Source organism: Mercenaria mercenaria, chromosome 11, assembly GCF_021730395.1.
Source record: "Mercenaria mercenaria strain notata chromosome 11, MADL_Memer_1, whole genome shotgun sequence".
NCBI lineage: Eukaryota > Metazoa > Mollusca > Bivalvia > Venerida > Veneridae > Mercenaria > Mercenaria mercenaria.
This window is the reverse complement of record NC_069371.1, coordinates 36,996,121-37,140,299: the sequence shown is the minus strand read 5'-3', so window position 1 is coordinate 37,140,299 and position 144,179 is coordinate 36,996,121. Positions and strand designations below refer to the sequence as shown.

Here is a 144,179-nt window from a genome sequence, read left to right as displayed (position 1 = left end):
TAAGCTATTAGTAAAATTTTAACAATCCAATAAACATATTCTAAGAAGAAAAGGGGCCATAATTCCGTCAAAATGCTTGATAAAGTTGTCTGCTCCTGTTTACAGACGGAGGTCATGATTGTAAACAACTATGCAAAATATGAAAGCAATATCTCAATGGACTTTGAAAATATTTGGGGTGGTACGCAAACTTTAACATTCCAATAAGCATATTCTAAGTCAAAAAGGGGCCATATTTCAGTCAAAATGCTTGATAGAGTTGTCTGCTCCTGTTTACAGACTGGGGTCATGATGGTAAACAAGTACGCAAAATATGAAAGCAATATCTCAATGGACTTTGAAAATATTTGGGGTGGTACGCAAACATAAACATTACAATAAGCATATTCTAAGTTGAAAAGGGGCCATAATTCAGTCAAAATGCTTGATAGAGTTGTCTGCTCCTGTTTACAGAATGGGGTAAACAAGTATGCAAAATATGAAAGCAATATCTCAATGGACTTTGAAAATATTTGGGGTGGTACGCAAACTTTAACATTTGTGTGACGCTCATGCTAACGCCGACACCGGAGCGAGTAGGATAGCTCCCATATTCTTCGACTAGTCGAGCTAAAAATAAAATACAATAAAAAAGATATTACAAAAAGTCTTAAGCTTTCTTTGTAATCAAATTTGTGAAATATGGAAACAAGTTGATAAAGAGTCGGCCTTTGCCGAAAAGCGAAAACACAAACTTTTAAGACACAAATTTCTGACTTAAATCTATTTTGAAGTATACTTAAAATCGTTATTTTAAAAATGTACTGCACAAAATAATTTTGGTTAAAAAGCTAAAATGTTAAAGTTGCAAGGATTTGTCACTTATTTTTAAAAATATGTTCTAAAATTGACATGTGCACACGGCATTATAGTTAATTAATATTTAAAAGTTTGGTATTTGAAATGTTTATGATTGTGTTGTTATAATCCAAAATCAAATTAATTCAAACGTAATGTATATCATGAAAAAACATATTTTCACACGTCTAGGGAGATTACCATTCTTACGGATGTGCTCGTGTTTGCGCACCTGAAACTATGCTTTTAATTGCTATTCCCATGGCGGCCAATCCGCATCACCGTACCACAACTGTAACAGTGCCCTTCCCCGTGAAGCAATCTTACCCCAAATGCCGGATATCGATACCAGTGCTTACAGCGTTTCATGGTACGCTAAGATGGGTTGCACGTAGAAGTTCAAACCCCATGGTGATTGGTGCCATCACTTATTACTTCATAATACTACACGCTGTCCTTGAGGTAGCATTACCCATGGTGCGTTTATACCAGTGCGGTAAGTCTTACAAGGTACGCCTCTACTGGAAACAGCAGCCGTACGTTCAATCCTCCCCCTATCCCACCTGGGTATTCATTCTCAATGCAGCGCGTTTGAGCTGCCAACAGGGGATATTATTATTTCAAGGTTATCCTGGTAAATTTTGACAGAAGGAAATGTCCTATTTTTGAATTAGTATTTAACAGGAGGCTATAAACCAGCTGATCAACTTCATGTCTCGGGAAAAGAATACTCTATCTCTCTTCATAGAATACTACTGCGCATGTTTGTATATAGACCTCGGGATGCAAGTCAGTTATGGATAGACACTTTTGTACAGACACTAGATAACGTTGATCGCTTAAATTTTGAAACTCATATTAGTTATTCCGCGGTACGTGTTGTTTCTTCACGATGCTTTAATATTGTAAAAGCACGGGCGGTCACAATGACGTCACGTGGACCTACTATTTGACGCCTAACATACGCAAAGAAATAGTACTTCTTGAATTCATCCACTATTACATAGAAGGCATATCAGAATCGAAATAATAAAACCAGCATTATGTTTAATAAACAGTCCGAATCGGTTGTAAGCCGTGTACAAAATTCAAGTAGGGCTTCGCACTCGTGAAATAAGTCTGCAGGCGTATAACCTTTTCGTCGTGTTTAGATATATCAAAATGTGGTTCTTCTATATAGTAGTTCTTAACTCGAGGGCTATCCTAATGAATAAATGATACATTGCTATCTCCAGCTATAGTCTCTAAAATAGCACCAGTTCTGTAATCATGGTAATTATAGATACGTTTTCGGCTTAAAATGCAAAATTGTTTTTTAACCCGGACAAGATAACTACGTTATTTGTTTTTGTTGTAAAATTGTGTTCCGATAAATAAATTTGTGCTTATATAAATTTGATACGTATACGTGGTATTTTTGAACGTTGACGTAGTATCTAAGTATTGCATTTAACGCTTCAGGGCGTGATAAAATATACCAACAATAAGAAATAACAATCACGAGGTTGAACTATAATCTATGGTAATTTATTATTTGATATGGTTTAAAATATCACATAATTGAAAATTACTTTAAAGCGGCATGCCTCCAGCTCGTACGACAACAAAAAATAAATATGTTTTTAGATATCTTGAAATAAATGCTATATTTCTTAAGAAGGCTTTAAAACTTAATTACTGAGAAACTTTATGTTACAGAAACACGTGAGAACTTGCTGTTTTTACTATTTTTTACGATGAAAATCGAAAAACATTTGTCACGCTTTTACTCCAGGTAAACAGTCTCGATTATAAATATTTATATTTTGAAGTCATTATTCACTACTTCAGCTATAGCGCTATTGGTTACGACGACGGGAAAATGTCTTTATTGCCGCGGCGGTACTGGGTTCGACGCGGTCTCTTTTTTTTCTCTTGATTTAGTATTTTTAAAATATTTTAGAAACAAAATTTCATATTCTAATGTTCATAATATGACCAAAACTTCAATTTGAAAGAAAGATTATTTTTAGCCAAATTTGGAGGCATGCTGCTTTAAAATATTCAGATAAGATACTCATAGCAGTAAATACACTGTACATGATTTTTAAAGTTCCATGAGGTTTTAAAGGGGGTGAAAAAGATGATATACGTGGTAACATGGTAAGAAACGTGCTACTTTTAATACTGAACATGAACTGTTAGAGTGATAAAGGGAGGTAATAAAACAACAGATTCAATAAGTCTTTCTACTTTATTCATCAATATTCATACCTTTGACTAAAAATAGAGAATGCAATTATCGTAAAGAGGATTTAGCAAGAAACTTACATATTTCATGTTCATAACAGAGAATGTGGCAATCACATTTTAAACAAAGGCATTTTGAGCCGTTAAACACTTATTAAATTGTAAACTATCTGTATTATTATTTTCTCATTAAAAGGTATAAAGCATTGGCCTTATCTTTAGAGTAAAATTATCGAGATTGAGACTGAAATAGACAAGAGTATGAGTAACATGTTTCTTACAGTTGTAAAGTTTTCTTGTTCAAACACGTAATCTACATTAAAGTATGTTCATATATTGCGAGAACAAAAGTTATTCGATTTAGAAATTTAGGCAATTTTTCTATCAAACAATATAATGACTTCATTCCGTTGCACTGTTTCTCACTTGTATTACGCATGATCCAACAAGTTTGTTGTAATTACCCCCATGTAACGCAACTATGTATGCATAGAAGAGAGTAGATTTCGTCAACCTTTGCCTTTATTGCATGTTTTGACTGTACTGTTGTTTACATAAACTCGTTTGAATAACATTTTTGTCTGCATTACATGTAAACTTATTTAATCTGTATTTTTAAACTATTGATGTTTTAACCTTACCAGATTTTAAATTGAAATATTGTCATTTTAATGATAAAATGACGGATAACTATAAACATTCCTAAATAAAATTCGATAAGTAAATGAATGTGGATTATCACACTCTGTATATTGTCTTATCACTCACTATATATGCCAAGATTTAAGTCAACACCTTGAATGTTTTTTCATTTATGCATTATGCATCAATTCAGATGGAGAAAGGCATGCATCATCACATAATACGTCCGGGTTTTCGAAAACGGATATATAAACACACACACACGTGCACACGCATACACACGCAAACGCACACACACACACAATTGAAACCAGTACAGAAGACAAAGTCTTTATTTGTGAAACAGATTTAAAAGAATCAATACGTACAAGTACACATTTTTTTTAAACCGTATAAAACATTTTAATTCATTGCATGGAAGCTGACAAAATAATTTATCTATTTTCTATGACCGTGCCTTCCTACAATAAAGGAAATAAGCCATTTTACTACTAAATGCATTTCAAACAATGGAGGAATTTTTCAACTCGGTTCAATGAAAAACTCTGGCAGATTCAGAAAATTGCAGATTATGTGACATCATCCTCTTTGAAATATATGTCTTCTATTGATAATCAGAAAGAAGCATAATTCTACATTCTTTTCTCTTTTTTTCTGAAAATGTTTGTGACAACGGGTTACCGTCTTTATAATACTTAAGACAGTGTGAATTATATGTTAATTTTAAAAACAATTTAAATCTGCATTCCGTTTTACATTTCCATGAAAAAAATCCAGATTTTGTACGTTTCTTCATAATAATATTAAGACTTGTGAATTATCAATTAGACTACAATCTTTATCAGTGTGATAACTGAATATCACGTTTAACCGCCTTGGTGGTGTCCTTGAATGATTTAGCAAGCTTTGCAAATTTTAAAACAAAACAGTTATTTTTCGTTGTGATCAGGGCTTTCTTGGCCGAGTGGTTGAGGTCGCTGACTTCGAATCCCTTTCCCCTAACAGAGCCTCGCTCAGGGTAAAGAGAATTTCATGTGAGGAAGCCACCCAGCTGGCGTACGAAAGGTTGATGGTTCTACCAAAGTGCTCACCCGTGATGATGTAATACCCGGAGTGGCACCTGGGTCTTCCTCCACCAGAACAAGCTGTAAAATCACCATATGACTTATAACTGTGCCAATGTGACGTTAAACCCAACGAACACGAAACATATCAATTATGATCAAGGCAAATCGTTTAGTGGTTGATTTGTCACTATAAATCAAATCGTTGCATTGCATTTATACCTGGCGATAAACATTGAATATTATATTATTGATAACAATGAAAAGCAAGGATATTTTATATCTAATTTGAAGCACAGAGCACAGTTAACACGGTCGGAGCCATGTATCAGAACTTGGCCCGCAACAAATAGAACCTGTAGTGGAAAAATATAAAACATCAAGTACATTTAAATTATACACACGATACAAAAACGGGTAGGGGGTAAAGAAATGGGTTGGATTTTGAGTGGTAAAAGCAACGATGAATATTCAAAAGAAAAGCTACGCTCCTAAACGCAGTCTCCCTCCCTAGACCGTAAACTATAAACGCGCACAAGACCAAAACACAGTCCCCCTATACGTATGTAAGTAAATATGTATCTATGTATGTATGCATACACGCGAGCACATCCACAGACAAAGCAGAGCAAAAAGGAATGCAAGTCAAAACAACACAGGCGGGAAAACATATACGAATATCATTAAATACAGAAAAAAATCGTAAAATTGATTGCCGAATCGTCAGCTAAGTTGCATTTTTCTGATTTTTATTTATACTGATTGCAAACTTTTAAAAACCAATTTGATTTGACATTGTTTTGTTTCGAGGCTCCTCAGTGAAAGAAATGAGATTGCAGATAAATAAGAAAATCTAATGATTAGTATCTAAATATATAAGGAGCAGAACTCTATAAGACTTGTCTTTCGTTCTAATCCTTTTCATCTACTGTACATGTAATGTTTGTATTTCAATATAATTTTGTATATTTTTGGGAATAAAATATGTTTAAACCAAATATATAAAGACGATTTTCTTATGTACTGGCGGTCTCTAAACGAAGTTTAATCTGATGTATTGAATTACATTGTAGTATACAGACTGACTTATAGTGAAGCTTGAAAAAAGATCATTTTATCATAACAATACACAATTGCATCATTAATCAAGTACCCATAACTATTACAAAAACTCAAACAAACTAGGATTATCGAAATCATTACTTGCAAAAATATCAACGTTCTATTCAAATTAATTTAATGAAATCTAATTAAATCTAACACGCCTTATTGTTTTAAAACAAATCAACACAGTACAATTACAAACTACACAAGTTAGCATATTAAAATCAGCTAAACAGTGTTGTACATAAAAGACTTGCAGACATACAGACCTTAAACAAGCTGTGAAAATGTGAATATAAAAAGGTAAAATTGTTTCTTATCCTTTTAAACATATACACAATGTCTGATTATTTCGCAGTTATGTAACAAACTCTATGGTAATTCATTACACACGTGGTAAACAACGTTTTTTGTCCTTCTTAAACAATGAACATGCTATTGTAATTTTAAATATATATATCCGTTCTCCTTATTTTTTTTATTGAAATTTCGACGAACATTTTGTATGAAACGTGCAAGGAAAGGCTCTACATCTACGATAACCTTGCTTAGTGATATCGGGCCGCTGTTTTGACGACGCTCTTGTGTTACCAGTGAGAAAGCACCTTAGAAGTAGAAGAAGTCGCAGATGTTCTGTCTGGTGAACAGAGTGGCCTGAAAAGGGATTTTACCGTTAAATACAATACAAATGTGAATTTTATGAAAATATATTAACAAATAGAAAGAAAATATTATGTAATTAAAACAAATGGCCTTCCAATTGACCATGATTCGCCATAGCAATTCGTGAACTCCGGTAAAGGTAAATTTATTTCTTAAATATACGTCTCCATAATATAAAAATAAGAGCTCATTTATGCTTACCATTAATTTAAACATCAATACGATTCCTTTTCATCAAATTCCTCTGCTACTGCCTCTGTTTCCTCGAGTTGCACGCCACTTTGTTGACACACGTCACACGTTCTGTCACTGATTTTTGTTATATCGGTTTTTCTTGTATTACTCAGTGACCGCTTAAGCGATGGCTCAAGTATTGTTGTGCTTGAAGTTGCGGGATAAATTCTGGTACCTTGTTTCATTTTTTCTTTGATTTCTGGATTCAACTGCTGCATTATTGAAGACACAATACCCTGTGACTGGTAAGTAAGATTTAACGGATCGGGCGATTTTTCGGTTTCTGTACCTCCATGGTCATGAACTGAGCTCCTGGCCCATATTCTTCTCTGCTTATTACGAACCCATTCATTATTGTCGTATCTATATTTTCTCTTCTTGACACCAACTTCCTTACAGATACATCGTGGAAAAAACCCTTCGAGAAAAAGAATAACGGACAGCTTCTGCAGACGACAATGGAGCTTTGAAGCTACAACACCTCCACAATCATTCATTAGATCGGTACAGGAATTTGACATCATAGCAATCAGTGCATTCAAGAGTAGGATTGTTGTCAACAGCACAAACAGAACAAAAACAAAAATAGCTAGATACGGATGTCGGGCTTGAAACAAAATTCCTAGTTCGCCAATACCGAGCATGATAGTCGACATTTTTAGCATTGTTGTACTAAAGGCATGAAAATCGTCATCTTCAGTATCCGCACCTTGCATAATCATATACATTGCTACAGAAAACGCCACAAGAAAAAATGCCATAACAAGGGCGAATTTCAGCATATCTATTACTGCTTTCTGAATCAAGACAGTAAACATACTAAATGCCTTAAAGGTCTGCAGAAAGAACATCACAAGATACCAACCAACAATTACAGCAAAGATCAAGCAGTAATTTTCATAACCCGACAAAGACCCCGAGGCATCGATCGCAGCGATAACGCAATCGACTATAAGCAGAAGAGAAAATAAAATGAAGTAAATTCTGAAAATGAAGTTTGAATATGGTGCGCTAAAATGTCGCAAAACACGTTTCATAACATTTGAATATGCCTTGAATTGAAAACGTGAAATAAGTATTCTTGATATCTCCATAGCTAGGTACGATAATCCTAGAAGTAGACCGATAATTGAAACTCCGGTGACAAATGTATTTCTAGTAACAACATAGGCAAAGTCAGCTGTGTTATTTCGAGATACAGGCCCTGTAAGCTTTGACCTGTACACAGCAGCGACGGAAAGAAGGACCATACCAATTATATGGATGACAAACCAGCCATTGAACCACCATTTATAACTCTTCCATTTTCCCCTAATCACTTCTTTCACAGGCATGAAATCTGCAAACAGGAAAGCGTTCTTTGTTTGGTGATGGACAAGATACTCAAGAACGGATTCATGTTGTTCGTGTTTGATATGCTCTTCTTCGTTTTCTTCAGCGTCTTCTTCTAGGTTTAGGGTCTCTATTTCAGTGATATCATAAACTTCCTCATTAAAAAGACCATCGCCAGATTCTCTTGAGTGATAGACCTGTGATTGAAATAAACCAGAATAGAACGTCAGACATGAACCCCAATAAAAGCTAGGACACTGAATAGATTTACTAGATAAAACAAATAAATTTTAACATCGAGTAAGATTATCCTCCTGGCCATATCATGAACATAAGATTGTGAATGTTTGGTTTTGAACGATCTTATGAAATGACAAAGCAAGAAAAAATAGATGCCCGAGTGGGGAATCGAACCCGGGCCACTGCGGCAGTTAAAACTTTCCGGCAGTTTTGATCAATACATCACGGAGGAATACGCAATTAGCATTTGGTAGATATAGATATTTATAATAAACTTTTTAAGGTGTTAATTTCCTGATACCTAAACATTTTCTCTTTTCTTGTTGTACGATCTGGAGGCCAGTGCCTTTAAACATAGGTGGCTGTTTAGAAAGGAATAATGATCAATTATATCCATAACTGTACAATTTGAGAATGCCTTTGATATTGATATTGATATCTGGTACTAAAGTAATTAGGTGAAACATTCTTTCTTTTGGATATTTTTATACTTTCAAATGCTTAAATTACTATAAATGAAGATTTTTATATTGCCAACTTCATTTTTTATAGACAACAAAATAATATACATACTTCGCTTTGCATGATAAATTCAAAAATGCGAAACTGCTGTTTTTTGGCGGCAAGTTGCAAGGGATTTAATTTTTCCTGGTTCGTCATCATCAGCAATTTGCGTGCCTGTTTTCTAATTTTCCACTTCTTTTCCTCAAATATGGGATCTGTCGTGACGAATTTACAATGTAACACGAAGCTTAGCATTTCAAGAACATCATTGAGTTTGTCTGGCTGTAAGTAAGCATACTTTATCAGTGAATGAACAATGTTGTCACCTTTATCGTTTGTAACATCCAGGCCTGAAGCAAAGTGTTGAAGTACGACAGCGAACATCTCTTTATTGAACTTTAATGCAGCAACTCCAAGTGGAGTTCCAGACATCATGATCGTGTCTTGAAATACAGGTCCTACAGCGCAAATGCCCTGTATTTTTTCCTTTGAGAGTCTTAGTTCGTCTATTTCTTGAAGAGTACTTGCCATTCTTGACAAAATGCCTATGTCCTCTTTAAGGATAGCGAGATGCACGGGTGTTATTCCTTCGTAGCCTGCATTGTTTTTAGCAAACACAATCAACTCGGGACACTTTGTCACCAGTATTTCTATTATACTGTTAAGGATTTTGTCCTGTGCGCTTTCTTTTTCCACATTTATTGACATTGCTCGTAGAAGAAGGGTATCACCATTGATAGGACTATCCTCCTTTTTCTCCAACAATGAAATGGCTCTGTGCTGATCAGTAAACATTCCTTTAAGTATTTCTTTTTCAAACAAATGTCGAAATTTTGGTTTTACTGTCCGCGTCGATTCTTTGTTTCCGATTTCAAAAAATCGTTTAAAATCTTTTGTAATACTCTCCAACATTTTGTCATCTATCTTGTATTCCTCAGCTCGCGCGATTTTTTCCAACCCTGCGTACAATTTTCGAATCGTATCTTTACATTTTGAGGACTTAACCTTTAGCGATGTTTGTGTAGTACGTTCTGTATTTTCCATTACTCGTTTAGATAAAAATTAAACGGCGTATTTTCGTATGACATCTAGATAAACAAAGGCAGTAGACTACTTTTTGTGATCAGCTCAACTATATAAATACCCAGCAAAATTATAGAACATGTTTGTTCATGCATTTGTAATGCGACAATTTAGTTCATTGGTATAGCAAATGACAATCGACTTGTTTGTTGTTTCAAATAGCTTAAAGGCTAACTCAACCTTAAAGGCATGCCTGAACGTGACTAAAGTATAATCGTACCTGAAACGCCCACTGAGCCTAAATCTTTATAAAATCTGGCCTTCATTCTTTTTTTTTTCTAATTTAAAAATAAAAAATCAAAAAAAAATTTTTTCCAACTGAAAACAATATTAACATAAACTGGACATTTACTTTGCATTGTTGCATCTAGACGTATTCATCTAAGTGACGCATTTTGTAAAATTATATTGTTAAAAACATTGTTCAATTATAATATATCTATTTTCACATTAAGGAATTGAATTGCGTGTGAACCGAAATATTAAGATTTTAAATAAGCAAAGATTAATGTTTACAGCAATTGTATGAAATTCTAAAATCAGTGTCTAGTTAAACCATCTAGACATTACAGTAAATTGCAACTACAGTCAATCATAAACAGAAAATATCGGAAAACCTGGTAGACGTCTTTTACCGCACGTTTCAATTAAAAAGTAAACAATATTCATGCTTTATCAGTCACCATAAAAAATGAGTATTTGTGCAAATATCTTCTCGAGCGGCTATGATATTAAAATGTTTAAATTTTGCTAAATCAGCTATGTGCCTTAAGGAGGTAGGTTACCTTGTTAACAGGGTAAATTCAAATTAGTTGAACCGCAGTGATTTTTTGTATTTCGTGTAATTTAATGTTTTAACTGCTACAGTCTCAGTTCCGTTTATCTCTGTCCCTTCAAGTACAATTTTTATCCAGGTTTGAAGTACATGGCCCTCTTATTAATAAGGTATTTTATATAGAAAGAAGAAGGAAAATACAGATATTTAACACTTTTCAGTGTATTTTGGTTTCATTGTTATCCGTAGAAGTCTGCATAATTAATAGTTTTACTAGTATGCGCAATAGCTTTCTAATTAAAGCTTAAAATGTATATGTCGCGGGGCTCGTGTTTCCATGGTAACGCATTTTCTCTCATTTTTCAACAATGATGTATGAAAACGGGTTTTTCGACGGCTTTAGTGCCATTCTGTTATTGACCAACATGGTATATTTGGGTAATATGATAAGCAAAATACCAAGAACTTTACATGGTACTATATTTTTCTTAAAGTTTAGAGTAACCATGACAACAGAGACGTTTAAAATAGCTTATATGTTGCTTTTTATCGTAATTTCTTATAAAAAAATATTATATAAAATTATCTTTTTTGTTATTGTAGCTTTAAAACATCTTATTTCTAACGTTAGTAATATTTTCGTATGAATTGCAGTTAATTTAACAAATTTCACAGCTTAAAATACTTACGGCAATGCCCGTCGTCTGACATTTTTATTGAAAAATCGTTCTGCATGCTGCTATTATTCTCATGGATATTGTTGAAATGAAAATAAAAAGCCGAAGCTGTGTTCCTTAAATAGACCAGTGTCAACGCTTTTGAATTTTACAATTAGACATATAGGTCATGGGCTTTGTTTCCATGGTAACATCAATTTAATTCAAGACACCACAATTTTATACTGAAATTTGAACAATTTTAGTTTTAGTATTTAAGTAACAAATTATCAACGGAAACTGGGAAATAGGTATAACAAATCAAACTGCCCAATTTTTATTTGTAAATGACCGTAACAAGTTACCTTTCAGCCAACTATATTCCCAATCACGTCAGTTACCATCATCCATTTTCTTACATTCCGCATATCATTTCAATATAATTACATAAAAGAACCAAAATATGCATCATTTTTCAGAGCAAAAGACTAATAAAAAGTATTTCAGCAAATAACGGCTGTTTAAAAATAGTTCAAATAAAGAAAAAGCACAGAATAACGTACTTTCAAAATAAAAGCTATTAATTTTGCGCGGTAACTGACACGTAACGTCATGACGTCAATGACGTCATTTTAAGGCAACAATGTTTTTAAGCGTTTCTGCGGCAATTCATTCATTATTTCTGCATTATTAAACCATTAAACATAAGATCGGAGGCAGGTTCAAGATTAATTTTCCAGAAGAATGGGTATACAAACGCATTTAGTTTGTCGTAAACGTCGTCGTAAATCGTCACGTTAGCTTCCGGTTGGACATGCGCGCTTACAAATATCAAGGTAACATACCTCCTTAAATATCCCGTTATCAATGTTAATTTCCTTCCTAGTAGTCTTTGCTGAAAATAGAAAGAATTATTGGAGACTTTATATTTCATAAATAGTAGTTAGACTTTGGTGATTTTTCTTCTATCCTATTCCATAAAACAAAAATAACAGTAAAAATAGAACAGAGTTCAGGTTACCAGAGACCGTATAATAGATATTGAAATAGTTACTGAACATCGATAATTGTCTACAAATAAGTAAACTAGTGTTTCTACAGATTAACATCGGAAAGCCTGTTGAAACAAAACCCTAAAAATAAGTAAAAGTAATAAGATTTAATAAAGTGAGACACGAAAACTGCATACTGGTCATATGTTATGTAAGTGAATGAAAGTTATTTTTCAAAGAGTGATTTTTTCTTTTTGTTCCTGTACTGACACAACACTAAGAGCTATCTAAGCTCGGATATGGTAATCAGCTTTTTGTAATAAGCTTCCTAGTAGTATTGGATTCTCAGAAAAACATGGGCGCGTATTCTACGAATTTAACACAAAACATCCAAATAAGGTGAAATGACGGCACAGAAATATTCGGGTCACCCCGTTCGTACAAAATCTTTAAAATATTGCCTTCATCAACGTAACGTTAGATCTGTATGTCTGCCTATGAAAACAATAACATTTCTTTCTTTTTAAAAAGGCAAAAATTTAAAGGATACCACGATGTTGAAAAAATAAGCCAACGTACCCATCCCTTTTACTTATCCATATAACATGTATAATGAACTATAATGTTAATATACAAATGTGAAAAGTTTTATTAAAATCAACATGGTAGAAAAATTTCTATACACAAAAATGTCATCAAATTTATATTTTCACGTACACACCTATTATGAAATCAGATGAGTGTGTCAGCGAACTTTACGACAATCTAGCCTATTTTCTCATCGCGGCGAATCAGCAGAAGTATGTGAGTCCACTGTGCAATATGAATGAGAGAAAAAAACGACAGAAAAGTCCAGCTCTTCCACACGCTCTGCTGCCCATTGTTTTCTCGTTTAGGGCAATAAGAAAGAAAAAAAAAACAACAAATTATGGCAAGATATAAATTATTATAACTAACCTTTTTACTTGTAATGAGTCTACAAAAATGACTCATATGTCATTTCGTAAAACGAACGATTGTATTACTAACGTAAGTCTGTTTACATATATATACAATAAACATGCTATGGTCATTCAACCACATACATTATTATACCAGTATTTACATTATTTGAAATGTCTATAATGAACGAGCATTACAGAAATCGACCAGTTTTTCTCGTAATTTCAATGTCAGATGTAATATTACCTTTTAGTTTCTACAAAGTGTAATTTCATCGGCGCCACATAAAATAACGTTAACTTAGTAAAATTATAACCGCTTAGTATATGTTTCATTGCAAGAGACATTATTTTATTAACACATATTTAATTTAAAATAATTTTATGTGACTGTTTAACAACATAGTCAATAAGCACATGTCTTCATATTCTAATACGACTAACCTTGGATTCATTAAACTGATATTATATAAAAAAAACATAATTATATACATTAAAATTTTGACATAAAATTTGTGTTCGTCAATTTGTCTTCGTCTGAAAGCATTGTTCCGTAACATGTGTGCATTGCTAACGATAATATTCTGTGTAACATGCGAGTGGAGTCATTATCTCTTCCTGCAGGGGTTTCATTAAAGGCCAAGGCGTCAATACAACGAAACGATAAAACAGTTACACAAAGGAAACGCATGTGTCAGAAATGTCATCGAGAATCAAGCTAAAAGAGGAACTGAAGCAGCGAAAATTGAAAGTCAGGAGTTATGAACTTTTACTAAAAAATGATTAAAATTAAACACGATTTCGGATTTGTCATTTCATGAATTAGTACTTCAGATTAGAACTAAGTGTGGGGCGAAAGAGTAAGACCAAATGTTAACTGAAACATCTGTGTAGTGAAAATGAAAGTGCTTACTTTGAAATGAAACGTTACCTTTGAAGAAAAGTTCGGAATGGCTTTTAAACTAAACAAGCACCTTTGTCAATGTTGTCTTGTTTAAGTCAAATAATCAGAATGGCAATGGCAATTTAAATGAGGAAGTGTGCTCAAAAGTATGGTGGCAGAGTTCGGCCATTTCGTGTTTTCGTGTCGGCGGGGCGAAAACACGACAACACGAAAACTTGACCAATGCCTAATTTGTCGAGTTTTCATGTTGTCGTGTCGGCGGGGCGAAAACACGAAAACACGACAAATTTTACGCGAAAACTGAAAACTCGACGTTTAAAGGGCGCCGACACGACAGATTTATCTATCGAGTTTTCGTGTTGGCGGGTAAAAATTTGTCGTGTCGGCGCCCTTTATTTGTCGAGTTTTCGTGTTTTCGTGTCGGCGGGGCAAAACAAGACAACACGAAAACTCGACAAATTCTTTTCAGACATCTCTTATAAAATGTAGAGAAATATGAAGTGTATGTATAATTGACCTGGTTTCAGAAATATTTCAGTGGGTGCAGAGAGCGGCAACAGTTAAAGAATGAAGGCGGCATCGGCGAGCCGAGTGGGGTTAAGTACGGAAAGGGTTAAACCCTCATGTTAGGCATATCTGCCTTTAAATGTTTGAAATATATGTATCAAATGGTGGCCTCTGCTGCATTTTTGAGCCCAAATTTTGAGGTACGGGTGTTGGGTATTTCATGTGAATCATGTTAATCTTCATTGAGGCTCACGCATATACGTAATTATTTTCTGTTTGTACAGGCTCGCGTCCTGGGCAGGGGTTGATGGCTGTGCCATCCCCCAACCCAAACCGAAACCGCATCCCCCAAAGTGACATGTACTCGTCATAGTTGCACCGAACACAACTATTTTGGCAAAAAATTTTTTTTTCACAATTTAGACCCAGAAATGCAACACAGGCCATCATTTCATTCCTATATTTCAAAAATGTCCGTGAGGATACCCTCTGACCCCCTAAATCGGAGGTCATGACCCCCTAACGTATCTCAAAATTTGGAAACAAATGCAGCAGTGACCACTATTTTATACCTATATTAAAAAAATGACAAGGGAAAGACCCTGTGACTCCACTGTCAGGAGGGGTTTAACCGTACCTCAAAATTTGCAGCAGAAGCCAACATTTTATATATGTATTTCAAACATTTAAAGGTAGTCACGCCCTGGCCAACCTACACAACTCGGCTTGCCGATGCCGGCTTCATTCTTTAACTGTCGCCGCTCCCCGCACCCATTGAAATATTTCTGAAACCAGGTCAATTATACATACACTTCATATTACTCTACATTTTATAAGAGATGTCTGAAAAGAATTTGTCGTGTTGTCGTGTTTTCGTGTCGGCGGAGCGAAAACATGACAACACGAAAACTGGAAAAATACCTAATTTGTCGAGTTTTCGTGTTTTCGTGTCGGCGGGGCGAACACACGACAACACGAAAACTCGAAAAATAAAAGGCACCGACATGACAAATTTATACCCGCCAACACGAAAACTCGACAGATAAATCTGTCGTGTTGGCGCCCTTTAAACGTCGATTTTTCGCGTAAAATTGTCGTGTTTTCGCCCCGCCGACACGACAACTCGACAAATTAGGTATTTGTTGTGTTTTCGTGTTGTCGTGTTCGACCCGCCGGAACGAAAACACGAAATGGCAGATATCAGCCACCATACAAAAGACATACGAACAATTCACTTGGCAAGTGAGCCCGAGACGTTGAAAAGAAAATATAGACAGTGATTAAGTCTAAGAAAGTGAAAAAACACGAGTCGATGGACAGAAGTGGATTTTTAGATTCGAAATGTTTCACCAAATAAACAAAAAATAACATCATTGTAAGTAAATGTATCTATCATACAACACGATATTATATCAGTATTTAAAAAGCCTGTCATCCTTATGTGATATATTCTCAATCATTTTCAATTGATAATTTAGTACTTGTAATTCAATATTGACATTTTTACCCATATTACTATACGCCCTCTAGCCCCGGTTGAGCAATATTTACTGACCTTATTTATGGAATTTTGTTAATTGTATGAAGTAAGTGAGTAAACATATAGTGTGTTCTTAATCGTGTATGATTTATCATGTGTATGTATGTATGTATGTATGTATGTATGTTTTAAACTTAATTATAGGGTTTAATTTAATTCGGAAAGTCAAAAGTTGGGTCCGAAGTCGATTGTCGGGCCACGATTTGGAGAAGTGTCTCTTTTTTGCACCCAACTGTTGTTTTTTTACAACTGCACCAATGGTCTAGGGGTGGGGGAGGGGGGCGTCTACCCCTATCAAACTAGCCTAGTGTGTTAGGAACCGATAAGTTGGTTTCTTTGATTATAACTGATTGGTCGGTCAACATTTTATATATAAATTTAATAGGGACCCTTTAATTAACCAAATATGTTTACCATACCGTAGAAGTGGGTAGATGTACGTTTGATCTTTAGATTCTTTCCGTATTGTCCCAGGACGCAGTCCGAGGTCAATATCATTTTAGAGGTCCGTAAAAGACATATTGACCGAAACATAAGTCTATAATTTTTATATTATATGCCCTTCTCAAATGCAATCATCTGACTGGCCAAGATTTCATACATATAAGAAAAAGTAATATCACAAGAGTCATTATCACTTTTGCAGGTCAATATCGCTTTTTGCGGACTCGCGCGTGCACTCATTCCGCCCAATCAAATGAGCGCATTTGAGATGGGTATATAATCATTTATACATTTACAAACCTGTAATAATATTTTTGACTAGGGAATACTGATATACGGTGGTATGTTTAGGGCATGCAATTATTTTTTTAAGGATAAAATTATTTTGAGCGAACAACATCTTATCTCGTGCGCACGACATCTTATCTTGAGCGATCAACATCTTATTTCGAGCGATCAACATATTATCTTGAGCGATCAACATCTTATCTTGAGCGATCAACATAATATCTTGAGCGATCAACATCTTATCTCGTGTGCACGACATCTTATCTTGAGCGATCAACATCTTATCTCGAGCGATCAACATATTATCTTGAGCGATCAACATATTATCTTGAGCGATCAACATCTTATCTTGAGCGATCAACATCTTATCTCGAGCGATAAACATATTATCTTGAGCGATCAACATCTTATTTCGTGCGCACGACATCTTATCTCTAGCAATCAACATCTTATCTCGAGCGATCAACATATTATCTTGAGCGATCAACATCTTATCTCGAGCGATCAACATATTATCTTGAGCGATCAACATATTAACTCGAGCGATCAACATCTTATCTCGTGCGCACGACATATTATCTTGAGCGATCAACATCTTATTTCGTGCGCACGACATCTTATCTTGAGCGATCAACATCTTATCTCGAGCGATCAACATATTATCTTGAGCGATCAACATATTATCTCGAGCGATCAACATCTTATCTCGAGCGATCAACATATTATCTTGAGCGATCAACATATTATCTTGAGAGATCAACATGTTATCTCGTGCGCACGACATCTTATCTTGAGCGATCAACATCTTATCTCGAGCGATCAACATATTATCTTGAGCGATTAACATATTATCTTGAGCTATCAACATATTATCTCGAGCGATCAACATCTTTTTTCGGTCATCTTATCAATATCTATTAAGGACCTTTGTGTGAATTCAGATCATTAGTAAAAACATACGGCTGCCACCGTTTTTGTTTTTGTTAAGATTATACTTATAACCGTTTCACATGTTTGCAGGGTTAGACATTTAAATACGGAAACTGATAAAAAAGGCAGCAAAAAATCAGTGATGATGCAAAGAGATAAATTTAAGTCCTTGACAAAAAAATAGTCTGTAGGCTTCGCTATTGAAGTCCTGGAGGGACAATTGATTTCCGTACTTCCCACTTCTGACTTCTAACTTTTGCACTTCTCACTTCCAACTTCTTGACTTCCTACTTCCTACTTCTAACTTCCACACTTCTGACTTCTAACTTCCGCACTTCTGACTTGCAACTTCCCGACTTTCGACTTCTGATTCCCAACTTCCACACTTCTTTCTTCCGACTTCTTGACTTCTTACTTCCTTCTTCTAACTTTCGCACTTTTGACTTCTAACTTCCGCACTTCTGACTTCCAACTTCCTGACTTCATACTTCCGACTTCCAACTTCCACACTTCTGACTTCCGACTTACACAAAAGGAAAGTTGGCAGTAAGAAGTGCGGAAGTTTGAAGTCGGTAGTCAGGAAGTTAGAAGTCAGAAGTGTGGAAGTTAGAAGTCAAAAGTGCGATTGTTAGAAGGTGAAAGTAAGAAGTCAAGAAGTCGGAAGTAAGAAGTGTGGAAGTTGGAAATCAGAAGTCGAAAGGCAGGAAGTTAGAAGTCAGAAGTGCGAAAGTTAGAAGAGGGAAGTAAGAAGTCAAAAAGTCGGAAGTAAGAAGTGTGGAAGTTGGAAATCAGAAGTCAAAAGTCTGGAAGTTAGAAGTGCGGAAGTTAGAAGTCAGAAGTGCGGGAGTTAGAAGAAGGAAGTAAGAAGTCAAGAAGTCGTAAGTAAGAATTGTGGAAGTTGGAAATCAGAAGTCGAAAGTCAGGAAGTTGGAAGTAAGAAGTGTGGAAGTTAGAAGTGTGGAAGTACGGAAATCAATTGTCCCTCCATGGCTTCCATACTTCGCCCATATATTAAACGATTTTCCTTGTTTTCCCTTAATTCATACATGCAACTTTTCTGCGCGAATTAATCAGTCGAACTGAAATTTGTTACTGTTCTAACATGCAGTATGCATCATTGGTTATGTTCATTTGATTTTAAAGATAGGATGACCAATTATATGCATTGCTCTCTAAGTTGATGTGATAAACTTGTACATGTACTTGTGGGAAGTTTTGATAACAGCGGAATAGGCGGGACCCTAATTAACAACTTGTCCGTATGCTTAACTGATGACCTAAATGCACACACCAAGGGCCTTAATATATATAAATAAGATGTCGTGCGCACGAGATAAGATGTTGATCGCTCAAGATAATATGTTGATTGCTCGAGATAAGATGTTGATCACTCCAGATAATATGTTGATCGCTCGAGATAAGATGTTGATCGCTTGAGATAAGATGTTGATCGCTCAAGATAATATGTTGATCGCTCGAGATAAGATGTTGATCGCTCAAGATAAGATGTTGATCGCTCGATATAATATGTTGATCGCTCAAGATAATATGTTGATCGCTCGAGATAATATGTTGATCGCTCAAGATAATATGTTGATCGCTCAAGATAAGATGTAGTGCGCACGAGATAAGATGTTGATCGCTCAAGATAATGTGTTGATCGCTCGAGATAAGATGTTGATCGCTCAATATAAGATGTTGTGCGCACGAGATAATATGTTGATCGCTGGAGATAAGATGTCGTGCGCACGAAATAAGATGTTGATCGCTCAAGATAAGATGTCGTGCGCACGAGATAATTTAATCTTAAAAAAACATAACATATGTCCTAAACAGACCACCGTACTGATAAACTGTATCTTTACTAAAGTAATCACTCGGAAAACATTATAAGGACAACTGTGTCTCTCTTCCTGACTGTCTGTTTGTTTGTTTGTGTGTTAATATGTGTGTCTGTCTGTCCTACATGTCTGGGCGCATTCTCGAGTACAGGGCCATAATTTTGCTATCCTAGTCTGATCCTTTTTTTATAATTTGACACGTACATTTTGTAGTACAGTGCACAGAAATAGTTTACCAATTTTCCAGGTCTAGGTCGGTAGAGTTCAAGGTTAATAAATTACTGTACTTTTTGCCTGTACATTTTTAACTTTCTTTACACCTATTTGTTCTGGTCATACCTTTTTAAACCCTGTTCTGATGATATTTTCTCACACATGTAGAAAATGTTTCGAGTATTTATCAAAATTTCTAGGTCTGTAGTGAAAAGATCATCAAGGGATAGGCCAGGAAAAGAAAACAGAGACTTAAAATAGTGCATCTTATTTCTGATTTTAAAATTATTTCAACTTCGTATTATTTGCGTATTGAGGCGTGCAGTGCACCAACCGTGTTTATCAATCTTCAAAGTCAAAGTCAGGAGGGATCAAACGGTTTTAGTTTTTTCCAATTTCTTTATCCTGGGAATAAGTGTACAATGTTATTCATATGGTTAAATAGTACTTAAATAAGTAGAAATATTCATTTCAAGAGTGCGGTGTACATGTGCGCATTCTTAACACTGTGTATGAAGGGACTGGACACAATCTCCAAGGTCAAGAATTATGAGAATATTCATATATTGAAAAATGTTTGTATTAGAGGACATTATCTTAGTTCTAATTCTAATTAAAAAGAGGTACATTAAAACAAGTTTCTTATATAATTTTTCAGCAGTGGAATGAATGTAGACAGAAAATGGAGATGTCCGCTTTAAGTCTTAAAATATAACATGTGAAGTGAAAAAAAAAGTTTTAAGTTATGGTATCTTTTCTTTGTGTAACGCGAAAGAATATAAAGTTATGTGCATGTAAAATATCCCAGTGGTTTTGGAATGTACTGAAGGGGGCTATATTTCTGTTGTCTGTAACTCAATATCAATATCGCTATTGTTTAATAAAAACAACTGCTAAATGATCAATGCATATCAAATTGACGAATCAGTAACCTTATTTAAGCATGTTCCTGTAGTTTCGCCAAGTTTTCCCAGGTCTTTATCATTTATCGATTTCAATTCAACTTCAGACTTGAATTTTATAAAGTGTTTAGTGATTTATTGACATTTTAATCTGTTGCAGGATTTGATGTATTTATATTGTGATAACAGAGATTACCCGATTACCTAAAAGATAGCAGCTTGAGTTTTATTTCCTTTTACATAAAATATGTTGATTTAGCAAAACCGTAATCATATATAACTTGAAAAGTAAACGAAAATTTAAAAGAAAATGTTTTCCGACAGTTAGTAAGTACACTGTGGATGATGGAAATGTAAAAAAAAACCAAAAAAACATTAAGCAGTTGTCCCACTGACTCTAAACAATAATACATAAAGCATTGGCTAAGATGTTTAGTACAACTTTGATGGCAGTAACAGCTGGGCAGTTTAACACACTGTATTCTTGATATACGATCACTATTTAGCATTTTTTTTAAATTGCACTTCACTTTTTTATGTCGTTCCGGTGACTTAGTATCTCGTTACCACGACATATAAGTCGTTCCCTCGCGTTAGTATCTCGTTGGAACGACATAAAAAAGAGAAGTGCGTGTCACCTCTGTGCCACCGTATATACGTGAGAATTCTACTGTTTCCATAAAGCAGTTTTTAACATTTTATCAAGCAAAATTATTTAATGAAGGGCATTTGGGTCCAAGGATATGTATGTCCAGGCATGGTAATGACAGATGGAACACATCGGAGTTGGCGCATTGAAATTCAGTAAAACATTTTCAATGACGTTCTTGAAACTTTTTCTATTGGCCTGGATGTCATAAATGTCAAAGGTGATGATATTGTACATTCACTGATCGATCGAGTATTTCCGTAAATTAATTTTCGGTTCCCGAACCTAACTATTACATATATAATTCTTAACATGCACATAGCTGTGCGGACAAAGCGTTCAGCTACCAATCTCAGGGTTGTGGGTTCGAGTCGTGTGTCTTACCATACCTTCTTTTTTTTAAATTTTATATGCAAACTTACCGCTCATCTAATCAAACTTATCATGATTTTTTGGTTCATTTATTGAAAGTTATAATATAATCCATTGTAGCAAAAATGGGATAAGATTGTTTTAAAAGCATATTTAGATAAAAAGATAAATTACTTGTCACCAGCGTTTCCAGAAAACCAATACAAGAGAAAAGAATTAAAATTCATGAAATATGATACATAAAATAATGTAAGAATAATAGTCATATCAATAACATTACATTATAAAATGATATAATTTAAGGAGGTTCCGACCCATGGTAACGTGCGGAGAAATCAGAAACCTTACCCCTACGTCATCGTGTCATCGGCTCACTGTATACTAGGTTTATATGGATATTTTCAGGTTATAAATATTGCGTAAATTAACGAAAACGTCCGAAAGTTTTACGGGGGACAATTTTGGATTATAAATAAAGAAAAATAAAATGAAAAGACGACAATCAAATAGAGAAAAATTCCCACAACAATTAAAATCAATATCTAAATAAATGTTTAACGTTGTCATCAAGTGATATTATTAAAATAAAAAACATGAAAACCGGTATGTAACGAGCTTGGATATGTCTATAGCTTAAATTTGTGGAAAAATATGAATCCATTATGTGGTAGTAAGCTTCATTTTACGGTCGTAGCAACAATAACAACAATTTTTCATTTAATATTACAACCTGTTACAGTTGTAAGTAACAACATGATCAAATGATAGTTTACATGGGGTGATTGAAAACATCTGCAACATGTAGCATATATGAGCATATCACTCGAGTTCTCAAATTCAATACTAAACAAAGCAAAGCCTTACAATGTATGTTGACTTATTTCCCCTCTAGAACCTTCTAAAACGTTGTTCTATGTCCCCTTATAGCTGACTCGGAGAGCAATTTAAACAATATACGACCTCTTGGAGATCACTATCAAGTAGGCGGTGCTTTATGATCTTTACCGCGTTTCCGGTCTTCAGTGGGGGGTGCAGTAAAACTCCACGCCGCATACGCGTGAAACATGGATAATAATGCATATACACATGTATAATGAATCGTAATGTTTTTATCAGTAATTTGCAAATGATATCTCAAATTTATTTACGCACCCAGCATTCTTTGTGGAGGTACGTGCAATGTGCAATATGCAATGTTGTTTATAGTCAACAGGAGTGGAATAGCAGCAGTAATTTTTTATTTGACACCAATAATTTTTCCCTAAAGTTGTGGTCTGTCTTTCATAGATTTTTACAGAAAATAATGACACACGGACCTGGTACGAGTGTTGAATGCGTGTTATGTCCGATAGGAGGAATTTTGTACTTAATGTCTTTTTCAAATTTTTCAAAAGTTGTTTACTTACTAATAGGGTTAGTTGTTGTTCTGTGCACTTACTGTGATGCATAAATGTTTAAAATAAGCAATGGTTTTCGCTACCGACAGCCTCTTGAAACGGTATAGGGAACAACTGTATTATACCGGCATCGCTTGTCGTCCGCCGATACAGGCACCGCCTGTATTGTACCGGTATTCCTTGTCGTGTTTAGCCCGGTCTGTCTGTCTGTCTGTCACAAATCTTGTCCTCGCTCTATGTCAAACATTTCTCATCCGATCTTCACACAACTTGAACAAAATGTGTTTGCCAATAAGTTCTCGGCCATGTTCGATAACTAGCCAAATCGGCCCAGGCATTTCAGAATAATGGCCCTTGAATTACCGAAAATTGCTCTGTACACACTTGTCCGCACTCTAAGTCAAACATTTCACATCAGATCTTCAACAAACTTGAACAAAATGTGTTTGCCAATAAGTTCTCGGCCAAGTTTGGAAACTAGCCAAATCGGCCCAGGCACTTCAGAATTATAGCACTTAAATTACCGAAAGTCGCTCTGTACACACTTGTTCGCTATCTAAGTCGAACAATTCTCATCCGATCTTCACCAAACTTGAATAAAATTTGTTTGCCAATAACAATAAGTCCTCGGCCAAGTTCGATAAATAGCCAAATCGACTCAGGTACTTCAAAATTATGGCCCTTTAATGACCGAAAATCTCTCTGTACACAGATGCCAGTGATACATGTATTGGTGCATGGTTGACTCAGGTACATAACTATTCAGATGATTAGGCAGTTGTGGGAGACATGCGCTTTTCTCGAAAACAGCTGTAGTTTGTTCAATATTTAAGCTTATGTGATATGTGTCGTTTTAGATGTTTGATAAGATCTCAAAATAGCAAAAGTTGCAAGGTAACTTATTCAGCTGTAATTCCTACAACATTATACCAAAGTTGATTTGTGATAGCTGGAAGTTGGGTATGTGTGGCAATATCTTGCAAGTTGTTTTAATGAGCAATGTTATTCAGGTTAGCAATGTAGGTCATCATGGAACGTTGTTCAGATGTTTTTATTCCGTTGTGTCAGTTGCTTCATGATTTACGATATTTGGACATCAAATACATTCACGGTGGGGAAACCACGTGACTAAATCGGATAACGTGCACGCAAAAGTGCTAAAAATAGGCCCGCTTCAGGTATGTTTTTTCACTATAACTTTTTTGATCCGCCATTGTTTTAAACGAGATAACGTGCATAAACCCCACAATAAAAAGCTCTTTCATCGGATATATGTAACTTGATGAAACTCTCTCCCGTTTTTACGTAATCCTTGCCCAACCGATTCGAAAGATGCAAAATATTTTGGTAACGAACACGTCTGTTCATAAGTTACGCACCTAGCACAGATTCTGCAGAGAATTTTCGCTGGAATGTAGGTTTAAAATAAAGCTTGTCATTGTCCAAAGTCCTATACCAAATATTTAACATGACTATTCGGGAATATTAAAGATATCGTAAGACAAAGGGTGCGGTAACGTACACGTTGCGGTTTTCAGGAGGTGAAGTACACGTCATTTTTCCCCAGAGGGTAACGTACACGTCAAAAACTATTTATCATGCATGTAGAACATCTTTGTCTTTAAATGACTGAACTGTAAACATTTTGATATTGTTAAAAAAAAGATGCAGATGCTGGGAACAGGCTGTTTTTCTTTCGGTAGGTTTGTATATACAGAAATGCTACAGTGAAAATGAATAGCATTTGGAATTTTATGGTCTAATCGTGTATGTTATTTTGACAAGTAGACATTGTTAGCAGTTGCCATTTTAAATGTCAACTTTTTTTTCTCCAACTATCAAAAGTTGATTAGGTTTCTGGGAATAAACCATGTCCGTCTGTCAGCAGGGTTTAATCAAATCCATATGTTCAAATCTTTTTGATGACCCGTTGAACTGTAAACATTTTTTATATTGTTAAAAAGATGCTGAAATTAGTATAAATTCTGGACGATAACTGGAACGATAGCATGCTTGATAACCATGATTTTTCTTTATTAAAACGTTACAATACAGAAAATCTTTTTGTTTAATATGACAGCATGCACCTTATTTGAATCATTGACAAACTGTTTGAGTTCTATCATGCATGGGACCATAACAATCAGCCAATAATATAAACACGTTGTCGTTTAAATTATCGTGCGGGAGTAATGTTATCTGTTTCTGTGGGTTAGTGACAGTTTGTTGGTCAGCTAGTTATTCATTTAGACCTCCTTACTGAAACAACATATCAGTATTGACCTAAATTTTGCATATCTAAGGACATAGTCATTCCATGGTTGATTAAATTATAAATGCTGACATATTCTGATAATATAGATCTATAAATGCGTCAGTTACATTCAAAGCCTCGGTTATGTTTAGGCTGTTCATTTACAAAATCAAATACCTTATATAAGCATTAACGAGATTACAATTAACTATTTTACTAAACTAAGCTATATTGGATCGCAAAAAAGTTAGAAAATTTCGCAAAAAAGTTGATTTTTTTTTAACCAAGTACAGTTGACTTAGACTGATTTTGTGTAGCCTACTACAAAGTAGCTGCGACATATAGGGATCACTTTTCCGTCGTCCGTCTTTTTGTCCGTTGGCGACCGGGTGGCGTCCGTCACGCTTCTTTTCCGGAGCATAGCTCAAGAAATAATAAAGGTGCTAATTTGTTACTTCATACAATGATCGAACACAGTGAGAGGATGTGCAGTATCAAAGAACCATAACTCTAGGTGGTCCCATTTTTCAATTATCTCCCCTTATCCTTATAAAAAAGACTTGTCCAGAGCCCAAGTCAAAAACTATTTGAAGAATTTGAAGATAATTTACACATTGACAGAGGAAGCGCAGTGTAATGGTCACATTTTTAAATTACCTCCCCTTATCGTTATATAGAAAGCTTGTCTGAAGCCCAAGTCGAAATTATATAAAGGATTGACTTGAAAGTTTGCACATAAATAGAGGTCCAATGAAAGGAAGTACAGTGTCAAAGAACCATAACTCTAACTGATCTTATTTTTGAATAACCTCCCTTTATCTATGGAAAAAACTTGTCTGGGGCCAATGTCAAAACCATAAAAAGGATTGTCTTGATACTTGATACATTGATAGAGGTCAGTGAAGCAAAGTGCAGTGTCAAAGAACCATTACTTTAGCTGACCCCATTTTTGAATCACCTCCCTTTATGCATGAAAAGGAAAAGCAAGAAGCTTGACTGAAGCTCAAGCCAAAAACTATGAAGGATTGATTTGCTACTTTGTACATTAATACAGGTCAGTGAAAGATAGTGCAGTGATAAGGAATCATAACTCTTACTGACTCCATTTTTAATTACCTCCCTGTATGTATAAGAAACTTGTATGGAATCCAAGTAAAATCAATGATATACAAAATATAAACATGTCAAAAAGAAAAGTAACAAGTTTTTTTCTGTTGTTATTTTTAGAAAATGGGTCGTCCGAAAAAAGTTTTTCCCACAACAGTGGTAGGTTCACGCTCCACTATGTCTCTTCTCGTGCGCCTTTAAATTACTTTTTCTCCGAAAACACATTTCGCACTCCTGGCAAATATATTCATTCTCCGTGCTATAAATATATAATAGTTTTACTGCTGTTACTCTCGGTGCAACAATTATACCTATATGCGTATTTAATACTTCTTTTTGTTTGTCTCTTTCAAAAGTCAGAATCATAATTATGGTGCGGACAACTAAACTAACTATCGTTACTGGAAAGAACAAGTACTAGGCTTCCATCACCCGTAAGCAACTGTCAACTTTTTCACTCAAAGATACATGGTCAGTTGCGCATATGATGGATTTAGAGCAAAATAATTTCAAAATTTTATCATCTTGCCTATTTATGTATAGATATACAAGAGCTGTAAACGTGTAATTATTTCCAAGCTAGGATGAGGACCGACGCTACACATTTTCACTGTAGCATTTCTGTATATATTAACATACCGAAAGAAAAACAGCCTATTCCCAGCATTTGCATCTTTTTTAACAATGTCAAAATGTTAACAATTCAGTCATTTAAAGACAAAGATGGTCTACATGCATGATAAATAGTCTTTGACGTGTACGTTACCCTCTGGGGAAAAATGACGTGTACGTCACCTCCTGAAAAACCGCAACGTGTACGTTACCGCACCCTTTGTCTTACGATTTCTTTAATATTCCTGAATAGTCATGTAAATTATTTGGTACAGGACTTTGGACAATGAAAAGCTTTATTTTAAACTTAAATTCCAGCGGAAATTCTCTGCAGAATCTGTGCTAGGTGCGTAACTTGTGAACAGACGTGTTCGTTACCAAAATATTTTGCATCTTTCGAATCGGTTGGGCAAGGATTACGTAAAAACGGGAGAGAGTTTCATCAAGTTACATACATCCGATGAAAGAGCTTTTTATTGTGGGGTTTATGCACGTAATCTCGTTTAAAACAATTGCGGATCAAAAAAGTTATAGTGAAAAAACATACCTGAAGCGGGCCTATTTTTAGCACTTTTGCGTGCACGTTACCCAAGTTAGTCACGTGGTTTCCCCACCGTGTACATTTGTAAGTAAAAATATTAAATCGCTAAATACGGGTATGAACAGGCCGCATATCTCTAAACGAAAATATAATTTCCTCTCCTACAATAAATCTAACTGTTCATAAACCAGGTCTATAAGTTTTATTTAAACTGATTTATGATGAACGACAATTGCGATAGTATTCCACGAAAACGCGATCCTAAAAATGTCCAAATATGGTAAAAAGGTTTATTTAAGTGTTTAACTCGCAATGATCACTTAAACAGCTGTAAATAGGCAAATATCAGTAGTATTAATGTTTTTAGATGAAAATTCAATGACACTTTTATGAAGATCTGGGGAAACATGACGGCAAATATGACTCACCAACGAATCTGGGATATTATGTCCTGTGCAAATAATTTAAAACACAAGTAATTTTAATAATTCACTGAGGAAACTAAACAATAGAGTGAAGACTTGATTTCAAACTTAAAGCAAAAAAAATCAAGAGCGCCGGCTTATTATTCTGCATATAGCTGTAGAAAACCACACATAGTTCCAAGTATTACGAAGACACTTCTTTAAATCAGTTTCTCAATGGGAATAGATCATTTCCATCTTTCCGCTGATTGCAATAAAATTTTATCATTTCCGTTTAATAACTTTTTTTCTAGTCGCCATAGTAACAGGGTGATGCGATGGATGCTCTCCGAAATAACTGTAGCATACTCGGCTTTTCATCCACGGAAATTGTGTTACGGAGAAATGTACCTGTGAGATATAACAAACGAAGAACATGTATTTTATTTGAAAATGAATTTATTCATTTATTGCAGAATAAAGCAGTAGACTTAATACTTGATGAAGTTAGGTGACAATAAGTTTTTGGTAATGTAATATATAAGTGTCTGAAAGTACCATGTCAATATTCTTGTCAGACTTTGATAACGGTCAACAAATGAATTTAAAGCAAATATCTACAAGAAAGAAATGTTCGAGTTATGTCCTAGACAAGGTTTTCAAAGGAGGATAATTCAAAAAAATAGAACCACATAGAGTTATGGTTCCTTGACTTCTAACAATACTTTAAGTATCATGTTCATATCTTACATAGTATTCGAGTTATGTCCTGGACATGATTTTAAGAAAAAGGGAGATAATTGAAAAAAAACGGGACCATCGTTTTTTAGAGCTATTACTTTTCATTGTGGTAAATAAATAGTTTCTGCACTCAAGTACATATCTTACAAGTGATAGATAGTGTTTAAGTGTACTCTTCTCTCCCGAACTGGTATCATTGACAGATCATAAATTGAACAGTGATTCGTGCGAGGTACGACCTAAAACTGGGTTAGAGTGAAGGGGAATATTATTCAACATATATAAAACTGCTGACATCAACATTTTTGTGTTCGCGTCCTTGGTTTTTTATTTTAAAAAACGGATGATGTTAATGGAAATAAACGTTATTGTCTATTTGCATATATTTTTTTCGATGGTGTGAATAAATTAAAATAAATTTTCAGAACCCTTAAACCAAATAAAAACTGAACTTCACAAATATTTTAACGGAATACTCAATGATTTGACAAGACCTTAAAATTACTAAAAATAAAATCAGCACACTGTTAAATTAAAATATATCTAAATTTAACAAAAGTCGAATCATGCAGCATACAGGTTTTAGTATTGACAACCTCGTCTAGAATTTCATACTTTAATAATATATGATAAGCCAAGCAATTATTTTTAAAAATGTGTTATTGTAGATTAGGTAATTTTAGCGTCATTTTTATTTCGCGTAAACAACAAACTTTTTCGTGTTGTTTAAAATTTGCTCTTCGTGGTTGTTCATACTTCTGGAGTTAATGATCCTTGATATTCACGAGTGTTTTTAATTCACTCATCGGCCTGTTGCGAATACAAACGAAAGGAAAAGCATCGCGTATGTTACCCAGTCCACAGTACCTTTTTTCAAAAATGTGGTTTAACCCTTACCCTGCTAAATTTCTATAATGAAAATGTCCACCTGTCAATTTGGACAGTACAATTAACTGATAAAGGGGGTGCTTATAAAAAAGCTACTGACTGAATGACGAACAGTGCAGACCATGATCAGACTGCACGGATCTGAATCGCTTGCCGCCAACAGGCTAAGGGTTAATATCAGATTTGTTTCCTTTTTAGGTACACATGCAAGACAAAATGAAGGGATTTTGTTTCTATTTTGCTTTTTCCCTAAGTAATTGTCTGTATATATTCAAGCCCTATCTATTATCAAGCAGCTTTCATTTGTATTTTTGTCTCGTTTTTTTTTTTAAGTGGACCGGGTATTTAGAAGATTTAAGAAAACTTCCATAGTATCTAAAAAAAGATACAAGATATTGACGAAATTATTAGATATTGTGTAAGAAACAAATTCTTCTAATTGCATTCAGAAAGATAGGATTTATATAAGCTCTTGTTATTTAGATAAATAGGGTTATTATAACAGTAGCTTGATCTGGGATGCAGTATTCGGCTCGAGTGGATTTTGTCAGATCGGATCTCACGAGGCACGCAAGCGCCGAGTGTGATCCGACCTTGCAAAATCCATGAGAGCCGAACAGAAAGTCCCAGATCTAGCTACTGTTATAATGACCCTTTTATTATATACCTTTACCATTTTGATTCTTGTTTTGTTCTTGAACGAAATCTTCAATGTTTATCGATATTAAATGGAACTTACTGAAGTTTTTATGTGCGCTATTTATAGAAATGTGTCGGATCTTGCATATTAATGAAAATAGTCCGGCAGCATACAATACGGAAGGTACAATACGGAATTTAAAAGGTACAATACGGAATTTTTGTCTGTCTGTTCGTATTTAATTGTGAAATACAAGCCGATTTTTTACAGAATTTATATAGGTATATAATAAAAAGGGACAATCAGGAAATTTTCAAGACCTTGGTTCATAATGTATCTAGTATACTAAATTTCTCAGCCAGCGGGGGAAATAGAAAGAGTCTATTTCATCGAATCAAACCACTATATGACTATATGTGAAGACGATATATGGTCCAATCAAAACTCTGAACATGAAACCATAATTACATTAACTTGTCCATTGTAAAAACATTTAAAAAGGGAAGAAAATACATGTAGGACATTTTATAACAATTGTATGCGTTTTCTTAAACAAGCATATGTTGGCCTGTGGCAAAATATTCTCCTTCATAATCTTATCTTTAGTACATGCTTAAAACTGATCTCAATCATGCTGATAAGATTAATGTTGTAGGTAAGTGTAATGAATGTTGTCAGTAACCTTGATTCAGAGGTAGTATTTTGCTGCTTTTTTTTCAATACAACTAACTGTTGAGTGTTTCATACTCCCAAAGATTTAATGGAAGTAAAACACGGGTTATCACTGTCTTTTAAAATTTGATAAGTGTAATACATTGTAGTTGAAACTTTGCTATATTCAATCCATGTGTGTGATCTAAATTGAAAATATGAACGACGATATAAACCATATATTTAGCTTATATCAACAAACTTTATTTACATCCTTATGTTTATTCCATATTAGTAGAGTAGAAAGTAATTTCTTCCGTTCAGATTGAATGTTCAAATAACTTTTGAACGTTTGATCAGTCTTTTGTAGAAACCTTTTTAGTTACAAATTTCAGCCGTTCTGGATTACTCTTGTTCTTATATCGTGACTTCAGTTGTTGTTATTGTTATTGCTGTAGAAAGTCGGAAATAAGAAATTTCTGATATGTTTGTCGACCAGATTTGTTCCCAATGAAATATATATCGTGAGAATCACATGCAATATTAAAATGATTAAAGTGTTTCTGTAATTCAACAAGTAACAAAGCTAACCCCTGGTGACCTGTATAAAGATGTCCATCTTCCATTTGGTTCAGAAAAAAAATCTTTTTTTTAGGAAAATTCTTTTACAATAATAAAATCTATACAAAGATCCGTTTTAAGCATAAAATGCAACCAAGCAAAGTATTTATTGTTATCCGGATGATGTTGTCTGTTCATGAAAGGTATCGGAATGCGCAACACTTCTCGTCCCCCTAGCACCAGCTTAGTCCATGATCACAAAGGACGAGAAAATATAACAAATATATCTAAGTGCTGGAAAACGTCTCCCCGTACTTGGATTCAGTGTTGTTATTTTCATGGAGTACATTCTTTTTTACTATTAAAGAATTACGCATACGCCGATGCTAGGGAGCGTCGTTAGCATATATTTCATTACCGCTCATGAACAGGCTCAGTCAAAACCAGTCTGATATATGTTGCCTGTATGAGTTCAATGCTTCCGCAGGATCTTCCTACAGATTTTATTGATGGAGTCTGTTCATGAGCAATGTTAAAATGTAAAACACTTCTCTCGCACTGACATAGACATTGCTTTTCAGAAGGATTCCATGATCTAAAAGAACCATAAAATGTAACAGTGAGTTAAGGACACCGAGACTTTTACGGGCTTAACACGTTAAATAAAGGTCATTGCTGTTGTGACTGTTACAACAGTCTGTTGGAAGATTATGAAGAAGCGTTGGACGCACCAGAACAAATTCTGTCTAAGGTGCAATGTCCCTATTTTAAACTGATTAATTAAACCATTAGTGGTACATTAATGCTTTTCTTTCATTTTACCATACATCTTTCTTTTAAGATGCTATATTAATGATTGTTACATCAAGTGATTGGCTGAACGAGTTTAAATCTTTGTTGAAGGATACAACTTAATATGTAATTTGTTATCGGGCAACGACCACAATTAAATTCAGAATTTGCTTAATACAGAAACTGAGCAAAACTGCGAAGTTGCCAGCATCCCAAACAGAACCAGTCACCTAGCCAAAATATAACTTCTCGAGAGAAAGAATTCCAGACACAGTGAATGATGGGTACACTGGATATATTTTGTTTATCTTTGGCTAAATAAGCCGTCTATGAGAAATTATTTTTGAACATCCAAATACAAACCTCCACTGTCAAAATTGCAAGTTAAGCATTTTCATGTGTTCTAATTTTATTCATTTTCTATGTTTCTACTATAGGTATTTCATAGTTCTTCTGTTAAATTACGCAATACCTTTTGGATATTGTATATCTTTCACACAACACTTCATCATTATTAAGCACTATTTTCAGTGTAGCCACTTCCTGTTATGGTCAACTACATGTAGGGGTAAATAGCTGTTATATCGGGTCATCGGGACGGTCAGTGCCCTATAGCAGCCACATTTATAGATAGCCTTAATAACGTGTATTGCTACGTAAGTGGAACTTAATGCGCAGGTGTTAGCGACGGAAATGTTCTAAGTCCGTGCTATAAAACTATATAAAGTTTTGGATTTTATCATGAATTAATGAATTTATTTTGGAACTACGTAATGCTACATTTTGATGTTTTATATAGCTGTGTGCCTCAGTTTTCTACAGAACTGTACTTTTCTAAAACATTACTAACCTGCACTTCGTCTTCAGTAGAGACTTTAATATTTTGGCTGATGCCTTTCACATACCACTTTTAGCGTTAATCCATTGATATGGTAACCCTGTGAAACTCAATTTGTTACTCAATTAATAGATTTTATTGAAGGAACTAACAACCAGTTTACCTCATACGTAAAGTTAATGTCTGGTCAATCATAGAAGTTACGTATGCGTGATCGGGTGTTGAAGAAATTTTGACAACAAAAAGGGAACTTGTGTTTGATTATGATATTCAATATCATACAAATAAAAGGAAAATTAAGTAGGGCCCAAGATTGCGTATTCTACGACATTGTTTCTATCATTATACTTTAGTTGCTATGTTGCAGGTTATGTGTTTAACGCCTTGTTTGGTAAAGAAGTGTTACATCATAAAAGCCACAAGTACCTTCGATGAAGAACAACGGACAATGTTGTCTACCCCCACACACAAATTATGAGTATGAAACAAACCAAGATTTGGGCAAACATTTCAGCTTGAAAAGTAAATATATCAATTTGAATGAGACACACCAAAGCACATGATTACATGCTTTAAAGTTAAAGAATCAGGCCTTTCAATTGCGACGACCCATTTTTTTAAAAAGATATTTCTTGTTTAATCGACATCTGTAACACCTTATGGTGGTGATTTACTCCTTTCTAGAATCTTCCTCTCATTCAGTCAACAAGAACTGGGATCAGTAAAAGACAGGAATAGAGCAACATTGAAAAGGCGACAGTCCTAAGCAAATCCTAACAACTCACAAAACTTACTTTACTTAAAGCGACTAACCCAACTTTTCCTATATTACTTTTATGGCGCATATTTGATGTTATAACAATGTATTTTTCATCAAATTCTGTTGAAAAAAGGTGTTTTTCTTATAAATATAAAATAGAAGCATTCGTCTATGATTTCTAATAAGGGTTTCCCGGTTTATAAAACATCGGGATTCCGTTCAGCAAGCACCTTGCAAACATCACCTGACAGAGCGCACACGTAGCTGGCAAACAGTAACAAAATGGCTGCCCAAGCGCACAGTAAAGAGTCGGGGAAAGAAACTGGGTGTTTAATGGCGCATTTTCTAATATACGGTCTTGCATGCGATGTAAATCATCGTTAGAATATTCTCAACAGCACATACACAAACTGTCAGGGAAAGTGACACCACTTATTATACATGAGTTTAAAGGGCAAGGAAAGCCTGACAATAAGTTAAATTCCATATGAAAGCCATCCTCAAGTCTTTCATAACGCTGAAAGAATTTTTAAAATCGGACCACTATTGAAAAAAGATATGGCAGTTTGAAATTTATGAAAATGACTGATGATCATGGCGGCAAACATTTTAGTGTGTTTATGACGTCACTTACACACTGCTAAATTATTCATTTAGCAAATAAGCTTTTAAATAGATTAATTTCTTATCTTTTTTGAGTGCAAGATGTAAAACATGGTAAGTTCTTTCAGTATAGCTGGAAAAAGTAGAGAAATTATTTTACAGAAACAAGTAAATACAGTTCAAATATGCATCTAGAAATTTAATAAAGCCGCCATTTTGATGAAATATTTAAATGCTCATTACTTTCTCATTTTTAATCATATTTTGAAAATTCTCTCACTTCTTCGAATGATTTAAAAATTCCTAGCAGATGGAATTAACATAGGAACAACGTTGCCTTTCCCTTTAAAGGTATTTTAAATGTCTTTAAATGCATATAATTCCAAGTGCATACTTAGAAGATGGATAGGGTGTAATAAACAATTTTGTACGCTTAGTATCAAGGGAGAAATGCCGTTAGCGACCATGTTAAACAACAGACAAATCTTATGCCAAAGAATATGACACCACTTACTGCACATCATGTTAATAGGTATTTATATTGTTGTTTTTGTTTCAGACGCATTTAGACCCATATTCATATCTTGGGGATGAATAGGGCATACTATTCAATATTCTACCTTAACTCATCTTGCAGAACGCCGCTTGGTACACTTTTGAACAACTCACAGACCGTCTATCAGGGAATGTGATACCGTTTGTTACACATCATTTGTAAGGTATTTATACTGTCCTTGCGTTAAGGCCCAGGTTCCTATCTTTGAATGAAGATGAATTAGGTAGATCATGCATTCTTCAGCCTTACGTATTGTGAAAAACAAGAGCTGTCTCCATAGGATGACACATGCCCCCGATGGCACTTTGAAAGAATAGTTATGGCCGATGTTAGAGTTTAGGACCTTTGACCTACGGACCTGGGTCTTGCACGCGGCACGTCGTCTTACTGTGGTACACATTCATCCCCAATAATTTTAAAATCAATGCATGAATGACAAAGATATGGACCGGACACGACCATCAATGCACTATCATGAAATATGACCTTTAACGTCTAAGTGTGACCTTGACCTTTGAGCTACGGACCTGGGTCTTTCGCGCGACACGTCGTCTTACTGTGGTACACATTCATGCCAAGTTATTTGAAAATCCATCCATGGATGACAAAGATATGGACCGGACACGAATGCACTATCATGAAAAATGACCTTTAACGTCTAAGTGTGACCTTGACCTTTGAGCTACGGACCTGGGTCTTGCGCGCGACACGTCGTCTTACTGTGGTACACATTCATGCCAAGTTATTTCAAAATCCATCCATGGATGACAAAGATATGGAACGGACACAAAAATTGCGGACAGACCGACAGACTGACAGACGGTTCAAAAACTATATGCCTCCCTTCGGGGGCATAGAAAACGTTCAGAGCATTCTGAATATCCCACAGACCCTCTTTCGGGGTATGTGACACCACTTGCCATACATCATTTTAGCGTTACCTCTATCATCTTTCGACAGAAGTAAGGTTCATGTTTCTATCTTGGAGATAAATTGGGTATTTCAGTCAATCTTCCACCTTAAATCATCTTTGGTAACGCCATTTGGAACACTTTTAAACAGTCAACAAACCATTAAAGAGAATGTGACACCACTTGTTATAATTCATTTTACTGTCTTTGAAATGCACTAAAGCCCAGGTAGTCAGTATGCCAAATGCCAGTTAGCTATTTAACCTCAAAGTACAGTATGCACAAATTATTTTTGCATAAAAAGGTTCTACAACATGTACCTTAATTATAGAAACTTGATGATTCAACTTCGCCATCATTGAGCATTTTGAAATATTCAAGTTGGCCGCCGAAAATGCAAATTTGACTTATCTCTCGATTTAGACAAGATTTGGACTGGATTATTAATGTATATATTATTTTTGTTGTTAGAGGTAACTAGATAAACATTAAATGTATAATCATTTGAAAATTCTAAAATAACGCTCAAAATGGCCGCCAAACGGAAAATCCATATATTTTGCATTAGACAACATTTAAATGTGCAGGTTTTCCAACCGTATATGGGTACTTCTAATAATTAGAAATGTTTACAACACTTCAATTTTTTCTACCGTAATTTTATAACAAAGAGGTGGATAAAATGGATGACCTTATTTAAAAGCATTACACTTAGAACGCAAAACATATATTGGAACGTGGTATGATTTGTGATCAGTTTGCTACAAATAACAGTAAGGATACATGCAAGGACTTTAAAACACCCAGTCTACGCATTTATAAAATTTGATTCAAGAAAGTAATCGTAATGCAGATGCAAACAAGCTAAGAATTCTAAAACATTGTTCACATGTGGTGAAAATGGATGGTATTCCATTCACAACAAAATTAATCCTCATACTGAGTTTTTGTGGTACTTTTCCACGATTGCAAAATGATGTCAGTAACATTATTTGATAAGCCTTTGGCTTTGAGCTTCTCCCGAGACTCGAAAAACTGCTAAATGTAGTTTCTTTAATGGATGATTGCATATTTTGTCCGGTAACATGAGTAGGTTTTCTCTGACTGGTAACAGAAGTGGGCATGTTATGCACATTTTTATCATTTGCGGGAACCAAACTTGTGTTTGCCATGCTGGTGCAACAATTATTGCTTCCGCTTGTTGTATTTTTTGTAATACCTGCCCTATCACGTTGAAAAGGAGGAAAAGATAGTTAAGTTCATTTGACCAAGACTGCAAAATTGCATCTACTGCAAAAGCATTTGGGTCTGCCCTCCATGAATAATACCTAGACACTTGACAATTCAGTCTATTTGCAAAAAAGATCAGTATCTGGTGTACTGAAAACATTACAAATAGATTTGAACACATGTTCATTTAACTTCCATTCTGTGTCTAAGTTAAACTTTCGTGATTCCTGGTCTGCCTGCATATTGTCAGAGCCCTTTACATGTTCCGCAGATGACCATATCTTCCTCTCTATGGCAAACAGCCATATTTCCCGGGTTATGTCATTAAGCTTTGATTTACTTGACCCTCGTTTGTTTATGCAAATAACTGTGACTGTATTATCTGATCGTATTCTGATGTGAATATCCTGCAATCTTTACAAAAAGACTGCAGCGCTAATAAAACAGCCTTAAGCTGTAGGTAGTTAATATGGTTGTATATCTCATTGACCACCTGTTGATTTCTTATTCATAACAGCGGCGTCCCCAACATATTCCTTTATCTTTTGTGGTGCTGCTGGATCTTTTGATTTCATGGAGTCAAGTGCATGAATTATTGGCACAAGAACTGTTGACAACTAGGAAATGGGTTTTTGATTTTGAACATTGATGGACTTTGCCTCCGCATCTAACTGTCTCCATAAATTATTTTACACCTTAGGGGTCTGAAGGTATTCAATGTTTTCTGGTCTCAAATATTTTAAATGCAATTTTTGAAGCTTGTCCTTATCTATGGGTGCTTTCAAGCCGTCATTTGCCAATGTTGGAAGACTATCAGATACCTTCTCCCCTGTTTCTGCTTGAGATTGGATAAAACTCCCCAAGTTCTTGGAGAAAATCCTCATCAAATCCATTATTGGAGGACTCCTCATTATCTTCCAGGAACTGATCAATTATTTCATCAATATCAATCTGGTCTGAAGATTTACTAGTACTTTCCCCCTCCTCAGACAGTTTTCTGCTTTGCTTAGCATAAGGCTCTGTTTCGTCGCCATGACTGGTTTTCCTTTTCAAGTTATTAACGTCTTGTTTCAACTTTCTCATAGAATTTTGAAGTTCTGACCACTTTGATGACTGTCTATATATACAGCTGTTTCAGTCAAATTCAGTATGAGTTTCTCCCCTTTATCCATAAATCTTGACATGCTGTTTTGCCCTTCAAGTGCCTCTGTGGTTACTTCAGCAGGAAGTGGCTCACTTCCACTCTCAGAATCCATGAGAAAATGTCTGAAAAGCAGAGCAGTAAATTGCTTCACTTTATCTTAAGATCTTATCTAAGACCCCATCTAAAGAGCAGTGTAGAGCTAAGATGTATTGCTCCATTATATTTATCACTATGATCTAACTGACAGTTTCTTTTTCAGAAAAAAGGTCAAACTATAATTCTATTGAGTCAGTATCAATAAATAAATATTGTACAATGTTACTTTTAACATCCATTTTGGATTACCATATTGGTATTTAAATTGCTTTTGAATTAAACAATTAAGCTCATTGAAAACCACGACCTTTTCATGAAGTGGCGAGCTAAAAACATGTAATATGGACTTATGTCCCTAATAACCCTTGAGGTTTAATGTACAGTTATCTTGATCATGTAGTTTTTTAATTTTTATACATGGTATGGTACCCTGTGGGAATTTGCCATTTTTGGCTTGATAAATATGACCCTTTCGGGTCCTAAGTGCCATTTTGGCTTTATCTCAACCCTTTCGGTTCTATGCCATTTCCGCTTCATCTCAACCCTATCGGGTCTATGCCATTTCGCCTCATCACAACCCTGTCGGGTCTATGCCATTTCGGCCTCATCACAAACCTATCGGGTCTATGCCATTTCGGCCTCATTCCAACCCTATCCCAACTCATATTAGTTGTTGGCGATTGATATTTTCGAATTATAGCGTTTCAATAAAAAGATTTTGTAAAACGCCTTTGAATAAAAGTTGGGGAATTTTGATGAAAACGTTGCTCATGAGCTTGTTACCGGCGTCAACATGTAATAACATTTAATTTTTATAAATGCGCACTGTGAATTATTTATAAGGTAAGTTATAGAACAAGTTACACTTGCACAGATGGCAACGGTCACGCTTCAAGTATCACACACTATCGGATTAGATTTAATGATTGATAAAAGGCGAATACAAAAATAATTCAATACATCTTGCAAGAATGAAATAAATGACATATGGATGAGTGTTTCTAAAGTCCTTGAGGGTTTATCAGGTGTGATCTCAATGTTACTGTAAAAAAAATAACTTATCATTGTGTTGTCTTAATATTAGAACACTATTATTCAAATACGTTATATATAGTTTGACTTTTCAAAAAGCTATTGGACGATTGACATATATAGCAGTTTAGTTTTCGAAGTCTCTGTCAGAATCACTAGAATCATCATCTGCATCACTGAATATTTCACCAATAGCCTTCGTCCAACTATATTCAGAGGTACAGGTTTTATGGCAGTTACAGAATATTGTGCAGGCGGGGAAAGCTACAAATCAATACCCCGGGATGTTGCAAATGGTTATTCTGATGCACAATCACAACAGATAAGGGGGTGGGGATGTTGTCTTCCAGGATTGTCGTCAGTACAAGCCTCTTAGAGTTTGGATCATTGCTCCATCAAAAACTGGTAGCATAAAAAATTTAAGGGTCTGAGTCCAAAGCACTCCTCCATATGTCTCTTTGTGTGCTCCTTTGACATTCTCATAAAAAGAGTCTGATGTAAGTAAATATGATTGTATCTTTTGAATAATTTTCTGTCCCATATTTGATACCCAAAAGTCATATCTGATATACTTTCAGCTCCTTTCTTACCCTAACAGGCTGCAATGAAACAGCTTCTTCAAAAACCTTATTCCTACCTGCATCGACATATCCACTTTTGTCCAGACTGAACTCTGTTGTTAGCTGTTTGGCAACGGCTGTCTTTCCAATTCCACTTAGCTTGGAGACATTATCGCATCCAGACAGACAGGGGATGAGCAACTAATAGCTAGGGCATAAAAGCTGATTCTTTTATGTACCTTACATGTTGCTTCAGATTTCACTATCGTCCACTGAGCACCAGTTTGTCATTAAAACTGTAGCTCGCAAAAAGATTGGCGAAGGATGTAGGTGAAATATTCAGTGATGAAGTTGATGTTTCTAGTGATTCTGACAGAGAATACGAAAACATGCCAATTGTTCAATAGCTCTTTGGAAAGTCAAACAAAATATATCATGTAAATAATAGTGTACGGTTTTAAACATACATAATTCAAAGATAGAACAAGGATAAGTTAATATTATGCAGTAACATTGTAATGACACTTGATATATTATTACTGGCATGTATAGCAAATTGATCGCAAATCATACCTACTTCTATCTTATGTGCATTTTATGTTCAAAATGTTATGCATTTGAATTAGAATATCCATTTTGTCATATTTTTGTTATAAAATTACTGAAGAAACATTTTTATAATATATGTTTAAAATATTTCTGATTATTAAAAGTACCCATATATCGTCGAAAAAGTCTGCACATTCAGAATGTTTAATGCAATGTATAGTAATTTTCCGTTATTTTGAATTTTTCAAATGAATTTCTTCTTTAAATTCTACATTTGATGTTTTTCATGTTACTAGCAATAAAATTATTATATACATTACAATCCCGTCATATTCTCCTGTAATTTAGGAGATATGTCGTCTTTGAATTTTTGGCGGCCATCTTGAATATTTCAAAATGCTCAATGATGACAAAGTTGCATCATCAAGTTTCTACGAAGGTACATGTTGTAGAACCTTTTCATGTAAAAATATATTGTGCATACTCCAATTTTATTTTATTTATTTATTTATTTTTTATTTATTTTTTTTTTTTGGGGGGGGGGGTGGGGGGCGAGGGGTCGGCATACTGACTAAGGTTCCTATCTTTGGAATGAATTAGTTAGATCATGAAATCTTCTACCGTAAGTATTTTAGAGAAAAATCCGTTCAGATCATTTTGAACATCCCACAGACTCGTTTCATCTTGAAGATATTTTCATTGTCTTTCAAACACATTTACGCGCAATTTCCTATCTTGGGAATAAATAGGGCATATTATAAAATATATTGCACCTTAATTATTCTTGGAAATACGTCGTTCGAACCATTTTTAACAGCCCACAGACCATCTTTCAGGGAATGTGACACCACTTGTTATACATCATTTTAATGGTATGAATAATGTTTATCAAATGCATAAAGGTCGAGGTTCCTATCTTGGAGATGTACTATTAGGTAAATCAAGCAGTCTTCTGTCGTTAGTATTAAAGATAAAAAGCCGTTCAGATTCTTTGGAACATCCCAATGACCACCTTTTGCTGCCCACGTGATCGTGATGATAAGTGTCTAAAAATACTGTTGTTTCTCGTTCTATATTCATCAATGTTGTTGCAATGGTTTACAAAAGTGCAGGAGATAATCTTTGAAAACTCGAATGTTTCCGTAATTGTGGAAACTAGAAACTGATCAACCATTAAGTTTCATGTAAATATATGAAACCATGGCGGCAATTTGCCTTTCGGTGATAAATCATTTTGTAAAATCACAAACCAAAATTTGTGGATTAGTCGCTTTAAATTCTGTTTATTCATATTTTTGCATCACAAATATGTATATCGCACATTATCAAATATATAAACTTTTAAACATGCGTCTTAAACGAACCATTAAATACCAACTCTATAAACTTAAAAATATTTGAAAAAAAGGTTTCTTTCTCCAACTTTCCTGTTCAGAAATCATTATATTCTAAATTTTCAACATGAAAATCAGTTGCACTAATAACAAGGATGAATATCCAACAGGAGGGAAAACCACGTTATAAAAATGCAGCCTCCCCAAATGTACATGCAGCACGCGTACGCGCACACGACCAGCACACACACGCATACACACACCGTCAACAAACAAGAACAAAAACAAATAAAGGAACACAATGGGGCACCGCCTTGGACCGGTCAGTGGCAAAACCACCACTGGGGAGCCTAACCGGTTTATGGTGCACCTAACCTCACTCTTACCCACACCATGTTCCAAAGTCACAGGACAGTGTAAATAAAAGTTATCTCCGCCAGTTGAAACAATAACAATCCATTTCATATGATAATGTGCACTTGTGCTGAAAATGCAACATGTATTCTTTGCAATCACTAACTTAGACTATATGATTCATTATGTCAAATTATTTTACAGTCTTATTATTGCAATTATGTTCAAAATTATTCGTAGCAATAGTTTGTTGATGTTTTTAAGAGTAAAATAAGTTTTTATAATCATGTAGAAAGTAATAATAATTTGACAGGCCAATTTGTCTAATATTTCTATATTTTCTTTTGATCTGCAACTCTAAAGCAGTGCTCTGAATGTTCATTTTTAAACTGTAGTATGACAGTCAATGTTATGAATGGCAATTTCACTGAGTGTCTGCGGAGTCATCCTTTACTTCTTGCACTTCCGAAGCTATGGCTTCCTCGTAACGATGTTTATACTGGTCACCATGATCTGTTTCCATCGCAATGACATCTGTCTGTTTGTCAGGCTCGTATTCGTTTGATGCGGGATAAACTTTATTATTCTGTGTTACTTTTTGCGTCGTTTCAGGTTCTAAATCCTCTACTCTAGAGCGAACTAACAATTCTTTAAGCGAATGTTGTAATATATTATAAATATTTTCTGAGTTTTTTCCACTTTGCTCCTGAACAGAACTCTTTGTCCAAATACGCCTTTGTTTATCTCTAACCCATTCATTATTATCATATCTCAGATTCCTTTTCTTTACACCGACCTCCTTACAGAAAATCCGAGGTAAGAATCCTTCGAGGAACAAAATCACTGATAGCTTCTGCAGACGACAGTGTAACTCAGCGGCAGCGTTTCCACCATAATTATTCATAAGATCTGTACAAGAATTGGACATCATCGTGCATTCAGAAGTAGAATGGTAGTCAGCAACACAAAGAGCACAAACACCAGAATTGCTAGAACTGGATGACGGGCTTGAAACAATATTCCTAATTCCCCAATCCCGAGCATAATAGTAAGCATTTTTACTATTGTCTTCCCGAAGTATTTGAAATCATCGTCGTCTGTGTTAGCACCTTGCATTATCATGAACATTGCTATAGAGAAAGCAAGAAGAAAGAATGTCATAACGAAGGCAAATTTCATCATATCCAAAACCACCCTTTGAATAAGAACGGTAAAGAAGCTGAAAGGTTTGATGGTCTGTAAAAAGAACATTACGAGATACCAACCAATGATTATAGCAAATATCAGGCAGTAATTTTCATATCCAGAAATGAAATCGGAACCATGTATTGCTGCGAGAATACAGTCCGATATTAGTAAAAGAGAAAAAAGAATGAAGTATATCCTGAATATTAGATTCGAATAAGGCGAACTTAAATGGCGAGTTATCCGTGTCAAACAATTTGAGGACGATTGAAACTGAAATCGAAAAAGAAATTTTCGCGTCATTTCCATAGCTATGTACAACAATCCAAATACTAGACCGGTAACAGAAACACCTGTAACAAATGCATTTTTGGTAACAGCATATGTGTAGATGGCCTCGCTGTTGACGGAAATTGACTCTGTGAAGTTTCCACTTTTTTCTATTTCCTTAAGTTTTGACCTGAAGACAGCAGCAACGGACAAAAGGACCATACAAATCAAATGAATGATGAACCATCCCATGAACCACCACCTGTAGATCATCCATTTTTCTCTGATGACTTCTTTCACTCGCATGAAATCTGCGAACAAGAAGGCGTTTTCAGTTTCCTGATGGACAAGGTACTCTAAGACCGATTCGTGGTAGTCTGATTTGATAATTTCTTCATCAGTGCCGGAAATGTCATTGTCAAGGCGAAGTGTTTCTATATCAGTAATGTCATATACTTCTTCATTAAATAGACCATCGCTCGACTCTTTTGAGTGGTAAACCTGTATAAACAGAACAAAAGACTTTGATGATACTGAAATAAAATAATAATTCAACTTTAGTGAAAATATAACATGACATATATCATCCTTACTGGAACATATTTGAGCACGTAATGTTAAACAAGTATAATCAGATAAAGTAAACACATTTGTCAAATTAAACTCTTTAAGAACTAACGGTTATGATAGTCTTGCAGTACAATTTGATACCAGCCTTTTTTAAATAGAAGTAGAAAGTGTTTGGCGTTGCTACAATCAATGAATATCGACACAATTGTGCCAGGTTTTATTTGAATACGTTTAACTAATACTGTTAACGTTTTATAATAACCATACAGTTCTTTATATACACTATCTTCTTTTAAAGCGTGTACAATGTGTACAAAAGCGTAAGGTGTTAATAGGATGATTTCCCCGAGATGGATAGGAAATAAATAAAGTCACCAACACAGGGCCTACAAACTGAAAGTATTTATTCTATTTATTTGGATAGTATTGATAAAAATATTGGCAATCAGTTACTTAAGCCATTGGGATATATTTTTTTCATTTACAGGAGACAAGTATAATTACGAAACATTTTGCTTTAAAGGTATAGCCTCGAAGCCAGGAATACTTACATCATTTTTCATAATATATTCGAAGATGTCATACTGTCGTCTTTTCACAGCGAAATGTAATGGATTTAGCTTCTCTTTATTTGTCATCATGAGTAGTTTCCTTGTTTGTTTCTTGGTTTTTAGTTTCCGTGCTACTTCTTCTTCACTGTTTGTTTGTATTTTCCAGTCCAAAATGTATCTCAACATTTCAAGAACTTTGTTTAGCTGTTTCGGGTGAATGTGCGCATATTTAATCAATAAATGCACTAAGTTGTCGCCTTTTGCATTGGTAACATCAAGCCCTGGTGCAAATTTATATAAAACAACGTCAAATATGTCTTTATTCAACTTTAGTGCTGCTACTCCTAGAGGCGTCCCGGCCATCATAACTGTATTCTGAAATACAGGCCCAGAAGCGCACAGCCCATGTACTTTCTCCTTCGGAACTCTGTTGTCACCCGCAGTTTCAATATATTTTGCCATTTGTTTCAGAAGTAGGATGTCTTCTTTTAGGATAGCTAGATGGATTGGTGTCATTCCTTTGTGGTCACCACTTGTTTACTTTGTTTTGGAACGCAATCAGTTCAGGGAAGCTGCTTATCTTGTCTAGAATTAACTTGTCCAATAACTTCCCTCGATCGCTTTCTTTGTCCACATGTATTGACAAAGCCCGTATAAGCAAGGAATCGCCATTTATATAACTTGACTCTTGTTTGTGCAGCAGAGATCCTAATCTATGCTTGTTCAGAATCGTACCGTAAAGTATTTCATTCTCAAACAAAAGCCCAAACTTCTCTTTTATCTTAGGCTCTTCCATGCCTTTTCCAGGTTTGAAGAAATCTTTAAAGTCACGTTGAATACTTTCGAAATAATCTTTCTCGGTGTTTTCTTCTTCGTTTGCAATTGTTTCTAAATCGGCATACATTTTTAGAATCCCGTTCCTCCACTTTGAGTGTTTGGTATTAGTTTGTTTTTCTGCGGTTCCCTTTGTTTCAGGCCTAAAACAAGACATATTCTCAGTTAAAATAAAATGCCTGCACACGGTTTATATATCTTTAAGAAGGTAGGTAATATATAAGTTAATCCTGATTTTGGATGAACAGAAACACCATAAAATATTTGGAATGATATATTAGACTTCTAAGACCTCTCTAAAACGGCTTAATAGTAGATGAAAATACCTCCTAATCTTTAAATACTAAGTCATATTACAATTTGTTCGAACAAGAATTATATTATAATCAGCGTCTATCAGAAACATTGCTTTCAAGTCTTACCACATATTCATTGACGATGGATTGATAAGTACAAAGTACTTAATAGATTAGAGCCGAAGGGGATATGATTACATGTTAAATCTTAGAGCTAATTTTCAACATCTACATTTTAAATAATATACCGGCAAGTTAAACGTCTGTCCACTGAACACTACTGAGGTAACATACTCATTTTATGCACATTTATGCAGTATGCGTTTTTCGTTTTATGTATTACACCGGAGTTCCTATACGTAAAGTAACGTGGTATTAGTCTCGTCACTACTATACAGTTAAATACTAAACATCTGAGTGTATGTAAGCATATTTAGAGTCGACACATGGGCCACTGCGTTCGCTCTAATATAATGATAAATTATATTCCTGTATGACGTATCTTTCCATTAGAGCAATGCTTTTTTGGTTGTGACGGTGACCCTGCTATTGACGTCGTTAAATACTTCAGAGCTAGGCGCTGACGTCGTAAAGATTCCAGGTTTATAACAAGTTCTATGGACTGTAAAATTATAATGAATATAAATGATAATATATATTTGCCGTCAGAAATCACAAAAATATAAATCTTAAACTAAAGATAATCAATAGGTCACTTACTGTCAATGTAATGATAGGAAAACAAGTGCCCTCTACTTAAAACAGACACTACGTCTTGATAGTTATCTTCTTCAAACATCGAGTGTTTGAAATTCACACTTTTAAGATAATGTTGAAAGCACTCTAACATGATACATATGGTGCATGTTGATACAGACAAAAATGGCTAACTCGGATATTACATGATTACATGAAAGAGGCTTTTTTCACCTTTACTTGATATGGATAATTCATGCCACTTTGGTCTGTATTTAGAAAATGTGTGTAATTGTTTAAGGTAGGAAACAGATCTGGGCGAAGACGAAATTGTCCTTTTTCATACAATACAGAGTCAGGGCATTTGTTAAGTGGTAGACTTCTTACTAGGAAATAAAAAAAAAGAGTTTGATTGATCATACGATGAATTGGGGGAATGCACTAAGAACGGCTGATTAACTTGTCAGTAACAAGACCCGCCTGTGATCGGGCTCACACATTCAACCTGCCGATTGCGATGCGAATGCCGTATCAACTGGGCCGCCACGGCTTGGTTATAATCACTAAACATTTTCTCTATTATTATTTTCTCTATTTTTTCTATTATTTGTTTTAAATACATTAATTTTGAAACACAAGAGGCCATCACCTATCGTTCTATCTATGAAATTTGTAAACTTTCTTCAGATACTACCAGGACGTTAAAGTCGATGAATAACGGGTCGCTTAAACATTTAAATGTTATAGAGGCTCGAGAAGGCACCTGAACACATACTCATTTTATCCTGATGATGGTTATTTGGCCAATGAATATTGTTTATTTTTTATATCAATATTTATTCGTCAGGTTGTTTGATCATTCTGGCGGTATTCATGAGCATTTGTTTTTGAACGAATTAAAATGTCGCATTACTGACACTGTTAAACAAGAATGGTATGCTCATTTGGAAAATTATGGTGGCATATTTCTGCCAACCACATATCCACTTATTAATCTCGAAATTCTTCGTAAAAATATTACTTCTTGGCAAGTGAGAAAACTGCGTGTTATCCACATAAGAATCTTAACATGACAAAACTGCCTGTTGGTGCCAATAAATGCCATCCACATATTCGCTTACGTTAACTAGGTATCTTGATTTCTCTCAGTTAGTCAATTATGATTGGCAATTACCTATAATCGTCCCCTATCATTACGGAATGAATGCAAATACATAAAGGGGCATAATAAATATGCTAATTTATCATTCCTTCTGAATGTTATAAGTCATATTTATAAGTTGCATAAACTATTAGGGGTGGTGGTTGGAGAGGAGGTGGATATTCACTCATTCATTTCGTATGGGGGACGAACAGTCTATTACCGTTAATCGCCAATTTGGCTACGAATATTAACTGGATATTATGAAAACTTTTACAATAACCACTTATTTATGTGAATATGCGGATGGCAGAAGTAGGCACTAACTGTTGACAAAATTATCTGGATAACACGCAATTTTGCCACTGGCCAGATAAAAGTTCTATATTGTACATGTATAAAAATGTTTAGTGTTCTTTTGAATACACGTGCTATCTGGATATACTGCCTATATGTTTTAGATTTTTGTTTCGAGTGGTCTTTCATTTCAGAATACAGACTGGAAGATACAGTAGAAATCAAACTTCTCTGGAGGAAAGATACTGTTTATGTTGCAACAATCAAGATAATAAAAGACGAATATCATTTTATTTATATATGTAGATGTTACGCTGATAATGCTTATACTAAACGAACAAACTACGTATATAAACAGGAGAAGAAACAAACATCGTTGGCATTTAAATACTTTAGTTATTAAAGAATCTGGCTACTTGCGGAGAACAGGTTTGTACTGGGACAGAATCCAGGAACACTGGTTAGGTTAAGTGCCCGCCGTTGCATAACTAAAATACTGTTGAAAAAAAAAAACGGCGTTAAACTCAAAACAAACAAACAGAATTAAAGAATCTGGTCATATATTTTGTAAAATATTTACAACTTGTTTCATCACCACCAAAGGTGTAAAGTTGAATCATTGTTTTATTTAATGTCAATACAAAACAACTTGACTTAAAATTACATATATTTTTACAAATGAAGTCAGAGAGAACGTCCCCTAGATGGCATCGCTGGTGTTCTGTCTTGTGAAGCGAATGACCGGGAATCATCATTACGGTGTTCCGTTAGGGCCAGCGCCTGCTCCCTTTGAACGCGAAGCGAGAAGGTATGGTATGGCGGCGTGCGACAGTACGATGGCGAAGTGCGACAGTGCGATGTTGATAACATGACAGTATGATGGTGAAGCGCGACAATACGATGGTGACAGTCCATCGTACTGTTGCGCTTTGCCATCGTACTGTCGCGCTTCATCATTGTAGTGTCATCATCGTATTATCGCGCTTCGCCATCGTACAGTCGCGCTTCGCCATCGCACCTTTGTGCTTCACCATTGTACTGTCGCCTTCCTGTCAAGCATGCGCAAAACAATTCACTTGGTCGGCATGACGTCAGACGAAGGGACGTGTTTTGGATTTACTTACTAATAATCCTGTTGAACATAGATCTACACAAGTTATTGTTTTCAAATTTTTTATTCAATAGAAACTTTAGCTCGGTGGTAAACAGATAGGATCGGTCTGGTAAGCGAAAACAAACAACTATCTTCTAGGCCTAATCAACATTTTTGTATAAAATTTACCGAAAAGCTTTGATATAAGGAACATTTAAACAAGAGTGTATTGTTTTATTATAAATATGTTAACGTTTCGTGGCTTGAAATGTATGAGCTGATTAAACAAATTGTCTTACAAAACAATTATCTACGTGTAAATACAGGGTGTTTCACAATATTTGTTACCATTACAAGCTAATATAAAACGTACTTGTAAGATATAACGCAGTCATGTTATATAGTAATTTAAAGGAGACAGAATGAATTTTTACGTAATGTAAAAATAACAGAAAAACGTTGACGTCATGACATCATAAACAACGTCATCAAAACAAGTCATATTTTCAAGATGGTGTTGCCCATAGAAAAGTGCACAGAAGTAGTTCAGCTGTACTTTGAGGGTTATTCACCGGGCACAGTCATTAGATCAATGCAAAAACGATATCCTGAGGTTGATAAACTAAGCAAGATAGAATGACACAGAATAGTTAAAAGGTTTGAACAGTCTGGTTCAGTTATTGACAGACGACATGGTAACACCAGCCGACCGAAAGCAGTCAGGTTATCAGTGAGGACGTTATCTTGAGCACATGTTGTAAAACTGAACCTTTTCTGTGAAGGGGCTTCAAGTAAACCTGCTGATGTTATGTATCAAATAAAGCTGTATTATATCTCCCGGTATCGCTTAGTGACTTTCATTTAAAAGTATTATTATTTATTTTTCCTTAGATAGGTTATTTTTGAATACTGTGATATTTGTTAATACATAACTATCGCTTTGGTGATTGTTGTTTGAACAACACCCTGCCGGTTGATATTCATTTTTATTATACCTCAAGTAAACAATGTAAAATAGCCACACTACATTTTAAACAATATAAAGGTATGACTTTCAGTTTTTCTGATCGCTCGATGTCCGGCGTCTGTCTGTCGTCTGTGGTCCGTCAACATTTAGCTTGTGTATGCGTTAGAGGCTGTAGTTTTCAACTGAACTTCATGAAATTTTGTCAGAATGATTACCTTGATAAAATCTAGGCCGAGTTCGAAAGTGGGTCATCTGGGGTCAAAAACTAGGTCACTAGGTCAAATCAAGGAAAAACCTTGTGTATGCGATAGAGGTTGTGTTTTTCAATTGATCTTCATGAATATTGGTCAGAATGATTGCCTTGATAAAATCTAGGTCGAGTTTGAAAATGGGTCATCTGGGGTCAAAAACTAGGTCACTAGGTCAAATCAAGGAAAAACCTTGTGTATGCGTTAGAGGCTGTATTTTTCAATTGATCTTCATGAATATTGGTCAGAATGATTACCTTGATGAAATTTAGGCCGAATTTGAAAATGGGTCATCTGGGGTCTAAAACTAGGTCACTAGATCAAATCAAGGAAAAACCTTGTGTATGCGATATAGGCTGTATTTTTCAATTGATCTTCATGAATATTGGTCAGAGTGATTGCCTTGTTGAAATCTAGGCTGAGTTTGAAAATAGATTATCTGGGCCAAAAACTAGGTCACTAGTCAAATCAAGGAAAACCTTGTGTATGCGATAGAGGCTGTATTTTTCAATTGATCTTCATGAATATTGGTCAGAAGATTACCTTGATGAAATCTAGGCCGTGTTCGAAAATGGGTCATCTGGGGTCAAAAACTAGGTCACTAGGTCAAATCAAGGAAAAACCTTGTGTATGCGATAGAGGCTGTATTTTTCAATTGATCTTCATGAATATTTGTCAGAATAATTATCTTGATGAAATCTAGGTCGAGTTCCAAATTGGGTCATCTGGGGTCAAAAACTAGGTCACTAGGTCAAATCAAGGAAAAGCCTTGTGTATACGATAGAGGCTGTATTTTTTAATTGATCCTTATGAAATTTGGTCAGAATGATTGCCTTGATGAAATCTAGGTAAAGTTTGAATATGGATCATCTGGAATTAAAAACTAGGTCACTATGTCAAATCAAAGAAAAACCTTGTGTATGCGATAGAAGCTGTATTTTTCAATTGATCTTCATAAAATTATGTCAGAATGATTGCCTTGATGAAATCTAGGTAGATTTGAATATGGGTAATCTGGGGTCAAAAAAGTAGGTCATAGGTCAAATCAAAGATAAACCTTGTGTATGCAATAGAGACTGTATTTTTCTATTGATCTTCATGAAAATTGGTCAGAATGAATGCCTTGATAAAATCTAGGTCAAGGGTCAAGAAGTAGGTCACTAGGTCAAATCAAAGGAAAACCTTGTGTATACGATAGAGGCTGTATTTTTTAATTGATCCTTATGAAATTTGGTTTGAATGATTGCCTTGATAAAATCTAGGTCATGTTCGAGTATGGGCAATCTGGGATAAAAAAACTAGGTCACTAGGTCAAATCAAAGAAAACCTTGTGTATGCGATAGAGGCTATATTTTTCAATTGATCTTCATAAAATTAGGTCAGAATGATTGCCTTGATGAAATCTAGGTAGAGTTTAAATATGGGTCATCTGGGGTCAAAAAAATAGGTCATAGGTCAAATCAAAGATAAACCTTGTGTATGCAATAGAGACTGTATTTTTCTATTGATCTTCATGAAAATTGGTCAGAATGAATGCCTTGATAAAATCTAAGTTAAGTTTGAATATGGGTCATCTGGGGTCAAAAACTACGTCACTAGGTCATATCTAAGAAAATACTTGTTTAAACTAAAGAGACCACATTTTTTATCCAATCTTAATTCAAATTGGCCAGAATATTTGTTTCCATGAAATCACTAGGTCAAACATGTTTACACTGTTATGGTGTGTTTTTCAGGTGAGCAACCTAGGGCCATCTTGGCCCTCTTGTTTTAATATTATCATGCCATAGTAACACTCTGTCGAGGAATTTTCATTTAAATAACAACCGGGTGATATTCGTTTGAATAACAGCTGCCGGAAGATATTCGTTTAAAAACATCCGGTCTGGTGATATTCATTTTAATTAAATATCCTTGCCGAAAAGCGGTCCAATTATTTTATCATTTAACAGAGTAGACAATACTATACAATAAAACGTTTAATTAAAGTCGGTCCCCGACTGGGTGTTGATTTAGTACTGAGCTTATTGAACCAAACCAATAAAACTACATAATGCGAATTTAATATTCTGGTTATCATTATACACTAAAATTAGAAAAAAAAACACTCTGTCTTGCTAATAATACTAAAGCAGCGTTACGTCTGTTCCGTTAATGCATTGGCTTGTCCGGTATGTTTCGTATTATTGTACACAACAATATAAAAAACGATTTTTGCCTACTAGGCAAGATATTCACGTGTTTTGCCGGTGCTAGAAAAACTCGCCTCACCCCGTATTATACAGATTGTGCTAATCAGTTTACCTCTAAATCTAATTTGAGATAATAGTTGATTTTTCAATACATTTCGTAACTATACACAGTGTAGACACTTACCTTAAGCCCTCTTTATGCAAGGAAAACAATCTGTTTATAGAATGAAATTGTTAAGTGAACAATGATGGTCCATGTTATATCAGTGCAATGGAAAAGTAAGCTACCCATGTTACCTGGTATACAGGATAACACAGTCATGCATCTAGCAGTCCTAATTTATTTTCTTTGATTTTCTCATATTTCTAGATATTTTTCCCATACTTTGACGCATATATATGTGTAGCACAGATCATTCTCCTTCCAGCAATAGCTTTCGCAACATATTTTACCTTGTGCCATTCTGTGGGTTTTAACAAGAAAATCGTCTGTTTGTTGATAAATTTCACCACAAAAAAATGTCACACTTTCCCCCAGGGCATTAAATTTTCTTTTTAAAGTGTTGACCTTTACAGTAATTATGTATGTTTTTTCGTGCCTAGAGGTAAAAAGTGCATGGTTTGAATGAAATACTATGTACATAGCCACCTAAGCCTACAATACAGTTTTACCAAGGATCATTTTTTTTCAGCTTAATTTTCAGAAAATGCATTTTTTGATGAAGTTAACGTCACATTTATCTAAATTAGATAGTGCCTACTTGATGTTTGTATTTTTTTAGTTCCAATGCCTACAGAGTGTTGTGTTGTTTTTTGTTTTAAGGTCTTACTTTACTTTTTAGAGAAATATTTAGGCCACTTGTAAAGACTAGCACAATTCTCACAGGTTCATATGTATTTACACTATACAAGTTGTGATATTATATGTGTTATATCTTATATCGTCACCTTGGCGCAAAAAGTGATTAAGTCCTTCTTTAAGTCAATGCAGTTATCCACTTCTTGCGTTGAGGTGACGATATGTTTGATTTGTGTGTTGCTTACTTTGTTATCAGATATCGGTAAACAGCTATAATACATAAGTATTGTTCTCTGTTATATATATACCAGCTTTAAATAAAATTTGTATTACTTTTTAGTATTCAATAAGACAGTTATATGTAATGAATGTTCGGTTGTATTTTACCTATATGAATACCGCTGTATTATCGCTACGGTTACAGTCAAGACAACTGTCAGAACCAAATACGCTTTATATCATAAAGCCTTATCCCCCTTTTAAATATATACATATATTACAGAATCCCATCATTTTATTTGTTCTAAACTAGTAAAATAGGAAAAGTATAGTTAAGGGGAACTAAGATGCCGCATATACAGTATTATCTGTTCCATTACTATTCAACGAACAGACCAGAGAGCGAGCCTCCTCATGTTCATCATTTTATCTGTTTAGTATATTTTCATATTTTTTCAAACGTTGTTTTACAATGGAAAGAAACCATTTAGAGGTAATTGTTTACATTATTTATTCGAACTATATCTACATAGCGTTAGCAGCGTTATCAAGATTGAAAATAAATTAAGTATTTGTTCGGATTAGCCGGAGAATACAATGTTATGCTTATAAAATAATTTCATTTTCAAAGAAGAACAATTATATGGCTAATAGCAATATATATTAATAATAAGCAAAAGTGTACTTAAATTTCGAGTTTAAAGAAGTCCATAGCTACATATTATACAAACATAAATCGAAACTTAATCAGTTCTCGAAAATAATATCCGTCTGTGTTTCAATTTGTTCTTCAAAGTTTGTCTTTCTGGGAACGCACGTGGTTTTAGATTCTCGAGACATTCCGTAACGTTCAATGAACACTTTAGAGTTCCTCGGCTCCATTCGTACTGCGTTTGGTGAAGACATTGCTGGATCTTCGGAAAAGTAATTATACGGTTGCAATAAGAAACTAGGTGAAAGTCCTGTAGTTGTTGTCAGCGGTAGATCTTCTTTGTGAGGAATATGGTGAACACCCAAAGTCACCCATAAGACGAGGTCCTGAAAAGTTTGAAGAAAAACAAACGAAAAATTTATCATTCTGTTTTTATTGCAGACGAAGGTTTGCAACAGATAGTGTTTGCTTGAGTGAGTTTTTGATATTATTTTAGGCAACGGTTTGGAGGCATTAGCATGTTAGTATTTATCAGATACCAAAAAATCTTTTGTTATTACAAAATTCTAAATAATAAATTTGTTGAAATTGTAGTTTGTAATTAGAGGTGTTTTATAAACTTTTTGAAATTAGAATGTTGCAAAGTATCTCTGGAAAGTACAGAAAGTATTTTTCAAAGTACAGTCAAACATGTACTAAAACCACCTCCAAATAAAACCCACTGCTATAAAACGTGTCTATTAAGGCTACTTGTTTCTCTTCACGTATAACCACAAATAGTGTAAATTAACCTATGTTGTCAACAAAAACCACTTTTCATTCCCCAAGGATGATCTTTACGGGCCTATTTGCAGTTAAGCATCTGAAAGGCTTTAAAACTTGGGGGAGGTGTGTGTGTGGGGGGGGAGTGATTTTACACAGCCATGTTCTTTGTAAACGGAGAATTTCGACATTTTAATCCAATCACGGAACAAGTAGCTTTAAAGTCTAGTTTATGAGAGTTATAAATGCACTCTGCATTAAATAAAAATATTATTTTTATATTGTGCGATTGTTTTTACGATTCTTATATTTCAGTGAGTATGTTTTTATGATAGTTGGTAGTTTCATAATTCAAACCTCATCTTTAATGCTTTCATCGTCATCGATATATCCCTGGAAGTTGACAACTTGATTGTCTGTATCAAACATGGAATACATTGAACTACTATGAGCTTCGGTGTCCTTCTGTTTAGTTACAGCATGCTGGTACCTTGCCCAACTTATAGCTGGTTCCTTGTTATGGCCTTCCGGTATTATCTGTTTTACCATTCCGTTATGTATGATTCTGAAAACAAAACTGTAGTAACAAAAACACTTCTGCCTATACATTTAACCAGTGATTAGGCGACAATACCTTTTAACCTAGTGTAAAAATGTCATATTTTATACAGTTTAAAGGAGAATAAATGAAATAGTTAAGGACACGTTTCATAACTACAGAAGAATTATGGTAAGATAAGCGTCGATATATTCGTGTATATATTATATCAGTTTACATCAAAACGTAACATGTGATTTCAGCATTTAGACATGAACGATTAACGTCAATCTAAGCAAAATGTAGTATTGCTTTTGAAGATTATAGTTATTCCTTATGGTGTGTCTTTTAATATGAAAACTTGTCAACATATTCTTTCAGCCGCTTAATGGATGTGATTTAACTCAAGAGTGATTGTACAAAAATAGCTATCTAGCTATTTACCTGTAGTAGCTGCAATCCACTTTTCTTAGTTGTTTGATTTGCTGAACTTGTTTTTATGTATAAAATGTGTAGCTATATTCAGTTCAATGATTTCATGAACCTTTTGCTTTTATATTTCTAGTTCTGAAACTGTAAGAACGCATCTTCTCCTCAATGGTTGATTGGATTTGGATTGCAATTAATGATACTATACTAGATTGTAGTCATAAACGCCCCATTCATAATTTGCATTAAACCTTTCTCTGTGTCTATCGATCTTTACGTCAATGGTTTTATCAAGAATAAGAGATGCATTTTTTTTGTCTCCAAAATCTCTCTTCTAGTGTGAAAACAATTTAAACGTAGTCTGATTAAATGTTGTATTTAAAACTTTACATTTGAAAATGCAGAACAAAGATACCTGTACGCCATTGGATTTCCATATTTATCCCGGTCATCATTGTTGTAGAATATGTGGTATTTTGGAGCATCGAAGTTGAATTTGTAAGCAGCATCCTTTTCCGTACTTTTTAATGATTTTTCAAGATACCCCTGGCTGTACGTTGAGTTTTTTAATTTTGAAAATTCATTTGGTGCAGTTTCAGTTTTGATGTCTATAGTTTCATATCTATTGCTTTGTCCATTTACATCCAAGTCAGCTTTAAAATTAAACATGTGTGTATGAAAGCTTGCAACAATCGTATCGTGTAACTGAAATCCATATTTCTTCTCCATATTAGAGAAAGCGTTGGTTAGAGCATAACCAGTAGACATGCCTTTAACTTCGATAACACCATTTTGATAAAACCGGACGTCTAGCACATAGTCGTAATTTACTACTGTTACAATTGTTCTAAGAACTAAAACTACGTTTTCCATACCTTCGTAGAATTTACCTTCTGATTCGTAGTACGAGTGATGCCTTCTTAGTGGTTCACCGGTATTTAATTCAAATAAACAAAATACATTTTTGGTGACGTCAGCAGTTTCTGACGTTTCCGTGACATGTTTTGTGTCATAGAATGTTGCATGGTTTGGACAGTCCACGCCAGGCACAAGACCCTGAGCGGATGGTCCAATAAGTTCAGCGGAATCCATATAGTCTGAGAAGCGTTGTTGGGGACTGTGTCCAGAATAAAACACAGACACTTCTTGAAGGCCGAGTTCATATACAATCCGCTTTTTATTAAACCTTATATCGTAAACTTGTGGACCATAAGAAGTGGACAAACGAAAATCAAACGACCATTGCATATAGTTAACATGTCTCCCGTTGATCGTATATCGTTGGCCGTCAGGCTGAACGAATACAGGGCTACGTTTGTTTCTTGCCGTTTCGGGAAAAGGTCCTCTTCTATGAAGAGTAGAGAAAAGTTTTTTATCAACAATAGGAAATGTTTGTGGATCGCATTTTACGGTTCCATTTCTAAACAAGGATGCTAACTCATCCATTGATTTGTACTGATTACCCTTAAACCAAACAACTTCAATATCTACACTGTCTTGTTTTATATTTGCTAGAACAGAAAAATCTACAGGATGAAGAGTATAGTATTCTATGGCATATGTCAGCCAATACCAAGTTTTTCGTTTTTGTTCACCGCTTGATGCTGGAGAGAAAGAAGAAGCGTATAGAAATCCAATGCACTTATTTCCGCAGTTTTTAAGTTTCGCATCAAAACAATTATTTATCAAATTCCCAAGTGTTTCATGAACCTGGTCAGTGATAGAAGTTGTAACTGACCCGTAATCTTCTTCTGTCATCGGTCTATAGAAATAAGGCAACGTTGCATTGATACCCGGAAGAGGTTTGTGGTATGTTGGAGTCGGCAAAGGACCAACCACTAACTCATTTATCCCTGTGTCTGGTTGTTTTCCACGAATAACTATGACCTTTGCTTCACGTGGAGGCTGTCCCGCTCCGTTATCAAGATGAGCTATAACATCTGTCTTATTTGGAAGATGTAACTCTGCAACAAAAACGTAGTTAGCATTTGTCTTGTTTTCCTTGGGGTGCACCAAATCCAAATCTGTCTGTTCGTACAGATACTTTTTAAGACCTTCGATTTCTTTTCTGGTAAGGTCGTGAAAAACACCAGGATTTTCAGGTTCTTCTTCGGCTTTGAATATATCTTCCATATCACAAGGAACTACATCTTGCGTGTTGTGATCTTTCTGTAGAACCACTAAAAGTCCTACAAGCAGCCCTACACATGCACTTGCAAGTATTATAACTGTTATTATCAAGTACCGATTCGTTGCATTAGCTTTTTGCTTCGGTTCCATTTTGATTCAGTCTCTTGGTTTAAATATATTTATTCATCAAGATATACATGACATATAACATCCATACATATAGCATCCATACAATACAAATATCAAGTAGATTGAATTGAAAGCTGCTAGAGCTTATAGTAGTTCTCTCCAATTCAGTTTCTTAAAGTATTATTCTAAAATATATCCTGTTTAGCTGTTTAGACATATGCACAATTTTTACGCATGTGTTTGTAATGTTAATTAATGCTATCTCCAATTCAGATATACTGCTAATATGTCATTAGATAAGAGGAAAAAAAAAGAACACACTGCAGCACAGATATCTGCGGTATTTACGACATAAGAAACCGAAGTATAAACCTTCAATGATAATTGTTACTACGTACATACAAAATTCCTATCTCGCTAGATTCAGCGGTATTGCGAAATATTTCTCCAAAAACCATTATCAGTATTTATCCAAATGCTATGTTATTGTTATAAATCATATATTGTTTTGAAACATGTATAAAAGTTTGTTTTGTTTTTAATAATTAGGCAATTAAGCAAACAATTTCATAGAAATGTGAAATGTAATTTGTCACATATTAAGATACATTTTTTCTTCCAAATAATAAGACAACAACACTTAATTTGAAAAGTACTGTCTACCATATTACTTTAAAGAATGCGTCTAGATTATTCTGAATATATGATGTAGAAATTTTCTTAACTTCTACTGCTTTTATTAGAAAATAATTTAGGTGTTCATGTATTCATGATAAGAGCAACAATACAAATACTGCGTATTTTCTGTTTGCACACCAAGTTAACATAAGGCCTTTTCCTTGACCTTTGCCCGAACGGTAAAAAAAATAATGAGCGAAGAAACACGGGTTTCGGGAAATACATGTTTGCAAATGACCTCAACATGAAAGAGCCTGAGTATGTGTTCGGGTTTAGCGTCTCTTTCAACATGTTTTGTTTTGTTTTCGGTCATAGGAAGACACTGTTTTATTTAATGCTAACTGGTGAAATACTATGTTTAATCAGTGAGATATAATCCTTATCACACACTGCATATCACTCACTGTAAATGACGATATACTTATACATTGTGTATAAATTTTAAATTATTTTCTTAAAACAGGATGAAAATTGTAATCGCAATTTGTTCTTTATAGTATATTTCTCGATTCAAGCTATTTTACTTAGTGAGAATTTCATAACGTTATGCAGCAACAAAATAATATATAATGGAACTTTATGCCGTGTGCGTCTGTTTTACGTCACAACACGTCTGACGTCATGTCCGTTTACGAGCGTGTTTCCCACGCTGAGATTTAAAAAATGTTGCAAAATGCACATCTCAACGTAGTTAAGCATAAAATAAAAAGAAAAGTTATTTGTTTTTCGTGAATATGGAATATATCTCACCTCGAAGTGACGCAACGCGCTCATGAAAATATTTGAAAATTTCTCTCTTCTTAGTGAGATGTATTCCATATTCACGATATCCCGTATGCTTCTTCTTCTTCTTTTCGTTCGCGACTACACTGTCAGACCAGTAGCCTCGATAAAACTTGTGGTTTGCCGCAGATCCTCAATGCCTCCATACAGTTTCTGGTGGATTGAGGTATCTATAGGCCAAGTCGCAGCTCGCTCCTGGTCATGCCTTTTACATCTCTGAAGTAAATGCTCCGCAGTCTGATCTTCTACGCCACATGGACAAGTTAGCGGTGATGTCAGTCTGTATTTCTTGTGCATGTGAGCATTGAGCTTGTTGTGCCCTGAGCGGAACCTGACCATCATCACTTGTTCAGACCGATCAAGGAGATGAAAAGCATCTTCCTCCATCCTTGGTCTCGTTAGTGCCTTGTTGATGATGACTTTCTCCTTGTAACTCACAGGTTCTGTTGGTTGTTCTGACTGAGCTCCTAGCTTAGCCAGTTTGTCTGCCTCTTCATTGCCTGCAAGTCCACAATGGGATTGAATCCACTGAAGTACTACTTTGCAGGTTATACTCAGGCTTTGCATTCTCCTGGCTAGCTGCGGAGCTTTATTGTTGATCAGAGCTTCCATGACAGACAGTGCATCTGTGAGAAAGACGACTGAGGAGCTTTCTTCTGCCGAGTCTTCAACCATTGAGACGGCTTTCATGAGTGCTTCAATCTCTGCCTTGTAATTGCTGCAGTGTTTTCCTGTGGCTGCATGTAGTGTTTCTCTCTTGCCAGATGGGTATTGAATGAAAACTCCTGCTCCTCCATCTTTGACGGCGCATGTGGCTGATCCGCCTGTATAGACATGAGTCCATGATTCCGGAGGATAGTCTTCATAGAACATAGCAAGTGTGAGGCTCTTCCGAATGCCTTCATCCTCTTGCTTCCCGCGGTCAAGACGAGGAACAGCAAGTCTCACTGTCACTGAGGACAGATCATTCGCTAGTGGGTTTATAATGTCTTCACTACCTAGGGGAGTCGTTGGTATACCCAGCTCAGTTTTGAACTCTCGGTTGAGTTTCTTTGCCTCATGTATGAAGCTGCTACGTTTGAGCCGGTTCTTTGTGTAGCCATCTAGCTTGGCTTTCATGGGATGGTCTTGAAAAGACCTGAACTTCTCTGCTTGAAGCAGAACCTTTGCATGTCTTCTGTCTTGTAACGGCTGTGTGCCTGTTAGCTTCTCCATGAAGGAGATTGGTGTAGACTTTGTAGCACCTGTCATGATCCGCAATGCTTGGTTCTGAACCTTGTCTAAAGCCTGTTGGTTAGTTTTGGCAGTAGTGGACCAGGTAGTTGAGCTATACTCTAAATGGGGTCTCACTGTTCCCTGATATACTGTCTTGAGTATTTGCTCATTTGCTCCCCATGTTGTTCCAGCAAGTTTGCACATCATGGCAAGCTTCCTACGGGCCTTCCCTTCTGCTTGACTAATGTGTGGCTTCCAGGTTAGCCGTTTGTCAAAGGTCACTCCGAGGTATTTTGCCTCGTCTGCTTTGACGACAGGGAGAATAGTGTGGTGGACGATTTCTCTGTATTGATCGAATCACACCAATCTTCAGCCCATGCTGAAAGCTTGTTGATGGCTTCTTGCATCCTGTATGTGGCTGTAGTGGCATGTTCTTCCTTACACCATAACACCAGATCGTCACCGTAGACAGCAGCCTTAACTCCTTTCGGTTGTTCAGACACCAGATCATTGATGAAAAGCTAGAAGAGTGTAGGGGATTACACTCCGCCTTGTGGGACACCATGACGCAACAGGAACTTCCTACTGCTGGCATGTTCTAAACTGACTCTTGCTCTCCTGTTGTAGAGGTTTGACTTAATAACACCTCAGCATGTGACCTCCTACTCCAGTCCTCATCAGTCCAGACTTTTTCAAACGCCCTCTGCAGATCAATCCATGCTGTACGCACGACTTTCTGCTCTTGGAAGGCGTCCTCTGTCTCTTGCGATAGATAGGTGGCCTGGTCCTCAGTGGAGCGGAATTGTCTAAAGCCAGCTTGTTGCGTTGCGAATAGGTTGTTAGTCTCCATGTACCACTTCAGGCGTGCATTCACAATCCTCTCCATGGTCTTTCCAACACAGCTGGTTAGGCTGATTGGGCGGTAGCTTGCAGCCTTCTTTGGATCCTTCCCTTTCTTGTGGATGGGGATAATGACCGCCTCTTTCCATATCTGTGGAAGCAGTCCTTGTGTCCAGCTGTAGTTGTAAATTTTCAGGAGTTTGCAAATTGCTTCAGTGCCTAGTAGGGTCAGCATTTCATTTTGACTCCATCTGGTCCAGGAGACTTCTTTGTCTTCAACTGCCTAAGAGCTGTCTGTAGCTCATGCAGTTTAAGACCCTGCATCATGCATTCTGGTGTCACTTGGCTTGTCTGCCTTTCCCTTTTTTCTCTTCGGGCTTTCCTTTGCCGTTCCCTGTTGATGGGGATATTGGAAACATCTTTGTAGTTAGAGGCAAAAGTGTTTGCCGCTTGTTTACCCGTCAACAGTTCACCATTCTCTTCCAAAGTTACTGAGCCTCTTCCTGTTTCTTCATCGTTCAGCTGTCTCGTCAGTCTCCATAGCTTTTGGCCATCTCGCTCTAGGTTGAGCGAGGCTGTTTTGTTTCTCCAGCTCTTCCTCTGTGCTTTCCGTTTGTGCCTGAGGAATTTGGCCTTGGCTTGCTGTAGAGAGAGGTTACTTTCTTGTGAGGGATTGTTTTCTGCTTCCTCCCTGACTTCTGATAACTTTGCCTGTAGATTCTCCAACTCATCACTCCAGTAGGACTTATAGTCCTTTCTTGCTCCCCTTGGAATGGCGCTGTAAGCATCCTTAAGTATACTGGCGTTGAAGTCTTTGACAACCCGGCTGATGTCTCTACATTCCACTCTGATGTCTTTACAGAGCTCATCACTCAGACTTTAGTAAAAGGTCCACCTGGCCTTCTTGTAGTTCCATCTGGGGATGTTAGGTGAAATAGAGGCTATACGGTCCATAGTAAGTGGGACTGGGCGATGGTCGCTACCTCCTAGTTGTTCATTGACTTCCCGCTTGACATGTCCATGTATGTCATCAGTACATAAAGCAAGATCAGGGGTTGATGTTGTTCGCCAGTTTCTGGAATAAAAAGTTGGGGAATCATCTGGCTTGTTGATGGGGTTTAGCTTGTTATCATCTTGCCAGGTCTCAACTTCCTCTCCACGTTTATTCAGGTGGTCATATCCCCAGCTTTGTGAGTGACTGTTAAAGTCTCCTACAATGATGAACCTGGTTTCATCAGTTGTAACTTTGTCAAGGGACAGAGCTTTGTCACTTGGAGAGTATATGTTCACAAGTTTCAAACTGAACTCGTTCTTTCTGGGGCTCAGAACTTGGAACTCGGAGTCATCCATATGCGTGTTGGTCTGGACTGCGCTGATGTTGTTCCTGACCAATGTCATGATGCCTCCTTTTTGTCTGCCAATTCTGTTACAGCGGAAACACTGGTATCCTCTGACTTTGAAGGATTTCCCTGGCTGTAGGTGAGTTTTCTGAATGCAACAGACATTGTCTTTCCCGTATGCATATTTATAATAAATAATATCGTGAATGATTGTATATATAGACTTCGCATGTCTTTCCAACAGTATTCATTTAATTTACAGACTTCCATCTTAAGCTGAGATTTAACATTTTCATATATATACAGCTAACTAGCCAATTTTCATTTTGCCAATGCCTTATAAATCTTTAATATTAAAGACACTTAAATATTTAAGTGCTTCGCCTAGAACAGCATGTTGCTGATGATTTTCCTAATAAAATCAAACTATCTCAAAAGTTCGGCGGTATGCATTTATAATTTTAGATTAAATTATCTCGTGCGCACTACATCCTATCTCGTGCGCTAGACATCTTATCTTGAGCGATCAACATCTTATCTCGAGCGATCGACAATTTATCTTGTACACACGACATCTTATCTCGAGCGATCAACATCTTATCTCATGCGCACGATATCTTATCTTGAACGATCAACATCTTATTTCATGCGCACGACATCTAATCACGAGCGATCAACATCTTATTTCGTGCACACGACATCTTTTCTTGAGCGATCAACATCTTATCTAGAGCGATTAACATCTTATCTCGTACGCACGACATCTTATCAATATATATTTATGCCCTTTGTGTGAATTCAGATCATCAGTAAAAACGTAAGACTGCCACCGTTTTTGCTTTTTTTTCAGTATATCTAAATATATTAAGGCCCTTTGGGTGTATTTAGGTCATCACTAAACATACTGACAAGTTGACAATTACGGTCCCGCCTTTTCCGACGTTATTTAAGCTTCCCAGAAGTACATGTAGAAGTTTATCACATCATTTTAGAAAGCAGTGAACAGAATTGGTCATCCTATCTTCAAAATTAAATGAACGTAATAAATGATGTTTTCTGCATGTTAGAATAGCAACAAATCGCAGTTCGACTGATAAATTCGCGCAGAAAAGTAATAAAATTGCATGCATTAATTAAGGGAAAACAATGAAATTCTTTAATATATTGGCGCAGCCTACTGTACATACCAAATCTTGTTGTTGTTTTTTTTGTCAAGGACTTAAATCTATTTCTTTGCGTCATCACTGAGTTTCTGCTGCCTTTTCTTATCAGTTTTTCGGCGACGCCGTCTAAATTCGTTTTCGTTACCTATGCCACGTGATTTCACTTTGCAAATCAAACTACTTGATAACGCATTATAGATAATTTATCAAAATGAAAGATTTATGCAACACTCTGCCTGATTGGACGAGATTGTCAATTTCTTTCACTCTGTTGATTGTGCTACGCTGAGTGAAATGTAGACAAAGCGTTTATCCTAAACGACGCTGTTCTCAGTTTTAAAACTAACTTTGGCTCAGTATATTTAGCAAGAATATTGATATATCTCAAAATGATAAGTAAGTTTAATAAATATGATAAAAACCTGTTCAAATATCAACATATATCAAATTAAAGAAAGAGCTGTCTACGGTCTGCGTATCAGACAGACAGACAGACAGACACAGATTTCTTTATTACTACCCAAGTATACATTTACATATACAATATGGGGATTTTCTAATAAAGTTATTCATGACAGTATATATCCAGTAGTAAACATAAAGATAGATGCACAGGTTTAAACAATATCAAATTCAAGCGTTAATAATGTCATACATGATCAAAATTTGATACAGATGGTGGGGGAATTCATATATTTCTGATCAAATATTCAATGTATTAAAGTTACATATTAAGATATTAAGACGTCATTATCAACTATAGAGAAAGAAAGATAAAGAAAGTTGGTGTTTATTGCAGCAAGCATATTGAAGTTTCAACATTCTAAAATACGTTTGAGATGGTCATTTGTCAAACAAGATGACTTTATTCAGATTACATGCATGAGTTGACTTGAATAAAAATATACATGTATATGTATGTTTACAATTAGGACTATTTCTTCTCATAATATAAAGTAGTGCTAAGTCAATAAGGTTATTAAGAGATGTTACGCTATTATTGCGTAAGATGAATTGACGATAATTGATTAATGGTCATTGATTATGTGATTCTAATAAAATGCCATAATAAGATAAAATCATTGTCTTGTGGATTTATATTTTTATTGGATTATTACACGTGCTGTTTCGGTAAGTGTAATTGCAGATTTATTGTTTATTTTAATTGTTGTAAAATATTCTAGAATTTTGCCAAAACTGCACGAATGAATTTGCATAAGTTTACTAGATCTCTCTCATTTATCGAGTTCATAATCTTTGCAAATGCAATATCGTTTTCGATTGTCAAGTTATGATTATTAAGGAGTTCATTCCTTTGGTTAATAAAGTAACTACATTTGAAAATGTAATGGCTCTCTGTTCCGGGAGAGTCCGTTTGACAAAGTGGGCAAAATCTGTCAAGAAAAGCGGTGCCATCATAACGACCTGTTTCTGACGGAATTCACATGAATAAGGGTGTGATAAGAGTCTTTTATGTAGAGAAGTGTTTTTTAAAAGATTTTCCTTGTTACAATTGTCGTCTGTATATGAAAATGTTTCTTGCTTTTGTGACTTATTCAGATTGCATATTAAAATGAGTACTTGTTTGCTTTGATATATTTGTTATAAATTATTTAACTGATTTATTATAAATGAATATTTTTCTTTAGTATGGTATGCAAATATTGAACTCAGTTGAAATCTGTTTTATTATATATATGCTATATAATGACTGAATCTCATTACATAGAAATGAAGGTACGCTGCATACAGTTTATCTATGTGATGTGACTACGGTCAAACTTTGCTTATGAAACAGAAATATTGAAATAATTACAATTGTATGTTTTGCTTGACCTTCACTTTTTTATAGGTGTGACGTCATTGTCCAAAGATTCATGAATAGCGAATATTCTATTTTGTTAAAAGCGGGATCAGTTGGCCTATTTTAGAAATAAATAAAACTTATAAATAAAAAAATCCTTTTTATTGATTTTTTCTCATGTATTCTAATCAAACTTGATTTGTAGCATCTTTATTAGGCCCGCAGCCAACTTTGTTCAGCTGGGACATTTGACCCCTTTTAGGGGCTGCTAGAGCTAAAACTAGAAATGCCTTTATACAGCGTCTCATGAACAGCTTGGTGGATCTTTGTCATACTTGGTCTGGAGCATCATTATAAGGTCCTCTTCCAAATTTATTTATATAGGAACTTGGGTCCTATTAGGGACCACTATAGCTAATAGCAGATATGCCTTTATTCGCATTAACCACTAAAATGTAATGGATTTTTATCAAACTCGATGTGTAACAATATCGTAAGGTCTCCTGCTATTTTGTTACAAATGGGGATAGGGACCAATTTAGCTAAAAATATAAACAGGTTTAATGACCTCTTCTCGTGAACCGCTTCATGAATCTTCATCAAACTACTGCTGTAATTATTCGTCTAAGGATAACGAAACAAAATTGCAACCCTACGAAACCTTTGCGAAAAATTAAAAGAGAACCATTTAAATTGTTAAAGTGCGGTGTTTAGTTTTGCAATTTGAAAAATGTTAGATGAAAGATGAATGTTAGATGAAAAATTCATAAACTTCTTTCCTTATTACAATTCGCCGACCATCATTTTTAAAGATATTTCTTGTTAATTATAACACTGCAAACACGTGAAACGGTTGGCATTCGTATGTTTTTACTGATGATCTGAATTCACACAAAGGGCCTAAATATATATTGATAAGATGTCGAGAGCTCGAGATAAGATGTTGATCGCTCGAGAAAAGATGTCGTGCGCACGAGATAAAATGTTGATCGCTCAAGATAAGATGTCATTCGCACGACATAAGATGTTGATCGCTCGAGATAAGATGTCGTGCGCACGAAATAAGATGTTGATCGCTCAAGATAAGATGTCATTCGCACGAGATAAGATGTTGATTGCTAGAGATAAGATGTCGTACGCACGAGATAAGATGTTCATCGCTCGAGATAAGATGTCGTGAGCACGAGATAAAATGTTGATCGCTCGTGATAAGATGTCCTGCGCAGGAGATAAAATGTTGATCGCTCGTGATAAGATGTCGTGCGCACGAGATTAGATGTTGATCGCACGAAATAAGATGTTGATCGCTGAAGGTAAGATGTCGTGCGCACGAGATAAGATGTTTATCGCTCGAGATAAGATGCTGATCGCTCGAGATAAGATGTCGTGCGCACGAGATAAAATGTTGATTGCTCGAGACAAGATGTCGTGCGCACGAGATAAGATGTTGATCGCTCAAGATAAGATTTCGTGCGCACGAGATAAGATGTTGATCGCTCGAGATAAGATGTCGTGAGCACGAGATGAAATGTTGATCGCTCGAGATAAGATGTCATGCGCACGAGATAAGATGTTGATCGCTCAAGATAAGATGCCGTGCGCTCGAGATATGCACGAGATAATTTAATTTAAAAAAAGTTAAATGCATGTTCTACACATTCCACCGTACACAAGTACAAAAACTAGAATTTAAAACTAGCGGAAGAAAGTAGAACATGATCAAAAAAAGCAAATATCAAATAATCGTAAACCAAAAGTGCATTTAGCTTAACAATTGACAGATAACGCTTTTTTCCCCTATAGGCCATATTCACGTGTTTTCTAAAATCACAACTTTTCGTGTACGATTGTGACCTTTTACAAATGGGATGATATTGTAAAATTACATTTTTGTGTAATCTGGAACTTTTTTATTTCAATATGTCAGTAAAAATACCATGTAGATATTCTTGTGATTTATCGTTTGGTTGACCTTAGTTGATCCTTTGATATAACCACACGGGCTAATGCCCTTAGACTAGTGGTTCAATTCATGCACATCTAATGTATTTAACAGTAAAACCAAGGACACAGGTCAAACGGAAGAAGTAAACTCAAAGTGTGAGCAGTCCATACAACACTGAATTTTGAACGCACTCCACACGTGAAGGCCTCGGTTATTTGACAAAAATATTTAATAACTCTTAATGGAGACGGCTAAGTACAGTTTATCATGCAAAATTTATCATGAAATCTCCCCAGAAGCAGTAGTGTATATTCTTAAATCTAATATCATGAAATAGTGATAGTATTATATTTATTCTAAGATTATTGATATTGTCGATATTTGACCGTTAACAACTGTTTGTCAAATATACGTCATGCTTCCTAATGCATCTGTTTTAGAAGATTCAGAGTCTCACTCGTGTATTCGACGCACCAACAAATAGGAAAGCCTAACGACTAACTGTAGAGTGGGCCAATCGCCAAACCGAATTTGCTGTTATTTTACTTTGTTGTGTTTTTAATTTTTTTAATAGGAAATATATTTATTTCCATTGACTTTTTTACTCATAGATAAATTTATATACAGCGTAATTGTATCCTAATTTGAACCTAATGATCACACGAAAAAAAAGTTATATGAGCCACACAATGAGAAACCCAACATAGTGGCTTTGCGACCAGCATGGATCCAGACCAGCCTGCGCATCCACGCAGTCTGGTCAAGATCCAAGCTGTTCGCTTTCAAAGCCTATTGCAATTAGAGAAACTGTTAGCGAATAACATGGATCCTGACCAGACTGCGCGGATGCTGGTCTGGATCCATGCTGGTCGCAAAGCCACTATGCTGGTTTTCTCATGGTGCGGCTCATATATAAAGCAGCATTTTCACCATAAACGATGTGTAATTACTTGACCGTTTTTGTGTTTATCATTGAAAGGTTTATAACCACATACGAGAAATTCTGAAATAATGAATAAATAGTGAAAACCTTAAAAATAATGAGCAGAAATTCCGGAAACACTGAGCAAAGCATATGCAGCCAAGGCCAAACACAAATTGAAATTATTGTGGAAAGGTATTGTAGATGCAGGGCTTTAATACCCATCGACAAGATACATTTAATACATAAGGACACTACATTTGGAAGGGTTTATAACCTTTGTAATGGACACCTGGGGATTTAAACGCGTTCGGGGCATGCCAGTCACACGGATTTACTCGGATAAAACGTGTTAGAAAACACGGTGTTAATAAAACAATTCCTCACTAAGAAAGTGACAAAAATACCCGACTATATCAAATAGAACACATAAATAGGGTCAGTCTGAGGTATCTGTTTGACAGTTAATTAGTAACGAGAGGAAATTTGTATTCAATGAAGGCGACTAACACATTTATTTTAGTTCTTCCCTTTAGTAATAAAGTTCCGAAATATTCTCATCACATGTAGCACTACTGACAGCAAAACTCTCGCCTCAATAGCCTAGCTAGTTGTACAGCGTCCGCTTCAAATGCGGGAGGTTGTGGGTTCGATCCCCGTCCGCGTCATACCAAAGACGTGAGAAATGGCACCAGTAGTTCCTTTGTGTGGCGCTCAGCATTTACCATCATGGCAATAGATTCCATCAGGAATAAGATGTCGAAAGTGATTGATATAAGTTGTAGAACTTGATTCACAATTGGTCCAAAATAAATCAGTATAAACTAAACAGAAATAAAATCAGCCTGCGTTTTGCATATAAATACATGGTAAAATATATTACCCCTTCACTACATATACTAAGCAACTTTTTCAACTAAACACCTAATGTTTCGTTTTGATCTTTGCCAAATATTGACATAATATATAAATGAAAATTTGACACACAGTTTAACGATTCTTTAATAAAATAAATGTATCAACGGTATAATCGGACGTTATTGGGCCGTAACGGTTGCTGAAGGGTAACCAAAAAATCAAACGTTACACATAATCCGTAAATCCAAAACGACTGAAGTGAACTACTTTGAACGGTGCGAATAAATAAACTATAAATTATTCTGCAATTATATTTCAACTAATGAAACATTTCTCACAACATGTAAATTTCGTATCAGGCGTATGACGTTACTGATGACAAGTCATTAATGGAAGACGAGGCGTAAAAAGATAATAAATTTGAGCCGCACCATGAGAAAACCAACATAGTGCATTCAGTCATGATCCATGTTGTTCGCTTTCAAAGCCTATTACAATTAGAGAAGCCGATAGCGAATAGCTTGGATCCAGACCAGACTGCGCGGATGCGCAGGCTGGTCTGGATCCATGCTGGTCGCAAATGCACTATGTTGGTTTCTACATAATCAAACAACAAAAATTTATATCATTAAATAAGGTAAAAAGAAAACACAACAAACACATTAATGGCATTGCGGAATGATATTGAGCCGCTAAAGTCTCCTGATATCTGCCATTCAGAACTTGTGTATATTTCGCAATATAAATCTGACAATCTAAGTACTAATACAAATTACATAATTGTATCCAATGCCCACATTAAGTCGATCCTTGACGCGTGTCAAGTTGCTCGCAAAATATCTAATCCCGCAGATGACACTAGTTTCCATGAAGGACCAGCATCAAACAGCACTTCTTTTATCAGTTTTTATTGTAGGGTTACCTCATTTGATGTGACATGTCTCAAAGCATGTGTGTTGTATTGTTATTGTTAACAAAAAAATAAGTGTGGAGTTGTTGGGTATATATTTTTTAATTTTGATATGGAATTAATCAAATCACGCGTAATTATATCAAAATCTTTTTTGTTATATGTGTGGATGTCCAATCGCAAGCGAAATGTGAGAATTTACGACACCATACACGACATTGTTTTATTCTTCTGGATAATTACTGAAATTTGTCTCGTCTCCTATTTGAAATGGTTTTAAATTAATAATCACGACATAACGTCATGGACGTCATGACATTCCCTGTCAGAAGGTCGGAGCTCACCAATAAAAAAGTACAGGGAACTTACTGGGAATAAGGTAATTGTATACCTGGGAATAATGTAATGTTTGTCCGTTCTGACTGGTCAGTCATATAAACAAACCAAAGAAGTGACTCATTTTTCAAAATTGATTTCTAGAGTGCATTTACAGTATTCTATTATACAATCTGACAAAAAAATTTATGTGTATTGTAAACCAGTTTTATCAAACGTATTTCTCCAGCTACGCCAACGATGTAAACAGGGGGTTATCTCATTCACACAAAATTACTAAAATAAAGCATCACTATTCATATGTTTTTCGTCAGATAATTTGGTGGAACTAAGATAGTTCTTGAAAACAATTTTAAAAAGATTTATGGAAGGCTGTACACGCCATGATGTTATAATGGAAGTCTATGGGGAAAAAATTGGTGGTCTCTAACCAGAAACCGCCTATATTAATAGGTTTAATCTTGAGAGTATCTTGGATATGCGCATTTATTTATTTAAATTAGTTATAGATTATATCCATTGGGTATCTTTTATTACAAAACATTCTAAATATTTTCAGACTACGGTTTGGAAGGTCCTCTTTTAATTTGACAAAACACTGAGTATTTCAGCCTTTGTCGTACTCGTCCCTTCCTTATATATAACAGTAAATAGTCTGTTTTGTGCTCTTTCGCGTAAAGTACATTTACTGATTCTGATATACACCAATCAGATTAATAGATTATCCCCTAAAAGACTATACTGAATTTCATAGAAAAACAATATTGTCCTAAACAAATAAAACTAGATATATAATACATTTAATGAATAGTATTACGTATACACATTATGATATAGTACATGAATATCATTTACAATAAAAATAAAAATTTGTGCAAACAATTGAAAGGACGTGTATTGTTTTTTGTTGTTGTTTTCTTCTTTTTTTTTCAAACTTTAACATGTACGTAAACAAAAGATTTTTTGATTTTTGTAGTGATATTTCTATTACGTATGAAATGTATATTTGGATATCTTTACAAAATGGTTATTTATCCTCAAGAGTGCTATATTTTAACATATTTTAAACACATGGTGAAGGTATGTTAATAGATGTGATATTTTCTGATATTTTGAGTACAAATAATCAAAGTCATTTCATTTGTAACATAGAAAGAAAGGTCACAATTACAAAGTATAGCCGCTGCTCTGACACCAATATCAAACATAATATGGTACAAATGTTCAACTGCTTCTTTCATGTGCATTTCTATATATACATCAATATCTGTATTTGCATTCGATTACGTATCCTATAGCAATTGCTTTGGTATCTTTAAAGGTACATACAAACGCAAAATGATATCAACAAGAACCATAAAATGCAGCAAAGCAAATAAATAGCAGACTAGGTTTTATTGGGTCTGTCCATGAGGATAATGAAAAGTGCACTATCCCTTACGCCACCTAGCACCGGCTTAAACAGAAAATATGACATATAAAGATAAACTGTACTCAATACATAATACAACAACACTGAATCCAAGTTACTTGGTAACAATGCAAAACTAAGGGACTTTCATATTACCTTGGTCGGGAATGTGAGGGGAAGATGCGATATAAAAACTCAAACATAACAAGAAACACAAGATAAGGCTGATCACTACCAAATAGAATGTAAGCCTCCACTGGTCTATCACAAGTAGTCCAAATATAAAGAGTGCTGATCTTTTTTTTTGCCTTTCCTAGTGAATTTTCTCAACAGCAACATGCTTAATTTTACCCTACCGCGTTTCAGTATATATCACTTTGCATTCTATCGAAATTGGCGTGTTTCTATCGCATGCTTGGTAAAAATGGCGGCGTAAGAATTTAATGTCTCGAAAAAAGAAATTGAATGAAGCGAAAAGCAGTAAATTCAGTGGGGTGTATTTAACGAACTGTAGTTTTCTTATATAAAAGTTAACACCCATTTTCTCTTTGTTTTTCTGAAGTAGGACCTAGTTCTTTAATGGGATATAAGTCTCTGAAAATCTGATATGCTAGAAAATGTCGAAAAAACCGTTATGAAGTAAGTGGATTTATATGAAATACAGAACAGCCGGATTTAATTGTGTTCAACATATAAGGGGCAACACATGATATTTTGTCAAACTCCTCGAAAATCAATGAAAAAGACATTAATCTATTCACTATGAATTAAAATGGCGACAAATTGCTGAAAAACTCTTACATTTCTTGTGTTTTTGGACTTTAGACCCGATTTTCGACCAGGTGGCTCTATTTTGGTTTTAGGACCTAGTAAATGTCTTTTCTCGCATTTTAGCACTGCAATTGTCTAAATATTATTGAAATTAGCATGTTTCTGAATGAAAGTGACAAACACCATAACGATTAAATGGATCTTGAATGAAAATTCCACGAATAATGTTATGAAAATTGAAATATTGCTTGCACAGTGCCTTTCGCGTAATTTTGGGGATGGGGAGGGGGTTGACCTGTAATAAATTGTCATTCCAGTAGATTTTCTCAGTAATTTCCGACGAAACTAGACAGAATCATTGTAAAATAGGTGTACCTTGAGAATGAATGCAAATTCACGGAAAGTCAAACAGTTTTTTTTTTTTTCTTATAGGCTGATCAGTACCAGATAGAATGTAAGCCTCCGCTTACACGTAGTCCAAACATAAAAGAGTGCTAATAATTTTTCCTTTCCTAGTGCCTTTTCTCAATAGCAACGTGCTTACTTTTACCCTACCGCCTTTCAGTATGTATCACTTTGCATTCTATCGAAATTGGCATGTTGTGTAACGTCACTATCAAAGGCTCTGGCCTCCAGATCGTACGACAACAACAACTAAAAGAAAGAAAGAAAGAATATAGGTATCAGGAAATTAATGCTTTATTTCTTAAGAATGCTTTGAAACTTAATTACTGACAGACTTTATGTTATGAAAACACGTGAGAATTAGTTGTTTTTACTTATTTTTACAATGAAAATCGAAAAGCGTTTGTAACGCTTTACACGAGGTAAACTTAATTATAAATATTTATATTCAACGCGTTACAATATTTATTACTCAATGGCGGTTTTAGGAAAGACAACGAAAAAAGATTATTTTTATTGCCGCGATGGCCCGGGTTCGATTTCCGACAATGGCTCCTTTTTCTTGATTTGGAATTTTTTAGATAATTTAGAAACAAGAACTCATATTCTAATGTTCTTAATATGACCAAACTTAAATTTAAAAAAAAAGATCATTTTAAGCCCAAATCTGGAGGTCAGTGCCTTTACTGGTGGCGCCACAATGAATAAAATAACGTTGTTTTACGTTATTGTTTCGCTGCCAGCAGCATTTTCAAAGATGACAGTCAGAACCATTCAATTTGGTTAAAAGCTTTATAAATCAGTTATGTTCAGATTAGGTCAAGAAGACAACTTTATATTAAATTATTTTGTCTCTGATATTTAGGTTGTTTTTCACGTTTGATTATAATAAAATGGAAGTGATCGCGTAACGTCATTATCCTGAAACTACAGAGCAATGTCCGGCAGCCATTATACTGAGAGCGTAATGTTGCAAGGGTAATCTAGTATATCCTGTGTATAAAATGTTAAACAGCCACCGTAAATGTCTTGACATTAAATAAGTTTAATGTAAAAAAGTATGAAATAATCAACGCAGTAAGGACTTCATTCAAAATATGGTGAATTATGAAAAATGAAGCTCACGAAGATGTACATTTTATTTGGTCATATGATTGAAAATAGGTAAATCTACAAGAAAAGAAAATCATTAAAATCCACATTGTGGAACATTATCTATATCAGAAGTGCACTTTTCTCATAGAAGCCCATTTTGAAAATTGACTGGAAGACCAATTGCAATACATTCAAATTGGTTAATCTCTTTTATTGGCTGAATGTCCATCGGATACATTTATACATTGAAGAATATAATCTAATGAAATTTTATATTGTAAATATTATTTCAAACGTGCAGAACTACTTAATATTTGAGTATGTATATAAAGCAAGCTATTTGATTTCATTCTGAGTTTACAGAAGATCACATTGATGTTTACTTTCGGGTGCATTTCCATAGGAGGAGTTTATATATGGCACATGCAAATTCTCCTCAATGTTTTAACCAGTAGGTGAAGCAATAGAGAGGACACCATGCCATGCTCCTTAGCCTATGATATATCTGTCATGGTGTCATGAGCATTTTACAAGGACTTTCCATCAAAAGCTGTCGTTTCAACTCTACGTTAGATTATATGCTATTTTAAAGGTTAGTAAGTGTTTAAGTCTTTTCAAAGGTCTTCTTTTATCTTTAAAGTATGTAAAATGGATGTATTTGACTAAGAAGGAGAAGAAAACAACACTGCAAGTAAAAGAATAAAAAGAGCCTGACATATTTAAGTAGACTACAATATTGATAAATGAAAAGTTGTGCAGATGTTCGGCTTAAACAAATTTAAACTATACAATGCATTCTGTGTCAAGGGGGTTACAATATAAAAACATTTTTGTCCTGAAGTGTTATGCAAACAAAATCAAAACTACGGTTAAATCAATTCTCAAAAACAATATCAGTGTCTGTTTTAATTTTGTCTTCAAAGTTTGTCTTTCTGGGAACGCACGTGGTTTTAGATTCTCGAGACATTCCGTATCGTTCTATGAACACTTCGGAGTTCCTCGGCTCCATTCGTATTGCATTTGGTGAGGACATCGCTGGATCTTCGGAAAAGTAATTAAAAGGTTGCAGAAAGAAACTGGGTGCAACGCCCGTTGATGTCGTCAGTGGAAGATCTTCTTTGTGTGGAATATGATGGACACCCAAAGTCACCCACAGAACGAGGTCCTGAAAATATAAAAAGAATCAGTTTTTCTTTATTCCAAGCAGAATTGTAAAACCTCTGACATTTGAGGTTTTACATTGTTTTAAACATATCAGCACACGTTTTGCTTTCGTGTTTATTTTTCATCCAACTTTTCAGACTTATTTCATTAAGTAATGCATGTAATTTGTTTTTGAAAACTTAGAAAATATTAAAATATGTTATTATTTGTACGACCCTATTGTTTTCTATGACATATTTTTAATAAACCTCATCTTTGATGCTTTTGTCGTCTTCAATATATCCTAGAAAGTTGACTACTTGATCGTCTGTATCAAACATGGAATACATTGAACTACTGTGAGCTTCGGTGTCCTTCTGTTGTGTTACAGCATGCTGGTATCTGGCCCAGCTTATAGCTGGTTCCTTATTGTGTCCTTCCGGTATTACCTGTTTAACCATACCGTTATGTATGAGCCTGGAAAACATGATACACGATTTTCAGCAGATGGTCCTGAAAGAACTTTATGACAAAATGATTTAATTTTAAAGCTTAACATTTTTCTTCAGATAATTATGCACTTATGTCTTGTTTTATCTGGTTTCTGTTGCAGCCACGATATATCTACTGTTTATAAGAGAATATATGAAACAGTCAGAGACGTAAGTTTAGATAACACAATAACATAAAATAACAATAAGAAATAGTTGTTTTAAAGGAAACTTTAAACGAAATTTAGATACATATAGTGACTACATAATGCCATAAATCAAAGTTTCTGTTATTGAAACTTTGAAAATATACAATAAAACCTGTATGCCATTGGGTTTCCGTATCCATCCCGGGTGTTATTGTTATAGAATATGTGGTATTTAGGAGTTTCAAAATTAAATTTGTAAGCTGCATCCTTCTCCGTACTTTTCAATGATGTTTCTATGTATCCCTGGCTGTACGTTGATCTTGTAATTTTTGAAAACTCATTTGGTGCAGTTTCAGATTTGATATCAATAAACTCGTATCTATTGCTTTGTCCATTAACATCCAAGTCAGCTTTGAAATGAAAAAGGTGCGTATGGAAGTTTGCAACAATTGAATCATGCAACTGAAATCCATATTTCCTCTCCATTTCAGAGAAAGCATTGGCCAGAATATAACCTGTGGACATGCTCTTAACTTCAATAACGCCATTTTGATAAAACCGGAAGTCTAGCACATAGTCGTAATTGACTACAGTAACAATAGTTCTAAGAACTAAAATTACGTTTTCCATTCCTTCGTAGAATTTACCTTCTGATTCGTAGTAGGAGTGGTGTCTTCGTAGTGGTTCTCCGGTATTTAATTCAAATAAACAAAACACATTCTTGGTGACGTCAGCAATTTCCGATGTTTCCGTTATATGTTTTGTGTCATAAAATGTTGCGTGGTTTGGACAGTCCACGCCAGGCACAAGTCCCTGTGCCGATGGTCCAATAAGTTCAGCGGAATCCATGTAGTCTGAGAAGCGTTGTTGGGGGCTGTGTCCAGAATAAAACACAGAAATCTCTTGTACTCCTAATTCGTACACGATTCGCTTGTTGTTAAATCTTACATCATACACTTGTGGACCATAAGAAGTGGACAAACGAAAATCAAACGACCATTGCATATAGTTGACACGTCTCCCATTTACATTATACCGTTGACCGTCTGGCTGAACAAATACAGGACTACGTTTATTGTTTGCAGTTTCAGGAATAGGTCCTCTCCTGTGAGGAGCAGAGAAAAGATTTTTGTCAACAGTTGGAAATGTTTGCGGATCACATTTTACAGTTCCGTTTGTATACAAAGATGTTAATTCATTCATTGACTTGTATTGATTACCCTTAAACCAGACAACATCAATATCGACGCCGTCTTGTTTTATATTTGCCAAAACAGAAAAGTCCACAGGGTGAAGGGTGTAATATTCAACGACATATGTCAGCCAATACCAAGTTTTCCTCGTCTGTTCTCCGCTAGAAGCTGGAGAAAATGATGAGGCATACAGGAACCCAATACACTTATTTCCACAGTCTTTGAGTTTCGCATCAAAACAATTGTTAATCAAATTTCCAAGTGTTTCATGAACCTGATTAGTGATAGAAGTTGTAACAGACCCGTAATCTTCTTCTGTCATTGGTCTGTAGAAATAAGGCAACGTTGCATTGATACCTGGAAGAGGTTTGTGGTATGTTGGTGTCGGCAAGGGACCAACCACTAACTCATTTATCCATGTGTCTGGTTGCTTTCCACGAATAACTATGACCTTTGCTTCTCGTGGAGGCTGTGCCGCTCCGTTATCAAGATGACCTATAACATCTGTCTTATTTGGAAGATGTAGCTCTGCAACAAATATGTAGTTAGCATTCCTTTTGCTTTTCGACGGACGGACCAAGTCCAATCCAGCTTGTTCATACAAATATTCTTTTAAACCTTCAATTTCTTTGTTCGTAAGTTCTTCGAAAACTCCAGGATTTTCGGGTTCCGTCTGATGTTTAAACATATCCTCTACTTCACAATGAACTATTTTGTCCTTTCCATCGCCATCTTTCTGGAGAACCACCAGAAGTCCAACGAGCAAACATATACACGCAATTCCAAGTATCACAATAGTTACTATCAAGAATCGCTTTGTTGCATCAGCTTTTTGCTTTTCTTCCATTTTCGAATTACGTATTGAAAACGTATTTAGATAAATTCTGCTTTCCTATTTGTATAAAAGCTGAAGATTGCAGGACAATGTTGAAAAAAAAGCCCTGCATTTAGGTCCGTAGATAAAGAATCCTTGATCTGAAGAAGATAATATTCATGTCTAGGATAAAATATTTTATGGTAAATTCTTACTCCTAATGCAGATTGCACAACCTATATATGCAGCACTACATGAACGTTTATTCCCATAACAGAAACAAAACGAGCATAATCCTGAATCTGTTATCAAGTAATTTGTTAATATTATTCTATGTGTGACAACCAAGTTACGAGCCAATGTGAAATTTATATACTATCAATATCATATAAAACCGGCCTTAACGCTCCACTAACAGTTTTTACAGTGATTAAACAGCAATTTTTTAAGATTTCAAACGTTTACTACTTAACACAATTCCTGATGCATGTAAATGTATAAATGAATAAAGATAACATGGCTATATCAAGTTTTCTCACAGGTTGAATTTCTGAATTTATTAAAGCATATGATAGGCGCCATCACTTTCATACCAGCTAACGTCTTTACTGTTTTCAACACTTGCATAAGAAATCAAGTCGAGGACATCAAGATCTGAAGGAGGCGCACGATAATTTAAAGACGTTGTCCTCACAATGCTGTCAGTTCTCAAACATTTTGTAAATTTTGCCATCAAGTGTTGCTTTAGGTAGTTTATAAAAATAATAATTCATAGCATTTTCTGTACACACCCGATTCATGTAAGTGATTGTAGGAATGGAATGCGACAATCGTGCAAAAAATAAATATTCGAAATATTTTCTTGCAAATTCAGACTTTTGCTAATTTATGGATATTAGAATTGGTTTGGTCATTAATAATTACCGTATTTTCCATAAATATCAGCTGAGCGATGATCTTATTAAAAACGAGTCATTTGTAAATCATAAACTGAATAGTTTAAACAGGATGAAACATATTGGCTTACTGGCAAGAAGACTTGCTAAGTATTAGCTTCAAAATTGTCTGATATTCCTCCCTTTCGAGACGTTTAGATTAATTTGGCTGACGTACTGACTGTTACACTTTTTTGCAACTGTTAAGGGAAATTACTTCTTTAGTAGTCAAATCTTACATCAATATATGAGCCGTGCCATGGGAAAACGAACATAGTGGCTTTGCGACCAGCATGAATCCAGACCAGCCTGCGCATCCGCGCAGTCTGGTCATGATCCATGCTGTTCGCTAACAGTTTCTCTAATTCCAATAGGATTTGAAAGCGAACAGCATGGGTCCTGACCAGACTGCGCGGATGCGCAGGCTGGTCTGGATCCATGCTGGTCGCAAAGCCACTATGTTGATTTTCTCATGGCGCGGCTCATATATTGTACAAAAGTTACTACATTCAATGATAATGTTATAATGGTATGGTATAATTGTAATAAAGATTCAACTACTTACAAACACTTACAATAATATTAACGGTCAAAATAAAAAAGAAATGTATGCCTTTATTTTGTTCGTTGGATGTGTTTTAACCGTGCTCACACATGCAGTTAAATCAACTCGGTCAAACATTAAAACATTAAATATATACCTTCCTTTCATAAACGCATAGAGATGCAATCGTGCGTTTCCGTTAAAAAAATGTTTAAAACCACAGAATGACATTTATTGGACTGATTGATCCTTACGTAAAATATCAAACTATAGATGCGTTACATGTCTGTCTGTATGGGATATAAATGGTGATAAAATTCAACACGTCTAGCTCTTTTCTTCGTAGCATTTTCAATTCACGTCTAAAGTCATAAATGAACTTTATTACCTAATCATAAGACTATTTAATCTTTTGAAATTTTAAACAAACATTTACCCTAAAGTCACTTGTATTGAAATATTTGATTTTACTATTACCCTTAGACAAACCCTTTTAACGTTTTTCTTGTATCTCAAATTTAACATTGGATGTTGATGTGATGCCTTAATTAAGAATCTTATCGAATTCATTTTCAGTCCTTATATCAGAAACATATAATGACTTTTGGGGAAAATGTATTAGACCCATATTTTGAGCTTTCCTTATGGAAACAATGAAGAAATGCTCAATTTAGCAGAAGAAATTTTGAACTGCTGCATCAGACGTATGGCATTTATGACATTTTATCAACAGTTACTGTTTTCCTGTCTATCATAAGATGAAAACTGCTGTTTTCGTTGTATTTGTGTAAAAACAGGTCATAAGAAGTCGTTATGATGAAATAATTTCTGAAGCGTACATCTAAATTAAGTGAGAGTTTTTTCATCGATCTTAACACGGTGGGAAATGTATTTTAGTTACAATTTAATATAAAAGAAACATACATTTCGAAGATATACTCAAATTAGAATGTAACAGGGTTAGTATCTGATACAGCAAAACATACTATGGATTAAATTGCATCTTTTATGCTATAAAAAGAGTTTATTGAGGAAGAAAAAAGCAGATATCCGGCAGCGCAGAAATACATCTCAGGCAAACTATTTCAAAAATAAAACTCAGGTATAACAGCACGTGAATTGCCTTGTTTATACGCGATTTTTCTCCTCGTTAATATAATGGTGGATCCAGTTAAAAAATAGATTTTATGCAAGAATATTATAAATTGGACTGTTATCACAAACACTATAGTTTTATTTACACATGCGAGCTTTTCAATGGGACTGTCCTTTTATCTTTTACAAGGAAACATTGCTACGTTCAAACATCGACAGCTCCAGAATCAATTATTCGAGGATTTCAGTTGGTCACGAATGATTCCTAGTCTTTTACTCGGACAGTATCGATTACTAGGTCGTTCGAAAATGGCCCCTTGGTACTGAAAATTGCTTCATTTTTTTGCATTGCTGTAACTACAGCATACTCAACAACTTTTGTTTGGATACATTTTTTTGATTAACCATTATGGAGTGTATTATCCGCCGTAATACAAACTGCTATATTCTATATTTCAAATTGATTATTACAAATTCCATTCACATAAATGAAAACATTTTTAACTCTCAAGTTTCTTAATTAAATGTTGCAGCCTAGAAATTTGAGTTTGCATATACGTAATTCCATTTACTCCAATTCTGTACGCCAACTTTTGAGTTGTGTGTGTATAAATTGCAAGTTTAAACTTCTAGATTTATCCTTGAAGCACCTTTTAATCAATGATGCTTATTTTATCGTTATTTTGTATTTTATCTAATGCATGTATTTTTATACAATGCCCGTCCATTACAAGAAACTAACATATAGAATAACACTTAGAAACAACCAGTTGAAATTTACAAGTAAACAAGGCAGAATTTAGAAGGGTATCAGTGATAATTTTCCCAAATACATAGAACTTACAATGCAGGTGGAACCTGTGGTATCGGTTCCCTGTTAACTTGGGGATGAGAAATGTGGTCTACTGTAAACTACAGTGTTCTCTTAGGGCCAACGCTTGCTTCCGATTATCGCAAAACGTGAAACTACGATTGTGCGATGACGAAGTGCGAAGGTACAACAGCAATAATAGGAAGCAATAATGGCTAAGGGTAAAAAGTAAAACACGGTATCTTTGCGCTTCGCCATTATACTGTTGTGATTCGCCATCGTAATGTCATGTACCTACATTGCGTTTTCACATTTACGTTTCGTGTATTCGTCCTTCGCCATCGTACTGTTGCGCTTCGTCATTGCGCCTTCATTCCTCACATTTTATCATTGCCCTCCTGCCAGGAATGCGCAAAATATGAAATACAAATGGAGGAAAATGATTGCCAGTCAAAAGAAGGCGGCCTCATAGTGTTCCAGCTTTGATCTTTTTTAACACGGTCTGAAAATGTTTTGATCCTGGTTCGAGTCCTTATGACTAGTTGCCTACCTATACAATATATCGTTTTTACTTGCTAGTGAGTATGATGTAACACTTAAAGTAAGTAAAGCTTCCATACCATATTTTTTTTTCAAAAGCTTTTAGTATAACGTAGAGCTAATTTTTTAGTGTTCTTAAAGTGGTTACCGCAAGTAAGTATGGTAGTGCCGCTGACTGAAACCTAAGCTTAAGTTAAAACTAAATTACTGTTAGAAGTTGAAGTTAAAACTGTTCATTAATGATACTGGTCAATGGTTTGAAAAGATTCCATCTATCTAGGTAGCTCTAAGGATCAGGGCATGCCGAAGAATATAACTACGTAGTTTTTGAACGTAGATAATTTGAACAGGTCCTTTCTATTGTTTGAGGGGATGTACAAATACCTGAGTTAGTCTTAGTGAACTGGCAATATCATAAAAAATGATCAAGTAGGCTTCAAACGCTGAAATATGACTTTTTTACCGTGTCTAACAGATTTTCAACCAGGTTTGATCCTCTAAGACTACGACACATACACGTTTCAAAGCATAGCTATCCTCGAGTACGTTGGTCACTGCAGGTCATGCACGGGGCACAGTTGGATAGGTTAAAGTAAGTTTCTGTTTAAATAGTCACTGCGTTAGATTTTGATTATTCCACTCTCTACATGCTGGGTACCTAAAAGTAATGGTTGTTTAGGTGGATATTTCAGTTTACTTTTAGACAATTCAGAAGTCAATTGGTTTCCGTCGTAGTCCAGGATGGGTCTTATAAGGTGACCAAACCTGTCGTATGCAATGGGGTACTGGTACCGACTAAGCTGTTTGGTTAGACTTAATGAACAGCCATGATTGCTGCGATGGTGTTGTTTGACTAAGTAATATCGGACTTAGTCAAGTTGCAACGTCCAATTTACACACAGAGCAGACAGGATTAAACATTATGGTGCATGAAATTTATACAAATTTGAAATATTTCATTGGCAATAACACAAAACTGTATTATGGCCGATATTACTCTCCATACACAGTAAACAGCAAAGTTGTGTTTGGGTGGATATATTCAGTTTACTTTTAGACCATTCAGAAGTCAATAGGTTCCCGTCGTAGTCCAGGATGGGCCTCAGAAGGTGACCAAACCTGTCGTATGCGGTAAGGTAGGTACTGGTTCCGACTAAGCTGTTTGATTAGACCTACTAGGCAGCCAGAATCGCTGCGATGGTGTCGTTTGACTTAGTATTATCGGACTTTGTCCAGTTGCAACGTCCAGTTTACGCACAAGGCAGTCAGGAATTGTCATTTTGGTGCATGAAATTTGAAATATGCAATATAGAAATAAATAGAAAAAAGAATGTATTACGGCGGAAATGACCCTCCATAAACAGTAAACAGCAAAGTTATGGATTAAGTTATATGCGTTCGATACAGAAACGCCGATTAATGTCAGATTGAGATACACTCGAAAATTCGTTATTTGAGTTGTAAACATGTAGGTCACTTAGCGAATATTTGAGATTTCTTCAGTATTTTGCAAAATCACTGTAGCTGATAAATAGATAAATATATAATTTTCTCCTTTTAAGGAATGAAGAGAAACTTACAATCAGTTCAGTCGCCTCACAAATTTATGTGTCATTAAACACGAAAATAATAAATATTAAAATCAAGGCTCAAATTGTAGCAACTATTTTCACTATGTGTTGTTCGCGAACATTTATGATTTAGATTTTAGAAAAAATACGACTCGATCATATAGTGCAATATGTAAAAGTAAGCTATGAAATTGATTCTGTATCCAGATCCAATATTAAATTTCAATTTACGATATTTACATGAACTAGAGGTCGTGGACGGTAGCATGAATTTTAACTATCGTCCACGAACAGGCTCAATCGAACCGAGCCTGCAACATTTTCGTTTTTGTTGTGTTGAGCGACCTGTGCAGTTTCCACTTTTTCTACTTCGATATACAAGATAACTCGAACATTTTGTTCTTCAAGTGTTAAATATCTGTTTGCGGTATATTGTAACAAATAAAACAGGACACAGTAACCTTTGACCGGAAGCAGTTTAAGGGTTAGACAGTCAGACAAAAATGTAAAACGATCTGCATGTAGTATTTTGATAAATAAAGCGAGTGTTATTACTATTTTGTGTTAATTTAAAAGCGATACTGATATACGATTTTCGACAGCCGGGCTGAGCTCCTCATTTAACGTTCCATTGTAAATAAATACTTTAAAGCGGCAGAATAGTCTGACATTTTTGTGCTGGGTGTAAACCTGTTCTATCCAGAAATCCTCAATGTGAAGAGGTAATCTCGAAACTGGTATGCAATAACGTCACAAACAATCCGTTAACTCCAGTGTGGAATGAGTTATGACTTTAAACCTTATAAGATTCTTGTTTTTCATGATCAGTCCAAAAAGAAGAGTGTAACACCAAGCTGTAGAAAAGTATGAAAGTTTGTATTGTATGTCTTCGAGCGGCCAGTGGAAAAAAGATATTAAAGACCTAGCTTATTCAATGATAGATGTATCCTTGTTGCAACAATTGTATTTTTACTGATTTGAGTTATTAAAAACCACTTGTACGGTGCAAACTCTTACAGGAAGAAACGTTGTGAAATGTAGACCATGTAGGATGCTGCACGGGAACATCTCCGTCTTCCTTCGGGTTTGAATTTGCTTTTCAAATTGTTTTTGTTTATTAATTTTCATTAGAAAAGTAAGATGTAAGTCGTAAATCCAATGTATCGGCTATTTTCAAATTTCAATTACAGTTAAACTTGCTCAAGATAATACGTCCGTACAGACCACTTCTATTAAAAGACCACTTCTTCAGTTCCCTTTTATGTTGTTATAGAACAAATAATGTTGTATAAAGAGACCATTTGTGTTAAGAGACCACTTTCCCAACCCCCAAACCAAAACTCTTTCTTTAGGTTGTCTCTTAATGCAGGCTGTATTGTATTGTTTATTAATATGTTCTCCATGTTTGAGAAATAAACATTGTTAACTAAAGTTTTAAGAATCATCAAGGTAACTTGGTGTATTATGAATGGCACGAATAACGCCCTGTTGCACATTTAGCAGACATACCTTTAAGCTCTGTGAAAGTTAAACTCCAGTTAGGCGCGAAACTGTTGAGTAGTAACGCGTCTTCGGCCATCATTTAAATATTTAACAGCCCATATTTTGGGCGTCTGTGTTCCTAATTCTTAAGGGCACAGGGAGTGTAATATATTATTTGTTAGTACCCTTATCATATGGGACTTCCGTATTTTGAAATCAGTTTTGATATGATATGTAGTGGTTGTTGCTTGGATAATAGGTTTGATAACATGTTCTGTCAAAAATTAGAATCTTCTTTTTTTAACTTTATAACATATAAGATTGTCACAGTATGTGACCTTATAACATTTCATTTAGCAGAATGTCATTTCGATTATTACAATGCCCAGATGTGCTTTAAGGTATTAGACCCCTAATAGTAATGTTTAAAACATGGCATTTGCTTGGTATATTCTTACAGTTGACCGTGCTTCGCACTGTGTTGCAATTTTTTAAAAACTTTAACCGTGCCTTTTTTTATAAATTTTGTGTAATTTATGGTATTTCCTCAAGCTCAAGTAGAGACAAATTTCAAAGTGATGACCTTTATCCAAAACGTTTGCAGAGAATTCATTATACCATTATCTTTTATAAAAGAAACATCAAACTATTGGTAAACAATTATAAAACTTAAAATAAAACTGTAAATATCAATTTTCTAGGGTGCCTCAAGTAAACAGATTTAATGAGACAGAATTCTAACTCCAACATTGAAAAATTAAGGCCGAATCCTGCGGGTCTGTTTTGAATTTTGCTCACTTCATTCAAAAATACGCTTGGGACAGAAGTAAGACCTAATTACATTTCTTCCAATCTAATTATCTAATAATCTAAAGAATGAAGGCAAAATAGAGAACTTTTACCGCATGTAACTCAATATTTTTAAAGATGTATAACTCGACCCCTTCTGTTTCAGAGGTAAATTCACTTTGAACAGCAAGAAATCGCTTATTAAATGATTTTTTTCCACTTTTGTACAATAAATCAGTAATAAGTCTTGAAAGAAGTAAAAACTTAGTAATACTAGAAAAAAAGGAAAATAAGGGGGAAAAAACTGGTCCCAGTGGGGCTTGAACCTACGCCCCACTGAAAATTGCAGTCAAAGTAGGCTTATGGTAGGAATTGAATACTCTTCAATATGGAGGTACTCTATTATGGGCCTAATACCTTAAGGGCTAGGTGAAGCATGCTTCACCTATAATTATTAATTTAAACTTTTTTGGGCTATTTTGTTCGAAGGTAGGCTGTCTGAATTTTTTTTGTGAGTTTTGTATAATATGATCTTTAAAAGAGTTACAAAGCTATAAAATAAGATATATTTTTATTTTTATTTATTTATTTATTTATTTATGTCTCATTCATTTACAAACATATAAAATTACATACAGACTAAAACAATTGTAAATGACCGTTCTAAATAGAACTATAAGAGACAATATACATACTCACATTTAAAAACATACCATATAACTTATAAATTCATATTAACTTAATTAAGAATTAAAATATAAAATCATGTGTACTATATTCAATATCATTTATGAATAAAATTCATCTGGTATGACACTAAATAAAAGTTGACAATGGCCAAGTAACTACATGAATACATCTATGGATGTTGTATGACTACCCGAATGCATGAAAGTTGAGTAACTGACCGAGTGAGTACATGAATGTACGGATGTTGAGGTAAGTAGCCGAGTGGGTACATAAATACATATGAAGATGATGAGTAGATGACCAAATGAGTACATGAGTGTAAGGATGTTGAGTGAGTACATGAATGCACAAATGCTGAGTAGCTAATCAAGTGAGTACATGAAAGTACAGATGTCGAGTGAGTACATGAACGCACATATGCTGATTAACTGACCAAGTGAGTACATAAATGTACGGATGTTTAGGTAGGTGACCGAGTGGGTACATGAGTACATGTCCAGATATTGAGTGGGTGACCAAATGACTACACGAGTGTGTGGATGTTGAGTGAGTACGTGAATGCACTAATGTTGAGTACCTGACCAAGTAAATACATGAATGTACAGATGCTGAATGAGTGCCAGAGTGGTTACATAAATATATGTACGGATGTTGAGTAAGTGTGTGTATGTGTGTGTGTATTCTGGTTAAACGTCTTGTTCAACAATTTTAAGTGACTAAAAGAGTACATGAGTGTACGGATGTTAAGTGACCAAGCGAGAACACAAGTGTACCGATGTAGAGTAAATAACCGAGTAAGTATATAATACCTGTATTAATGTTGAGTAAGTGACCGCCTGATTATATTTTATATTTATTCATTTCTATAGTATCATCTATGCAAATAACTTCTAATAGAATATAGCATTGTGCATATCCGTTCTTAAGATACAATAAAAGGTCATTGTGTCATTCCTTTCTAGTACACTATAATTACTTTTGTTAAGTATTTACAGACTAACACTTAAGAACATAATAACAATGTTAATCTTACAGAGAGTAATTGTTACATATTCTAAAGAAAACAGCAAATACTGTCTCTTAAAAACTAGTTAAAACAAGGAGTGTAAGACCGGATCATGAAAATCTGAGCAAAGGCTGTTATAATTATTAAATATATAGCTTAAAACACTTATCATCTCATATCAAATATGAGAAGATCTGATTAACATTGTTTTTATGCATTTACCTAAGATATTTTCTAACCTTTAAAAAATATTATATTACATAAAATACACAAGACATCATTTTATATAAATTCATTCCTTCTTCTCAGAATAAAAAAGCAGGTTTTGGCCGTAAAATATGTCATTTCACTACTGGTAAAAATAAATATGAGCTGATCATTTTCTGACATATCCAAAAAATTCTCATTTATATCTTTAGCTTTTCTATACAAATTATCTCGAATGTCATTATATAACTCGCATTTCATAATAACATGTTTTTCATTTTCTATTTGATCCTTACAGAAGGGACATAATCTTTCATTAACCGGTAATCTTTCATACCTTCCGGTCTCAATACGTAACGGTGCCACACCACACCTAAATTTAGCTAAAGCAGATCTATGTAATCGGGACAGTATAGTTTTACAATAATTTTCTGGTTCATATTCTGCTTTTAAACAATTTATAGGTCCTTAATTTATTGCCTCCTCGTTTACTAACTCCGGTAGGTGAATTAACAATATTTTTCCATTTTCTTATAAAATTATTCATACCAGCTTTTGTTATTCTACCAAAAAATTCATTTTTTGACATTGGCAGTATAATGTTAAATAAGTCTTCACATTCTATTGACCTTAAATTTTGTCTAACTCTATAGCACCAATTCCTACATCTGTTTTCACTTTGACCGTAACAATAGAGAAATACAACATGATTTATTCTTTCTCTAGGCATCTTACACAATCTAAACCAGTAATTGGACACTACATCCATTTGTCTCACTGATGTGGGTTTCCATCCCATTTCCCCAGACACTGCAGCAGAAGGGGCAAACTTTGATACTCCGAGAAACAGACACATAGCCCTCTGTTGAGTAGAATCTATACATGAAAATGATTGGGTGCCCCAGACTGCCGCCCCATATGCTATAACCGACCACACCAGTGAGTCATATAGATGAGTAAATACATCATATGGCATACCGCCTAATGTTTTAAATTTGGCGGTTAAAAGTCCTAGAGCTCTACTTGCTGCCTTAGCTACATGGGCCGCCGTTATACTAAAATCCAAAAATTGGTCTAACATAAGACCTAGATATACATATTTATCAACCAATTCTAAACATGAATCACCACATTTAAATCTGAACGCCGTAACTGGCATACTACGTGGTCTAAAGTGTACACTGTTGCTTTTAGCAGGATTAACATGAATCTGATTTGTCACAGTCCAGCTATGTAGTATATTTAACATTGATTGTAGATCTTGTTCATTTTCGGCAATAAGCACTATATCGTCAGCGTATAACAATATACATATTTTTTCATTATTACCTATATCAATGCCATGACCAAGAGCTTTGAGTTGAATAGCAAGATCATTTACGAAAAAACTAAATAATACCGGTAATAAACAACAGCCTTGTCTTACACCAGTTGTAATTTCAAACCAAACTGCCTGGAAACCATTCACCTTTATACATGAAGAAGGACTTTACTGCATTATACATTTTACCATGGATACCAATGCTATTCAATTTTCGCCAGAGCTTACCTCTATGTACGGAGTCGTATGCTTTCCTAAAATCAATGAATGCTGTAAATGTGGATAATTTCTTTTTAATTCTAGTTTCAATGATATTTGTTAAGGACGATAACTGATCAATAGTGCTCCGTTTTTTCCGAAAACCATTTTGTTCATCTACTAATTTAGAGTTCGACTCCGCCCATTCAGATAATCTCTCGCTCAAAACTGAACTGTACAACTTATACATAGTGGGTGACAGTGATATACCACGATATGACATTGGGTCACGTTTGTCACTTGTGTTACTTTTTGGAATTGGATTGACAATGCATCTACCCCATTCTGTTGGGATTCGGCCACTATTAAAACACACATTAAATAAAACATGAAGATAAGAAACAGATACATTGTTTTTAAATATTTCATACGGTATTTGATCAATTCCTGGAGATTTCCCTGTTTTTGCTTTAAAAATTGCCTTCCTTACTTCTAGAACACTTATATTATTGTTGATTGGTTCTTGTTGCTGTGTGGAAGATGAAATGTCATTCGAAATGACTTCATGTTTCTTACTGACAGATGTATCTACTAAAGACTTTCCATTATACAAAGTTTCAAAACTAGATTTCCATTTATCTAAAACTATACTAGTGTCTGTAACAATATTTCCATTGTCGGAAAGGATTTCCATAGGTATATTATTTTTCTTGTTTAATCCAATACCAACTTTACCAATAGCTTTCCAGAATTCATCTGGATCTGTATTAACATTATTTAACAAATCTTTTTGCATATTAAACCAGTATAGTCGTTTTGACTTCTGGACAAACCTATTAAAATCTTTCCGACATGACAAAAATTTTATTCTGTATTTCTTCTTCATTACAACATTTGTACATTTCAAGTAATTTCTTTCGCATTCGCACACATTTTTCCATTTTATGGATAGGCTATCGTTCCACCAAGGTTTACCAATTTTTCTTTTCTTATTGTTTAATGATGACTGTGTAGAATTTATATGCACATTCTTTTTTAGTGGTAATTTTGAAGCCATTTCTTTTCTAATAATATTACAAAGATTTTTATACGCTTCATCAATATTGGTTTGCTCCTGTAAACTGGACTCTAAATTAAAAACAGTAGCATGTAAATTATTAACAGTGTTTACATCTTGCAAAAAATCATCTGGTATATTTCTTGTATCATACCTAGGTGTAACATTACCATTCGGCGTCGGACTATCGACTTTACTATCTCTTTCTGTTACATTATATGCTACTAAAATATTCCAGGTTAAAATAGAGTGATCAGGCATCGCTGTAGGTGTAATATTACATAATTGTGATAACTCTGACATTCTAGTCACTTTAAAATCAGTATACATATCAAGATCAACATGGCTAACAGTACAAAAATCAACAACTGAACAGCCTTGTGGCCTTATACAAGTATAATCATTTTTCACAGAGTTTCGACCATTAAGTATACAAAAATTACAATTTATCAAAAAATCAATAAAAACTGATCCATATTCATTGTTCGTAAAATCAATGACATCACGATCTGCTATGTTATCAACACCTTCAATATAGTCATACAGATTACCAATACGACTATTAAAATCTCCGCAGAGAAATACTGAACCTTGATTTTGATATTCATAGATCAGTGTTAATAGCGTATCATAAAAAGTCTGGACATCAATCTGTCTGGTTGAAAATTTTGGTGGGAGGTAGCAAACACATATATAACAAAAACAACAATAAATCGATAATTATGTTTTATTAATGAAAGATTTTACTACACTTGATTGTCGATAAATACATATATCAGTCTTGTAAGAGAAAGTATTGGAATGCATTCAAACATAATATGTCTACTATTACAGTACTTCTTCGTGTATATGCTCGTTGATGAATTAGCATGACGCATTCACACAAACGACACACCAGACTGAAACGATAATAAACAAGCATTCCGTAACATAAATCAAAATCAAAATAGTATACTTTCTATGACTTATATATATGTTTATTTACAACATTAATGCAAAGCATGTTTTCATGCAAAAAACAACGGAAAATGATTTCACCATTTCAAGTGAGTTTTTTTTCCTTAAAGTGGAAAAATGCGCATTTTTCAAGTAAACATCCAGCTGAAATAGATGTGTGTGTAAAAAGGGTGGAGGAAATTATAGCTTTTAACCCAATATACCAAACTTTTCCTGTTACCAGTACGAAATAATAGGTTTCCGAATATGACTTTTCTTATTTTGACTGGGGCAGTCTTTTTAAGAATAGTCAAACTGCATGCAGGAGTTGCTTTCCTTCAACTACAGAAATCTCTACCTATAGGTAAGGGAGATCACTGTGTAGAAGATTGAAGAAAAGAACTATCATTTTATTAGTCTGATTTCTTTATTTCTAAAGCATCAACTTCAAATACTTATGCGGCATTATCGTTAATTTAACACATTGAAATGCACCAGCAATCGAAAATTCCTTTTATAAAACATTCATCAAAAGCACACTATGTGCAGTAAGATGCGCATAATGCCACTTTAAATATATCAGTAATGAACTGTTATTGTCTAAGAGCTTTAAAGAAAAAGGTATTCCGAATGAAATCATTTAAGTCGATAAATCGTAACGTATATTTTAATTTTAGAATTGGTAAAATTTGAAATGATAAAAGATGCAGACGGTGTTTCTCTACACATGGCAAGCAACATAAGGATGAAAGTAAAATGCTATATCTGTTTACTGTTACCATGTCGTATTGATATACTTTACTAAATATTAGAACGTATAACTGATGTTAAAACAAAAATACATGAAGAGGGGAGTAATTATTTGAAGTTGTCCTGAAATTTGAAAATACTTACATGCATTTTCGTTGAAAACATAAGTTGATCTCTTTGTCAACTTCCTGTTTCTGCGCTGCACAAATTTCACGTCGTAATTTTCACAAAATGTTGCTATCCTTTGACCATAAATTGGTAACCCTAACTTATCAACCTCATCTTCCGAGTCGCAGTTGTAGTATTGGGATATTTCATAATTCCCATTGTTCTATAAAAAATATATATTAATCCATGAACTGAACTGACGTTTTCTTCAACAAAACAAAATTCTGGTTCCTTAATATTTATTGCATGAAGTGTTTTTATATAATAAGTATCTCTTACTATTTTCCTTTCTTTGATAAGAACATGTTGTGTCATATATAAGTATAATCTCTACTTTATTTGATAAAAATATATAAAAAAAACCGGACCAAGACAATATCAGAAACTGTGACTGAAAGGTTATCAAAACATTTTTTTACCATTTCTTATATCATTGTTGAAATGGTTTTGTATTAATATAGTGCCATATATGGCTATGTTTGCCTATCATGCACATCGTTATACGTATTGTCAAATAGTTTAGCTAGTAAGTGATTTCCTCAGTTATGGAAAATCATCAGAAATACTATAAATTAGTTCGGCCTTACTTAAATGCTTACGTTTCTTGCAATATCGACCTCGTCCTTAAATGCTTGCATGGTGTGTCTTGATTTCTGTATGAAACACGCCTTGTCTGCTACATCCTTGACTGCGGTGTATCCCTAAAGCATAAGCAATGCATAATTTAGTTTCAAGATAAATGATAGTGTGTTATAACGTGGTCTGCACTTTCTATGTTCCGCAATTCTTTAATTTTATGAAATACACATTTATATTTTAACTATTGCATTGTTATATCACCACTTTATTAAGAGAAAATCAGCTAAAAGACAAAAATATATAGTTACCGAGTTGAAATCATGAAGGTTTATAGTTGGTGTTCCTTTTCCATAAATTTTCGACACTGTTACCAAGGAAAACCCTTCCTCCTCGTCCAACATTACATCTTCGTCTGCATACATGTTACCAAAATGCACCCTCACTTTATCAAACTGTGATAATGAAAATGAAGAAAATGAAGAAGACCAAAACGAAATCATTCACCTATCCTATTCAGTTCCTGTCTGTCATTTTAAACCATTTTTCTTCGTTGATATAGACATTGTTTCTATACGTTTTCAAACCTAACTACATTTATCATTGTTTATAAGGATTTGACAAACGTGACTTTTTGTAAACAGTCACCATATCTCTAAGCCGGAAGTCAAAACAATCTTTAGTTGTATCCAGTTACTGTGTTTACCGGTTCCGTTGTTCAACAGGATGCAGAATATGATACAGTAAGTTTGCGAATATCTGGATATGCATCCGAAGCCTGGTGGTTAAAGTCAATGACATTGCAGCACTTGTCTCTCACCGCAGTCGGTTCGAAATCTTGCTCAGCTTGATTGTGGAAGGTCGGTAGATTTACCCATATGCCTGCCCCTGTTTGTTTTAATATCGGGAAGACTATTTTACCTCTACGTTCAAAATTAAGGTGTGGATGTAATTAAATAAACTTGAGAAAATAACTAAGTTTTAATCACATAAATATAACATTGTTTATATGGAAATATTTGATCTTAAATTATAAAATAATCCTACACAATTCTATACATAATTTTTACCCGGGGAACTGCCGTTGATACTGAGCAAACAGCTAAAAATACTGCAACTGCCATCATGATGTCATTCTGCAATACCAAAAACCGCCATTTAATGCTGAACAAACATTCTTTCAGGTATAAAATCAGTTTTATATTGCTATTGCGTAATTACAAAATAGGTCTTGTATTGCAATTGTAATGTTGTTATTACTTTCATATTTATAAAATTAGTTTTCTATTGTTATTGTTAAGGTTTTACTCATCTTTGCATGAGATAACGACATATATCTATAACATGCAACATAGGCCCGATTCCAGACACTAGAACCGAAACATATACCTATACTTTATAGTATGAACAGATATATGACTTCCTAACCCAGGTGTTCAGCAGAAATACGTAGCCATATCAAACCTATTCATTAACAGTTTTACATTTGAAATACAGACTAACGTCCAAATTTTGAGAATAAGGAGACAAGATCAAATGTGTTTAAAAACAAAACGAGTAACGTAAGTAGAAATTTGAGTTAGTCAATCGTAGATTTTGAGATGGGAAAGTTAGAATTTCGATTTAGTAAATCGCATTGTCGGGATACTAAGGTCATTAATCGAAACTGATTTACTGAAATTTCGAGTGACAAACTTTCTAAAACTTTCGAGTTAATATTTTTAAATAGCACGCACCTGTCACTAGTGCTCTTGAACACTTTAATAAAAGATATTAATATCACCCCCCCCCAAATAAGCCGACATATTTATTTCTTAAGTAAAATATATCAATATGTTTTTACTTCCGAAAAATCACACAGTAATTTCAACAAAATAAGTCGTACAAGCAAGTAAATCAAAGGATTTTTAATCCTAAAATATTCAATCAATCAAAGTGCTAGACTTGTATTCATTTTCCGTCTTTATTTATTCAGCTGTGTTTTTTACTTCCTAATCAACCGCCTGTGTATCTCTTAATTTCTCGAACATTTAAGTTATGTTTTAAATTAAGTGTTTTGCGTTTAAGTGCGTTTGTGTACATTTAATGCTGCACTTAAATATTTAATGTTAATTATTTGTAATACAGTGAAAAGCATAGAACAAATAGTTTCACTGTTTATGCGAGCTAAACGATACACATTTGCTAAAGCCATCTAAAAGACAAGAAATATAAAAAAATTGTTTTAAATGCAAGATCTACATATTTTGTTCCTGAATATCAGTTATTGTATTTTGAAACATGTTTTCACTTTGTGAAAGATAATTCGTCCTTTCAAACTGTGCTTTTATTCATTCTATTTTATACTTTTAATACATTTTTCACGGTTTCATTTTGTACTCGCATATTTTAAGATATGTTTCGCTGTTATAAACTATTTAAAATATGAAATTAAATGTACTGGTAATAATCATACAAAATAACATTTACAAAAGAACACAAAAAGCAAAGAGTTTTAAACTTACCATTATTTTTCCACTGTCTTTTCGTCCAATCAAAATCAAAGAAATATTTCAATTGTACAGCTGTAGTCGACGACTGTGTAAATAAACTGTGAGGTACGCCAGGGTACCTTATGCTTTTTATAGGCAACTAATGGACACGTTCAAGGAAGAGATATATGAACTTTTCGCTCGTAAGCAAGTGACCGATATTTTTGTCACGCAACATATGTAGAAAACAACCTTTACCTCATATGTCAAGTTACATTGGAGAATTAAAATAACAGTTTTGTGCCTGTTTTCGGAAAACGTTTGCTTGTTAAATATATATTTGTGGTTAACAGACTCCTTAAGTTTATATGCGATGCACTAGCTTGATGAATGTCATTGTTAACCTGATTTTACAGAATTTGCAAACCTAGACAATATATTGAAACGATTTTTAGTCGTTTCGCATTCTGGTATAAGAATACTCTTTAAAATATGTCCAGCCTTTTCTGCAACATTTATGTCGTTCCTGAAACACGTTACATGACCGCTAATATTAGTTTTTTAGCCGTTAACATTAGTTTTAAGCCTAGTGTTAAATGATTTAATTCTATAGCTGAGTACAATAAACTTATTATATTTGATGTAGATTATACAAATCCACCGTTAATTGGTGTGATATATATTACGTGTATAAACTGTAGTTTGAACAAGACCGTTGTAGAATCAAAATCCCGTACCGTAAAAAGATTTTGTTGAGATACAATTTTAGCTAATTAATTAATTAATTGATATTCGTCGTATCGTTCCTTTTGGTAAATATTGCAACCATATGAAATGCATATTCTCCAAGTTATCCGCGATCTATGATACAGATTTCATGAATAAATCTCTTGTACTTTCAACTTGAAGAACGTCTTAGCAGAATCAACATTTTGTGACGAACAAATGGCCAATCAGAAGGGAACAAGGAAAAAATATATATGCAACCCATATTGCTGCTAAATATGAACTAAACTGCATAAACAGATTTTATTTCTGGATCTACCTAGATTATAAATTGAATAGTACGTAGTATGAAGTACATATTAGGTATATTTTCTTCGGTGTATAAAAAAAAATTGTAGCTGTACATATTAAACACTCTTATCTGTTCATACTATATATCGGTTCTTTGGTTTTTTTTTTGTTTTGCTTTAATTTCAAAACAACAAGAGCCTTTCACCCTACATATGATATTTGTTTTTCAAAATTAATCTTTGAGATAACCCGCATTCCTTTTTTACTATTCGTCAGAAAAAAGTACAAATAAGATGGAGTTTCCGTTTTAGATAAGTTTTTTGTATAAACATTTTTTTAACTCTTCCTGTTAACAAACCCTACTGTGGCATGTTTTGAATAAAAAGTAACGATGTTTCAAAACATCAGTCTGCAGGATAAACTAGAATCAAAAATATTTCAATTATTAACAATTTAAAAATATTCTGATTTGCGTTGACAATATAAGTGAACCTCTCCCTTTATTCTTTTTTTTTTACTTTTAAAAGTTATGATACTTGTAAAGTAAATCAGTATTGTAATGGCATCGCATCGAATCGAAATCCGATTCCGTATTTTCGACGCCTGGACTTATTTCATTTATATTCATGACCCGATATATAAGTATTACTTCGTTTTAAGAGGGTGTGTGAGGGGAGGGTGCGAGGGGGGGGGGGGGGGGGGAAGTCAATTGTGGCTACAATAAAAATAAAATATTAATATATAATAGTTGGGGTAATATATTATATTATAACAGTATATTTGGTTGTTATGCATGTAACCGCGCAAGATCCAGGCTTGGGAAAAACACTAGCGTCTGAATAAAAAGATTCCAGATCAAGCCACTATTATAACCTATTATAACATTTTATCTATGTATAAGCGATATGTCTTTTGTTATACTACTATATTATATATAGACGGCGGGTAAATCGTCCCATAGACAAGACATACAGTTCTTTCTTCTAATTAAATGTTAAAAATCATAAAAAAAAACTTGAATTAAATTTGTGTGCTGTACTAGACTATATTCAGACCGAATATAAGAATGTAGTCTGTGTTCAGACCGTATGTTTTGTTCATAGGAGATAACCCCTGAGACTATTCAAATTTTGTATAATTATGCCCCTTTTCTTCTCATACGATAATCAGAGCCAAGACTGATGAATATATAAAAGAATTATTAAAAAAAAAAAAAAGATTATCTAGTCGGTAGCCAGACTAATAAGAATGCGTTACTGAACTAAGTCTGGATTAATATAGATCTGTGACCGCATGGAAACATGCTGGACTACTAAACCAGGTGTCGTGCGATCGAATCCCGAACAAAAAATAATTATATTCATCATACTAATAATTTACAGCTGGCTAGTAAAAATATAAAAATTGAATGTAAAAACAAAATATATAAATATTTTTACCATCGATGTAATCAAAGGTGTACGTGTGTTTATTTTGAAGAATGTCAATATCTGACATATTTCCTAAACATGTTCTATCCTGTATCAAAGACGTTGCACGGAAGACATTAGGACAACTACGTATCTTTCAACAAAGAAACAATCAAAATGTAATCCTAAAAATTTACTGCCCGAAATCGATAGTTTTTTTTTTGGTTTCCGTCCCCTCCTGATTGGTTACTTGATTTTAAAGAGGCGGAAGAAGTGTAAAAACCTTTTGTCTACTGAGGTGGTGATGATGGTAGATAAATCAAATTTTTACTAAAGTCACTAACTGCTCATTGAAGTTTAAATGTTATTGCTCTCGTGGCACTGAAAAGCCTTGAAAGGAAGCAACAAAAAAGAATCAGGACGGTCACGAAGGACTGATAAAATCACATCGTCCAAAACATTCCAATAACGTTGAAACATAAAATTGCTCTATCGATTGTTGTGAAACTAGCAGCCTATAGGCGAAAGGTTATCAAAAGGCAAATGTGTGTGTTTTGTTCTTACTCTTAAAACAGCATAATTGTTCGTACTTTTCTTAATAGACGCGGAAGATGTTATAGCCTTCTGATCACGTGATCGAGATGAAACTATAGATACACCCAACATAATGATATTTATGATAACGACTCCAAGTCAAGACAAAACAACAATCTTTCATTGTTGTAAACGTCTTGTTGAAGATTTTGAAAATTTCAGATATCATGGTTAGCAATATTTGACTGAATATTCTTCGTTTGGTTTACTCTTTGAAAGCTTATTAACGTTATGATTTATGTAAACCAAAACAGATCGCTTCAAAGAGAACAGGATGTTTTATCTTTGATATGCAATTTGAGCTTGTCCTTTTTATTTATTTAAAATGGACTTATTTGAAGTTGTAGGTCTGGGTTAGGAAACCGTGTGGGTCTAATGAGCATGCCATTGGGTTATATAATTATGTAGAATTATATGTAGTTTTAATATTATGTAATACACGCTCTGCGTATGTAATTCACTGTTACAAATTTTATTTACAGGGATACACCAAAGCAGTTGCTGTATACGTCGTCCTTTCGGCGATTATCTCGTCTACGGCAGCCTTGCCAGAGGTATATTTTTTCGTTTCAAAACATGTATTAACTTTTAGTAGACTTAAGTGATGATTGCTAAAGTTATGCATTTGAAACATAGAACGCAGCGACATGAAATAATAATAGTTGAACCGCTGTTGACATCTTACAAGAAATTCTGAGGATGTATTTATTCCAAGGCAAATCCGATAAGTGAAAAAACTCTAGGTTTCAAAAATATGGTAATAGGTTTACAACCACTAAATGTTCAAAAAAAAATGGCATACATTTTAGCACATGGACGAAGATCTTTTTTTATCTTTTTTCAGTATCATAAGGTCCGCACATATTATGCAAGCGGCGTGTATGCTGATGAAGACATAATGTTGGACGAAGGAGAAAAGTACGCTGTTGTCACCGTTTCAAAGATTAACGGAGAAGGAATTCCAACTATCAATCTTCATGACTTTGTTTCGGTAAGTTATGGTCTTTGTCAGTAGTGTGTAATTAAGAAATAATAAGTTACCAATCGTGGTTTATCGTAGAATAACCCGTGTTTTGAGTTCTTATGCGTAAGAAAATATCACGAATGCCGTAAGCCTGAGTGATATATTGTTTCGCATAAGAATGAAAAACTCGTGTTATTCTACGATAAATCACACTTGGGAACTTGTTATTTCGATTCTAACACGACATACTAGTATCAACAGTTAGTAAAAATGATAACTACTTTTTACGACCGTGCTACGCACCTGGATCGGATGACGTCATTGCACGCGAATGGTTTATTACAGAATAACCTGAGATAGATTTTGCTCTACATGTATGTAGGTTATTTGCTGGTCGTGTTAGAATTATAAAAATGGATTACCGCTCCGATGCACTCAGTGATATACAGTTGAAACTTGGAATTCTAAGGGATCGGAAGTTTTACTTCGAGATAACCGATATCCGACTTAAAATATTTTTGCACGTATTTTTAGGGACAGGACTTGAAAATGTCTTCTATATAGTCGGAAATTTGAGATAAGCGTTTCAACTGTATAATCTAAATTTCACACACGTTTGAGGCTAATTTGATACCTGCATGATTCATAAACTTATCTGCTTTTTATTAACATAATAAAAGTAATACAAATCATAAGTGCTACTTAAATGTTGCAAGTCTACAGTTATAATTGATCCAGAAATCTCTACTCTTAGAACTACGTCACAAAACATATTTCGATCAATTATTAGTTAACTAGTTAATTTGTTGATACATGCACTGAAAAGGATCCCAGTAACAACTATCTGAAATAGTTAAATAGCAGGACACCCATTATATAGCAATAACTTCATAACAATTATTGCTATATTTGATCAGACCTAAAATTCGTCTATCAACAGGGTTATTCCGCCATAAAAGATGTCGCAAATAAAACATGTTATATACAGAGATCAACACATACAATGGAAGGAATGAAAGACGAGATCTATCAGGCCGTGATAGTAAGTCAGTTGAACAGATTGAATAATACACGTATTATTTTTTCTATAAGCTTCATATATAAACACCCCCTCACTTTACAAAAACTATGTAAAGTTTCAAAAATTGTTGAATATGATTTTGTTTATATTTCATTTCATAGTAACTGTTCTTTCTTTTTGTAGATGCTATGTTTAAACAAGTGAAACTTATTGCGTAATGATTTGAATAAAACGCGGATACCAGTCACTACTTTACAATGAGATTTGTGCAATCAAGTCATTTTATACCATTTTTATCGATATTATTCAATATTGGTTCCATCTGAAACGGTGTCTTGTAATCATTAATCAGCCGAAGTAAGCGCACAATTTATTGTTTTCCAATGAACAATGATAAATCTACATAATTTTTCCAAAGTTTTGGCAACTTTTCGCTGATTTCAGAATAATGGTGAATACAAGATTTCACAGAGATTTGATTGCATCAAACAAGAACCTATCGTCAAATCGTGGCTGCCGATGTATGGTAGGAGAATTTCAGCGTTCTGCGAAAACTACGACTCCCGCTTCTTTGAACCGAAAGATGTAAAACTGACGAAAAGATCGACGAAAATTGTTTCACAAAATGCTCGTAAATATATTGTTTATATGATTAGAACGATGAATAATGTAAACACTTGGTCTGTATTCACCAATATCAAATAATCAATTTGCCTTAACTTCGCATTAATGAAGTTTGAACCAGTGAAATTTGAACGACTTGCTCGTAGCTGCTAAATGCACATTTCTGTGAGTACTGTGAGTATTTCAGTTAAATAACTGCAGGCAGTTATTCTAACCAGTGTTCCTGGATACATGTTCTCCGCAAGTAACTGCCAACTTCCCCACATGAATCAATGAATCAGAGGTGGAGGATGAATGATATCAAACACAATGTCTTTTTATCAAATCGTCGCAGAGAACATACGCCCCGTCCGGGGATCGAACCCACGACACCGCGATTCATAGATCTGCGCTCTCCCTATTGAGCTTAGCGGCTGGGCTGAAATTATTTCTGTTCAAATGGAATTGTTCTTCCTAATTCAAAAGTCGTTAGCCTTTAGTAATTAGAGTAAATGGATGTCAAGTGGGTGGCAAGTGCATGGCATTCATTGTGTTAAGACTGCACCAACACCACAGGTTTAACACTTAGAATTGTGTTGAAACAGTACACAACGACATCACAATACAGAAGACCAGATGTATGCGTTTTGCGACCAGTAACAGATTCTTATAAGTTATGACCTTTCCTAAACGGTAGTTAAGACAAGTTTTACAAGAAAATTAGCTGAATTCTATGTTTTCATACTGTATGCTATTTTGTTTTCCAGTTTGGTGTGTATTCTGCCTGTATGATGGGTGTTGGCAGTAAACATCTCCAGGACTACAGACCGCTACCGACTTCATATTGATTTAGACTGATTAACTTTATCATGTGTTTGAAATGTGTCGAGTGTTGTATACTTCCATGGAATACCTGACATTGTCTGCGACTATTTAGATAAAATGCAAGTGACATGAAAAATAAAGTATATTTCTCCAATTTGTGATATTTTTGTTTTTTATTCAAAGTATTCTAATAATAATGTCAATAAAGTAATTTTATAAGGACACTAACTGGTTCTCAGTCTGTGATATCGCTGCAGGACAGATATTGCACCTCACTTTCTGCACTGTCCATTTATATTGCTATAAAGATATTGTGTTGATTAAGCACACGATGTTTGTTTGATCAGTTGAACGCCGTTTTCAATAGTAATTCAGGTTTGCATCAATTAGCCATAACCAGTGTCCCTCGATTCTGCATATGTTACTTAGATAGTAACAACTTTTCACTGAATCCAAACGTACAGGTTTTACGTACCTTAAAATTACACCATGTATATTCTAAGTAGGGGTCATGTATCTTCTAAGAGATTTTCCTGTCATTTATCAAAAATCAAACTGCTTTGACCTGTTATTACAACACATACTTAAATTAGAGTTTTTTCATCAAAAACATTAGTCTCATTCAACAATGCATTCACAATAAAACTTACTTTAGACGTCTTTGATTACCCCAAGTGAAGAATAAGTGTTCGATAACCTTTCCGCCATTACGCGACTATGCCAGATAGCTCACGTAGGTCCTTTTAGTACTGTTAGGCCTATAAGAAAACCTGGCTCTCTATAATAGTGTCAGTTTCATTCATATAGTACCAGTAACTTAACTGCACGAAAGACATCCGAAAAAGTCTCAGCTTGATAAAATCAGTTTTCAATGTTTAATGGCATTTTCAGTATCGCGTGTCACTGCGTCCATTTTCCACCAAAATAGCTGTCAAACATAACGTTAAAACCAGTTCTCTTAACTGAAGCTTATTTTGCCCTATTTTGTCAGTTTTACTCTAATTTGCAGTCCAGTTGCACACTCACATACCCAATCTCACCTCCTCTGAGAGCTATAAATGTACACAATTTAGTCTGTAAATATGCGTTTTTAAAACACAAAAATAGACGCAAACCATGAAAATGTTGCTTTGGTATTTATCAATTTATTCATCAAAATTACAATAAAATCTGACCGGAATAGCCAATTCATATCCACATCAGAACAGATCTCAATTTTTGCCCATGTTTTCTAATATGATGTTATTCAAAACTTGATATAATTGCCAATATATTCTGTAGAAAGTATCACACATAGCTACACCCATTTCAAAGTAAAAAAAAAACACAACCTTATCTTATTTTGAAGAATTATCCTAAAACGAGGAGAAAAGTAGTGGTATGTGTTTTTCTAAGATAGTTTTTTTTTTCTGACTGCTTAAAGCACATCAGCCCGGTATAACAGTACCGACTCGTTTCCCAATAAGTACCGAAATACACACTACGCTGTTCTTACTCAAGATCACGCAAATATCATCAAACAACTGCTCCAGACTGACCCAAAGTAAATTACATACCATGCACCTAAATTCAATCATTTCAATCGCCCATTTCTCACCCAGTTCGAAAATTGGTACAAAGATACTTATTTGCCTATTTGCCTTACTATTTCATAAAGTACCTATCGGATTAGGGATATTACACGTATTTTATGTTTTCTAAATTTTATCGGTTTTTAAACTTATTTAGTTGTCATCAAAATAAGGATTTAAACATTTTTGTCAGAAATATTAAGTCAGACCTTACGTTAAGATCGAATAAGGAAATTCTCGACTTCTTGAGCAAAGCCAATCCTTCTAATACAATATTTAAGCTTTCAGAAACTTTTGAGTAAAAGTTTATTTTGTAAATCTATGATTTAAATGATCAAAATTCATAACAGAGATTTTTGTGTATTCTAATTTAATTTCTTGATGATAATACAGGTATTATAAATAATTTTGCATAATTCACGGGGCAGTCATAAATTTTGAATATCCAGTACAGTTTTTTTTTTTTTTTCAATTTGTAAAAGATCTATTTTGTCGGGGCACCTTCTTATTTATAAATTCCCGAAATTTCATAACATCATTTTGAGAAAAGGACGATTTTAATAATAGGACTTTAAAAATGTTTATGTATTCGCAGTTAGCTTCTAGCGAAATAGTTTTGCTTAATTGTAACTTTTGTGACATACGTTCTCCGTTGACTATAGAAAGGCGCTGTAAAACAACAATTGTTTTCAAGTTCTCTGTTATAAATTTCAAAGTTTATGGCACGTTCGTTAACAATGTTCTCAAAATTCTTTTACATACCTTTCTTTCTTAAGGATGTAACTGTCATCCAAGTACGCATTTAATATGCAAACATAGAAGTACGACGTAACAGTATAAAACAAGAGGACCATGATGGTCCTAAATCGCTCACCTGTTCCCACATGACCCAGTTTTGAGTATGACGTCGTTTTTTCTATTATTTGACCTATTGACCTAGTTTTCGAAGGTACGTGACCCTGTTTTGAACTTTACCTAGATATCATCAAGGTGAACATTTTTACTAATTTTCATGAAGATCTCATGAAAAATATGGCCTCTTGAGAGGTCACAAGGTTTTTCTATTTTTATACCTACTGGCCTAGTTTTTGACCGCACGTGATCCAGTTTCGAAACTGATCTAGATATTATCAAGGTGAACTTTCACATTAATTTTCATGAAGATCCATTGAAAAATATGGCCTCTAGAGAGGTCAAAAGATTTTTCTAATTTTAGACCTACTGACCTAGTTTTTGACCGCAGTTGACCCAGTTTCAAACTTGACCTAGATATCATCAAGATGATCATTCAGACCAACTTTCATACAGATCCCATGAAAAGTATGACCTCTAGATCGAGAGGTCACATGTTTTTTATATTATTTGACCTACTGACCTAGTTTTTTATGGCACGTGACCCAGTTTCGAACTTGACCAAGATATCATCAAGTTAAACATTCTGACCAACTTTTATGAAGATCCATTGAAGATTATGGCCTCTAGAGAGGTCACAAGGTTTTTCTTTTTTAAGACCTACTGACCTAGTTTTTGATCGCAGTTGACCCACTTTCAAACTTGACCTATATATCATCAAGATAAATATTCAGACCAACTTTCATACAGATCCCATGAAAAAATATGGCCTCTAGAGAGGTCACAACGTTTTTCAATTATTTGACCTACTGACCTACTTTTTGACGGCACGTGACCCACTTTCAAACTTGACCTAGATATCATCAGGATGAACATTCTGACCAATTTTTATGGAGATCTATTCAAGGTTATGGTCTCTAGAGAGGTCACAAGGTTTTTCTATTTTAAGACCTACTGACCTAGTTTTTGATCGCAGTTGACCCAATTTCAATATTGACCTATATATCATCAAGATAAACATTCAGACCAACGTTCATACAGATCCCATGAAAAATATGGCCTCTAGAGAGGTCACATGTTTTTTATATTATTTGACCTACTGACCTAGTTTTTTTAAGGCACGTGACCCAGTTTCAAACTTGACCAAGATATCATCAAGGTAAACATTCTGACCAACTTTTATGAAGATCCATTCAAGGTTATGGCCTCTAGAGAGGTCACAAGGTTTTTCTATTTTTTAGACCTACTGACCTAGTTTTTGACGGCACGTGACCCACTTTCAAACTTTACCTAGATATCAACAAGATAAACATTCAGACCAACGTTCATACAGATCCCATGAAAAATATGGCCTCTTTTTCTATTAATTGACATAGTGACCTAGTTTTTGAGCTCATGTGACCCAGTTTTGAACTTGACCTAGATATTATTTGGATAAAAATTCTGACCAATTTTCATGAAGATCCATTGAAAATATGGTCTCTAGAGAGGTCACAAGGTTTTTCTATTATTTGACCTATTGACCTAGTTTTCGAAGGTACGTGACCCTGTTTTAAACTTTACCTAGATATCATCAAGGTGAACATTTTCACTAATTTTCATGAAGATCTCATGAAAAATATGGCCTCTTGCGAGGTCACAAGGTTTTTCTATTATTTGACCTACTGACCTAGTTTTTGATGGCACATGACCCACTTTCAAACTTGAGCTAGATATCATCAAGTTGAATATTCTGACCAATTTTCATGAAGTTTCATGAAATATATGGCCGCTAAAGAGGTCACAAGTTTTTTTTTTCTTTTTAGACCTACTGACCAAGTTTTTGACTGCACGTGACCCAGTTTCAAACTTGACCTAGATATCATTAAGATGAACATTCAGACCAACTTTCATACAGATCCCATGAAAAATATGGCCTTTAGAGAGGTCACAAGGTTTTTCTATTATTTGACCTACTGACCTAGTTTTTGATGGCATGTGAACTACTTTCGAACTTGACCTAGATATCATCAAGGTGAACGTTCTGACCAATTTTCATGAAGATATTTTGAAATATATGGCCTCTAGAGAGGTCACAAGTTTTTTTCTATTTTTAGACATACTGACCTAGTTTTTAAAGGCACGTGACCCAGTTTCAAACTTGACCTAGATATCATCAAGATAAATATTCTGACCAATTTTCATGAAGATCTTTTGAAATATATGTCCTCTAGAGAGGTCACAAGGTTTTTTCTATTTTTAGACCTACTGACCTAGTTTTTGATGGCACGTGACCCAGTTTCGAACTTGACCTACGTATCATCAAGATGAACATTCTGATCAACTTTCATAAAGATCCCACAAAAAAATATGACCTCTAGAGTGGTCACAAGCAAAAGTTTACGGACGCACGCACGGACGGACGACGGACGCCGCGCGATCACAAAAGCTTACCTTGTCACTTTGTGACAGGTGAGCTAAAAAACTGTATAACTTAAAGGCAAAAACTTATTTCCATATCGATTTGGCCTACATTAAGGAAAAGTCAGCATTTTCTACCTTTTTGCATATAGCTGATGAAAATACTGACATAAGTTATAATCTACATAGGAACTTCAACTGTTGATTTTTCATAATTTTCAAAACGTTAACTGAATCTTGACTCTCATATCGGACAAAGTTCATTAAAGTTCATTCGCTGTTCTGTCCTTTCGTGCCTAACTTATAATTAGCTATCATCCCAATTGTCTATTTGTCACATTAACAGTACACAGAGTCAAACTGAATTGTTTTGAAAACAAAAAATGTTTCAGAGTCACGCAATCGTTTCAAAAGAACTTAAACCAACTGTCAAAATGATGTATTTATTCAGACTTATCACTCTACTGTTCAGTAAATGAACTTAACAGGAAGTACTTTTTTAAATTATTAAATAAAAAAAAAAACAACTGAAGCCGAAAGACATTGGTTCAGCAGGTTTTAATAAAACTAAGTTTTTTCCTTGTCCAAAATCTGTTCCTGTTGTATTACAAAACATTTTAATTTCAAAAAAAAAGATGCACTACTTAATTTCAAAACTTTGAAAATTGGAAAGCCATAGATGTTCAAGGAGACAAAATATATTTTGATGCTTTTCGAACTGATTTAAGGATATGTATACAAAGAGGGCCTTGCAACTTTCTAACATCTGAAAAATTAAAGTAAACTGTTTTATTGCATCCTGGATTTTCATTTTTCCGTTCATTTGGGGACCAATTTAGCCTACGTCCCACGTACTTTTTGTATTTCCTTTAACGATAATAAATCATTTTAATAGTTTTAACCAAATTTAACCAAAATACCCTTGCTACTTCATGTCCGTGATATATAACTTAATATTAGAAACAGTTCTATTCTGTTAAAAGATTAATTGTGGTGCGCGTATATTATGATATGCTTATATCTCGATGTCCTTAATGGAAATTGATACATGTATACGCCTCTATATCATAGTAATAATTTAACGAAAATGGAAGTCATAGTCTCCGCGTCCGAGTGAAGTTCCGCACCAGTTAAATTAATTCATGTTTATTTTACTGTTTGAAATATTGAAATGTTTTAAAAAATAAAAAGAGTTATATTTCAATTAAACACTGAAAAATACTAACCGTATTGCTCAAACAGCGGTTTTATGACGTACGTCTCCAATTTTTACTTTATTACGTTTTTTTTATTTGGAGTGTATTGATGTACTGATCAGTTTTGAGGTTAATATCATTACATTCAGAACACCCTTTATAACAGTCATTGATCTGTGATGTTCTATTTGTCTAGGGTGTATTTTTGTAAGATTTGTGTCACATGAAGCGTGCAAGCTTCGACTATGGGACAGCTTGGCAAAATCCATTAGAGCCGAATACATCCCATATCAAAGTTACAGCGATCCTTTTGTTACATACCTCTACCTATTTTGTTTCTCAGAAAGAAATACCATAAACTGTCTTATAATAAAGAACGAACTATTTTCTGAGTTTACAGTTCGGGCAGAAGCAAAAATACTGAATCTTATTTCGAACTAGTGCAATACGGATTTTGATTTCTCTCATCTCACGGTGGGCGCCGAACTATCCATCTTCGTATATACAAAACTCACTCTACACCTTTTGTTCAATTGATATAAAAGGGTTGTTATAAAAAATGTAACACTTTCTTGATCTGAGAGGAACCTCACTCTCGTAGATTTTACCAAGCCGGATCACACTGTACCTAAATAATTAGTATATTAGTATAAATATATTATTGATGTACAAGGCATATGGTTACAATACAATAACATTTACAAATGGATTATACCACAAGTTACGCAGTGTAAGGCCCTCTTCATTCGAAACTAATTCTACATCTCAGATAAACATTACAATAGACTGTGGTTAATAATTGAAATGAAACTCTTTCAACTAACGGTATTCTCGTTTTCAGCAATATCAATCGTATTGCACTGACGAAAATTTCCAATTAACCTTTAGCCTGCTAGTGGCATATTATTCTACCTTTGCGACCAGTGCAGACCAAGATCGGCGTCGCTATTCAGTCAGTAAATTTTCAGTGAACACCCCTTCAAATAATAAATGGTACTGCCAAAACTGAATGACAGACCAGTCCATTTTAGAAATTAAGCAGGCTAAAGGTTGAAGGTGGCTATTTTCTATTTATTTTTCTTCAATTTTAACTCGCAAGAAAGCAGGAAGCAACAGGTTAAAGTTTACAGCAATTCATTGCAAAGTGTGGTTGACATGTTTATTTCTCATTGGTAGTTTTTCGTTAAAAAATGAGAACAAAAAATGTACGTAAACGCCTGAAATAGCATAGTTTTATCATGTGATAAAGCACACAAATAATAATTCTAACTGAAACGGAGACGGATTTCGTAGGACAGAAAGATGGTTAGTTACTTTTTTTCTAAATATAACATTGAACGAAAGAAATTTTAAATTTCAAATCCATATACTATATCCATTTATATTACATACAGTTATATTTAATATTCAGTATTTATCTTAACAAATGAGAATTAGAAATTATAAATATACACACAAAAATAAGACGTCGGCAAAATATATTCCTATGAAATACGAACATGAGCACATTAAAAACAAAGGTCTTATGAATAACAATTGTTATCTGTAGTTACTTGGTCTTTGAATAAAGTTCACATTATGTAATAACAAAACATGATATATGATAATCTAAGCATGCATGTATATCAATGATGATTCACATGGGGACTACGTTGTTGCAAATTATATCTTCTTACATAAAGGATTAATTTTATTTTCAGACCGATTTGAAAATGCTGCCAGCAGTTTTCTTTATTCTTTTCTCGGTTGCGGCGGCAATACCCGAGGTAAGTTCGGATTTTAAAACATCGAGTAACAAATTTCTGGTATCTCATAATTCATGTGCCTTTAGTACAGTATAAGTAATTTTGTTACAGCTGTATATAGTTTAATTTTATTTTAATTTATTGCCAGAAATTCATATACCCAGCGAAATAGATCATATTAATTAGACACATGTTTTGTAGTCTAGGAAAAAGATGTATAACTAAGTTAAACATGGCTGAAAAATATATATTTGCTTCTCAGGAAAGATGAAACTCCAAAACGGTTTTAAATTATAATTATTATAATTTGACATTGGTTGGTTGAAACAAATATACTGCAAAACGCATATAACTAATTCTATGAAATGTTTCCTTCTCTTACTTCATATTCTCTGAGAAATATTTTGAATAGTTATAGACAGTACAGATTCATTTTTTTTCATGATGATCACAACAAATTCAACCTAGTGTTATCGACAAGCAAAACAAGTCACATTTGTTTTTCTGTTACTATTTTTTGTTTCGGATACGAGTCCCTGGGTTAAAACATTTTTCTTTTGAAAAGATAATAAATGCACTTCAATGTGCTTGTAATTTGATCAACAGAGTGGACATTAAATGAATGTAACTATACTCAGTTTGTTATCCGCATAAAAGCTGATAATCGTTATATTATGTCAACAATATGCATACTTACATTTATTGTAAGGTGCTATTATTTCAATGACATGCATACTTTTATCTAATTGCAAAATGCTATTATGTCAGTGATATGCAAGATTATCTGCTATGGCCGTGATATATATACTTGCAAGATACTATTTTGTTGAATCATAATGATATCCATTTTTATCGTAGTTTCTGAGCCATTTACCTTTCTTCTGAACTCCTGATTCCTCTTCGAAAGACATTCACAATTTTGGCTCTTTTTGGTGTTGTTATTTTGTATTGAGTTTTGCAATACTAGGATGAAAGTAGAAAAAAAGTTATTACTATAATGAAAATATATAAGAACTTTCTTACATTCATTTAATACTTACTGTTTGAATATTATAAAAATATTTATATATAAATATTTGACACGAAATATTTTATCTTTTTCTATAGTATCACCCGGTACGGGCGTTCGCAGATAATGATGACGTATATGCTGATGAAGATATTATGCTTGACGAAGAAGAACAATATGCTGTTGTCACAGTTTCTAAGATTACTGGAGAAGGAACTCCAACAATAAATCTTCATGATTTTGCCGAGGTAAACGTAACTGTTTCAAGTACTGAACTTCTCAGGGGCGTAGGGACGATTTGATTGTTTGTTTGTTTGTTTTGGGTTTAACGCCGTTTTTCAACAGTATTTCAGTCATGTAACGGCGGGCAGTTAACCTAACCAGTGTTCCTGGATTCTGAACCAGTACAAACCTGTTCTCCGCAATTAACTGCCAACTTCCCTACATGAATTATCAGAGGTGGAGGACGAATGATTTCAGACACAATGTCTTTTATCAAATCGTCACGGAGAACATACGCCCCGTCCGGGGATTGAACTCGCGAGCATTGAGGCGGCGGAGGGGGTGGGTTTGGCTATCCACCTCGCATCAATAGGGTCCGGGAAAAAACTGCATATATCTAGAGTAAATGGTGCAATCTGGCGACTTCTTGGTCTGCTCAGTAGCTGTTGAACATACACTGTTTTGTTTTCGATTGTTCACCCCTATTTACAGTTTACTGTGTTTAGGCTAAATACTTATAGCGGTGCGATGTTAGATACGGACAATGCCTTGCCAGGGTAGAACAAGTAATGTCTAAGTAGGAGATCGAGCAAAAGACCCTGACTTAAAGGCGTAATTCAATCCTTAAGTCATTTTAGCCATTAAATGGCATTATAAAGGTATTTTCCATTTTTATGTAGAAGCTACCTTTTTCGGCAGAATTTTAGACACAGCATTACTGCAAGTGTCAATAATCTGTTCGGCAATAAGCAATTAAATACGATTAACTTTCATTAATTAATGTATCGCCTATGTTCCGTGTCTGCGGGGTGTGAAAATACAGCGACCGTCACGTGGGCGTTGCGGATTATCTATTTTGTATAATACCCTGTCACCAAGGTGAACTAGCAAGGTGTCGATTCACAATAGACAAGTGGCAAGGGAAGACCGCTGTACTTATTTTCAATTATATTTCTAGCCTTTTCAAAGATTTACATATTCGACATTTCGTCGCTCCTCGAAATATTGGGGAAGGGTGGGGTGCGAGCGCCTCCCCTGCCGCCCTTGCTTATCAAGTACGTTTTGATTGTCTTTAAAACGTGTTTGGGCGAGTGACTGGGCGTATACACTTTTTAGAGATCTGTGTTAGTACAAACTAAAATAGGGTTATTTTAATAGTAGCTCGATCTGGGATGCTGTATTCTACGGTGTTCCGTTAAGGCCAGCGCTTGCTCTCTGAGAACGCGAAGCGCGAAGGTACGACGGTACGATGGCGAAGCACGACAGTACGATGACGAAGCACGACAGTACGATGGTGACAACACGACAGTGCGATGGCGAAGCGCGACAGTACGATGGCGAAGCATGACACTACGATGGTGACAGTCCGTCGTATTGTAGCGCTTCACCATCGTACTGTCGCGCTTCACCATCTTATTGTCGTGCTTCGCCATCGCACTGTCGCGCTTTGCCATCGCACTGTCGCGCTTCACCATCGTAGTGTCACCATCGTACTGTCGCGCTTCACCATCGTACTGTCGCGCTTCACCATCGTAGTGTCACCATCGTACTTTCGCGCTTCGCCATCGTACTGTCGCGTTTCACTATATTTTCTCTGTTTTTTTAAAGGCCGACTTCAGTTAAACTCTGTATTGTATAGTATTGTCAACTCTGTCCAATCATCAAGTAATTGGAACCCTTTTCGGCACGGGTATTTTTGAAATGAATATCACCAGACCTGATGTTATTCAAATGAAAATTCCCCGGCAGATTGTTACTCAACTGACTATTATCTGGCATGATGATATGATATGAACAAAATAACATTGTATTCAAAATGAACCTGTCTGTGGAAAAATAGATGATAATGTATTTACATGTAATTACACCATCGTGACACTACGATGGTGAAGCGCGACAGTGCGAAGGCGAAGCGCGACACTACGATTGTGAAGCGCGACAGTACGACGGACTTTCACCATCGTAGTGTCGCGCTTCGCCATCGCACTGTCGTGTTGTCACCATCGTACTGTCGCGCTTCGCCATCGTACCGTCGTACCTTCGCGCTTCGCGTTCACAGGGAGCAGGCGCTGGCTCTAACAGAACACTGTAGTATTCGCCTTCAGCGGAGTTTGCCTGATCGGATGTTATGAGGCGCGCAAGCGCTGACTGTTATTCGACCTTGCAAAGTCCACAAGAACCGAATACAAAATCCCATATCTAGCTACTGTTATAGTAATGATCCTTTTATCATATACCTACACTTTTTTGTTTGTTGTTTTGTTATTGAACGAAACCACCAATGTATATCGATGTTAATATAGAACTGAGTGAAGTTTTTATGTGAGCTATTTATAGAACTGTGTCAGGTCATGCATGTTGAATGAAAGTAGTCCGGCAACATACAATACAAAAGGTACAATACGGATATGTTTTCTGTCTGTTAATATTTAACTGTGAAATACAAGCTTTATTTTTGACAGAATTTATATAAGAATACAATTTAAAAAGTAGACCAGGGGCCGTATTCATAAAGCATCTTAAGGTTAGAAATTTATTTTACTTAAGTACATTTGTTATTCATAAAACAACTTAATAAGTAATTCTTGTTTTTATTGTGGACAAAAACATTAAAAAAAACAACATTAATTTCAGAGAGAAACAACATGCATAATTATGTTTAAAGCGCTTTTATTTGAAAACAACACTTTAATCGTATTAACCACGCTATTTTATTTTCTGACTTAAGTCATTTCTTACGTATCTTAAGTTTTAGCTGTTTTATGACTAGAACTTAAGTTTTTACTTAGACTTACGTTGAAATCACCAAAAACTTAAGTAAAATCTTAAACTTAAGTCAAAACTTATACTTAATATGCTTTATGAATACGGCCCCAGAAGTCCAGGTACAAATAGTTTAAAACTATGCATGAATCTTTACTGCAATATTGAAATTTTATTCCGGTAAATTAATATTAACCTCATTTGAACACTGAGCATTCATATAATTATGTATTACATTATTATAACCATTAACTAATATAATAAACAAGAAGTAATGTGTTTCATACGAAGACAACTGAACTCCGGGATCTGCTGCAACCAATTACAGGACATATAACCTAGCCTCAAAATCTCTATAGGTTGTTAAAAGTAATATGAAAGACTAAATTTGTGCATGTTTATTTGTCTGACAAGAGGAATTCACAGACTTTATTTCTCTTTGTATATTTCTGTCCAGGGATATAGTGCGATCAAAGATGTCACGAACAAAAGGTGTTACATACAAAAGTCCAGACATACACTGGAGGGGATGAAGGACGAACTTATTGATGCTCAAAAGGTGTCAGTTATAACGGGTTGTACTAACGTTATGCAGACTTTGATTTAATATTTAGTTCTTGTTTTTTGAAACAGATCCATATTTACACTAAAATATAATGCATTGGATAGAAGTTTAACAGTTAGGATATATCGACAGAGAGGGAATGCTACGGGACCCATGAATTTGACAACAAAATAGTTTCACGACCCAAACTTTTGTCATTTGAAAAAAAAAATGAAATTGATAATTTTTAACTTTGCGTTTAAACAAGCACTTTACGTTACTGTTGTTGTTTTTAAACCATATTTTGGCCAAAAGTAAGGACCGAAGCAAATGATTTGTTGGTAGTTCACAAATATGATATCCAACACCTGATTGACTGAACCATTAAACAACACAACTTCATTACGACAAAAATTTGCCTTTTTAGGGTAATAAACTTTTCAAGGTCTGTAGTGTACCTCGACAAAAGAACGACTTTATTATGTTAAATACTAATCTAAAAAAAAAATTTGGAAGTTAGGACGAGGCCAGGCAGATGTAGTACTCACAAATTTGATTCATTATCCTCTTGCCCCAAGACCTGTCAAGTGCTATTAGAATACGAAGCTAAATGTTTTAGTCGGTACGTTATATCTAATGAAAATACGAAACAGTTCAATTATAGTACAAAGTCTTAAGTTAAAGCAGAAGGTCAGCATACATAACATTGATAAAAGTACATAATTGCATGCAAACATTGGTAGCTCTTGTTATATACCAGTAGTATTTAATTTTGTTGAGCCCGTGTTTACATTAACCATTTCAGAACAAGGGAAGGTACAGAATAACTCAAAGATTTGACTGCGCGAATCAGGAACGTGTTCCAATGCCATTTTTGTCCCGGTATGGCAAACGTATAGCCTCTTTCTGTGAACACTATGACTCACAGTTCTTCGAGCGAAAAGATACAAGACTTACTAAAAGAGCAACTAAAGTGCTATCGGAAGACGCATGTAAGTTGTCGTTTTCACATTGATCTTACCATTAAATACGATGTACCATGGAAAAGAATTAGTAGAACATTCAACTGTAAAATCCTCAACGACTATATTAATTGTGCTTAAATATAGTATACACGTTGACAAAATTAGGTTATACGGCATTGTTTGTTTTCAAAAAGTCTAAATTGGTACATAATGATCCACAAAAATTCACCGGTAGTTTGTTTAAAATTTGGTACAGTGTCTACAATTATTTATGTTTGACGGATGCATTTGCTTTTTAGATCACACGTAACATTTAGATCCAAAAACACATGCCATCGGTCGTTCCTATATTATGTTGTATTTTGATCTCCCAGATTTTAGCAAATTTGGTTTAAAACTGTAACTTAAGAATCACACCACATGCTTTAACCACTACATATTTAAACGATAAAATGGTTACGCTTGTAGAATGATCGCGGATTTAATTGCCATTTATATCTGAACTATACGTGCTAATAGCTTTAAATGAAATAGACACACAAATCATACCAAATATTTCAAACTGAAGAACAGATATCAAATGTGACAATGTTAATTTGCTTAATTTTAAATCTATGTATTTTTTTCAGTGTGGTGTTTCATATGCATCGGAGAAAATTGCCCACCGCTGATTTAGGATTTAGGTACAACTCGACAACACTTTTGCATAGCTGACTTTAATAAACATAATAAATAAACATAATATGTACACTCTGGAGAGTTTTTCTTTGATATACGTATACGATATATCTAGTGTACGTCTCAAAATTAAACGAAAGGGAAAAATCATAATTCAAGAATGGATAATTTAAATGTTCAGCTGAAATATTCATAAAATAAAAGATTAAAACAAGCATCAACATGTGTTTTATTTCTCCCCAGTTGGTTGACCTCTTAACTGGACTTGAGAGACGTGTATTTATAATATTGAATATTGAATTTCGAATGTTAAGATCTTCCATGAGGTTTGATGTCTAAGTAATTTCGAAGAGAATTGGACGTTTTTTTACATCAGCTGAATTATATAGCTGTAACTTAGTGTTACTGCCTGTACTTATTTTCCAGTACTGTGCATTTTTGTGAAATCTGGTGACGTCATTAGCGACGCGATCATAGAAATGTCACTATTCAGACGTGACGGATGTTGCGCATTTCATTACCTCTCATAAACAGAATCAATCAAACCAAGTCTGCATTCATGTTGCTTATTTGTGATCTATGATGCCAAAGGATCTTTTCACCCGCTTCTTTTACTAAGACGTTCAGTCATTAAAACATCCCTGCCCACACCCCAACCGCGGTCGTTAAACTGATAAATCTATGCTTTCGATTCCCTCCAACAAGGTTCGTTGCTATATCAGCGGCTTGTGAAAGTCAGACGCTTAACATTCTTGGTTAGCCAAAGAAAGAGTAAAGGTCATAGATAATACGTTTCCTGCTGTACAGTTCATTAAGCTATTTGCATATTTTTTTTTTTCGAAACATAAAGACACGCGATAAATGAAATAAATGAAGAATCAGATGCAAGGACAAACGTAAATCAGGAAAAGCCATACCATATAGACAGTATTCTAAAACGAAAAAGTGGTACATGCACATGCACACAGTCTTGCTAAAAATTGTTCGCCATCCGTTATGGGGTTTAGCCAATAAAATATGTAAGAAGATCCTGTTGGAAGCGTAGAATGCAACTGAGCAAAATATTAGCAGACTCGTTTTGACTGAGCCTGTTCAGAGGTAATGGAAAATGCAACATCTCTCACGCCCTCTAGCACTGGCCTAAGCGGAACTCAATTACACATGTTTTGAATGGACTCCATGATCCAAGGACCAGAAAATACAACAACACTGAATCAAATACTTATCTTAAACACATTTGATTCATATAAATCATTATTCCAACACTCTTATGAAAGCAATGATTAACATTGATCCAGAGCAAGGTGTGTCTTAGCTTCTAGGTTTTGAATAAACTACATTAACGTACATTATCAAAAAATAGACACACATCCCGAAACAAATAAAAGTTTGCATTTTAAGCTGATATAAACCGATGCTAAACATATTTTGAAATATGGTGTACATTCAACCATCAAAATCTAAAAATAGGTATAACTAATTTGAAAAAAAAAGAAAAAGATATGACATCGGACCACCACAATTATGCATTCAGATGAAACAAAAACAAGAGGGCCATGATGGCCCTATAACGCTTACCTGTGTATTATTGCTCAAAATAATATGATCAAGTTTTGCCATAGAGCACATAGGCATACACCTTAAATATCATCAGGATTAAACATTTTCTTGTAACAGCCCCTTTTGACCTAGTCAGGGCCAATTTCAATACCAAGTTTGAGGGTCCTAGGCTCAAACGCTGCATTTTTGTACTAACATAACTATTCCTTACCCTGGAAGACTTAAATAACATTTAAAACCAATCTCATTAGATGCTGATGATATATATTCGTTTACATAAAATAAAGGGAAGTAATTTGTCATAAATTCAGTCAAAAGTTATCTACCCTGATTGTCGAGTTAATTTGATGGCACAAATGACATTTCAAATCAGTATCTTCACTGGTTACTGAGATACACCCATTTTAATTTGAAACAAAGGGAGGTAATTTGACATAAATCAGTCCATAGCTATCTACCCTGATTGCCTCAGTCCAACTAAAGACAATAATGAAATTTCAAATGAGTTCTATAAATATTTACCGAGATAATCCATTTTTATTAAAATCAGGGGAGGTATTCATGCATTGGTATATTCATGTAGAAGATACAAGTGTGCAAGCCTATACAACAATATATTAGTAAAGTATTCATATCGATAAATGTTCAATCAAGAATTATCTAATATGACTATTTATTACCGTGGAAGACATAAATAACGTTTCAAACCAATCTCATTAGAAGCTGCTAAGGTGTATTCATTTAGATAAAAGATAAAGGGAGGTAATTTGTCATAAATTCAGTCAATGTGTGTGTGGGGGTGGGTGGGGGGACGTAAACGCAGCCAACAGGGTAATTTCGTATGAATACACACCAACGTACCGGGGATACGCCACGAACCGGGGAATTCCCCAATTCAATATAACAACACCACGTTAATCCTGACCTTGAAATTAGTCATCTCTCGAAATTTGAGCCTATTCTGAGTGACAGAAATTTATTCCCCGGAAGGTAGGTTTTAGTCATACACATATCTCACACACAGTTAGAATTTTACCTGAGTGTGTATCTTTCGCCATTTACTGCAGTTCCCCGGTTAACCTGTATGCAACTCGTAGCACATACACACCCAAGGTTTAAATCATTATCACTGATCTATGTTTTCGACATTTTAAGGTTATTGGTGAAATAAAAATGTTGATCATTTATTAATTACAAATTTCAGATGTTCTCACATTCACAAGACGATGTTATATATCTATATTTCCAGATATCTTGTCCGGCTTATCGTTTCACCATTTCGCTTTTATTGCTATGTTAATAAAATGATTTGATAATAGAAATACTAAATTGAGAATATTACAATATTCAGGAGCTTCAATCAAAATATACAGTTTATATTTGGTCTATCAATGTATACAGTTTACAAACTTTCAACTTCACGCTACTTATATAACATATGCATTGATTTTTTCCGGAAATATCTGTCAGTATTAGATCTATAAAAAAGTTCTTAAAGCTTTTCACAACAGTCAGTGCCATATGTTAATAGACGACACCACTACATTCCATTTATGTTATAAAATGCAATGTATGTAACAGTCTGCGTTTTATACTATTAAGCGTGCAAAAACAAAGGAATTTCATTTAAAAAACACAGAAATAATTGAAAGTAACATCACCCCCTAACACTGCCAGTTTCAGTGTTACATGAAAGAGCATGAAACGTCCATGACGTGCTTGGTTATCATTTCGGTCTCCCAAATTTACTGAGCTGCATTTGAAAAACGGCTGCAATTATTATGTCAATTATTATTACTGTTATGTTTATATTATAATCAGTTGTCTATTTGTAATGCAATTATCTACGTTTGGTGAAGTGTAGTAAATACTACAAAGCCGAGATATTTTAAAACATTTCTATTTATTACTGTAAGTATTTTGTCAAATTTCTAAACCACATAAATCATGACATTAGTACATTATCTGATTGATTTTATCTACTACACATCAAAGAAAAGGTCTCAAGGATCTGATTCCATTACGTTGTTACAAACTGTTTAAACAATTGGAAATTCTAAAGCCTAGATCATAGCTAACTCGTGAGTACCTCTCATGCACTTATTTTAACACGAAAATTTCATGCTCTTTATCCGCGGTGTTTTGTTCAGGTAACGAAGCATAGACTGTAGAGTGTGTTGTACATGTCCGAAATAATTGTAGTTTACGACGGTTCTGATAAAGTGATAATGCTGCGGCTGCACGGGTTTAGTATCATTTCTCAAAATATTGAAAACTTGAGACATCAACTAAACACATGGGAATCACAGCAAGACAATGAACTTAATGAAATTAGATGAGGAAAATTGTTCCCAGAATCTGCAACCTGGAGTACACTATTTTAAAACTTATAGAAACAATAACAGTAATCTACAGATGAGTTCCCAAGGTGTCAGAAAATACAAAATGTAATGCATTGTATGAATTCCGATATCTTCATAACTTGTCATACACGTACAAATCGTTAATTGAAACTTAAAAACAGAGAAATTTTATATGAATTTATTGCCGTTGTTGTGAAGGATTGTATCAAATATAAAGCTTTCAAATACATAACGATATTATTCGTTGTTTAACTGACCAACACAAAATTAGACATTTTCCTATTCGGTGACACATTAACGCAGTATTTATTGTGGGTGCAAGTGCATTTATTTTTAGTTCTGACAGGGGCATACATATGCTTTTCTGGTATTAATGGCATTGAGGGAAACACAAATATATCATAATCATAAAAATACTTACGATATAAAAGTTTTGATTAAAACAACAATACCACATGAATTTAAAATACATATAACTGATTTCTTTTTTTTTAAAGTTACTCTTCCTCGATCAGAATGATTTTTACATGTCATTTTGCTTGACTAATTTGTTTGATCTTAAATACCACATACCTCAATCTCCTCCCCTCAATAAAAACTGTTACAAATCATTGCGCAAATTATTGCATCTATTTCGGACTCCTACTTACGAGGTCATGTTTAAAATAATATATAAGATCTCGATTTTTCATTCGTTCAATTTTAAAAAATGTTTCACTTTTTAATGTTATTTATAAGCTAGTTCAGCGAGTGATAAAACATTCGGTTTCATATGCAAATCTGAAAATATGAGATACGGTCAAAATAAATGTTTTTTTTTACCTTATGCAGATTTTGGTACTCCTAATCCTGCAGCTTAGTAAATATTACACAATTGTCATTCAAATAATAATTTCTATTGTAGTCGCGCACTTAAATTTCACTGTAAATGTTCACCGTGCTGTCAAAATAGGTTTTACCGCTATTGCAAAAAGTGGATGACAGATAGACATAATTTGATATCCTTTCATGATCCTTTCAACATTCAGACACGCCAATGAAGAAATTTTAGTAATCTTGAAAAGATTTATCACATAAAATGGCGATCAAAATACGTTTATTGTGTAAAAAAATTCAATATATCATATCAGATACATTTATATCATAATCGAAACATTATATGCTAAATGCAAAAGATAAATTTACAATACAATGATAAACTGCTTTTAAATGTAAATAGCGAAATGAATGCCGCAAAGTAAGTATTTTGCGTTTCCGTTTATTGGATCACATTACTACGTTATATGCACATCAGCTGCAGCGTCATTGCATTTGTAAAAACAAAATGGGGAAAAAAGCTGTTGACAGCTGCTTTCTAATGATATTAAGAGACAGAAACTTCTTGTTGCACGTTTATACTTACCATTCCTTCAAAATTGTACAGGCATTTTATACTAATAAAAAGTTATGATACTAGAATAGCTGCTTAATTAATACCTGTGGTGACCGCTAAGGCAGGATGTAATGTATACCTATATCGCAGTTTAACATTAAATGTGTGACAAAAAGTCTCTTTGAATCTTTATTTCATCTTACACCTCATCTTTTCAGCCTTTAAATTTAATTCGAAAAATGACGATATGTGTGTGCGTATGTTAGTATGTTGAGTTACGTGCCTACCATGTGCATTATAGACCTACTCCGGTCATTCTGGCCAGTCGCTTTTCGAAGAAGCAACAAGTTCTATTTCTTTTCCCAGAATCTTCACCCTTGAGGAGATTTAACTGACCTGCACAAAGAGAAGTGGATTCCCTTTTTCACATCCTCCCGCTGAATAGTGTCAGAATTGGTTGCGCTACGCCTTGGCCCCCTATATAAGATAAGATAAGATAAGAAATTCATTTATTATAGTGACATGTGTAACAACAATGATATGATACATACAAACAAGAAACATGAAATTTACACCCGGCCCAATGGACCTATATGTCACCTTGTTTATAACGTACATATATTTACAATTTTCAAAATTATTTGCACATGAATATCTATATATGTAATAAAATGGGCGTGTTAAAACGTACCAAATAGCTATTACCAAACATTCACAGTTATTGCATTTTGCATTCGTTTAACATTCGGATCCCGAATTGAAATTCGCGCTCTTCGCGTCATCATTTCGTACTCGGGCACTTACAACCGGTGCAAAAAAAAATCCACAAGCAAAGTTTACATCCCACGTTTTCTGGCGATTTTATGTTTAATTTCCTACAATATAAATTCATTTTTTCCCAAACCTAATCTGATTTCAAAGCATGGTTTACATTAAAAAGAAAAGAAAAACGATGAATTTGTTGGTGCCAAAAGAAAAATCACTTGAAACTTAATTACTTATCATTTTAGTTTATATCATATGTATTTCATTTTATCAAAGGGACAACGGTGTGGCTTATTTTCACTAACTTTGAAGAATATTAAGCGCTAAGTTGTTGTTGAAGGTAATATGCAGACGATAGGTAATGCCGCGGGGTTATGTGGTTTTATGATCAACTGATGAAACTTCATTTATGCTGTAATCATCAGTTAATATATATTTGAATGTTCTTTTTAACCTCATGAGGTAAATTCTAAGTTAACGCCACAAAAAGTGCATTGATGATTTGATACGCATTTTAAACTTATCTCTGTTGTGAGTGAAAGAAGTCTTTTTTTAGAGAAAACAAATGTCCTTTTCAGCATGAGAGCAACATTAGACGGAACTTTATAGGGAAAATGGTTTGAACATTTTTACATTTAATTCTACTCGAATGAGCTTCATCAAGAAGTATATTATATATACACCTCCCAAAAAGTAGATCTTGTGACCTCCATCGCAAGAGAGACACATTACAAACGAACCACAAATCGGTAAAAGTACCCTGGGTAGATCGCAGAGTTAAAGGGTAATGTTTTTTCCTTTTAATTATAACAAAATTATAACAACAGCGCAACAAAGTGTGTTTTTATCAAATATCCTACTTTTCTTGGTGGGTCCCCCACAAACCATCCTATGGGGGGGGGGGGGGGGGGGGTGAGTGTGAGACGCAACCTCCCTAACTAACCCCTCTGATTGTCGTCGCTTTGCCTTACCACTCAAATTTACCCAACAACCATGAACAAACGTGCGTACTCAATTGCCTCAGTAAAATTCAGTCTCTCGCTACGGCCATGAAAATGCAGGGACACCGTATCATTGCGGAGTTTGAATGAACGATTCCCCGATTTTTTATTTCCTGTTTCCACATATTGAACCTGAAATTTTACTTTGCAAATAAGCGCGAAAGTTTTTTTCTAAGAAAATCAAGTTTCGTTAGCCTATTATCGGAGAGAAAAACGCAATTAAAAATAAATGCTTTGTCACTGTCATTCTTCCTGATTTAGGGTTATGTGTTAGTCTCAGTTCTATATTATTCAAATTAATTACCTACATACTTCTATTGTTTTCGTCTTAACATTAACACATAATTGCCTTTGACAATGTATACAATGTATATATAATGATACACATTTCAACATACTTCTATTGTTTTCGTCTTAACTTTAACACATAATTGCCTTTGACAATGTATACAATGTATATATAATGATACACATTTCAAATGCCGGAACACAACAGCTGAAATATTACCCCGATTGGAAGATAATCCAAGTGAGTTGTCTGTTTGTTATTGTTGTTTTCTTTTTTGTTTATTTTGCATGATGATAAATTCCTTCATCCGAATGTTTTTATAGGAACCACTAATATGTTTTGACTGTTAATTCTGTCTTTGGAACGAGTAGAATTGAAGCAAAAATAAATCGTCTGCTTAGCACAGATTTGTGAATGCCTAATGAAAATATTTAGTTAAAACATAAAGAAGGAACTAAAATATACAATATTACTTAATATCGAAGTTCAACAATTGCTGTAGGCAATGAAAAGTGATTTAAACATAAAATTGATACAACCAGATACTGTTTTGTGCTTTATTATGTATCTGTCTCATGTGTCTGGTTTGTTATTCGATTGTTCTATGTCTTTTCATAAACAGTTATTTTAATGTTAACTTTTGATTTAGACAACTTTGATTGAATGTCGAATATTAACGTACCATATGTATCAACATACAAAATATAGAACTTCCTCTATTGACTGACCGCCTCTGTGTTCGGGTGGTGAGAATCGCTGACTTAGAATCAGTCTAATTTTTCACTAATTAAGGGACATGAGTTCGATCCCTGCTACCGACAGCTTGAGTACTAGTATTTGATCTTATCGGTAAACTGCCCGCCTGACATAACTGAAATACTGTTTCCGTCAAATCAAATTAAATCCCTCGATTGAGTTTTCTCATATATATGGTATGTAACAGGAGCTTCCGCATACACCATTTTAATAGCTAGTTCCTCGTTCCACCTATACGCACGCACGCACCCGTTTAGTTATACACTTGTACCTCATTTAGTCTTTACATTAACTCCCCGTTTTCTTGAACCACACGAGTCCGCATTTCGTCTATACACAAATACCCGGTATGTAACACATTCACCTCAGTTGGTTTAAACACAAAATTCCCCGTTTTGAATGTGAAAAATCTTATTGCTTAACAATTGAAGATAGTTTTAATCTAAAGCCTCGGATAATTTAAAGATGATAAGTATAAGAGTTGATAGAAATATGATAACTGTATCTACTGTAATAAAGAAGTTCCCGGTTGGTAAGTTTAAAACTTACATCCCCGATTAGTAGCGTTTACAAGTATGTGTGTGTGTGTGCGCGTGTGTGTGTGTGTTCGAGTTTAACGTCTTTTTCAATATTTTTTCAGTCATATAAACGACGGTCAATATGTATCTTCACTGATTGTTCAAGTCCATCTGTTGACATAAATGAAATTTCAGATCAGTATCTTCATTAGTTACGGAGATATACCCATTTTAATTTGAAATAAAGGGAGGTAATTTGACATAAAATCAGTCCATGTTCTCTACCCTGATTGTCTCAGTCCAACTAATGACAATAATGAAATTTCAAATAAGTCCTATCAGTACTTACTGATTTAAATCCATTTTGATTACAATCATGGGAGGTAATCAAATATAAAATAACTCTGGAACTACGATAGGATCTGACAGATTCGTCACGGAATCCAGGATTTATTTTTGTTGAAGATATTTGGAAGTTTGTATCAAATCAAACCATAAATGAAGTCTCTATATGGCTGCAAAAGCCAAAATAGCAAATTTTGGACCTTTAAGGGCCATAACCCTGGAACCCATGATGGAATCTGGCCAGTTCAAAAAAGGAACCAAGATCTTGTGGTGATACAAGTCGTGTGCAAGTTTGGTTAACATCAAATCATAAATGAAGCTGCTATTATGCAGACAAGGTCAAAATAGCTAATTTTGGCCCTTGACAGCGGCCATAACTCTGGAACTCATAATAGGATCTCGCCAGTTCAAAAAAGAAACCAAGATCTTATGGTGATACAAGTTGTGTGCAAGTTTGGTAAAAATCAAATCATAAATAAAGCTGCTATTGTGCAGACAAGGTCAAAATAGCTAATTTTGGCCCTTTCAGGGGCCATAACTCTGGAACCAATAATGGGGATCTGGCCAGTTTAAGAAAGGAACCGAGATCTTATGGTGATACAAGTTGTGTGCAAGTTTGGTTAAAATAAAATCATAAATGAAACCTCTATCATGCAGACAAGAAATTGCTGACGGACCTACGCACACACGCACGTACGGACGGACGGACGGACGACGGACGAAGGGTGATCACAAAGCTCACCTTGTCACTATGTGATAGGTGAGCTAAAAATAGCAATTGAAAAGTTTATGCGAGTACATTTATTTCTGAAGAGTGCATTCAATCGTTGCTTTTTTGTTAAATGTATTGACTATTTTGATCAACATTTATGTAAACAATGGTACTCATGTCTTAATTTTCTTGTGACATACTGTTTTCAAATGTTACTTTCTTTCGCTTTCGACAAGCTTTCACGCTGGATTTTTGTTCAATGATAATACGTAGAAACAAAAATCTAACAGGAATACATGTAGCAGCATATCCTCTAACAATGTATATCTGGATGTGTGGAGGAGAGAGATTTTGCGCAGAAATACCCACAAGGAGTGAAACAAACAGACAAGTATTACTGAAACACATATAAGAAAATAGCAGGGGCGCCGCGTAACACGGTATCACTAGTGTGCTTAAACCGCTTTACTGCACCAAATACTCACTCCTAATCTCTATCATTTTCCAAAGTCACAGAATAGTGTAGTGAAACTTCTGAAAAAGTAACAGCAGTCACGAAACACCCATAAATAAGAACTATAAGGAAACAAAAATTGTTTGATTACTTTTAAAACATTACAAAGTGCTGGGTCGCTGGCTATAATGTGTATGATGACGCCGATGAGACAACCATGGTTGAGTGATAAAAGACATGGATGCGACTCGGGAGATCAGAGATAAGGGTCCCACAGCCCAGTGAAAGTGTGTAGTTTGACTGCCGTCAAATACGTCTGATTACAAATATTAATATGGCATAGATTAGATAAAAATATGGTTCAATACACATCAGTCTCGCTAGACCCAATTGAAAATATACATACACCATCTTTCGTGTACAAGAATTGCAAGATTAATATATCCATTTTGTACATTCTTACTTATTTCAGGTTGCTTTATATATAGGGAGAGTCCACTTTTACTGAACAAGACTCGCAACATTAATTTATCCATTTTGTACATTCTTCCTCATTCCAGTTTTCTTCAGTCAAAATATTAGTTTGCTTGTTGAACAAGGGACGAAATTCATACGGAAACAATGTTTCTTTTATGTAAGAGTCATTGATCTCTAGCCATGAATCTGTATACTATCTGATAGTAAGTAACGTTGCATTACCCTCATTTATTCTATTATAAGTAGCCTGTTCACCTGTATCTTACCCGTATGTCTTTCAGGATATGTGTCCCCCATTTACATGTACATACGCCTGAATATGTCTGTATTCCTATTGATTATAATTTTGTCATGTACATATTTGTCTTCCACCGAGTATATCATACCGATGTTGGTTATTTGTCAGTGTATAAATCACAATCTTTATTACCGTTCTATAGTGATAGATAGTGATGAGAATCGGACAGCTGAAGTAGAATCGATTAATCGGTCCGATTCTGATCTCTCTCCGATTCGATTAATCGAAAGAATCGGAACCGAAAGATCAATACAGATTTTTGCAATGTGGCAATATGGTAGTATCAGCAAACCTTTCTCAAGACTTTCAGATTATTGTATGACTACTTTTATTACTTTTTATGAAGAATTCTATGACACAGCTGCTGTACTGTACAACTTTAGCAACTGTTAGGCAATTATGGCCCAGCTATTCGAATCTTTAACCGGCTGTTAACCTATCTGCTGGGTAGATCTTGATTCAAAATATTTGTCCTGATGGGATTTTTTTTATTTCGCTATAGAGGCGTCCTTAACTCAAAGATTTGTTTTTCAAATTCTTCTAAAATGTCGACATATAGCCGTAAGAAAGTTAACCAACCGATAGCTTAACCGGCTGTTCAAAGGTTCGAAAAAAGTAAGTCCAAACTGCAATCTGGGAGGAACTATTGGACCAAATGCAAAAGTAACTAGAATTAATCTTTTCTCTATGAGTCAAGTCCTGGCATTTCATGTCATGCTAGATGCACTGCCAATTTGACATGGAATATATGCTGGAGACATTACTGGCAGGTCTGGAATTAATTTATCATCTTTTTTTAGGGAAATTCACTATTTTGTATAGAAGGAATAATAAAACCTTGTCAAATAAAATCTGAAAATTATTTCCAATTAGAAAAACAGTGGGTGGGGTACCTTCGTTAATGTACGCTTAAAAGCATATTTTGCAAACAGCTCTAGTAGTATCAAGGTTTTCCTTAAAAGGAGTCAACACCCGGCATTCAGGCTTCATGCAGAACCCAAAATATTTCAAGATGTCTGATTTTTTACTGCCTGGGCAACAAAATTTTTATTATTATTACGATCATGACAGCTGGCCTGACAGCGTACGCCAATTTTAAGAGCATATATTTTGAAATACTAACCCAAAGATTATAAAAGAGCAAAAGTATTAAAGCTAAACAGCGAGAAGTATCTGAAAAAAGTCCTGAAAGCGGGATTTTAACTTTTTAACAAAATCAGCGACTAGAATCGATTCTTTGTGGTCAGAATCGATGTCGCCGACTTTTAAACTTTGGCGATGATTAATCGAACATCGGCGACAATCGGAACATCACTAGTGATAGATCCGTATGACATGGTATAATTCATAAATCACAAATCGATGATTTTTCCGCACGCAGTCACAAGTTACATTTTTGGATGTAAAAGGGGAGTCAACCCGACGGCAACAATGTTTCCATTATGTAAGAGTTATGGATATCTTACAATAAATCATATTCATCCCATGTGACCTATGACTACAGTTATTTGTATTGTTCTATACACTGGTTAACGCTGAAAAATAATGCAATTTTACTTGCATTCAAAACACAAACGAAATACCCGCACTAAACAGAACTAGTCAAGAGAAAAAATCTAGCCATAATAAATAAAGGGCTGACACAATCTTGAAACAAACACTACGTATGAAAAATAGTCTCTAAATGTCCGCAAACAAACAAAACTGTCCTTATGAAAACGTCATATTATGCGTGTTCTGACACTTTCATTCTAATAAAATGTACATGTACCTACTATACTATTTCATATGCCATTTATTGCAGATCTTTCACTGAAAACAATCAATATTCACCACCATACAAGGAAACTGTTTTCCGTCATTTTGAAACAAACGTATGCGTATGAAGAATAGTCAACTAAATGTCCGCAAACAAACAAAACTGACCTTATCAAAACGTCATGTTATGCGAATTCTGACACTTTCATTCTAATAAACTGAACATGTTCCTACTATACAATTTCATATGCCATTTATTGCAGATCTTTCACTGAAAAACTTAATCAATATTCACCACCATACAATGGAACTCTTTTCCGCGTGACCACTTCAACCAAAGGGCAAACAGCTGTGATCGTTTGCCATGTTATGTGTTTATTTTATCCTGTTGCATGACTGTATGTCCGTCAGCACATTTGTTCGTCTAAATACGTCTTTAAGCCTAGAAGTATGGCTATACTCCTGTAAATCAAATGTTTGTAAATATTTGTCATGTTTACCTATATATTTGCATAAATGTGCATGTGTACACACGTCTACACGTCTGCATATGTCTGCATTTTATCCTCTGATCATGTAAAAAGTACCATTCTATAGTATAGTTTACATAATTGCATGCAATAATGCATGACTTAATATTCTACAGATTACATTAGACCTTTCAACATTAAAAGAGGGTGCATATTTATAAAGTTTAGAACTGAGTTAAGAATTATTAAGAGTTTGTCAAGTTACTGTTCCTGGATTAGCACGATATTAACATACCCTAATGACGTTTTTGTGTCACAGTATGTTTAATTATTTATTCTCAGACTGTCGCTCTAGTATTATGCAGTGTTTTACATACAGTTGGTGGAGTTTTTGTAGCTGCAAACATAATTTTGTTTCATATTTCTTATCAATAGACCCTTTTCCCCTTCCGTGGTTACATGCAGAGTTATCTGCACATTTTTATCCAAAACGAGGCGCTGACTGCTGGGTGGACATATTGATGTATTGTGATAATCATTCTTTCTAATAAAATGTCTGACAAAATTGAATTTTATTCTAGGTTTTATTTTTAAAAGACTTCTTTACACATTTCTTGCCGGTTGGTTCCATATTGAAATGAATGAAAACTTCATTTCTATACATATTCATTATATTATCAGTGAAAGTAAAAGCTAAAAACTCGCACTAAAGAGCTAATACAAACAATGAGAAGATGTGTTTGATTAAATGATTAAAAATACAGTCAGCGCTCTATAATGTAATTTGGTATTATATACATAATGATTCGATTAATTCTCTTTTTTGTGCTTGAATATGATAAATATCTTGACAGCATGTGGGACGGTCCTTCTTGATTGTCATCAGGTTGGTTTCTGAGTACTGTGACCATTTTGCAAGTATTTATTTAAAGCAGGAAAATGTCTCCAGATGTATGCCTCTTTTAAAAGTACTTTCATTTGTAAGTTATTATAATAACTAAATAGTAAAAGTCAATAAGGCGATAAAGCGAGTCTAGGCGATGCGTTTGTAGAAGAAAATTCACGCAGTGTATAAAACAGCCAAAATGTGGTAAAAGCTATGTTTAGATGCATCTGCACTTAGAAAATTGAAACATTCTAATAAAATATCAAATTATTAATTTTAAGATTTCGAATAAAAAAAACCCAAGGCAAGCCTAAAACTATTTGATTAGCGGGTAACACATTTACATTGCTGTTAATTAAAATCATACCGCTTAGATCACATAAAATGGAAACTGGTAAAGTTCTTTTGATCTGTTATATTTTAGGGTGTCATTTAAAGTTTCCGTATGGCGCTATATATAGTCAAATAACTGTTTGCATTTAGATTGTCAACAACCTAGAATATTTTGCAAATTCCGCGAAATGTAACTATTTTTTCATTTACATTTTCGCACGACTGATAGACTAACCACCAAGGCACAACAATATTTTACTTACAACTGTATAAAAATGAATAGTTTTGTCGGCTAAAGTGAGGGGATCGTTTGAGAATAAACCAACTGTCATTATTAAAAAGCGATATTTCAACTTGATTTTACTTTAATTCAAATTCCAGTCACTGAGTTAAAATTAAATGTCAGAAACCCGAAACCTGATTCTAAAAATCGAGGATAACTAGAACAATAGTAATTTACTGCGAAATCTGGTATATACAAAACTGAGTATAAGTATTAAAAATAATAAAAAGAAAAGGAAAAAAAAGCATTGCACAAAATATCTAATAACTATTACTAATAGACACACATTTTTAGCAAATGAAAAGGCCTTGACGACGGACTAAAAGCATTTCAGTGCCTTTTCCTTGTAAAATCTTATTAGTATTTAAATTAGTCTAAAGAATAGAGGGATGAAAGTTTTGAATATCAACTACTTTTTTGAAAAATAGCATGTAAGAGCACTGTGTCGCACTTACGTATTTTAGATCTTTCAATTTTGACCAAATTAAAAATTAACATTTAAGATTTCTTTATATTGACTCTTAAGGAACACAAGAACAATGACTTTTCTGTAGGAATAGTAAATTATTTTGTCAAGCAACATCCTGTCGCTTCATTATCATTATCACTTAGTTCTGACCCGGCAGTCCGCGCCTCGTTTTGAAAATGCAGGATTTGGCGAGAAACCCCGAGAATGCTAAATTCGCCGAATGGGAAACTGGTCTATTGCTATATCAGTAATTCTACCAGGTGATATCGAGGGCAACGCGTTGACCGATTACGTCTGACGCATGCCTATCTGTCTTTAACTAGAAGAAAGAAACATATTTTCTCGATTATGATATTCTTTGTTTACAGAAAGTAAACTGTCATTCGACAGAGTACACCACAAAGATAATACCCTTAGAATGGTATTCACTCAACAAGAGTACTTGACCTACTTGAACAATGTTGCTTTCAACAAGACGTATCTACTATGTAACCTTTATAGACCACCAAAATCAGCTATTAAAAATTTTGAACCGGATAAATATTAATACGGAAGAAGGGAATATTGTTTTAATATCTATTCTGTGTTCATGTGCGTGTTCAGAAGATCAGGTCCGGCTAAAACATTTGTCAAGCATGATCTAAAAAGAACTTGAAACAAATGACAACAATAACAAGACAATATTTCGAGTGCAAGACCCAGACCTCTGGTTCTAAAGTCAATGCCATTTTACTCAGCTAATGTAAAGTTTTTTTTATGTATTTATGAATATTAAGATACAACTTGACACAAACATTCACAATAATTGGACAATGGGTCGTATGAAAGACACAGAACTCAAGCTTAAACACCAAGTTCATATTTAGAAGTCAGAGACTTTACAGCACTCGGGTCATGTTTTAATCCGGTCTATCACTTTCTTTATATATGAACTGATTTTCAAATAATCTGGCATTAACCTTTACCATACACAGAAAATATGTCAAGTGTAAAACACAATCAACTAATTAAAAGCCCAATGTACACAATGACAATACATACATTTGAAAAATAAATATGGCCGCATGAGTTAACACTAATAATCCAGATGATATATATTCACAAAACATTTTAAACATCATCCTTGCATAGGTCGCTCTCATTTTTGCTAAAGAAGTTCGCAATGTCTACACTTGAGGTTCAATGGAACTTAAACAGACAAAAGTAACATTTGAAAAGCATTTTTATGATCCTTTTGGCGATTTTTACAAACTATTATTGGGTCTAGCGAGACTGATGTGTATTGAACCATATTTTTATAAGGAAAGTCTTTGCTTTATCATGAGAAACTGTACCAAAGTGCACATTATTACCACTCTGTTCGAGAGTGTGGTTTTTAATTTATAATAGTTAAATCTTATTTTTGGAGGGGGTGGCGCTGTGGAGTGGATATTGGGGAGCTTTTTTGATTTACTCACATCACAAAAATCAATTTAAAAATATATATATACGGGTGTGTATGTGTGTGTGTGTGTGAGGTTTTTTGTTGTTATGTTTGTGCTTGCGGATGTGCGTGCATGCGTTTATAATTGTTGTTGTGTTTTACTCTAAAAACTCTCAAAATAGTGTGCTCAAACTTCATTGACATCTGTCGATAATTGTAAGATAGTAGAACAAAGGTGCTGAGTGAAAAAAGTTTGTTAAGTATATGGAACTAGAATAAAACTTTGCAAGAAAACTGATCCTGGATATCACAAAGTTTGCAAAACTTAATGCTTAAAAAGACGACAAAGATTATATTAGATAAGTGAAATAATTCAAAGATAAATAGACTCAGGCCAACCGTGCCTGCTACTATTTTGCATGGTTGCGTTCTATGCTGCCAAATGTTTATTAAACCCAACCCCGCTAAATTTCTGAAATGAACTTGTCCATACCTCAACTTTGACAGTACCATTAACTGTTAAAAGGGGGCGCGACCAAGAAGATAATGACTAAATGGCAAACAGTGCAGATCACGTTTGGCTGCACTTACACTGGTCGCAAAGGCAGAGTTTACTGTCCAGCATGCTAAGGGTTAAATATCAGTCTTGAAGTGCCATGTTGTGGCTATGTTGTGGTTGTAAAATGTCTACCCTACAACGACTAATTGTTAAACTTTTGGTCCTTTGAGGTCAAGGAGTCCATTCTTTTTTGTAATAATTAGAGAATTTCGCTTAAGCCGGTGCTAGGGGCGCGAGGGTTGCTGCTTATTTCATTTCCAGTCGTGAAAAGTCACAGCCAAACCGAGTCTGCTATTTATTTGCATGTATATGCCCTATGCTTCCAAATAATCTTAATATATATGTATATATAATCATTATAAACGTATAAAATGAAACAGGGTAGAATATTTTTACTTTCAAAATATTAGTAGGCCATCTCCTAGCATGCCACTTATGAATGCTTGAAAAAACATGAAATGAATAAATGAAAGAATAATCATTCAATAACAATAAACAATAACAAGAGCTATGAAAGCGGAATTAAAACCGAAATATTCGACCTGGAAAATAAACAATACCACTAACCCAACATAAATATCGTGCTGAAAGGTCAGACAGCTGATAATTCAATGAAATAAAGAAAGTAATCTCAAAAGAAATATTAATAAATCTTGATAAATTCGGTTATTTACTTTTGCCTCAAATTGTACAAGTCGTTTCATTACTTCAGCTGGTAGGTTGTTGGTTTTCGATTCTATAGGACTGCAGCTCGAATCTCTTATTACTCCTGTACCTAGCTTTGAAATTATGCAGAGCTTCAAATACCTTTAAAAGGAATGTTTCAAATAGATGTGAAACATCTTTATGACAAAAATTAACACTAAAATGTGTACGTTTTTTTTACAATTCTCTTGAACATGCAAACGGTTTCATTATTTTAGATTTGTAATATTTGTTTTCGCGAAGCAAACCGCGTTCGTTATAATTTGCTTTATTACGTTCTGTATAGTTTAAAAAAAGATAATTCATGACAATAGATTTTATTAAAATAGATCTTTAAAATCTAAAATTTAGCTATAGTACGAGTGAAGCAATTAAGAATGCAAGTAATGCTGATAAAGTATATTGTGCAGACAGCTCGTATATGACATGGTAATTGATTGGATATTCGTGTTTTTCGTTAGTGTTAAAATGTAAACTTTGTCAGAATAAGTGATACAAATACCAAATTTAAGTAATTGCTTTTTAACACTTAACATTTCAAAAAGACTATAGTGCAGCGAAACCGGTCTCGTGGTTCTGTGATCTATGGGAAAAAATGAAAACCTATAGAGATTGACAAAATGTATTCCGCATTTGTTGTTATGGTGTATACCCGACTTTTTCTATCATATATTGTTCACTGTACAAAGAATCGACCGACACAATGCGAATGATGGCTGGGATGTTACAAACACACAAAAAAACCTATGGCGACAGAAAAGAAGAACACTCTACTTGATATACCATGTAAGAGAAATAACCTAAACAAAGTACCAATCAAATGTTCTTTGTTTCTCATAACATTTAGTCACTTTAGATCAGTTGTGTCAGCCTAGTCGTAAACTCATTTTCCACAAGACAACCGAGCAATCAAGAAACGAAAAGAAAGATAGTTGTTAAGCGACTACACCACAGAAACATATTTGTTCACCGAATTACCTCTATATAACCTGTACTGTTTTACATGTATGACTATGTTCCTTACTAATTGTTAATTCGGCTGGTTTTCAATTTTTTTTATGGAGTACAAAATGCGATACAGTCATATCCCTATAGACAAATAGCCGAAAGACACCTTCTGAATTAGAACTATATATACCAAAGGATGCCGCGCGTAAATTACTATACGAGGGGCGTTCAATATGTAATGTTACTCTGTATGTAGTTCAGTAACCGCTTGTTATTTTTGATGCGGTTTTCGGCACATTTATAGAGCAATTTATTGGCAACACGATGTTATATCAACTGTAAAAATTGGTAGATTCAAAGTAAAAATATAATTATTTGAGTGAGGTGTACTCGGGTATACTAAACAATTTTATGTCCAAAATATGGAGATTGTAATATGCAATTCCTTGGTTCTACTATTCAACAACTAGAACTATAGTTCAATTTTCAGTTTAAACAGATAAATCATGATCTTCACAAAAAATATGAAAACTAGAATAAAAAAGTTTATAACAGTTTTAACTTGAGTGTGTATATTTTTACTCGAAAAATGATAAGGTGAGTACAATAAGCCTTTGCAATTTTGTCAGGCGTGATAATCATCGTTTAAAAAATTCTTGTATTTTAAGTTGATTCTAGTATTTTAATTCTCGATTCCGAAGCTAGTTCTTACAACTTTGATGAATCGCTCTCTATACCCATTACAGATGGAATCAACCTCGAGTTTAGATTTTTTAGTTGTGTTGTAAAAAGAATTTTTAGTTGTGTTGTAAAATTAAAAGTGCAATGAATAGTTTAAAACAAGGGCAAACGCATCACAAATTGCTGTACCTCGTAAAAAAATTATATTTTTTTTTATCTTACAAGTTATTCTATTTTTCTGAGGCTGGATGCCCAGGACAAACCTAAATTATAATTATGGTCCAGTATACCTGAGTACACCTCACTAAAGTGATTATATTTTTACTTTGAACTTGCCGGTTTTTATAATTTATATAGCATTGTGTTCCCAATAAATTGCTCTATAAGGTGCCGAAAACCGCATTAAAAAATAACCAGCGGTTACGGAACTACAAACAGAGTAACATTACATATTGAACGCCCCTCGTACCATGAGTTTCGACTTCCAAATGTCGTTGAAGTAAAATGCGGATATTGATAGCCGAAGAGTAACGTTACAAACTTGCCGCTTCCTAGCTTTCACAAAAACCTTACCTTGCTCTCTCTTAAAAACGTAGGTGTTAGTGGGCATTTTCCTATGAATGCCTATAAACATACGGGGTAAGTGTGTTTGAAGATGAACTGTTTAAAAATATATTAGATCTAAATGGCAGGTAACTACTTGATATGGTTTATGATATTAATAACATAAATTAACAAGTTTATGTGTATTAACAGCACTATGAACAAGGTTTGAAATAGCAGACACTGTATACATTGATTATAGATAAACACAGTTTAAATGTGTTCTACCACTAAACAACTGGTCCCAATTTCACCTAAAAACCATAAGTAATTGCTTAGCTAAGTCCGTTTTTTCAAAGCTTGTTTTTCCCTTTTTGCGTCTTCATTGTTTGCTTTTATATCTATATCAGTACCATTTATTAGTATTTCATAGATCAAAACACAATTACCCTGAACTTTACAGGAAACAAAGTATAGGAATAAGAAATTTACTTAAGCAAATAGTACTTAAGTTCGTGTTTAAATAGAAATATCAGATTTACGTCTCTAAAATAATTTTATTAGCTCACCTGTCACATAGTGACAAGGTGAGCTTTTGTGATCATCCTTCGTCCGTCGTCAGTCCGTCCGTGCGTCCGTCCGTCCGTCTCGTGCGTCCGAGCGTCAACAATTTCTTGTCTGCACGATAATGGTTTCATTTATAATTTTATTTTAACCAAACTTGCACACAACTTGTATCACCATAAGATCTCGGTTCCTTTCTTGAACTGGCCAGATCCCATTATAGGTTTCAGAGTTATGACCCCTGAAATGGCCAAAATTAGCTACATGTATTTTGACCTTGTCTGCACAATAGCAGCTTTATTTTTGATTTGATTTTTACCGAACTGGCACACAACTTGTATCACCATAAGATCTTGGTTCTTTTCTTGAACTGGTCAGTTTCCATTATGGGTTCCAGAGTTATGGCCCCTGATAGGGCCAGCATTAGCTATTTTGACCTTGTCTGCACAATAGCAGCTTCATTTTTGATTTTATTTTAACCAAACTTGTACACAACTTGTATCACCATATGATCTTGGTTCTTTTCTTGAATTGGCCAGATTCCATTATGGGTTCCAGAGTTATGGCCCCTGAAAGGGCCAGAATTAGCTATTTTGACCTTGTCTGCATAATAGCAGCTTCATTTTTGATTTGAATTTAATCAAACTTGCACAAAACTTGTGCCACCATAAGATCTCGGTTCTTTTCTTTAACCGTCCAGATCCCATAATGGATTCCAGAGTTATGGCCCCTGAAAGGGCCAAAATTAACTATTTTGACCTTGTCTGCACAATAGTAGCTTCATTTATGATTTGATTTTAACCAATCTTGCACAAAACTTGTATCATCACAAGATCTTGGTTCCTTTCTTGAACTGGCCAGATTCCTTCATGGGTTCCAGAGTTATGGCCCCTTAAAGGTCCAAAATTGGCTATTTTGGCTTTTGCAGCCATATAGAGACTTCATTTATGGTTTGATTTGATACAAACTTCCAAAATATCTTTAACAACAATAAATCTTGGATTCCATGACAAATCAGATCCATTCGTAGGTTTCAGAGTTATTTTATATCTGATTACCTCCCCTGATTGTAATCAAAATGGATTTATATCAGTAAGTACTTATAGGTCTTTTTTGAAATTTCATTATTGTCATTAGTTGGACTGAGCCAATGAGAGTAGATAACTATGGACTGATTTTATGTCAAATTACCTCCCTTTATTTCAAATTAAAATGGGTATATCTCCGTAACTAATGAAGATACTGATCTGAAATTTCATTTATGTCAACAGATTTATTTGGCAGATCCTCCTTTTGTTAACTGACAATCATTTTGTTTTTTTAATTACTTCCCTTTTACGTTACTATAAATAGCTTGTTTTTAGTAACTTTTTTATTATTGGCCGTAGGGAAAACCCGAGACCACTTTTCTGTGGTACAACATGGATGGTACCTCCACGTTTTAGGTGTATTTTGACATATCTGTACCTTGTAAGAATTTTTTCTTTCTTTTTGGTTTAATTTCTTTCCTTTGTTGTTCCTGTCCTTTGGACTTAGATATTTTTTCTGAGGACCTTCTTGTCCTCAAGTGCAATGATAACAGGTGAGCGATATAGGGCCATCATGGCCCTCTTGTTTATAAAAGTAGCTCTATATGTAGAGACCGTACCATAGCTCTTCGCATACTTTGATTTTTCAAACTAAAGTGATTTTTACAAGTGCACCGGTTACGATAAAAATGTAAACAACGGACTCTGTCTATGAAACTTTGAAATGAATGAATGGCAGTCGATCTTAGTCATAATACTGATTGACAGTGAATGCTAATGACTCCATGTGTTGCAGAAAGGTATTTAGTTTGTAACTGTAATTTCCCATTAATTGAAATCCTCTCAAAACTGGTAAAATAATTACTTATATTTGGACAAAACTCACCGTCTTTGCCGTTCGACAGCTGCAAAAAGGGCAAATATAAAAGATTCAGTGTAAGTAATATTTCACTGGTACTACCAGTTAGTAAGTTCATACTATGAACAACACGTCAGAGAAATTTGGGCAGATTTGACCGATTATGACGTTGGCAGCATTAGATTATATTTTTTCTTTACACAAAAATTGCCGTTAGGTAACAAAGCGAATACGCCGATAATCCGGAGTTCACCGATTATTGTTCCAGTTCACGCAATGTAATCCAGCAATTAAACTGCATAGCTATTAGCTACTGCTGTTATAGGGAAGTGGTAGAGTGTCTGCCTTAGGTGTGAGAGGTCTTGGGTTCGAGTCCCAGTTAGAGCTTAACTATTTAGATTCTGCTAAAGCATAGTTTTGCTGTTAATAGACTGTTCCAGATGTTCTAAATTTTTAGCACACGGTATCATGGATCAGTATTTAGCAATCCAGATCAAAGTTGAATGTTAAATCAAATGCACCCAATTAGAAAATATTGACTATATTATGTCCCTTTGATGTTTATGCTCTCCATGTTCAAGAAGAGTTACATTTCCTTGATCACAAAAGTTTCGTTAACATGAAAATATTAAATGCTCATAACTCCGCACTTCTGGTTAAAATATTGTCTATATTTCTGTTTTTAAGAAATATATGGACATTTGTCATCATTTCAAAGCTTTTTAACTTCAAACCTATGATTTGAAAAACTTAGGTACTATCTCTACTATATGCACACTTTTGATAAAGATTTTCTATATTGAAGTGGATATCTAAACTTAAAACACCTTAGTGAAAAATGAACTTGGATGTCTTTAAACCACGATTGGATAAACCTACAATAAAGTCTTTTTTTTTTGTTTGGCCTGACATCGCGAAATGGCTGTCTATGTATATGCACACTAAAATGCTGACCTTTTTATAATATATAGAATTAACATAATTCAAAGGATTGCAGTACACACAACCGATATCCTTTATAAATGTCTGTAACCTTAATTTCCTTTCAATACACTGTCAGTGTTAAATAAAGATAAAACGACACGTAAGGTCACGTTATGCAGCAATATTTTGCAATGAAATGAAGAACAATATCAAACACATTTATGACCAAAAACATTTATTAAAGTAATTGCACACAGGTTATTGAATTTTTAACGAATTACATGAATGTTTTTTCAGCTCTTTTCGTTGATTTTAATTTTATGCTTCACATGTCCTTTTAAATATTTCTATTATAAATATCTGGAATCATCTTTTGTTGAAAAGTACGTTTGATTTCCTTGGACGCCTGTTTTGTGTAAAACACGCCATCATAAGGCTTCTTTCGAATTCTGTTAGCCACACCATAGCGAGAGGCAAATGCCACAAATCACTGAAAAGTATTAAATTTATCTTCGTTTTATAAAATCGAGCTTGTTTACATAAATAAGTTTTTTTAATTGTTAAGAGTTGGTATTTCAAATACACAAGTCAGGTACCATATTCGTGGGATGGGGGAGGTTGTTTTTGTTTTTAAATGTTTTGTTTTTACAGAGATGGTTCTATACAAATGTATACAGCAACATATTACACAATTAAAATAGCAAGAAGACAATATTTTCAACAACATAAGACATAGAAAGGTGTTTTTTTTTCGTCTGCAATACCAAGATTGGAGTGAATGCAAAATCTACAGATTTTGGCGATAAATGATACTGCTTTGTAAGGAAGGCACTCCAGTCAGAGGGAAATGCTTTAACACAATCCAAAACCAATGGAGAGAATACTTCTATTTAAAGGCTAACCTTGGTTTGCTATTATAATGAAATTATTTCTTTTAAAAACCACTTTGATAAACATAATGACATACTACAAAAATTCGAGGAAAAAATAGATAAAATTCGGGAAAGAAAGAAAGATGGATAGATAGGACCAATTGCTTGAATTTTAGCTGGACTGGCTGGAAACAAACTGAACCTCAAACAAGTCTTTATAATGGAAGTTTATGATAAAATTTCAATTATGCTGAAATTCTTGGGCATAGAATATCTATTACAATGTAGATTATATCAACACATCTTGCAGTATTAAAATGAAATATGAACTATTACATGAATAGGTCCGAAAACTTTAATTTTCTTTTGCTATTTGTCCATGATGTAAGAGATCCTACTGACTTTTTGAAGATTGCTAGATGTCCTTAACTTTGTAGGTGTACTTAAAACCCATAAGAACAAGCAAGAAATAATGTGTTTACCTGATGTGTACAAAACAACAAAGGGTGTATTGTAGTCTAGATTAATATTCCATTGCATATAATGTATGTCAAGGGTTTTATCTCATTTATGTTTTAATCATACTCACTGGCACCACCTGATAACATTTTTACTGATCTCTTGGCTTTCTTCAGGTATTTCTGAGTGCTATACACTACTTCGTAATCATCACAGAAATTGGCAATTCTGTCTCCGTAACGCTCAGAAAGCTCTTCATTTGGGATGAATTCTTTTGATTTGCACGTAAACTCTTGTGTGATTTGAAAGAATCCGTTCCTCTGAAATAACAAATTTCAATATTTACTGAACCATGTACACCACAAAGTTATTCACGTATTTCACGTATATTGTTATGTCAATATGCAAGCAAACATATGCAAACATTCTGGTGTAAATAAAATGCTGATCGAACAGTTTAATAATACAACATGCTTTTTGTCGAAGGTAGAAAGACGTACGAAGTACAAAATTTACCTTTGTACATAGTTAACTAACGTGTTGATACTAAAAAGGTTAATATTTACCTCTACTGATTGCTTAAAATTGTTCATCATTTCTTCTAGTGTATGTGCCGTCTTAAGTATGTAACATCTCTCACGCTTGTCGTCTTTAATCGCAGTGTAGCCCTACACAATAAACATTCTATTATAATTGGACACCATTATTATGATAGAAGACGTAAAATAAAAAAAGTTAATATGAATATATACAAGTTGTCCTACATTGATAACTTCCATGCAAAACGTAATGTTGTGAATAATTTTTTTTTCATTATAATTTCTTAAATTAAATCCATAAACGATTTCTCTTTAAAACTCGGTTAACATTAAACGGTAAAATACTGAATAAATCAAACAGTACAAGGAATCTTTATATTCATCTAACACGACATACTGCAGCAAAGTCGTGGAAATTGACTGTAGGTATGATTGTTCCTGAAAGTGCAGTCACGGTGACAATGGCATACTGTTCGTCCCTGTCAATTTCAACTTTCTCAACTGCAATGGTATTTTGTCCATAGTGAGTTTCAAATCTGTGAAACTATCAAAAAAGATATGTGAAATCGTTTAACGTATTTTTCATAATAAATTATTTCAGATTAGCCGAACAAATATGTACACACACATTGTATTGAAAATGAATGGATACACTTGAAGTGTAATGGGTCTGCTTCATTTCTTAAACAGATAAATGTTTGCTGAAATCAAAAGAGAAATCTTGAAGAGACGATTTCGATTCACGTTCCATGTTCACCATTGTAACTAATATATATTACACTATGGCTTATTTATTACTGCTTACTTTTATTCAAATGTCTTTATAACGTATGCCGAATTTCAGAAATGTTCTTCTTTTAATATTTAACATATAGGCAAAACTCTAATTGCTGCTTTACAAGATTTATGAAGTTTAATTGTTGCAAAATGTAGATTACGATTCTTACCTCGGGAAGAGCTGTTGCTACCGAGAAGACAGCTAGAACAACCGCGACAACTTTCTTGAAATCCTCCTGGAATAATAATTTGTTTTTCCAATTATGCTATCATTAAAACAAGCTTTGTACCCAGCTTATCATTGACAAGTTACATTACTAGACTACCAATAAATATATCTACTACGTATTATAAAGCAAACCAGGTTTAAAAAAGATTACCTCGTAAAACACAGATCAATAACAACTTCGTGGCTATATTTACAACTTCTAAAGCATTCAATATATCTGTCTGGAGATGAAATGATTAAATTGTCTTTACCAATGTTACAGTAAGAGTTAAGGGCAAAAAACCCGCTACACATTTTAAAAAAGGCCGTTCATCACTTTAAAAAATCAGCGTAAAACTTTCAAAGATTTTTTTTCTGACTTTTTATACAATCATCAAATAACTTCAATAACTGAAAAAACACGCGTCACGCTACTGAACAGAGAATATTTTTAAGCATTCGGTCAGGTATTTCTTTGATACAAAAATCGTCGTATGTTCAAAATCTCTTTTATGTATGTTTATGTGATTATTTATACATGAGCACGAACAGTAATGGGAACGTACTGCTTATCTTGATTTTAACAGTACGATGTCTGTAAAATTGAAATGTTTCCTAGAAATGAACACTAAATCAATCACAGCATTTCATTTTGATTCTTTACAATTTTTTAGCATCTGCTGAGAAACTTTTTACGTTCTTTTTACGTTACAGACAGCAAGTCCAGATGTAAAGTAAACTGCGGCTGTTCGATATTAACTTATTCAAATAAACTCAATCAATAAAGCAAAGCATTAAATACCAAAAGGCAGACTTAATACAGAAGGCGCAGAATTCGAGCTTGCTAATGTCATAAATGTACAACTTCATACACAAGCTCTGGTTCGTCTAAGAAATCGAGATTAATTCAATAAGGTTCTAAAGGTAAATATAAGTAATTATTAAATGTTCCACATACCATGCCCATTCTCCTCTGTTTCTTTGTTAAGAAAAAAATATGCCGAGATAAATCTTAGAAAGAATCAAGCAGTGAAGTGCCCTCAAAATCGCCCTGTTCTAAAATTTAAAGGCGGCAAGCAGTTTGTAAAGTCATTTTCATTGGTCGTTATAAACCACGTGCCCATAGCGCGACGATATGTTTTATTCAATTACTGAAGTGTTTCGCATATTGGTGAGTCAGCAGACAGATCTTGATTCACCTCTATATGGTGACTAACAACGGTTATACTTCCATAAACGTAAATTTTAACTACTTATGTTTGAAGTCAATGTAAACTCAGAAAGACATACTTGTTTTAGTCAACGTTTTAAAGAGTTATCATCAAGTTCTTTTACTTGCATGAATGTCTTTACCTTTAAAGTACTCTCCTTCAATTCAGATAAATAAAGGAAAACTAGGAAACATTTTCAACTCAACATTATTTAAGTACAATTTGAGGCCTCACAATTGCGACAAGCCTAATGTAATCAAAACAGTGGTTAACAAGTTCAGTAAGAAGTAGACTATCAATCTCATTTTTATTATATTGATTTATTTGTTCATTGTTATTTGTTATAAAAGCTATAGAAGGTCCATGCAACCATGCAAAATAATATATAAATAGCAAACCTGGTTCGACTGAGTCCGTTCATGAGAGATAATGGATAGTTGAACACCCTAATGCCTCCCTAGCACTGGTTTAAACGGAATGTATTGCATAGATACTGAATGGAACCCTTGATCCAAAGGACCAGAAAATATAACACCACTG

At 34.5% G+C, this 144,179-nt stretch overlaps 8 protein-coding genes across 8 annotated transcripts; 2 read left to right on the top strand and 6 right to left on the bottom strand.

Annotated features, from left to right (window-relative positions):
* Positions 1 to 3,056: 3,056 nt before the first annotated feature.
* On the bottom strand, positions 3,057 to 10,193 carry LOC123532686 (transient receptor potential cation channel subfamily V member 6-like). Its single transcript, XM_045314221.2, has 3 exons — positions 8,919 to 10,193; positions 6,741 to 8,302; positions 3,057 to 6,530 (listed from the first exon to the last, which is right to left on the bottom strand). The coding sequence occupies exons 1-2, from the start codon at positions 9,891 to 9,893 to the stop codon at positions 6,755 to 6,757; spliced, it is 2,523 nt and encodes an 840-aa protein (XP_045170156.2). The 5' UTR covers positions 9,894 to 10,193; the 3' UTR covers positions 3,057 to 6,530; positions 6,741 to 6,754.
* A 31,837-nt stretch (positions 10,194 to 42,030) lies between these two features.
* LOC123532316 (transient receptor potential cation channel subfamily V member 3-like) lies at positions 42,031 to 46,186 on the bottom strand. The gene is made up of 2 exons (XM_045313724.2): positions 45,018 to 46,186; positions 42,031 to 44,397 (listed from the first exon to the last, which is right to left on the bottom strand). Exons 1-2 carry the CDS (start codon positions 45,531 to 45,533, stop codon positions 43,369 to 43,371), a joined length of 1,545 nt encoding a protein of 514 aa, XP_045169659.2. The 5' UTR covers positions 45,534 to 46,186; the 3' UTR covers positions 42,031 to 43,368.
* Positions 46,187 to 54,293: 8,107 nt separating this feature from the next.
* On the bottom strand, positions 54,294 to 58,766 carry LOC123532570 (putative amine oxidase [copper-containing]). The gene is made up of 3 exons (XM_045314026.2): positions 56,596 to 58,766; positions 55,571 to 55,778; positions 54,294 to 54,837 (listed from the first exon to the last, which is right to left on the bottom strand). Exons 1-3 carry the CDS (start codon positions 58,458 to 58,460, stop codon positions 54,547 to 54,549), a joined length of 2,364 nt encoding a protein of 787 aa, XP_045169961.2. The 5' UTR covers positions 58,461 to 58,766; the 3' UTR covers positions 54,294 to 54,546.
* A 13,250-nt stretch (positions 58,767 to 72,016) lies between these two features.
* Positions 72,017 to 121,141, bottom strand: LOC123531779 (putative amine oxidase [copper-containing]). Its single transcript, XM_045313022.2, has 4 exons — positions 120,976 to 121,141; positions 76,871 to 78,866; positions 76,328 to 76,535; positions 72,017 to 76,080 (listed from the first exon to the last, which is right to left on the bottom strand). The coding sequence occupies exons 2-4, from the start codon at positions 78,736 to 78,738 to the stop codon at positions 75,790 to 75,792; spliced, it is 2,367 nt and encodes a 788-aa protein (XP_045168957.2). The 5' UTR covers positions 78,739 to 78,866; positions 120,976 to 121,141; the 3' UTR covers positions 72,017 to 75,789.
* On the bottom strand, positions 91,665 to 96,020 carry LOC123532014 (uncharacterized). The gene is made up of 6 exons (XM_053517159.1): positions 95,886 to 96,020; positions 94,452 to 94,517; positions 93,693 to 93,836; positions 93,405 to 93,506; positions 92,782 to 92,968; positions 91,665 to 91,850 (listed from the first exon to the last, which is right to left on the bottom strand). Exons 1-6 carry the CDS (start codon positions 95,886 to 95,888, stop codon positions 91,816 to 91,818), a joined length of 537 nt encoding a protein of 178 aa, XP_053373134.1. The 5' UTR covers positions 95,889 to 96,020; the 3' UTR covers positions 91,665 to 91,815.
* On the top strand, positions 98,942 to 102,439 carry LOC123532562 (uncharacterized). The gene is made up of 6 exons (XM_045314020.2): positions 98,942 to 99,042; positions 99,355 to 99,426; positions 99,717 to 99,863; positions 100,777 to 100,878; positions 101,302 to 101,488; positions 102,228 to 102,439. Exons 1-6 carry the CDS (start codon positions 99,040 to 99,042, stop codon positions 102,266 to 102,268), a joined length of 552 nt encoding a protein of 183 aa, XP_045169955.2. The 5' UTR covers positions 98,942 to 99,039; the 3' UTR covers positions 102,269 to 102,439.
* On the top strand, positions 109,490 to 116,445 carry LOC123532945 (uncharacterized). The gene is made up of 6 exons (XM_045314567.2): positions 109,490 to 109,609; positions 110,005 to 110,070; positions 111,157 to 111,306; positions 114,501 to 114,602; positions 115,393 to 115,579; positions 116,182 to 116,445. The coding sequence occupies exons 1-6, from the start codon at positions 109,607 to 109,609 to the stop codon at positions 116,226 to 116,228; spliced, it is 555 nt and encodes a 184-aa protein (XP_045170502.1). The 5' UTR covers positions 109,490 to 109,606; the 3' UTR covers positions 116,229 to 116,445.
* Positions 121,142 to 139,791: 18,650 nt separating the features above from the next.
* On the bottom strand, positions 139,792 to 143,477 carry LOC123532640 (uncharacterized). Its single transcript, XM_045314111.2, has 6 exons — positions 143,387 to 143,477; positions 142,391 to 142,456; positions 141,841 to 141,987; positions 141,471 to 141,572; positions 141,035 to 141,224; positions 139,792 to 140,063 (listed from the first exon to the last, which is right to left on the bottom strand). Exons 1-6 carry the CDS (start codon positions 143,393 to 143,395, stop codon positions 140,026 to 140,028), a joined length of 552 nt encoding a protein of 183 aa, XP_045170046.2. The 5' UTR covers positions 143,396 to 143,477; the 3' UTR covers positions 139,792 to 140,025.
* Positions 143,478 to 144,179: the final 702 nt, after the last annotated feature.

Coding starts and splice junctions, on each gene's coding strand:
- LOC123531779 (XM_045313022.2), bottom strand. CDS start 78,738: ATGGAAGAAAAGCAAAAAGCTGATGCAACAAAGCGATTCTTGATAGTA. Junction 76,536..76,870: donor GGAAACCCAATGGCATACAG/GTTTTATTGTAT, acceptor CATGTTTTCCAG/GCTCATACATAACGGTATGG. Junction 76,081..76,327: donor ACAAAAGCATCAAAGATGAG/GTTTATTAAAAA, acceptor TTATATTTTCAG/GACCTCGTTCTGTGGGTGAC.
- LOC123532570 (XM_045314026.2), bottom strand. CDS start 58,460: ATGGAACCGAAGCAAAAAGCTAATGCAACGAATCGGTACTTGATAATA. Junction 55,779..56,595: donor GGAAATCCAATGGCGTACAG/GTATCTTTGTTC, acceptor TTTTGTTTTCAG/AATCATACATAACGGAATGG. Junction 54,838..55,570: donor ATGAAAGCATTAAAGATGAG/GTTTGAATTATG, acceptor CAAACTTTTCAG/GACCTCGTCTTATGGGTGAC.
- LOC123532945 (XM_045314567.2), top strand. Junction 114,603..115,392: donor AACTTATTGATGCTCAAAAG/GTGTCAGTTATA, acceptor TAACCATTTCAG/AACAAGGGAAGGTACAGAAT. Junction 115,580..116,181: donor AGTGCTATCGGAAGACGCAT/GTAAGTTGTCGT, acceptor TATTTTTTTCAG/TGTGGTGTTTCATATGCATC.
- LOC123532562 (XM_045314020.2), top strand. Junction 99,864..100,776: donor ATCTTCATGACTTTGTTTCG/GTAAGTTATGGT, acceptor GTCTATCAACAG/GGTTATTCCGCCATAAAAGA. Junction 101,489..102,227: donor AATTGTTTCACAAAATGCTC/GTAAATATATTG, acceptor TTTGTTTTCCAG/TTTGGTGTGTATTCTGCCTG.
- LOC123532316 (XM_045313724.2), bottom strand. CDS start 45,533: ATGACACCAATCCATCTAGCTATCCTAAAAGAAGACATCCTACTTCTG. Junction 44,398..45,017: donor AATATATTATGAAAAATGAT/GTAAGTATTCCT, acceptor CTGTTTATACAG/GTTTACCACTCAAAAGAGTC.
- LOC123532686 (XM_045314221.2), bottom strand. CDS start 9,893: ATGGAAAATACAGAACGTACTACACAAACATCGCTAAAGGTTAAGTCC. Junction 8,303..8,918: donor AATTTATCATGCAAAGCGAA/GTATGTATATTA, acceptor TTTCAATCACAG/GTCTATCACTCAAGAGAATC.
- LOC123532640 (XM_045314111.2), bottom strand. Junction 141,573..141,840: donor ATTTCCACGACTTTGCTGCA/GTATGTCGTGTT, acceptor TTTATTGTGTAG/GGCTACACTGCGATTAAAGA. Junction 141,225..141,470: donor ATTTTAAGCAATCAGTAGAG/GTAAATATTAAC, acceptor TTGTTATTTCAG/AGGAACGGATTCTTTCAAAT.
- LOC123532014 (XM_053517159.1), bottom strand. Junction 93,837..94,451: donor TATCAACGGCAGTTCCCCGG/GTAAAAATTATG, acceptor TCATTATCACAG/TTTGATAAAGTGAGGGTGCA. Junction 91,851..92,781: donor TGTTTTCAACGAAAATGCAT/GTAAGTATTTTC, acceptor TTATCGTTTCAG/TCTGGTGTGTCGTTTGTGTG.